A 140,796-nucleotide genomic window follows, 5' to 3' on the forward strand; every position below is an offset into this window, starting at 1 on the left:
GATGTTATGGACTGAGCATGCGCACGACGGAGGGAGCTTCGTCGTGCGCATGCGCCAGACGCGACGAGCGAAGGAAAGTCCTTCGCTCGTTGTGTCCGATCAAAGGGGGCGTACTGTCAATGTTGATTGACAGCACGCCCCCTTTGGTGGGCGTGCCGGGGGCGTGCCTCCCTGACGGGGGCGTTCCCACGGGAACGCCTCCCGTCAGAAGCCGGCCCACTGACATCACTAGTGATGTCAGTGGGAGTGATTTTGGCTCTGATAGAGCCAAAATCACTCCGGAGCTTGCGGTTGAAAACCTCAACCGCAGGCTCTGGCTCGCAAATTCGATGGTCGCGATGGTCTCGACCATCGCAATGCACGCTCGTATAGCCTGTGGGTGGTGACCCACAGCTATACGAGCGTCCAGGAGGACGCTCCATGAAAATGGAGCCCGGCCCTCATTCAGAGCGTGCGCTCTGCTCAGAGCGTACGGCTCTGAATGAGGGCCTATGTTTGTACGCCTTCAATGTACACCAGCAACTGTACTAGGGAACCCATGCTGGAGCCGCAGCCTCCGTGTTGGACACAGCTAAGTTCAAACCTCCTTGAGGGGTTCCTGGTGAACACCGCCGGCACGTTAGACTCCACGCCTCAGTAGTGGGTTAGCATCTACTATCCATCTGAGATGGTGGGAGGGCAGTTGGGTGGGGATTGCTTAATATTCTTTTATATGGGGTTGCCACTCCTTAAGAAACAAATTTGGAAGGCCTTGCTAGCACTTTTATTTCCTTGTTTCAAGGGGTTGAGAGCTAGCTGGACTAGTGTCTTGAAGCATGTTACTATGTCTAATTTCTGTGAATTTGTATATCCTGTTTTTGTTTTTTGTATGCTATATTTCATTTTTTTGCTATATGGTCTTATGCTGGCTAGTAATTTAGTAACAATTTTTACATGCTGGTGTTAACCTAGCCTAGTTTAGGGTCATTTAGTTCATTGCCCTGGTCATTTCTGTATTTTTTTTTTTAAAATGTTGTTTAAGCGTGAGTTTTCTAGTAAATTTACTTAAATCGACAAACATTTGGAAGTTATCAGCTTTAACAACAGGGGCAAAAGAAAATCCCTTACTAAGTAATGAGGTTTCAACCTTCGTAAATTTTTGACTTGACAAATTGAAAATACCTCTACTTTTCAGGATTGTGTCACTAATACCTCAGGTTTCTTTTCTTTAGGTTTCTTACATCCACCCCTTCTTCCTCTTCTGCCACGTACCTTCTTTTTAATGGCGAGGCTCTCTGTACCTGTTCTTTGAAGAGGTATTTGGTGTACCTGTCCCGAGGGTTTGGTGTGTATCCTGGAGAGAGGGCATCACTATCACTATCCCCCTCTGATTCCAGTCTATTTAATACAAAAAAAATATTTCTCTGAGGCATCTTGAACTGTTTTGGTGTATTTGTGTAATGTTTAAACATCAAATCACGTTTAGGTTGACAGTTGTCCATACATTAGTGGTTCGATTAGTATATGGTTTATTCTGATGTCTCAAATTCCCTTTGAGACTGTATTATTCTGGTAATCTATTTTATCTCTTAAAAATGTATTTTCTTTAGTATGTGTTACCTCTACCTCTAGCCTTTCTAATTTTTTGTTTAGGACCATATTTTCTTTGAATCTTTCATTCATAATATGAGGTTCCATCTGAACTTCTTTCTGTTTAATTTCTGTTTCTATATTTATAAGTCACCTCTTCTTTTCAGCAATAATTAACTGCATTAATTTAATGGAACTCGTATGTAGAATGAGCTCCCACTCTTTAACAAATTGGTCGTTATTACAACCAAAAGTGGGTTTCTTTTTTAAACGTAGGCCTCTAGGGACCCTTCCCACTTTAACATATTGTTCTAAAATAGCTATATCCCACCATGTCCGGATTTCCTTATTAAGAATCCTCTCAAGATCCCAAAAACCATCATCTATATCATGGCTTGGACTGGGACTTTCTATACCACTTTCCTCATTAAAGATTTTCTGACACAGATCAGATCTTGCCCCTCCTGTGAGGTGTGTTCTAAACATGATCGTATAACTCGTACACACACTTTGGGACAAGTAAAAAGGAGCTGCTCAAACAGTCAGTAAACAACAAATAAAAATATAGAACAAGGGTACTGTTAATAGCACTACACCAAGAATTATCTGTGTTTAAGTCCTTTAAAATTAATTCTTCCAAAAATACACTCCCCGTGTGAGCGGTGGCTGCCAATTTTCTCCTGAGAGACTGTTGTTGTATCGTCTCAAATAGTAGTAGAGTATCTAAAAAAGGAGGTGAGAAAAGGCGCTCTCTGGTGTAGTATTTTAGAAATATTAGAATTTTCAAGATAAGCATTTCATCAATTAAAAAACAGGCACATCAGGGGTCTTAGTGTGGAGCCAGCGTGTACTCGTTCTCAAAAAGAATCCCAGAATCGACAGATAACTTTATCAAGTGTGCCCTCGGAATTCTGAAACAATCACTTTGGTTCCGCTCCTCCCCGTACATTCAATGGTGGAACATGCAGGTAAATAGAAGGATATGCGCTCTCAAAATGCCATATTTTTTGAGATTTTATTGTAACAAAATAAGATAAACAAACAGAAAAACAAATTAAGTTCTTACATTAAAAGTAGGTGGGTCTCTTATAGAGACACTAGGCATAGGATAACCGCACAACACCTCAACGTGTTTCGTCACTTAGACCCAGCTCACTGGGTTGGACTTCGTCAGGAGGATAAAAGAAATGTTCACTGTGAGCCCCTTTATAGTGTAGAGCCTAATAACAACATCATTTATGGTATTTCCGGCAACAGACGCCGGACAGCGCCATCTTGGATGTCCCTGCGCATCAGCAAGTCTCGCAATAGCCTAAAAGACACTTAGTACGCAGGTAATTATGTAAATAGGCTCTGTTGGCTCTAATGGATAGGCACTTGCTAGCACACAGACGAGATGATTAGGACACTCTGTTGCTCAACGAGTTGGTATCGGTCAGTACACAGGCAAGATGTTAGGACGCTCTGTTGCACAAGAAATAGATGTTTGTAGACACAAGGATACGAGGAGGGAACCTGGAACGAGGTAGCGGCAGTAAACACTGGATAGCGACAACATTGCACAGGCAACTTCCTTCTGTCCCGAGGCAGGCTTTATACCCTAAGGTAGCAGATCATAGGTGGACAGCATCAGCTGACCACCACCATGCTACCATTGGCTAAAGGGTAGTCAGGTGATGTGAACTGTCATGGCCGAGTTCACGACGGCAACCACAGCAACCAAGGCACGGCGCAGCACACAGATGTCCACATGGCTCGAAGAATAATGCTCAGCTCATCACCCGCTGCTGCACCTGGCGTCTGACCACCCGAGGGCTCAGGGGAACCTGGCACCGTGGTGAGTTAACAGCCGATCCTAGGCCGCAACCTGACAGTAATGTCCTGGGCCAAAATGTATTTTCCATAAGATGGACTTTAAAATAAAGCTCTTTAAGAGTGCCTATGCCCTGCACATGCATACATACACAAACTGTAATAGCTATATGACAGAATAGTTAAGGTTTGTTATTTATATATATATATATTATATATAGATATAGCTAGATGACCAAATAAACAGCGGCACTCGGAGACTTATGCAAAAAGTCAAAAGTATGTATTCATGTGACACCGTTCGGGACCAATGTGTCCCTTTGTCATATAACAAATGCCACCGGCTGCTATTCTCACGCACTACTGGTGGTCTGTGCTCTCACATGGACCCAGAGTCCTAGCCATGTGCTGACATGGTTTACGTTCTACCCAGTTCGGCTCGATTGGCCACGTGATGTAGATATTATATAATGAGGGAGGGCGTGCGGTCAGCACAACACGTGAGGCTGCTGTCATAGGGGGCGCTCTTCCCTCACCTTCTCCAACACATCGATTCCAGGCTCGCAACTCCCAGCCAAATCAGTTTGGGGGGTCTGGGGCCGAGCGCCCCTCCTCCCACGAAGACGCCGGTAAGGACCTGACCGTGTCGCTGGATGCGCCCACGTGGTGTGGTGCGTCATCACCCTGAGACGCGGTGCCGCGTCATCAACCCCAGGAGGCCGCACGGTGGGTTATTTAAACCCCTGCGTGCGGCCCGGCAGGGACAGCGTGCAGGAGCCATCGGAGCAGGCGGATCGTCGCTGGAAGGAGTCCAGAACGCGAGCCAGCGGTTCAGGTAAGCCCTCGGTGAGGCCCTTGTATCTAGTGTTAGGTTGCTGTATATCTTTACATCCACTGTATCACCAACGTTCGGCATTAGGCCGAGGCCCTTGTATCTCGTTGTGGTATATCGTCACATCCATGGTATCGCCACCGGGTGGCGCTAGGCCGATGTGATCTCTTACAGGGGTCGGGATCAGGACCACCCGGCCAGCAAGGGGACAAGAGCATACCCGGTGAGCGCATTCTGTGTTCGTGTGTTTCGATTATTGTTGTGAGTGCTAACCCCTCCCCTCCACATCCCTCTTCCCTCCCTCTGGCGTTTTCGTTCGGATTGCACCCTGGTGCCTGCCATACGGGTGTAACCAGTCTGAGGCTAAAAGTGCCAATTATGACCATCCTCTAGTCCCCGGAAGGTCTGTCTGTTAGTCCGTAATTGTGGCCCCGAGGTCCCTTCCTGAGGCTCAGCGTGTCCGACCTATCTTACAGGGTGTTGCTCCCTCCGTTGTGCGCATGCGCATTTGGGTACCATCGACCCGCTTGCGAGCGTCCTGCGCTCGCGAGCGGGTCTGAATGAGACCCTCTGTCCCACATTAATTTTATAGTCCCGTTTTAGGAGCTCCCAAGGGTGCAATCAGAAATGTGTGATACTATCACTATTTGCAGAGAAACAGAACGTAGCTACTACGGAACCTCACAGATCGCTCGCATCAGTAAATATTGTGTTACTAGCCCTCTACACTGCACACATTACAAAGGCGTAGCTGATTACACGAAGCACCAGCTACCTCCTCACACCTCCTCACACCTCCTCTCGCCCTGGCGCTGCTGCATCCAAAAATAAAACTTGGGGAAGTGAGAGCGCTTTATACCAGCGCTGGGGGGCGGCGGCCACGCCCGGCATAGGTGTACTTCCAGCGTGTGGCGATGGACACCGCCTATGGGCGGGTGATAGGCGGAGCCTGTGCCTGGTCCCTCTCACAGTCACAGAGAGCTCGGAACTAGTAGAGTTTCAAGTTGGTGTTGGAGCCCGCTCCGACCGGGGCTCAGCTCTGTAACATTGCCCGGGACACTCGCATCCCGCTCCGGCCATGGCATTCGCCAACTTCCGCCGCATTTTGCGCTTCACGACGGACAAGAGGAGGCTGAGGGAGTACGAGCACGTCCGGAGAGACCTGGACCCAAACCTGGTGTGGGAGATAGTCGGGGAGCTGGGGGACGGAGCCTTCGGCAAGGTGTACAAGGTGAGTGGGACGCCTGTTGTGCCAACCTGCCTGTCACTGTCACACTGCGGTGCCGCACGCAGCACAGGGACTGGCACACCTGTACTCTAGTACAGGGCATAGAGCTCAGTATTACGTGACCCACCGGCCATCCTAACATAGGCGAAGTTGTTACACAAGCGGTGCTAGGCTGTATGGCCGCCCGTCTGTTCCCCCTTCCTCACTGATTGTTATATTACTGATGCAGCTTTATGCACATACATTTATTATACAACAGTCAGTACTCTGCTGCACATGCCGGGACGGGTCTGGTATGTTATGACGTTGGTTACCTTGTCAACATTAAGTACCAACATGGTGACAATATGTTGACATAGACAAAATGTCGACATGGACCTAATGTCAAAAATCGGTTTCTCATTATAGCTGACTGCTAAACCTAATGCTAATGTTAAGATATTATTTGCATACCACCATGAGTAGGGTTTAAAATTGACACCCACTAGTGATGATATAATGAAGGTGATCATTATAAGACCTAGGTACCTACAAGTATGTGTGTTTTATGAATTGTCCTAAATTATGTGCTCCATTCCATGTCTACTTGCAAACGGGTGGCATAAATATGTGACTGTCGTGCCTGTAAGTGTGTCTATACACCACACTTACGGTACCACCAGACTCGTGTATTTTTGTTTGCAGCCCCATAGGGCTAAGGGCCTGATTCAGAGCCGCTCGTAAGCGGCCGCTCGTTCGCTCCGAGCGATGTTTGCCCAACTGCGCATGCGTCCGGATCGTTATACGCATGCGCGAACCAGTCAGTGCGGTCGAAATTCATGTGCTCGCAAAATAGCGAATGCCTGATAATTTGAGTGACAGAAAGAGGCGTATGTGGGTGGTAACAGGGGAAGGTGCTGGAAAACGGGGAGTGGAGATCCGAACGCAGGCGTGCTTAAAGGTCAAAACGGGCGTTTTATGGGTGTGCATAATTAAAACAGCAGCGTCATTGACCACTTCACTGGGTTATTTTATAGCCAGAACTGCTCGCAAGATTGTGGTAGCAAAAACCAACCACAAGAATAGCGAGCAGTTCATACGCTGGTCGATGTACTCGATTAATCTAATAAATAGCGGACATGACGTAGGATGCGAGCGGCCAGGGGGCGTATTTATCCAAAAAACGACGGCAAGTTTTGTTCGCTCGTTCAGACCTACAGGCGTGAACAGACCGCAAAGAGCGAACGGTTCATTTGAATAGCCACCCCTATTTTCTGGACAAGCGAGCGCTAATTGCGTCCGGCTCTGAATCAGGCCCTAAGTACAAAATTCCATGAGTCTGAGGGGAGAATAGGTGCCATTGCCTGCATTTCTTTATAATGGCGACTCTCTCCTTATTGAATTGACCCTTTTATGTTATTATGGGTGGGATGCAACAATGCAGATTTTGCGTTCAAAACTTCGAAAACGACATTTTCGGAGGTTCGGCCGCTTACTGAATATGCACCAAGCTCCAGCATGCGATAGATGGCGTTGCACAATAGAAGCCTATGGGTTTCTTTTCACAATTCCCCCTGAGAGGGATCCAGTCAGATCCCTCCCTGCACCCCCCCACGGTGCGTGTGTCACTCAATGCATGCGCAGAAGGACTTCTGGGCCATAAACGTTCTATCGCAAAGACAGCTCTTATTGGGAGAACTTTCCTTTGTGACTCTTTTCAAGCATACAGCGTTAATAAGCGCCTTTATGTTTGCGATGAGTGGCGAGATGCATCTCATTCGAAATGCGGTGTGTCATGCATCCTTACATTCTCTAAAATATAAATATCCTATGTTATTTGTCTGGAGGATGTCTAAATGTCAAACTATTTAATTGTAACTACTGTACAATGGAAATTTACAATGAGTTTGGCTTTATCTGGACTCTTCATCTTTTACAATCAGTTCTACACAGGGTATTTGACTATTTCTTATTGCAGCATTCCTTAAGAAATGCTCTGAATATTATGTTAAGGATGTTAGAAGTTAATCAGTAACTGTACTTTTTCTTGACTCCATACTTCCATTATACAAGTCATCACAATGTCAATACAAGGGTTGATGGTGCAGCGTTAATGTATTCAGTGGTGAAGGGTTAAACATTTTTGCTCTTGATCCTCTTTGTATTGGAGAGGCACTGAGCTGAAATCATTTCTAAGCAAACTCTCAGACAGCAGTAGGGTTTCCTAAGTCAATTGTCTGCTTGAATGGTTCAATTTTGTCTCACTCCCCTTATCCATATATTGTCTATTCAGCTTTTCTGTTTAAAAAGGTCGTTTTGGCTTATGGGAAAATAACCTCCTAGAATAATCGTTTCTCAATTTGTTTTTGTTTTTTTGTGTTCAGTGGGAAATACCAGAAATCTCTCTTAAATATGTTGTTCCCCACAATCATCACAGAATAAACCGTTTATTTATGTTCAGCTTATTGTTCACCTAGTGTCTGTACAATAACAGCAGTGTGTATTCCCTGTAATACCAATCTTGACAGTCTGGTACATTGGGAAGAATACAACTATTTTATTGTTTACTTACGCTCCCCATTCCTCCTTTCATATCCTCTGTTAAACCAGTGACGAGCAGTGTGGTACACTACAAGTGCCACATATGCGTAACCTTCAGAAGGGCCACACATTACCTTATTCTCTGTAATAAATTAAATCTTAATTCAATCAGGGTGGCACCATGTGCCCTTAGTACAGATCCCATCTGTTCTACACAAATCCCTTCTGATATATAAATGCTATTTAAATGTCCCATTTGCACCCAAAAACACAACAGACGGTGCATAATACCCACTCACGCAAAACACCCCCATATATCCATAAGAACACTGGGCCTGATTCAGAGCCGCTCGTAAGCGGCCGCTCGTTCGCTCCAAGCGATGTTCGCACAACTGCGCATGCGTACGGCTCGTAATACGCATGTGTGCGAACCAGTCAGTGCGGTCGAAATTCATGTGCTTGCAAAATAACGAGTGCCTGCTAATTTGAGTGACAGAATGAGACGTTTGTGGGTGGTAACAGGGGAAGGTGCTTGAAAACGGGGAGTGGTGATCCGAACGCAGGCGTGCCAAACGGTCAAAACGAGCGTTTTAAAGGTGTGCATAATTAACAAAGCAGCGTCATCGGCCACGTCACTTGGTTGTTTCTTAGCCTGAACTGTTCGCATGATTGCGGTAGGAAAATCCAACCACAAGCACTGCGAGCAGTTCAGATGCCTTTCGATGTACTCGATTAATCAAATAAATAGCGGAGATGACGTAGGATGCGAGCGGCCAGGGGGCGTTTTATCAAAATAGCGGCCGCAGGTTCTGTTCGCTCGTTCAGGCTTAGAGGCGTCAACAGACCGCAAAGAGCGAGCACTTCATTTAAATAGCCAGCCCTTTTTTCAGAACGACCGTTCGCAAATAGCGTCCGGCTCTGAATCAGGCCCACAATTTGCTTCTTTTAAACATACCACTTGTTCTAAAACACCCCTCAGACCACCACTCGCTTTTAAATCTCCTATGTTTGTCAGGTTCCACACACAATGGTCCGCAAATCTCCCACTCGCCCATCACTGGAAATGCTAGTGACCACTAGTCACCTAATGGTTAATCATGTTTATTCTAGCACCCTGCACCTGCCACAACCCGTGCAGTTCCTCTTTCCTGTCTGGGGTGTTGCTCTCTGCTCTGGTGCTTCTAGCACACTCTGGTCTGTATCTCAGCAGTTTGTTGCATCAGCTGAATGTGCTAGAATGAACACTAGTTAACCTTGCTTTGAGAATGTGTATATAAATTATGTTGCTTTGTCCTACTGGGAAGAAGGAAGGCCATTGCGCTAGTCTGTGTTTGTCAATGGCAAATACAGGTCTTGTGAGTAACATGCAGTGTAACATTATATGTCTGATTCAGAATTGCACGCAATGTCGATGTTCATGGAGTTGAGAGGTTTTATTTTTTTATTTTGCTACTGCGAGAAAATCCCTAAAAACTTGTACGGCACATGCGTTATACAGTGTAAGCACAAAGGCGCACGGTATCAGGAATGTCTTGGAAAAGTGCAGGGTGGCTAAACGGATGCACGGTGATGGTCCATCGTGTGGGTCTGTTATGGGAGTGTCGCGGGTGTGTCGCTATAGTGTTTGCGTATACAGACGCTTTATTGTTCCTTAGAAGCCATACTCGTATGGAAGATTTGCACCTTGCATAGGACTAGTGCAAGTTTCAATGGAGCTACTGATGTTGGCACCTAAAGATGCACCAGGCTTACATAGGGCTTGATTCAATTCAGCGCGATGCTGAATAGCCCCGGGAGGGAGATCCTGGAGCTATTACATTCACCGTGCTGTTTGGTCCGACTAAAAGACTCTTCTCGCACCTGAGGGTGCGAGGAGAAATCCTACAAAAGTGCCGGCTTAGCGCGGCGCTAACAGCCGCGCCGCTGGCACTATAGCCGGAGAATGCCTGTTCTCGCGACTAAATACCCATGTTAAGTCGTCAGAACCGGCTTTCTCCGACTTAACTGGCAACTGTCGGACCAAACAGCACAGTGAATTGAAAAACTTCGGGAGCTCTCTCTGGGGCTACGCAGCTTCGCGCTGAATTGAATGGAGCCAGTAGTCTACAGACACTCAAAATGTGGGCGTCTCAGTCCTTGCACAAACATACCACAGATGTACACCAAGGGAGGGATTTGTAGCGGCACTTGCATAAAGTCGCATACGGGCGACCACCAAAAGACGCGTCTGCGCTCACCTCTGAATCAGGCCCTCTGTGTTACTATATATGTACGGTCAATTTCATGATGCATTAACGAATAGAAAATAAACCTGTGGGATATACAAACTGGCTAATTGAATTGGCCCCATGTGTTACACACTTCATGTGCCTTCGCCTCTGATTTTGAAGATGATGCAGGCGTGACCTACCTTTATATTTTTAAGAAAGTAATGTTATAATATGGCAAATAATAAAATCAAGTTCCGTGTTATTCTTTACTATGTGGTCAGAGGAGCTTCACTCTTGGCTCCAGTTTTCTATTTAATAAGAGTGGTGAAGCTAGGAAGGGAGACACAAGGTAAAGAGTTAAGCTGCATACACACGCAACGATTTTTTGAACGATTATCGTTAAACGATGTTGTTTAATGATAATCGTTTGAAAAAATCGTTCACTTCCTGAGTCAAACGATGAACTATTATCGTTCATGCGCGTTCACGTTTGTCGTTTGTAGTTTGAAGTTTATAGTTCAGTCAGACTTGTCAACTCAACGATTTTCATTAAGTTAATATGCAAAAATCGTTTGTAGTTCAAAAAAATCGTTCATTACACTTTAAAAAATCTGACCGATAATCTGACAGATAATCGGTCCTAAAATCGTTGGTAACAAAATCGTTGTGTGTGTCTGCAGCTTAAGAGCTGGAGCAGGCAGAGTAAAAATAGTTACACACCTGGGTGACATCCACCAACCTAGGGAACTGCAGACCGAGTGGCAGATTGGTAAAACAATACAAACTTGCCAATCATAACTGGCAATGCTCTTTTATGTCAGCTTCTGCAAAGAGTGTGCTTCCTCTAACATGATAAATGGTGAAATAATGGCAGCAACAGTAAAATTCTAAATTCTTAAGAAAAATTTAAATCCTCTTTTATTTAGCTTGGTCCTCATCCCTGGTCATTTCTGGTTTATGTCCTTCAGCAGCCATTCTTAATCTCAATTTCAAAACCCATAAAACATAGCTTGTTTTTTTGTGTATGTCCTTGTTACTTAGTTTGCCCCCCATTTACCCCAAGTACCAACTTGTCCATAGTATGAGAGCATGCACAGACCATTAACTTCAGTAGTGATGCTTTGCCAAGTCGGACAAAGTTCTCCTAAGCATGAGGATGTTACATGACTTTTACAAAGGCAGTGTCCTCTAAGGCATTTGGCTCCATAGAACATAGAAACTGAACATGTTAAGTTTCTAGCCTCAGATTTGTAGTGGCAGAATTGTACAGCCTTGGCCTTACAGTTGCTTTTTGTTAAAGTCAGCTGGGATTACACTGATGTAGTTATGGTTGCAAGAGAACACTGCTTTAGATGCAGGGACATGGACTACAATCATGTTTCATTAATAGAAAGCTTATTACATATGATGACCTGTTTAATAGCTGGTATTATTGTCTGTTATTTTTGATTCCTTGTTGGCAATATCCTGTTACGAAATCTGTAAAACCTCTACAGTATGATGCTAATAGAGCACAGAGTTTGTAACCAGTCATATGTTTATGATCCTGTAAGAACTATGTGAAACTGCCTGTTTCTATAGTAATTAATTTCATTCAGTACAATGGATCCTCTGAACAATACAAATAGATTCTCATTTAGATTTGGCAGCATGTCTTAGCTCAACTCTTATACCTCTTTTCCGACCTGGGATTTCAGACATGGTTCCAACCCAGGTCAGACACATCGTTTACACAGCACCATTGATCTGGGTTATTCTCAGGTCAGCCTCTGCCCTGCTAAACTTGTGAGGTCATAAAAAGTGGGAGGTGACTGTTCCACAACCACTGATCAGCTCATTTTAGGCATGACCCAGGTTGCACAGTTTACACTGCGCCATAACCCAGGTCCATCCTGGGTCTGACGCTGGTAGCTACCTGGGTTAGATTGCCGTGTCGCTTGACCCGGATTATTTTTCAGGGACCCTTTTACACTGAGCTGCGTCCCGGGTAGACCCAGCAATAACCCAGATTTTTGCTATGGTGTAAAAGAGGTATTAGTGTAAAATAAAGCTGCTCTGTTATTTTATACCTGAAATTGGAGTTCGGTACCTAGAAGTGCTACTGCGAGTGCGCGGTGATCAGACTGCACTTGTGCGAGCGGTCTGTATCGGGTTCATGCAGTGTGTAGCCCATAGGATACAATGACTAACTCCATCTGATGATGGTGTTCCCTATTGAGGCCAGTGCTTTGGCATCCTGAGCATGGTAAATCTCCATAGACTATGCAGGCTGTTTTTGCGATCAAAACGGGGGATCACATTCCGTTGATTGTTGTTTTTTGTGAGGCCCCTAAAAATGTGTTTTCAGGGGATAGCTCACTACTTTGTTGTAATATAATAGGCACTTGAATCTTTTAAAATTTCTAACCTTTGTTAATTAGCATATTATTGTTTCTTTCAGTAGCTGAATTGTAGTACTGGTAGATGGATAATAAGTGTGTGTGTTGTATGCTTCAGAAAAGTTTTTGTTTTTCATATTGTAAATATTTTCCTAAAATCTATAACAGAGCACGTTTCAAGTTTGCCATCATTTACTCAGCATATTGCTTAGTTGTGGTAACTGAGAAGTCTCCGTCTAAGCTGAAAGCTACATCCTGTGCACACCCTACTGTAACTTCTTATCGCACGCCTGAGGCCTTGCTGCTTGTGTTGATAAAGCTGAATAATATCACAAGCACATTCAAACAAACACACACATTGATGGTCAAACCCCTGAATTTACACTTTTCTATGTTTTATAAATTTTCTATGCATTTTAGTGGCCTATATAATAATTTTACACAACCTTTTACCTAGTGGGTTTTTTTTTTTTTATTAATACAAAGGATATAAAATACTATATATGTCATATATGACTGGATATGTTTTGTCATGTTTGAGCAATTACACCATACCATGTATTTTTTCTTTATACTGTACAGATGTGTTTTTTGGTACTCTGTTTCTTCATTTTATAAAATTACACCTGTACAGTCTACCATGGGACATTTTACACTGTGCAACGGAAACTATTAAACACACTAAAACTAGTATGGTTAAAGTGCAAAGTTTATTTGCTGGAGATCTTACACGAAACACAAAAACCTGTTTGTTGCTGTGCTCTCCATCATTACTGCCAAAAAATGTTTATAGAGCAAGAACATTGTGATGTTTGTAGAGAAGCAAAGATCTGCACCTGCCAATGGGAGGAGCTGAGCGGTGCGAGTATGGGCTAGGTGCACGTGTAGGCCTAGTTTTAGATCTGACATAGGTGCATTGCTTTATTATGTCAGGAGTCCAAATAATATGATGAAGAGCGGGCAGTGTCATATAGAACTACCTAACTGGTAGCCTGGGCAGAGGGATATGTGGATTATGTGATCATTTATGTTGGGCGCAATCACGAAAAGAATATCTGGTTTCAGAGAGTGCCTTCAAGAATATGTGTCTGTATGTGTACAGGTTGAGTCTCCCATATCCAAATATTCCGAAATACGGAATTATTTTGGCATGACTGAGATAATGAAAACTTAGAAAAAGTTTGTGTTCATTGAACCAGCAATCAAAGACACAAATTATTAAAAATAATATATAAAATGACCTACAGGCTGTGTGTATAGGGTGTATGTGAAACATAAATGAAATAAATTTCTGTACACAAACTTTGTTTGAGCCACAAAAGTATTGAAAATATTGTATAAAACTACCTGTAGGCTGTGTGTATAAGGTGTGATATAACACATAAATGCATTCTGTGTGTATATTTGGGTCCCATTCCCAAGATATTTCATTATTAAATGCAAATATTCCAAAATACGGAATATTCTGTTTTCCAAAATACCCCTGGTCCCAAGCATTTTGCATTTTGGATATGGGAGACTCAACCCGTGTGTGTGTGTGTGTGTATGTGTGTGTGTGTGTGTGTGTGTGTGTGTGTATTACTGCTTAGCTGAAAGACCTGACTAGTCTTGGGATGCATAGTGAGCAGGATTGTGATGTTTGTCAGCTGATTATTTGCTGGCTCTTGTTTCCTAAATATCCAGAAGTGTTGCTGCAAATTACTTGAATGTCAGAGGGGTGGTGACTGTTGGAGGCATTTACTGCATAAGAGTCTGACCCTGAAAATGCCCAACTTTTGAACCCTTCTTCTCAATGACCATTGGCAGTAGTGGTGACCATCAACACCTCGCCCATCGATGGTCGACTGATTTAAACCATTGGACAGAAGCCATCGATGGTTTGTGTTTTTCACATACGTATGTGCAAAATTCATATATTTCACCCTCACTCATATACCATCAATGACTGGCCATCGATGGTGAACATTTACACTATCGATTGTTGCTAGGCCATGGATGGCCAACCCTAAATGGCAGTACTGCTTGAAGGAAGTAAACCCTGCTTAAGTGGACCTCAAAATAGTATCCTATTGAGGAATCTTTATGTATTTGCTGTACATTTTCCTAATGTGAGATGGAGCTTGAACTTAGCTTATCAAGTCATCCATGTGTACTTATTCCTTATGTACACAACCCATGTGTGCTGTACAGCTGTTGGGATATGTTGCCTGCACTGTGTTCTTGTATAATGGATTCATAGATCATTATGGCCTTCCACAGTTATTGCTGATGCTACAGACAAATTGGCATGTGCTGACTGTAAATTTCATGATGTTTTTTTATCTGTATTCAGAGGTCATTTCACATTGTTCACTTCCAAGTAAATGTAGTTTATGGTAACATACTATGCTTTGCTGTACCACAAGTGGAGATTAATATATTTAGTTCTCTTCTATAGAATTATAATGTGTTTCTTTTTTTTGTGAGTGTATATATGTATGTGTGTATGTATATATATAAGGGGAAGTCCAGAGGACGAAACGCGTTGGGACCCTGACCTTGCACTTTATGAACTCTTCCCAAAATACTTTTGGAAAAGATAAGCTATAAATCCGATTTATTTAAAAAATACATATTTATTTTTTACTAAAAATCGCTATTTATTATCTTTTAGTACTAGCTTTTTATCCATTATTTCTGTGTATTTATGTCATTGTGTGTTGTCTATGAATTGTTTTATCTAATTAAATATTTTTTATGCACATTATTTATGCAGTTTTAAATATATTTATTCATATATATTACACGGTTGTATTTATTGCACAAAGTCACTTGTATGTCACGGTCCTGGATAAGGACAAGGATATAAATACAAAAAATTGTTTTTGCACAGGTTGCGAGATTTGCACAGGTTTAATTGGTTCACTGTATATGCACTAGGAGGCGCTTGTGGTCAGCTATATTGTCGTATTGTTTCTTGTACCAAGGTGGCCTAGCCATGGCCACCATTTTTTGTTGACCAAGCAGACACCTTATACTTATCAAGGGAGTGCTACATATACAAGTAGTATATGTATATATATAAGTATAATATTTCTATTAGATTTACCAATATTAAAAAAACAAAAAAACACACACTTGTGAAAGGTATTTCACGTTAAACAGAGTGGACAAATTTGGCGCTGTTTTCTTCTATTGATAGATATAATATATATATATATAAATGTTTATGCAGGGTACACACTGCACAATATATCCTTCGTAGAGCCGATAAATAATATATTTAGTGCATCTGGCCTTTTGTGCACATGATTTGTCTGAATGACGTCTTTCATAGCTACATCGCGTTGGCTGTGCAGCACAGCAGATGCGATGTATCTGAGAGATATAACGTTCACATCTGCGTGTGTGTACAGATGACTGAACAGAGCTATATGCTGGCCACAAGAGCCGAGCAAGCGACAATGGTATCACAGCTGGTTCGTGTGGCCAGACATATCCTGCGGCCGATTGGTAAGTGTGTGTGCAGTATGCTTGGTAAAATCGGTTAGTTGGTCATTGGGTTGGTCCGTCAGCAAAGTGTGTAACCCGTATTACTGTTGAAGCAATGCATACAGTATAACTCTAGGCTTAAAGTACTACAGGCATTTCAGGATTAATTTAATTAGAGGAAATGCAATACTTTTATTTTTGTTATGCCCTCCCAGTATGCAGTCTGCTCATGTTGTACATATTAAAATAGCGGTGTCGGTTTGTATTTTTAAGGGGCTACAATGGTTTCTCTTTTTGCCTGTCATTGGAAAAGTGTGACCTAAAGCATTTTATACAGAAAATAATAGGACTATTTTATATTTGTAAATATGATGCACATCTGCCCATTTAAAGGTGGCTTCAAAAAGTACACATTTTTGTATTGCAGTTCCCAGCTAATGCTTATCTGTTTATATTACTTTGTGTTTCTATTTTGCTTTCACATGATTGTGATGGTTGCCCCAGCCCTAAGGTGATCTCTAGAGACCAAAGCTGGCATCTGCTGGGATCGCCCTCTGCTGAATGCTATATTTAGCTGACACCTTGCTGCAGTGGGAGACTAGTGCTGTTTCTAATCATCTAGAGCAGAGGTTCCCAAACGCGGTCCTCAAGGCTTCCCAACAGTACAGGTTTTCGAGATATCCATGGATGACCACAGGTGGTTAAATCAAATTGACTGAGGTACTAATTAAGTCACCTGTGCTCAACCATAGAGATCTGTAAAATCTGACCTTTTGTGGAGTTTCGAGGACCGCGTTTGGGAACCTCTGATCTAGGGTGATGGCCCCAAACTCTGTCCTCAGGACCCCAAACAGTTCACATTTTCCAGGTCACCAGGCAGGAGCACGGGTGTATTTATTGCTCACTGACACATTTTAAAAGATCCACACAGAACGGATTATATCACTTGTGATTGTATAATGAAACCTGTAAAACATGAGTTTTTTTTAGTCCTGAGGACCGAATTTGAGAATCTGTGATATAGAGCACTAATCCTTAACTCCAGTCCTCAAGTACCACTGACAGGTCATGTTTTGTGGAATTCTTTAACTCGTCTGTACATGATTAATCTATTTTGCTGGGTCAGTAATTATCCCATCTGTTTCCACAGACACAAATCCTCAAACATGACCTGTTGGGGCTAAAGGGCCCCATACATCAGCGACGGATTGCCGCGATGCTGCAACCTGGCAATGCAGGATTGCAGAAATCCAACATGATGGATTTTCACGAAATCGCGATCAAAAAATTATCGTGATCGTCAAGTCGGGGACATGTAAAATTTCAGCGATCCTGCGACAGATCGCCGAACATCGATAGTGGCCGGTCGGCATTTCCGATTGCATTGCTACATCACGACGATCCGTCGCAGATGTCTGGGCACCTTAACCTCACAATTATTCTGCAGGGCATATATTTAAGGGCAGATTCAGTTTCACTTCCTCATGCTGTGGCTACTTTTCTCTCTCCTTGCAAGGGCAGCAATCCTCCTCAATCTGGTCACCAAGTTATCCTGGCAGTAATGCCTGTATGGTATTGTAGTACACTTTGGCCCCTGGCAGCAGTGGTACCATTGTAGGCCATAGATCTACATTTTTATAGTCCCAAAAAAAATAGTTTGGGAGACCTACACAGTTAAACCTGCCTGACTTATGCTGCATACACACAGTCAGATTTTGTTTATAGATCTGAATGATAACTATTGTAAAAATCGTTCATATCTTTGACATGTTGGGCATGCGTTCCCACATGTCAGATAAAGATATCTGACATCGACTGTGTTTGCAGTAAGATTTGGGCGATTTCATTAATTTTAATACTGTTAGAAATCGTTTCATCGTTCACAAAATCGTTCAAATCATTGATGAAATCGTTCATCGTTATCGTTCAACGAAATCGATGATCTGACAAATCTGACCGTGTGTATGCACCATTAGGTTTTGTTTGGATGCCCTCCCACTAATTTCATGCCCTGGGTCCATGTTGCCACTTTTGATTCATATTATGAAACATGGTAGTGGTCTGGATCCTATTGGAAAATTGTCCTATGCCAAACCACAATGATATCTACAGTGAGATAACCTTAAATAAACCTTGTATTGAGCATACATTTCTTTTACATTAATAATATAGAAGTGTGGAATTCTGTATTGTGATGTTTTTTGTATTGTGTGAGAAGCACCCTTTGGATTGTCAAAGGTGAGTGATCATAGGTGTACCATTGTTCATTTATTATCATTTTAGAGAACTTGGGAGGGCGGTTTAAATATTTATTTAAGGCAGAGGTTCTCAGACTCGATCCTCAGGACCCCACACAGGTCACGTTTTTCAGGTCACCCAGCGGGTACGCAGGTGTATTCCATTTTAAAAGTTCCACTGGTGGAGCTAATTATTTCACTTGTGATTCTTTGAGGAGACCTGGAAAACATGCACTGTTTGGGGGACTGAGTTTGAGAACCTGTGCTTTAATGTAATTATGTAGACTAAAGGGCTGATATTCTATTTAGAGAATTGATAATACATTGTAGAAGGCAGGAACCAGTCGTCATATCCAGGAGCCAACAGGTTCTTGCAAGAAATGGGTTTACATTGGGAGTAATAAAATGCACGAAGTTGGTGATCAGCAGTATTTTTTGTTTTTATCTTGGGTGCATTCAAAACTTAACATTGGGGATTTGTCATTTCAAGGTAGGATTGTCATGTGAAAGGTACTCTTTAAGTGGTGTATATAAATGTGTACACTACAACTACCTTGGCTTTTTTTATCTTTATTACAGTATACTTACCCTTTAAGCAACCAAGTCCTGGGGGAATGGTATTCTGATATGCTGTTACTTCGGGATGTAGTTAAGAGACCGGCGACCATGATGCCGCTGGTCTCAATACCGACCTAGAGATCCCAACAAGGGACTTAAGATAGGCATCACCTATCTTAATCCCGATGCCGGAATGCCTAAGGATGCCAGCCCGAACGAGGTTGTCCGGGACGCTCTTAGAGGGGGAGGGAGGAGGGGGGGCGGAGGGTTAGGTTTTGGGGGTGGTGTTTAGGGTTTGGTACCTCTAGGGGGGGTAGGCACTAAGGGGAGAGGGTTAGGTTTAGGCACAAATGGGGGGGAGGGCAGACTTACCCGACCGGGATGCCACTGTCGGTATTCTGACAGGAGGCTTCCCTACAGCTGGCATTTCATACCCATTCCAGTTACTTCTATTGGGATGCGTGTCCTTTATAACCTAGGATGAATCCAGGTTTGGTTCTTTTTAGTACAAACACTCACTCACGTTCATATGTATTTATTTTCTAGATAGTGATCTGTTCAAAGCAAGGAACTATGTGGTTTACCCCGTTCCCTCCAGCATAGTTAGCATTTCCTTTTTGTGTTGTCAGGTTTCCCTCACTATTTACTTTCACAGTATGACTTTCTGTTCTCTGAATACGCTACATAATACTGTATGTGATGGCTCTGTCCACCACCACTACTTTACAAGTGGCTTTAGGTGCCACAACTAGTGTATGAAGTCTATAGTAACTAAGATTGCCCTAGTTGCAGATATCAATGTTTTATTATTTTTTTTTGTTTATTGGTTTTTATTTTAAAATCTTTATTGCCCATCTATCCAAAGATGTTTGCATTCTTTGTTTATTTGTGTAATTTTTTTACTTTATTTTTAAATAAAATATGATCTGTTTTATAAATATATCCTTATCTGCTAACTTTACAAGATAGATTAGTTGTATTGAGGACTTTCTCAGAAAAAAAAAAGTTTGTTTTCACTGGATCAGCTTGACCTTTGTCTGAGCTTCTGCTTTAATAACTGTAAGACGTTTGTGCAACTTTTTATTTGTCCTTTAGTTCCAACAAATAATTATAACTGTTGGGTGTGGGCAAGAAAATATATTGTTACCTGCAAGATCCTTGTGCTATTTAGGATAGCATAGAATCGCCTGCAATTCATGAACCAGATCATAGAAAAAGAATAAATGTAAGCAAACCATATGTTATGCATGTTGAAGTACACTGAATGCATAATGACAGCAAGAAAGAAAATTGCCACATGCCATTTACACTTTTGCCCTGCTGTGTGAGCACACTATGCTGCCTATTTTATAGTGGAGTCATACCAAAAATGCAAAGCATTGAATGGTCTGTAAAGCTATACGGCGATGCACTAAAAAGGCTATTAATCCCTCCTATAGGGGGAAATGTATCAAATATTTGAGAGAGCTACCAACCAATCCGCTTCTAACTGTCATTTTTGTAGCACAGCCTGTAAATGTCAGAAGGTGATTGGTTGGTACTAAGGGGGTCATTCAGACCCGCTCGCAAGCGGGTCGATGTCACCCCAATGCGCATGTGCACGACGGAGGGAGCTCCGTCGTGCGCATGCGCGAGACCCGGACAGCGACAGCCAAGCTGTCACTCCGGTTCTCGCACCAAAAGGGGCGTGCTGTCGATGGTGACTGACAGCATGCCCCCTTTGGTGGGCGTGCTGGGGCGTGGCTGCCAGACGGAGGCGTTCCCATGGGAACGCCTACCGTCTGGGTCTGGCCCCACTGACATCACTAGTGATGTCAGTGGGAGTGATTTTGGCTCTGATAGAGCCAAAATCACTCCAGGGCTTGCGGTCACCGAGACCCTACCGCAGGGTCTCATCGCAAGCCCGATGGTCGCGATGGTCTTGACCATCGCGACCATCTTTTTGGCCGCTCGCATATGCTGTGGGTGGTCACCCACAGCTATGCGAGCGGCCAGGAGGCCGCTCCATTTTTAGGTAGGAGGGCACTGATTCAGAGCGAGCGCTCTTGTCAGAGCGTCCGGCTCTGAATCAGGCCCTTAATCTCTCTCCAAGATTTGATCTCCCCCATAGACAAAAAGGATTAGTAGAAGCAAGCATTATAGAAGATTACTCTGTATGCTTTTACTTAAGTATACCTTTTCCCACATCACTACATCACTACAGCTATCATCACATCCCCTCTATTCCTGTCAGCTGCTTGTACAATGTGGCCCTCTTGAGAGTCTGGGTTAATAACAACAAGGTAGTCCTAATACATTACTTATCTGTGTTTAAAAGGAACTGTTAACTTTTCATGACTTTATGTAGCTGTTTGATGTGTCCTTACATTTGAGCCTTCAAATCATGCCACTTCTTGTCATCTAAAGCAGATATTTCTTCACTGAAGCAAAGGACGGGAGGTTGGAAATCGCTGCATAGGAAGCTAACGTAACGCCTAATAACACAGATCATAGAGGATTGATTACTTAGAACTTCTACTGTCCCCACAGTACTAAAAATATGCTCTAAATAGGAATACACTGCATAGTCCGCTAGGTATTGCAGAGTCATCACTAAATATCATCTGAATTGACAGATATGACCAATGATCTATTATTTGATCTATTATCCCCTTCTATGCTTTTTACATTCTTTAATTATAATACTTAATTTACAGATCTCATACACGTATATTTTTAAAAAGGGATAGAGTGTGTATATGTATATGTGTGTGTGTATATATACACACACACACACACACACACTCTCTCTCTCTCTCACTCACTCACTCACTCACTCACTCACTCTCACTCTCACTCTCACTCTCACTCTCACTCTCACTCTCACTCTCACACTCTCTCTCTCTCTCTCTCCAAGGTGTGCTGTCACAGGGCAGGACAGACCACAGCGCGTCACTTTGTTTTCCTGACGGAGCCGTAAGGGCCTTGAAACGTTGAATAAACTTTGCTACATTAGAAATCCTGGAGGTCTGTGCGAGCACCCAGGTACTTTATCACCAGAGGAACATTGAGTGCCGAACCATACCAACCAAAATATATATTTAATCTTTTTTTTTTTTTTTTGCATGCCTGTCCTGAATCTACAGCCATTGTTAGGGCCAAAGGGGCCTTAATGAGTCCTCTTTCTATCACTGCACCCCTCCACAAACCTAAAATCATTTGGCTTAAGCTGGCCATAAGCTAGCAAGCTTTTCATTAGGTCAACCAACTGGTTGGTCTGACCCAGGGCCGAAACTAGGATTTTTGTCACCAGGGGCAAGACAGTAATTTGGCGCCCCCCATGTAATTCCCCCTGCAGTAGTGCCCATATTGTAATGCCCCCATAGTAATGCCCATATGTTAATACCCCCATAATAATGCCCCTGTAGTGCCCACCATACAGTAATGCCCCTGTAGTGCCCATGCTCCCATATTAATGCCCCTGTAGTGCCCATGCTTTCATAGTAATGCCCCTGTAGTGCCCATGCTCTCATAGTAATGCCCCTGTATTGCCCATGCCCCCATAGTAATATCCCTGTAGTGCCCTTACAGTAATGCCCCTGTAGTGCTCATGCCCCCACAGTAATGCCCCTGTGGTAATGCCCCTGTAGTGCCCATGCCCCAATAGTAATGCCCCTGTAGTGCTCATGCCCCATTAGTAATGCCCCTTATTGCCTATGCCCCCATAGTAATGCCCCTGTGGTAATGCCCCTGCCCCCATAATAATGCCCCTGTAGTGCAGCTTATTAAAAAAAAAAAATACTTACCTTGAACCCCGCTCCTGCATCCAGCGTCGCGTCCGGTCCGCCGGCTGCTCCTTGGAACTATGGGGGAGATGTCATGACGTCTCCCCCATAGTGCCCGTGGGGAGAGCCGGAAGCTGGAGTTCGGGCGAGAACTCCAGGCTCCGGCTACACCGCGTCGCTGCAGAGAAGGAGCCGGGCGCCCGCTGGTAATAAATATTACCAGCGGATGTCCGGCTTGGAGCCTCTCTGCAGCGCCGGGCTGGAGGTCACTGGCACCAGGTACAGCGGCTCACCCGGTGCACGTGCACCTCCAGCCCCCCCCTAGTTGCGGCCCTGGTCTGACCAAATGAAGTTTGACTGCACACACTGCCAACTATTTCATCAGATATCCCTGATATTCTGTCTTTGGTGATCGTTTGTCACAAATCTTTTCTCCCAATACATTCTCCAGATTATCATATGATTCCTAGCAAAGATGGACATCAGGAGCTTGCCAGGAAGCAAGATTCATCAACTGGATTAAGAATAAAATTGGGTATCGCCCGAATCCTTAACCAGCACAAGGGTGAAAGCACTGTTTACCCCCAAAATCAAGGGAAAAGATGGGGGATTGTGAATTTAGTTTTACCAGCACTTCAGAGATATCAGAATGGCTGGGTATCAAAAATTATTGCCTGGGCATACGGGTGTTTGGAGAATCGCAAGTACCAGCTTGCCCAGGCACTCTGGCATCTCTACTGTGCTGGAGAAAAATGCTAATTTAAAACAGATACAAGTTTAATTACAATAAAACAAGCTTTACTAAAGACGCATCAAGACCCCTGTTAACACAGCCATATTATATAATACATATTACTTCCTGAAGTAGTCACCTTTTAGTCCAATGGAATCCGGTCTATAGAGCTACAGTAAAAAGGTCAACCTTGTCTAGATAGACACCAGATGGTAGACAGTCAATATGTCGACATGGACAAAAGGTCAACAAGGTATAAAAGGTTGCACAAAAATGGTCAACCTTTTTATTTTTTTTATTTCTAACCCTAATCTTTACCCTAAACCTAACAGTCAGGGTAGGTGCCTGACCCTAACCATCCCTTCTAGTGCCTAACCCTAAACCTAACCTTGATCCTAAAAACAAAACATGTTGCAGGCTGTGTTTGAAAAATTACAATTAGGAGCTGGTTGGTTGGTACCTTATCTCTGTCAACTTTATCTCCATCCAAGGCTTAGTAAATAAACCCCATAGTTGCAAGTGGAGATCTGAATGAATTCCATGCTACTCTGAATAGCTCCATAGATCCTCTGAGATGTGTATGTCTGCCATGGATGCATGCACCGTGCATACAATTGCTTTGTAAATGTGAGTTGTGTTTTACAAGTAGTTAGTACAGAGAATTGCTGCTTTTCATAATAATGTTCATACACGTGGACACTCAGATTTCTTTTTGTTTTAGAGTCTGTTGGAGTTTACTGTACCTGACCTACCAGGTGGACTCTCAGCCTCACATTATGTAAACTGCATGGTGTGACATATTGGACTTATGCAAATTGTCACATGTGTATAACTGTGGGCACACCCCATTAGTATGCTACGTTATTGTTGTGTACAGTCATACTAGTGTGAGAAAATGTCAATGTTTTAAATTAGTATTTGGTTAGATCATGTACAGCCGCTTTTCTTTTTGAACTTCTGCTTTAATTAGTAGGAGCAATAAGCCTCCATTACCACTTTGGCTTCTCATTTGGTTCTAAATTCTTTATTTGAAGTTGAACATTACATGTGCTTTACCAGCACGACCCTTGCACAGTCATGGGAGATTATAAATCATAAGCTTTGTGGACTAAGATCTGAAATGGCATTGCTGTTTACCGGTCTTGTGTGTTGAATTGGATCAATTGCATCTTATACAGGCCTCCTACTTGTATGTTTATTTTAAAGGGAACATTTCCAATCAGTTTTCCAATATCTAACATTATGGCAGGTTACCCACTGGTGTAGCTTTAAATGCAATCACATTTGACTCACAGTGGCATTGAGTACTTGCAGTCTAGGAGGGGGGTTGTCAATAAAGGACACACTGCTTCCACAAAAAAAAACCCACTACAGAGTAAATGCTTCCACTGAGAAGTTCAAACGCTAGTGGGCATGGGTAATTGGAGCCAATGGTTTCCATTACTATAGCTGATTAAAAAAATTGTTATACCATTGGTAAAGCTCCCCAATAGTGGAACCCAAGTAAAAATCCTAATTGCAATCCACAGTTATTGATTCACATGCTGTACCTCTACTGAGAATGTTATACTTCAAAACTGCCCGTTGCTCTTTGCACAATAGCTGTTTGTAAGAGCAGGAATTCCTGAGGCAAGAAGCTCATGTGATCAATCCAAGCCAATCTACTTCAAGCTGACAGCTTAATTTCTCTGGATGTTTTTCAGGAGTACAGAAAGCTTTGGCATGTCAGTACCTGGAATGTTCACGTGTGTTATGTCATGGCTCCCAACTGGCCTGATGCTAGGAGGCTTGAGGGGACTATACAACTGATCAGGACTTTGGATGCAGTTGGGAGATGTGTCCCCCTGTTGAATGCCTTTTCAAGGCTGTGTGTACAAGTCTGGCAATGAAGTTGTGTTTTTTTGGCGGGAGGGAAGGGAGGTTTGTGCTTCCTAATAGTCGCCTAGTCACACGCACCATGAACTTGTCCTGCCCTCTAATGGGACACTGGCACGTCCCTTTCACCTATGTCCCAACTTCAAATTTTCCATTGCTGAGAAGAATGAATTCTCATGGGTATTTCCAGCTGCCTGCCATGTAAAAGGTTAATATAGAAGAAATTGTACAGATGTAACACACAATCAATGTCAACATGTTTAATTTATTGCATATAGATGATTATCGCCAAGTAAGAGGGTTGAGTGACTCCTGTAACTTTGTCTTGCCAAAGATATTAAGTAGAGCTCTTTAATTTAACCAGGCTAAATGTCAGTCTAGCAGTTGTTCAGTAGAGGGGAGACCATTTCACCCCTCTGAGCTATCGGTAGCTGCTGGGGAGAGTTGGAGTGAGAAACTGAAGGTCTTACCAGCAGCTGAGCGAGCTGATTGGGGAGCCACAAGCCCACATGCTGGCCATCAGGGGGCGGAGGGAGATCTGTCGCACTCTGGAAAGAAGGGTGTAAAAATAGTGGTGGGCACACTGCTCCTCAAACTCAAATATATTAATCACCCAACCTCTAGACACAGCCTCCCAGTTATCTTCCCCATCCCTATTCCACCACGTGGAGACAGGACCCACAAACAGCAACTTAAACATGACCCACATATTGCACACTTCCAGAAACTGGAGTGTGCACTCCAAATATCACGTACCCATGTATTACCATTAATTGTGTTAAACTGTTTACTGCCGGTTAATTTAACTCTTAGAGAGTAGGGGGAGAGATTCAGGAAAATAGGTGAAGGTGGGTGCAATAGAGGCAGGTAAAAAACAGGATAAGGAGAGGGGAGGGAAAAAATTGTGGAGGCAGATGTGAAGGGGGAAGACAGAGAAAATAAACACAAAACTTTGCAACCCAGCAAATGTCTTGTCCATAATCCTAGTGTGTGTGTTTTTCTTATTTTTTTTTCTAAACTCTCTAGGAGCCATCTTAAAAGCAGAGGAGGCACACAGTAGCTCCCCCAATTCATAGTATGCCACACAGTAGCTCCCCAAATTCATAGTATGCCACACAGTAGCCCCCCCAATTCATAGTATGCCACACAGTAGCCCCCAACCACTTCATTGTATGGCACACAGTAGCCCCTTCATTCCTTAATTTGGTACAAAGTAGCCCCACTCCCACCCCCCGCCAGTGGACTGTTTTAATGCACACCTTGTGCCTGTGCTGGACAAATAGACCACTGTACAGCCCACCTTACAGAGATATTCATATCAGTACCCTGCTTGTTCTATAATGTGATAATGTTCTGTGAAGCTCCATAGTTGTATTCCTTGTGTAGCCAATAATCTGTCCAATTATTCATATACAAATGTACGGATGTGGTATGTTATGTCGACGTGCATAAGGTCGGCATGTTTAAATTGTTAACATGCTTATAATTCTGATAGTGACCATGTTAATATTAATCATGTCTATCTGGATGACATGTCCACGTGATAGAATATCAACATAGCAAAGTCCCTGGTGTCATGGTGACCGTGGCGTCTCCAGTGACATCTTTCAGGTCCCGGTGGTCATGTTTACAATCATTCCCAGTGCAGGCATCTCACGAGTGGCATTCTGATGTGTACAGTCCCCATAATCCCTACCCCTAACCTTCCCCTAGTGCCTTACCCTTCTGGCGGTGCCTAAACCAAAGTGCCTGCATTCTGAGAATGTCGGCATGGTACCTGCCAATGTGACCGGATAGCCAAATGTACACTGCAGGGCTGGATGTGAATGACCCACCTCTGTAATGTTATTACTTTCCAAAATCAATACAGTATAACCAAGAATGAGTGGTAGTGTATTCAGAATAGCTTTGATGGTAGAGAGGAGACTGAGCATAAGTGTTAACCTGCAGGAGTCTCCAGGAGGATGACCAAGGCACTGCAGGGACTTGAGTTCAGGAGGCCGTGCAGTGTGGGAGGCAGCAGGAGAATGTGCAGATTGGTGGGCGAGACACTTTCCGGTTCTGTTATGTGTCAGCGATTGGGCATCAGGGAGGGGCAGGCCAAATGCTCCAGCTGCGGCATGCTGTGCTTGGCTTGCTTACTCCTACCATGACAAAATACAGTCGCCAGGTCTAAAATCTTAGTTGCCCTGGCAACCTGTATTTGTCACACCCTGTATGTGGGTTTTGACAAAATGGGGTCCTGGGCACTGGGCGAGTGCTATATCCCTTGACTCATTGATGATCCCATTGTACAGATTAATTGTGAAGCACCTGTTGCTCAAACCCCCATTGTCTTTTATTTTTGCTTTATTATACACCTTTTCCCATGCAGTTAATGGGAGAGCATAGTTGCATCAAAGGTAAATGTATGTTCTTCTTGCTGATTTAGTCCTGGGGTTTAGAGATGAACTATCATGAAAAAAATGTAATAAAAATAAAACAATGCGATTCTGAAATTAATCACTCCAAGAAGAATAAAATGACCTTTGTTATATCAGGTAAGCATTTGGAAATGTTGACTTTGGCACAAACCTACCAGAGCATTCCAGTGTGAACTGCCAATAGTTTTGCTTTGATTTAGAGGTGACAGCATTTCCTGATCAGCTAATAATGAAGGGCCCTTGTTCAGCAGCAACTGGGCCGAATGACCTTCATTCTTGGTATTGAGGCATTAAGGGGTGTACTTAATTTTACCATACAAGGGTAAGGCTTCTGCACGCATACATACTTATCGCATGATGAAAATTAAACTTATAAGATGAAGTGCTAAACAGAGACAGAACACCTTTTCACAAGACAGAATTAACATTGAGATGCATGCTCCCACCTTAAAACTATAGCCATATGTAGTCTGTCTCTCCCATATATGGAACAATTTTAAGAGTTCGAAAACCTGAATTTGTTTTGTTTTTTTGCAACCATAATTTTGTCCTACTTTTTATACCATGATGAATAGAAGATGAGCCTTCAACAAATTAGTTGCAATCACTTTCTTTACCGCTCAGAGCATATGAAGTAAAATCTTAAAGAATGGAGAGTGAGTTCCCTCCAACGGTCTCTTTATGAGGACCTTGTTGGGAAGAGAGCTTGACCTCATCCCCGACCAGGCTGGATAAAACGCTTCCCAGGAGAGTTTGGGAAACTGGTCAATCTCACCATACATGTATCAGAGTAATGTTAAACTGCAAGGCAGTGAAGTGTTATTCACAGGGGGGACATGTACTACAACAATTGCTGTAATAGACCAAGAATCATCAATCTTATGGTAGCCATGATCTCTTTATAACAGATAGGAAAAGGCTGTCCGGATCTAGTTTCGCAAAGAATGGTCGCACATAAGAGAGATGGGAACAAAAGTTAAATTGAAAATGCTTACAAAGTTAACATGACTAGGCCAAAAAAATGCGCAGTCAAAAGATGTTTACCCGGACACCAAACGAATAAGTTATTTACTCAGCTATGGTATTAAAAGCGAGTCTATTCTGCCTCAAAAATAAATTAATACAAAATTCACTTGGTAGAGTGAAAAATAATTTGCATATAATCTGACAGTGCTGACAGTGCTGTTTTGCCTCCTGAGATGGTAGTTTTCAACAACTTCTGAGTACCTTCAGACAATTGGGACCCCTGAGTTTGGTTGATGGCTGCTCAATATAGAAACAAGGAATTGGAGCAAGGAATGATGGCAGAAGTATTTCAGTGTGTCTCAGATCAGTTTTCGGAGCATAGTTATGAAGCAATTAGAAATTCCCATCCCCTTTGACTGTCTGTAACAGGTCGCATACAAAGACCATAGTGGGTTGGTGCTACTCCTTTTGCATATTGGGGGAGATGTACTTAGCTCTGAAAAGTGATAAATTGGAAAGTGATAAACTACCAGCCACTCAGTTCCTAACTGTCATGTTACATGACAGGAGCTGATTGGCTGGTAGTTTATCACTTTCCAATTTATCCCTTTCCCAAGGTTAGTACATCTGCCCCATTGTGAGATAAATGTATCAAATCTTGGAGGGAGAGATAAAGTGGAGAAGTTGCTCATACCAACCAGATACCAACTGTCCTATTACTGGCTGTTATAGAAAAATTACAGTCAAGGTGGATACACACTATACTATATATCGTCTGGTCTGCGACCGATCGCACCAATCATTGTATAGTATTTATAGGCATTTCCACCCAATTCATCTTTTGATGATGTGCTGCACTTCAGATGAGATGATACCACGCACAATGCGGCGCTGTTACATGAAGCATGTAACAATATATTGCATGGTCGTGTGTTGGATCGTGCCGTGTATAGTGATGTGATATATCATTACATCGCATCACTGGGTTGTACCATCGTTCAGGTGTTTACCCAGCTTTAGTATCTGATTGGTTGCTATGAGCAACGTTTCCACTTCATCTCTCTCCAAGATTTGATAAATCTCCCCCTATATCTTATGTTTTGTTTTTTGTTTTTTTTCTTTTGGATGTTTATTTTGAGGAGATACAACATACAATATTTGATTTGTTGTCCTGCTCCCTAATTCTGAGTGTGGAAACTAAATTTGTTGCAAAACAAAGATTTTAATTTTATGGGTTCAAATGAATCTTCTATAAATGACATGCATAATAGATATGTATAAGTAGTTCATTATTCTGTAATTTTCAGGCGTGTTCAAGGGTAGAAGAAATGCATATTGCGATACAGATGCGTGTTAATAAAAAAAAAAAATAACACCATTTATTTTCACTGCTTTCTTTAGGCCAAGAACAGGGAAACTGGCATCTTGGCAGCTGCCAAAGTTATAGAGACCAAGAATGAGGAGGAGTTAGAGGACTACATGGTTGAGATAGAAATATTGGCCACGTGCAATCACCCCAACATTGTAAAGCTGCAAGGTGCATTTTATTTTGAGAACAAGCTTTGGGTAAGTAGAAGAACATGCCTGCTACTGTATATCGTTGTACTGTTCTACTGTGGTGATGTTCCCAGGGACCTCTATGGGCTATATTTATTAACTAGCAAGTTGTCAAAGCCACTGAACATCAGTGGCTTTGGCAACCCACAGGTTAGTAAATATAGCTCACATGAGTACATAACTCTACCTCTTTCACCGAGGGATGGGTCATCGAAACCCAACATCAATGTTACCATTGATACTACCAACAACACATGGCCTTCGATGGAGGTAAAACCATCGACCTCTAACCATCATCGTTTGCAGTCCTCAATATTTCTCAATAAAATTAGTTGTATTTTTGTGCCTGCTAAATATAACAATTGATTTCTACACAACGCACAATAGATTTCCGATTTTATATAAAGATTAAAATATCTTGTATATTAAAAATTTAGTTTCCTCCTGTAAATATAAAATGGTAGCATTTAATCAGGAGTCTATGTTCTCTCATCACTTTAACTTGATATTGTTGTCCTTGTAGCCAGATATAACAGGTAACCACCCTCTTCAGCTACTGTATATAGAGCCGGCAAAGAGTCCCGTACTTCTCGCATACCGGAGTTTTCACAGTCATCGCTTGGTTTGCCTCCGGAAAAGTATCGCACTCGTTACCGCGATTCGCCCTATTCAATTGTAAAGGATGCGAAAACGCGTCCCAGCGAAACTCAAATCATCAATGTCCTGTCAGATTTGGGGAAATCACCCTGACACCCCCCAAAAGATGCACTGACATGGGGTATCACTATGGACACCACCGAATAGTGCTGCTGAAGGTGTTTGGGGTGCTTAAATGCTCTCAATTGGTGCAATTTAGCGTCTTTGCACAAGTGGTGAAGAATAGCATTTTGCAGGGTTTTTGAAAAGAAAAAAGTAGTCCCAGCAAATTTGGGGTACATGAAAATGGGTGCCAGCAAATTTGGGGTACATGAAAATGGGTGCTAGCATGGTTATAAGTCGCTAAAATGCGATTTTTCAAAAACGCACCTTCAGCATGCACCTGCAATCCAAAAAAAAGCTTGGGCATACTTGGGGGACCCCCTGGAGTCGATTTCGCTAGTTTTTAAGTTTGTCCCGCAACTTTGTTTTTTTTCGCCCCCAAAACTAAAGTACTTTTTTGGGGTGTTCTAATGTATTTTTTAAACTTTTTTTGAGTTTACTTTTGGGGACTGTCCCAAGGCTGCAGGTGTGTTCCCGCAACTTTGCACCCCAAACCCCCAATTCTGTACATTTTTCCGCCTCCATTCACAGGCGAATCTATTCCGCTGGTTACGAGGCTCAAACTTTTTGCACCGGCGAAAAGACATTGCAATTGAATAGGGGGAAAAGTTCTCGCCTGGCGAAATTACGTCACCGGCAAGAACTTTTCGCCGATCCTTGATTTTCGCCGGCAATTGAATATGGCCCATAGTCTACAATATTAACTGAGCAGTCAGAAACTCAAACATGCCACAGTTTAGGGCATCATTTTCTCTTAATACTGAGCATATTCTGCTTCCTCCAATCTTTGGCTTCCCTTTGGTTGTCCATCTATACCCAGGCTACCAGCCGCCTCGGAATATGTCGGTGGGGCATGTTGGAACCAATCATAGTGCAGCAGGAATTAGATGAAGTAACATCAGTACACAATCTGTACAATGCCTCCCTATTGGGAAACACTTATTCTCTCTGGCCATCAATATTTGTCAAATGTTGATGTGCAATGTACAATTCCTACTGTCACCTAGTATGTACAGTATGTGTATATATTTTAAAAAGAACAGAGGCACAAATAAACTCACGGAATGTGCAAATAGCAAATGACCATTCGCCAATAAACAATCAAGATAATGATAAAATTGGATAATAACAATTGTTGCATACCCTATATGGAAGCATGCATATATTCAGTGAATATAGAGAAAATAGTCTCATCAGAGTATTCCAAAGAAGGTGAATCACATGAACCTCAAATGAAGAATAAACTTTAACGTAGTGTAATACAGGCGGCTATTTACTAAGCCTTGGATGGCACGGTCTCCTCTGTACTATACATGCTGGGAACTAGGATCCAGAGACAGAAGGAGGCGTGACCTCCGACCTGACATCACCTCTGGGCTACTGATCATGTGCACAGTACTTGGCTCCTGAGGTGAGACACCTAAATACCTCTGTTAACCCCTGCAATACCGCTATGCTGCTTACTGCTGATACCTGTTACCCTGTTGTTATCAATGAACCCAGGATCCTGATTAAGGACTCTGTGTGGCTTAACAGTGACTTTCACATTCCTCCTGACATCTGTTGTGACCACCACCCCAATATCCTGATGGTCGAGCTAATAGTATTGTTCATACCAGAATATATAAATATATAGTTAATTCAATCTGAAATTAGAGATTTCCTTCAGACCATCACACTTCTGTGATCCAGGGAGACCATTCACCTCAAAGATGAAGAATATATTTCATAGTGCATTTGTTGGAGATAGGGACAGCACCTCCAACCAGTGATAATACTCCTACCTGAAAATAATATATTGCAAGCCTATTCGATGAATCTTGTGGACTTCAATAAACCTCCCTTTTGGGAATCTTGGATCTTAAATATTAAACCTCAATGGAAAAATGGCACAGTGTAATATTGCTTAATTTATTGTCATAAGTCTAAAAATAATCTATATATGCCCATACATTAAAATAGTTAAACACTTCTCTGTAAAACACCTAATCAGGGAATATCTCTGGTCTGTAGAATAGTTCCAAGCAGAGCCGTAACTAGACTTTTTGGTGCCCTGTGCCAGAAAGAGCATTGGTGCCCCCCTCATTTTTCAAAGGGACATAATGCACCCAAAAAAGGGCCATGGCTTCATGGGAAGGGCAGGGAAGAGATAGGAGAGGCCAGGAGATGCTGGGGATGAAATAAGAGGAAGCTACAAGCAAGAATGATAATAAACCGATATTTGACAGGCCCAAACAGCGCTCCCTAACCTGTGGTGCCCTGTGCGATGGCACCGGCCGCACTACCCTAGCTACGGCTCTGCTTCCAAGGTGCAGAGTAAATGTGTGGAGATTCAAACCGATGCCTTGGGTCTCTCCAGACTTGGGTTTCATCTGGACAGAGGAAATATGTTCACACCCATTCCAGATATCTTACTCTGCCTCTCTGAGCTAGTCCTGTTGTCTTGCCTTTGGCTTCACTTAGTTAAAAAAAAGTCCTTACCCGGAGAATATAGTAGCGAAGGTCAAATATGTAACAGTTATTGTAGACTTAAACTAATAAAATACGAATATCAAAAAAATCTGTCTGCGAACAGGATTAAATGTATAAAATACAGTCATATAAAAACTTACAGAAGCACTAGGATAAGCCCCCTAAAATCTGAAAATCCACAACCAAGTCGTTTACAACATATAGTCCTAGGACACAACTGGTATTTGTTATTAGCTAGTATATTGCTGCAGGTTAGATGGAGATAAATATTCCAGCATATAATTGTGTTGAGGATATTGCCAGTCTTGAACAATGGCGGAGTCCCATAACGTTTCTTCGCAAATTATTATGTTCTCCTTTTTCCTGTGGACCACTCGTAGCTTTGTTAGAGGTATGTTGGTGCTCTGAAGAAGCTGTGGGTGGCCCACAGGTTAATGCCTTAGGTGTTTACAGGGGGATCGGTATGATTTACCGCCAGCCACATGTTCAAATCCCGACAGCGGATTCTGTGGACTCCGACCGCTCCAAACATGAGACACCCGAGTCCACCTGAACGCAAGTTCAGGTGTTCCCGCCAACACGGATCCCCCGGTGAGGCCGAATGTCATGTAAATGACGTCTGATTCTCATGAGACTTTTTTTTTTTTTCAAGGCACCGAGTTCCGTTCGTGGTGCTTTGTATAGAAAAAACACAGAAGGAAGCATACGCGTGCTGCGCACCGCTCTGCTGATAGGCTAAGGGGGCACACTGCGCTGTACTCTGCTGATGGTGGCCATGTGTAGGGGCACTGAGCACGCTGATGTATGCTGCGCTATACTTTGCTGATTAAAGCGGTTGTGTCCAAAGACTCCAGACTTACAAGAAAGTTAAAAGTTTAAAAAGTAAAAAAAAATATATATATATATATATATATATATATAATCTAACTTTTTTTTTTTTTTTTGGTGCTGTACACCACGTGTATACAAGCACCATGACTCCTTGGGCCGTACCCCACCGTGTATACAAGCACTGTGGCTCCTTGGGCATAAGACCACTGTGTATACAAGCACTGTGACTGCTTGGGCATAAGACCACTGTGTATACAAGCACCGCAACTGCTTGGGCATAAGCCCACTGTGTAGACAAGCACCGTAACCATCTTGCGCTACCTTACATTTCTGCCACTGCTCTGTGGCAATGTTTCATAGATGTGCTTTAAAAAACTGTGGTGTCTGTGCTGCTGCTCTGTCGTTTAGTATCCAGCCAGCTCACTGCAACCTTTGGCCAATAATGGTGAAAACAATATTATAAGCTGTGATATGGTCTAAAATGACTGGAAATTAATGTTATTAAGGGTAATAATACTCTAGGAACAAAAACAAGCCCAAATTATGTGATTTTTAGTTTTGTTTTTTTTGTAAAAAATCCAAATCCAGTCACTGCAGTTCGGCAAATCCAAAGCCGGACGACTAATTGCATCCAAATCCGGCAAAAATGGTCCGGCGCACATCCCTAATGTACGTCTACAAGAACAGTCACACGTTTGGCCTTTGCTACTATATTATATATATTTCCTAGGAGAATCATAGGATGTCTGATATACCTCCAGAGAGCTGCTGGGCTATGTGTATTTTTTAGCACCACCGTGATTTATTTTATTTTTTTGTTTGTTCCAATTTTATTGGCTTTTCCTGCAAATGTGGTTTTATGTGGATAAATTGTGCCTAGCATTTAAGCTTGGCCATGCTTACAAGTGTACCATGATATTACCCTGACTGCTGATTAGCTACGGCATTACATGCATCAAATCCACAAATGTTTTAGTTTACAAAAGGTCGGCCCTTATTTCCATAATTGTACTACACACTATTGTGTGCCATAGAATGTGGACAGTAACAGATACTGGAGAGAGGTCTTCTTTGCGCCTGTGTAAGTTACAGTTCAACAGTTTGTTGTTACAGTTCAGGGGATTATCGAAGGAAGATGTATTTGATTTTGGCTACTTAACATAAGCAGCTCAGAAAGTCTGCATAAAAAATTAGTGCAAACCCACGTCTAATGATCTGACCAATCTGACGTGCCAGATATAATGTACAGTACATACATGTTTGTCCTTTTGTCCTTCCTGCTTGCGCGTTCATTGTTTCAGTGTTTTGGTACATTATCTCCATTGTTTATTGTATTTCTTGGGGGGGGGGGGGGGGGTTGGATCTGTCACCATTTCAGGTCTTTCTGCTTTACAGGAACTCTATACAGCTATGTATTGTTTATCTTGTGGGTGAATCTCATGCAGGTGAAATGAATGAGAGTTCCTTAGCGTTTCAGTGGATTAACTCCTGATGTACCCGCTCACGTGACTTTGCATAGCATGTTAAAATAGCGCAGTAAAGTAGGACATTTTGCGTTTTTTTTTTATTATTTTTTTAATACAATATAGTAACAACTGCTTATGCATTTATTTGCAGAATAGTAAGTTTGGGTGTTTACATTGAGCAACCAATCTTGGCAGCGCGTTTTCAAAAACCAATTACAAGAGCCTCACTTTTTTACATGTACATGGCTCCTACCATTGCTGACTAAGGCTTTGCATAATTTGATGAACAGGAAAAACGGATATAGCAACTAATTGCGTCTTTAGCAGTCTTACATTTCTTTATTAATAACTAATCATATTAATGATTCATTGGTATATAATTAGTACTGGTGTTTTTAAGCTTTTACTTCTTTTTTTTTTTTTTTAATCAGGGTTCCTCATACACTATGTCTAGGTGAATTTTTAGGTACTTCATTCTAGAAAGGCTCTTGTGCAGTTTTCTATGTGCTATAAGGAGTATATTTACTAAAGTGTGGGTTTTTAGAAGTGGATATGTTGCCCATAGCAACCGTTTATCTAGCACCTTCAGGAAGAAAATAGCTAGAATCTGGTTGCAATGGGCAACATCTCCACTTCTATAAACCTGCACTTTAGTAAATATACCCTCTAGTATCAATAGATTGCAGATGTAAACCCAATCCATAGCAAAAGTGTGTTTTGTTTTTTTTGTGTGTGTGTTTGACCGGTGACTTTATAAACAGAATTTAATTTGTAATATATTTTTGTGTGAGTTTGCTAATTCATAAACACACATTTGATGTTACATTTTGAATATCATAATACTGTTTTTCCCAGATTCTTTGGCATAACCCCTTAGAATTTTGTATGAAGCTACTGTTTTCATATTAATTTTGAACATCTTTGTTCCAGAGAAGTAATATAATTAGTTATATATTTAGATGCTGCTAGTAAACATTTTTATGCTTGGGGGAAAAAAGCCTTTTTTTTTTGTCTGATTTTGTTTAACATAAAATAAAATTCATTTATGTGGAAGGCAGAGTGCTTCTATTAACGGTATCCTCTTTATTTGTCTTTTAGAATAATATCTTACAGGCATTGACTTTTAGCATAGTCCTGTAGAACTTGTTTCTGAAAGGAATGTTTCTATATCCACATGCTTACACTGTTCATTGTTGAGAATGATCACAATGTGCATTAAATATTGCAACTCAGCTTTGCCTCGTAATAGTGCCTCTGCGGTCATTGACAAGATTAGATTGTTCAAACAAGTTATTAGCATGGTGCCACTGACCAATCTGAACGCCAACTGAGAGCTGTGTCAACAGAGTGGAGCATCCTGCTTGTTACAGTGACTCCCTCCTCCTATGGTCAGTGTACTTCCCTGTCCCATTCTCCAAGCATGACCCAAACTGCAATAGTATATAAAGAAAATTAACGTCCTGTTTAAGAGTACAGACATTGCTTAACATGGTCCTAGAGAAGTAGTAGAACTCACCCAGATCCCCCAAAAAAGTGGTCGTGGTGTCAAAAGAAAGGGGCGTGGTCAGACCGTAGTATTCCCAATTCAAATTATGCCGCACAGTAGCACAATCTTATTTACATTGCACCGCACATATTGCCCCTGATTCACATTACACTACAGTGTCCCTTATTCATGTTATGACACACAGCAGTTCCCCTTATACACAGTGCCCACAGTAGTAGTGCCCCTAATACACATACTGCCCACAGGAGTAGTGCCCCTTTATACAATGCCCACAGTAGTGGTGCCCTTTACACACAGTGCCCCCAGTAGTGGTAGTGCCCCTTATGCAGTGCCCCCAGTAGTGGTAGTGCCCCTTATGCAGAGCCCACAGTAGTAGTGCCCCCAGTGGTAATGCCCTCTTTAGAAATAAGCCTCTGTAGTAATGCACCCTGCTGTAGTAATGCCCCCTGTAATAGTGCCCCTTGCAGTAATGCCCCCTATAATACTAACCTTAAGCCCCGCTCCTTCATCCGCGGCCGTCTGACAGGCTGCTCCTGCAGGAGCCGGAAGCCGGAGCTCAGTCAAGAGTGAACTCCAGCCTCTGGCTGCGTTGCGGTGAAGGAGCCGGGCGCCCGCTGGTAACAGAATATCAGTGGGCGCCCGGCAAATGGAGCCTCCCTGCGGCGCTGGACTGACGTGGGCCGTAGGTGGCAAAACTGGTTCCGTCTCCAAATAGAGGTGACTGAATGCAGTTCCGCTCCATTTCGGCTCACTTTAACCCCGGAGTACAGAGCACTAATATATTGTAAAATAATTGTGTTTTTTTTCATATTTTTTTTGCTGAACTAGAATATAGCAAATTGGTGCTAGGAATGTGTTGCTGCTCCTCTAGCATTGAATGGTTTCATATTGCCCGCTGGATGAATATGCTCCTGTGCCCAGTACAAAGGCAAAGCATCTATTCATATGCATGAAGTCGCTGAGAAGGGTTAGTGGGTATATAACGTCTTTTGAATAGGCACATTGTGCACTCCTTGGTGCGGTATTCTGAGCCTTGCACAAAAAACTTATTCTTATATCCCCACCTACGTAGAATGTTTACCCACCACTAACACACACAGAGCTACTTGCTTTGTCTCTATTGTCATCTAGGAGACATTTTCTGCAGACTGAGGAAAATTACAGAAGGCAAAAGCCTTGCTTGTTTTTTTTTTTTTTCTTCATGTTGGTCTGATAACCAATCTTTACATCGTTAAGAATTAATTTAATTCAATCAACAAGGTAATTAATGCACATAATTGTACTTTTTTGACTGCCACCCTTAAATTTATTCCAGCGCCCCCTTACCCATGGTCAAAACAAATAATTAAACTTTTTAATTTCAAGATTATTTAATAACATAATAGTATTGATGAATGATTAATAATGGAATTATATTTATTTAATTTATAACCCAAAAAGCAACCCCAAATGTTTAACTAAACATTCTTTTAGTAGAAAACTAAACGCACCAATATCACCTTTTTAGTTCGATGGATAGGCTTGACTTAACCAGTTGCTCTTCTTTCTATTCTCGGTATCAGGGCAATCCAGAGCCACCCAGGAGGTGGTACTGCCAATTTGGAAATCACTCGCATAGATGAATTGTACAAAAGTAATGTATTTGTGTGTGTGTTTACAATTACCCAGCTTTAGTAGTACTACTGGCTTAGGATGGGTACACACCTGACGACTTGTAATTGGACCGATTTTACAGCCTTGAGACGAGCACATACGATATTGAGTGTACGCACTGTCCAATATCGCATGCGACCAAACGATATATTGTATTGTATTGTTTGATCGTATGCGATTTATCGCTGCTCCTGTACACACTACAATCACTGACAACATATGACGTCAAAATTGGCCAAATTGGATCGTCTGGTTGTCCGGTTGGCCGTACAGACTACATGATTGGCACCTAATTGCATGAGATATCTTCCGGTTGGCCCTGTGCATGGCTGACTGGGAGATGCCGCCAACGACACACGGGAGCGCACAACAGTGCGTACACACTTGCCGATATGTACGATTTGTCATGCCTATATCGGCCAAGTGTGTAGCCGGCCTTATATGTATTTTCTGTCTGTTATGTGTTGGATAAATTTGTGAATTGATTAATCCGTACATATGCTGTAGACTGCCCAGTCCTGTAATGTACTGTGCAAAGCTCAAATAGACGGAAACGAAATAATGCAAACCGCTATCCTCAGATAGACAAAGCTCTTTCCCTAGTTGGTGCCTAACTTTGCAAAAACTTGCTCTCAGGACCTTCAATATCTTTCTAAAAATGTTTACTAGGTAATGTAACATTTTGTACACATTGAGGAGACCTTAAAAGTATCTAGGGAGGGATGGCTAATTACCTGCACCCAGGGGCACCGAGAGGGGGGGGAGCGGGTACAAATTACCCGGGCTGGCAGCAGGGGCACGGTGGGGCCCGGGTCAGCACCGCTCCCCCTCCCTCTTAAGTCACAGCAGTTCAGCACACCCTGCTGTGTTATGGGCTGCACTGGGAGACTGCTCATGACTGCTAAAGCAGCAGCAGGAGCAGTCTCCTATGCCTATGGGGGGAGTGATCACGCAGATCGTGCTCCCCATTGGCTGTGCATTGGACTGAGGGCCATGCCTCCCGGGATTAGGCCACATCACCTGGGCCTGGCGCGGCTCTAGTCAGCCTGCCTGCACCACACGGGTATATACTATACAGTTAAAAGCATTTTCCCCCTGTGGTACAGGGGTTAATGCGTGGAAACCCACTGATTCCGCGTAAAGCCGAATCAATGGTTTTTTCTCGCACCTTTTTGAAGCTTTGAAAGCTGCGAGGAAAAGTCATCCTCTGGAACCCTGCTAATTGCTGGCCGCGGGTTGACACATTTCCCTGTATGCGTATAGATACATACACACAAGTAGTGCGCTAAATAAATAGAACCCAGTCACTCAATAATGCCCTGGCCACCTACAAACCTGCCTGTATGCTGTTCGGCTTAAGTTGCTAATGTATAGAATTGGACATCATTCAATTAACATCTGGGTAATGTTGGTGGAAAATGCTGCCACAATGCATTTGGTTTTCGTTCTGGTGACTGAGAAGACATTGGCCTGGACCTCTAAGGAGCAACACCAACTAATACCATGCCAAGAAATTGTGCATCACAATGGTGCAACTAAAACCATTCAATGTAGAAAGAAAGGACTCCATGCTTAGGCCGGATTCAGCAGAGGAGGCAATGCCGATATTTTCGCAGAACAAGCGTTTGTATGCTGTTGCGCATGTGCGGACACCACACTGCACACGCGCAGTGATTGCACTGCAATTACTCTCGTACATAGGAATCACTCACAAGGTGAATGACAGGTAATCATTATTTGGGGGAAGTAACGGGGGGGTTACAAAAGCCCATTCGTATCTGACCGTTTATATGCTGTTTAATGGGCGTGTATAAATTAGCCATTGTGATCGCCTTCGCAGCATGAGAGATCTCAGTGTGTCAGGAGAGCTGCAGTGTTTGCTGCTGGTCAGTCTTGCTGTGTGACTGGCTATTGTACGTCAATGTTACCAATGTTTACGCTGTTGCACATTGTCAGACAGATATGAGAAGGCAGCATTGGGCATCCCTATGCTCTGTTAAGCTTTGGAAGGCAATATCGTACTTTAGATCGCTGTTGCAAATTGATTACCGTCCTCTGCCCCTTAGCCTGGTACCATATGTGTTCTTTACATTTTGGCATAAACATGATGAAGGATGATTCATCTGACCGTATTGCTCATTGGTGTGATCGAATATGGTTTTACTTTATAAACCACTCAAATTCTTGTTATGATGAAACTGGCTGTTCTTACCACATGTCGAAATTTACGGGCTGGGTATGAAATCCCGGCGGCCGATTTGTAAAACGCACACGCCGGAAGCCCGAACATTCATAATCCCGACGGAAGAGGCAAGGCAAGTCCCCAACCCACCCCCAACCCTAACCCTCCCTCAGGGGTGCCTAAATCTAATCCTCCTGGGGGGGAGCTGCCTATCCCTAAACCTCCCCCCGCGGGTAACAACTAAGTGCCCCCGCTTACCTTCGTTAGGGAAGCCGTCGTCAGGCTAAAGATGGGCGTCTGGATTTAGACTCCTGTCTTTAGTCCCGTGTTAAGATTTAGGCAGCGGGTTTCCGACGCACGGTTTTCCGTCCGTCGGTATATTGACTGTATCCCGAAATTTACACCCTGTTGATCGGCAGTTGCTTTCTTGTTGTGCCTTACACATTGATTACATTGATTTAATGAACAGATGTTACGATGCTTGAGTGTGCGCACACATCCACACTTGCTTTTTTCTGTTGTCAGCACATTATATAAATGAACTTCCTGAAACAATAACATGTTGAGCTGTCTTGGTCACTGAAAGTTTTGCCAAATGCTCCCCGCAGTCGTCACTCTTATAAAGTCACTAAGGTCTCCTCTTCCAGCCACAATTATAGAATGTGCATAATGACCATATGAACCACACTTGTGTGAAACCTTTTGGTTTCAGTATTCTTGGTGACTCTTATGTACTATCCAAGTGTTTTTTGTTGCCCAGGACATGTACATGGGTGTGAGTGCTTTATATATGTATACACACATTTGTGGTGTTCATGGACAATACTAGATTTTATAGTTTTCTATGTTTCAACATACACATGTAGTGAGCTTTTTTCTTTTCTCTGAATGCATGTGTGACAGGCTGCTTTTCTTTATAATCCACCATAAATATCTTGTGGATTATCTTTATTATTTAATAACATCCTCCATGCCATCCATTTCTCACCTGCTGTCTCCTCTGCCATCCATCTCTCCCCTCCGGTCCTCTATGCTTTTCTCTCTTCCTCCCCCCACCCCATTATGTGCCACCTTCCTTCTTTCTCGTACCCCCTGGCATCCTTCTCCTCTCACCCCCTCCCCTTTCACTTTTTCAATAGTGACTCTCAGAAGGGGCTTCTCTTGTCGGCAGGTAAATTTTCTCCAAGGTTCAGCTACGGTAAAAGGGGTTGGAGTCCCGTGACGCAGCTGCTCTCAGTCACTGATTGGCTAGGAGTGCGCTGCACAGTGATGTCGTCACCATGCAGTGCTCTCCCAGCTTATCAGTGACTAAGAGCAACTGCATCATGGCACTCCAACAGGGAGAACCTGAGAACAGAATTGAGAAGCTAAGTATCTTCTCTATGTATGTATATTCCTATACTGTTGTGTACAGTGCTCGAAGTGTGCCGTTATGCAACAGTATGGCATACCGGCACTTCAAGCACTACCTTTTTTTAACTAACTTGGAAGGAGCAGATCAAGGGCGGAGGCGTGGTTACAGCCGTAGTGCTGAGAGAAAACTACATGCCTCCAACCGCTACATTGACTGACATTGCTCAATGTCAGTGGAGGACAACCCCTAGGACTACCCAACCTCCTAGTGCCGCTGACGCCGCCCGCCCGTGTGCCCGCCCCCCACGAGCATAATCCCCCTCTGCTAGGACCAGGCTGGATGACATCTCCCCCCTGACTCTTCCAATTTTAAACATAGGGGGCCGCTGTAGCTGCGCGCTGCATTACATACCCTGCAGCTTGCATGCAGCTGCTCAGCCATGGAAACTAAGTCAGAGCGGCTGGGGAGCTGCTTCTCTCGGTCTCCCTGCCGCCTGTCACATAGCTGTCCTGCAGCCGCAGCATCCGTCTGTGTCTGGCAGAATGCGGATTGGTGGATGGTTCTAGTCCCATCCACCAATCAGAGAGGTGGGATGTCTCCCTACACTGATTGGTGGATGGCTGGAGCTATCCACCAATCAGAATTCAGAAGACTGCAGGACTAGACAGCCACAACAAGAGCTTGCAGCAGAGTAAGTACAGTAGGTTCCATGGTTGGGTCGCCTCATAGATCTGAGGTCTATTATACTATTTGCAATGAGGGAAAGAGGGAGAATAGATTTGAACCATACATTTAAATAAAATGGGAAGGCAGATGTTTAATGAGAGTATATTTGTGGCATTATTTTTCATTTTGGAACGTGTGTTTGTAGTGCATTATTTTTAATAAGGGGAGTGTGTGTGTGTGGGTGGCAAATCTGTGGCTTGATTCTTCATGAGGAGCACTACTATAGTGGGCACAACTACAAGGGGCATGACTGCTGTGGGCAATGTATAGAGGGCACTACTACTGTGGGCAATGTATAGAGGACATTACTTCTGTGGGCAATGTATAGAGGGTACTGCTACTGTGGGCATTGTATAAGGGGCACTACTACTGTGTGGCATAAAGTGTATAAAGGGTACTATGGTGTGGTACACTACACTGAGGAGAGAGGTACATGCCTTAAGGACATGCCTCTTTTAAATGGCCACCCCCTTTCCCCTCCACATGATGAAGACACGCGCATAGGTAAAACCTTATATTTTCCATACCCCCACTTCAAAGTTCCCACTTCGGCCACTGGTTATGTATCTATCTCTATTAATCTTATTAAAATCATATTTTCCCAGGGCTTTACACATTTGTAGCTGTTATATATTTTAAGGTTATAGTTTATGTGGGACTTAGGACACAGAGCTGATCTAAAGTGCACCCATATTTAACTGCCATCCACATTGTTTAGGGACCTTGCTTTATTTGGGATGTTACAAACAAACCATACTTGCCTACTCTCCCAGAACATCTGGGGGACTCCAGAATGTCTGAGAGCCTAAAGGATTCCCAGAGGAGTGTGCCAACCTCCCTCTTACTAGCAAAATGGAAGTAGAGGGGGGGGGGGGGCAATTATAGGATTCTTTTATTGTATTCCCATGATTTGCCAAAGGTGACTATCGGCGTCTCCCCTCTGTGCAGTCTGCTGGATGGGAATAGTTCGTTGGTAAATTGGACTATAAACCAAATTTATTATCTTTAATCTGATTAGTAACTTCTTGGTCTGAATTTTTTTTTTAATTATTATTAAAGCTATGAAAAGTGTAAGATTTGATGATCCTGATTTGGCTCAAAACCCACAGAAATGACTACCCCCAAAACAAAAAAAAATAAACTTTGCTTAACTTGATAAAGATGGTGTAATGTTTGGCATTTCCGTGTAGCACTGTGTTATGACTAGGAAATTCTATTCAGTGTATGTAACCTAGGATTTCACACATTTTTTTTACTACCATTGCTTCTTATTGTTTACAATTATTGTTTTGCATTATGTGCTACCAAACTTCTTTATTGTCCATATCACATGTAGCAGTACTATTCACCCCTTTCTGACCACTTCCTGTCCTGTTATTGCTTCACCTGTATCCAACCCCCATGGCTGTAGTTGTCTGTCTCTGCTTCTCACTCCTCCCTCCTCTTGTCTACTCTCCCTATTTTAGCCCCACCTCCTTTTATTTTTTTTAAATCAAGTAATTTTTTTATTAGTGTTCTAAGTAAACACAATACAAGGAAATACAAACAAAACATAACAATTACGTCAGTATGTTAAGGCATTACATAAATTTATACACGAAAAAAATATTAAATTTAATACAATTCAAGAAAAAGAATACACCTTAACCTTTTGTCATGAGTATGCACAAAAGGAAAACAAGCAATTGCATATTATAACTAAGATGTGTGCAGTGAAATGTACACTATATTGACCAAAGTATTTGGCAACACCTGTTAATTATTGAATTGAGGCGTTTCAATCATACCTGTTACCACAGGTCAATCACCTAGCCATGCAGTCTCCATTTGCAAAAAGTTGTGATACAAAATTGAGAGCTCAGTGACTTCAAGTGTGGTACAGGTTGAGTCTCCCATATCCGTTATTCCGAAAACCGGAATATTTAGGTGCATATGCGATGTCATTAGTATCAGCGGCCATTGACTAGTGGCGTGATCGTGGTCCACACGCCTGGCCACCCCCCGCATCACCTGCCGGACCCCCAGCGGCAGCTGCCGGACCCCTCGTTACAGCTGCAGCACCCACCGGACCCTTCGTGACAGCCGCAGCACACGCCGGACCCTTCCTCCTTACCTGCCAGACCCTTCCGCCTCAGTCGCCGGACCCCTCACGACACCCGCCGGATCCCTGTAGCACCTGCCGGACCACCGCGAAATCCCCACCGAACCCCTGTATCACCCGCCGGACCACTGCAACACATTCCGGACTCGCCCGCAGCACACGCCGGGGCCTCCCGTGACACCCACCGGGCCCCCCCCCCAGGTATTCCGAAAACCGGAATAATCCGAAATGCTCGTGGTCCCGAGCATTTCGGATATGGGAGACTCAACCTGTACTGTTCGTGAAATTTCATCCCTGCTGGATATTCCATGGTTAACTGTAAGTAATATTATTAGAAAGTGCAAGCGTTTAGAGACAACAGCAACTCTGCCTCGAAGCGGAAGACCACATAAACTCAGAGCGGGGTCAATAACTGCTAAGGCACATGGTGCGTAAAAGTTGCCAACGCTCTGCTGAATCCATAGCTGAAGAGTTCCAAACTGCCACTGGCATTAATGTTTGGTATAATGGGTTTCCATGGCCGAGCAGCTGCATGCAAGCCTTACATCACCAAGTCCAATGCCAAGCGTCGGATGGAGTGGTGTAAAGCACACCGACACTGGACTGTGGAGTAGTAGAAAAGTGTTCTGTGGAGTGACGAATCGCGCTTCTTTGTTTGGCAATCAGATGGGCGAGTCTGGGTTTGGCGGATGTTGGGAGAATGTTACCTGCCTGATTGCATTGTGCCAACTGTGAAGTTTGGTAGCAGAGGGATAATGGTATGGGGCTGTTTTTCAGGGTTTGGGCTAGGAAACTTATCTCCAGTGAAGGGCAATCTTAATGCTTCAGCATACCAAGACATTTTGGACAATGCTATGCTTCCAAGTTTGTGGCAACTGTTTGGGGAAGGCCTTTTTCTATTTCAACATGACTGTGCCCCAGTGCACAAAGCAAAGACTATAAAGACCTGGTTTGGAGTGGAAGGACTTGACTAGCCCGCACAGAGCCCTGACCTCAACCCCATTGAGAACCTTTGGGATGAACTGGAACGGAGATTGCGAGCCAGACCTTCTCATCCAACATCAGTGCCTGACCTCATAAATGCTCTACAGAATGGGCACAAATTCCCACATAAACACTCCAAAATCATGTGGAGAAGCCTTTCAAGAAGAGTGGAAGCTGTTAAAGCTGCAATAGGGTGACCAACTCCATATTACAGTATATGTATTTGAATACAGTCATTGCAGTCCCTGTTGGTGTAATTGACAGGTGTCCCAATACTTTTGTCCATATAGTGTATAAGTAACACTTGCAAGACCACGAATTGAATAAATGACAAAAAGTTTCAGACCTATTACCCAGTATGGACTGGCACCACCTATCCCATTTTTTTATGGTATTGAGACATAGCAGTGCAACTTCTAAATGGGTATCATCCATGTTTAACAACATCATTGACCAGCGTACTCCATTTAAGGAGGATCAGCTGCAAACCAGACTACACATATCCTTGGGACCAACAGGGAAGTGAGGGTGCCTTGGTCCTAATATCGTCCCAGACTTTTGACCAGAATAAAGCCCCACTTCCTCTTTTACCATATGCTACTCTCCCCTCTTTCACCCACATCTTTCAATCATAACTTTTCATTTCCCCCTGCCCCCTCACTAAGCCCAACCTCACATCCTGCAGAACTCCATTCAAGCCCTCCACTGCCAGTTGATTCTCCTTGCTAAGGCTGCTGCCCCATCTCTGCACACCAAATGTAGTTTGCCATAATGCACCAGCAATAGCTTTCCCTTCCATTCTTTCCTGCTCCTTCCAGAATGTCTTGTTTGTCAGAAACAAACTTTCCCCTACCTTCATTCCCAACTCATTGATACTCTTAGCCATCACTGAATCTTGGATCTCTCCATCCTACAGCAATTCACCTGCCTCTCATTGTCTCGTACCCCTCAACCTTGGGTTGGCAAGGTGTGTGGGGTCTTTTCCTATCTGTTCCCTGTTCCTTTTGCTTCTTACCCCTAAAACCCTTTTTTTTATCATTCTCTTCATTTCTCTCTTCCACCTTGTTCACCATTGCGTAGCAATTATCTATTGCCTCCATGGTCCTGTCTTCAGTTTCCTAGAAAACCTCCCCTCTTTTCACATTCCCTCCCTCATTATTGTTGACATCAATACTCCTATTGATGTCCCGACTGACCCCTCCACTTTTAAACTTCTCTCCATCACATCATCATTTGATCTTTCTGTGAACTTCCTCACCCTACCACTTAAGCAGGCACTCCCTTTATTGGGTTTTCGCTCACCAATGTGATCTTTAAGGCTAGCATCACTAAACGTAACCTTGATGCAATTGACCATGGTACAATGTTGTTTCCCTCTACAATAACACCCTAACATCTGGCTTTGATTCTGTTGCTCCAGGTGTCACTACTAGCCATTGCTAGTGCAAGCCTCACCCTGGCATTTCAAATGCACCAGATATTTGCATAAGTGTTCTAGTACCGCCGAGAAGCGCTGGAGGAAACCCTGCTCCCATGTTTACTACCTCAACTTTAATTTCATTGTTTATTCTATAGAGCTTCACTTTCCAAATCCTCTTATTTCAAAACGGTTATATCCTCCCAGTCCCCGGCATCAATGTGTCCCAACAAGCTCCTCCCCATCCTCTTCCCATCATCCCCCTCAACTTGCCGACCCCCACCTCTCCCTCTCTCCTATAATCTGGTGGCTTCCCTCAGGCCCTCTGTTCTTCATCCCCTTCTTTTCTCCCTGTATTCTGACTCCCTTTTTATCAGCTCTTTTGACTTCTAAAAACATTCATATGCTCATGATGCTCAGATCTACCTTTCCTTCCATGACCTCTTCCCCTTGCTTACTCATATTTCCAGCTGTCTTTCTGCCATTTCCTCCTGGATGTCCTAGCACTTTTTCTTAAACTTAAAATGTCTAAGACTGAGCTCACAATCTTCCCACCCTTCTGAGTCCCTTCTCTGCCCTCCGTAGCACCCTCTCATCACTCCTTTTAATTATTCATTGTTAACCTTCTCTCTTCTGTCTCAAAAGTCAGCAGTCTAGGAGTTGCAATAGACTCCCACACTCTCCTTTTTAAACCTCAAATACAGGCCCTTTCCTATTCCGGTCACTTCCACCTCTAGTAATATCCCCAAGATTAGACTCTTTCCTATCCTGGTGGCACTGAATATCCTCACCTATTCATTGGTCCTCTCTTGACTGGACGATTGCAACCTTCTTCTATCTATCCTTTGTGATTCCCATCTCTCCACCCTCTGATATATCCTTCATTTTGCTGCTTGACTCTTCTTTTTTGCCAATTGTTATGCATCTGCCTCCCCCATCTCCCAGGCATTGCACTGGCTCCTCTTCCCCTACATTGTCCAATTCAAACTGCTCACTTTCGCCTATAAATCCAACAACTGAATCCTTTCCCAACTACATCGCTGACTTCATCTCTTCCGAGCTGGTCACCTATCTTTTCTCACGCCTCCAAGATTTTGCCCATACTGCTTCCCTCCACTGGATCGCTCTCTCTCCCTCTCCCTTTTGGAGTCCATCTGTCTGCAAAGCTTTTTTTTTTCTTTTTTCTTCTTTTTTTTTTTTTTTTTTACAGCCTAGCAAATCTCACCCTATGCCACACCTTTTTGTCCTAGAACATTGATTCACCCGACTGTCACACATGTAACATATTATGTTATGTTGAGCTGCAAAATTTATATTTGCCAAGTACCTTTTGATAAAATAGTTTAAACACTCTGGTAGAGGCAATATCCCCAGTGTCCTATACCAATAGAATCTTCTTACTTCCAACTTAAGCAAATAGTTCTCTGTTGGCACAAATCATAGCTACTAAACTGAAACAGAAAATCTCCAGTTCTATTAGCTAATCGGCTTAACACTATTAACATTGATGGCATCGTTACTCTGATTCACCACAATATAAGTGCCTGAATGATTGGTGTAATTGCCTTGTAAGAGAATTATATCAATTACCTGCATTGCAAAAATAGCCGGACCCAGAGCCGGACCCTCCTCCCACATGTACACTTTTTTTTTTCCTCACTTTTTGTTATTCCCCCGCCAACCTATATTTACAGTAGCTCTGAACCTGCTTGCTGCACCCATCCACTAGGGTGCAAGCTTCAGCCAACGCTGACTTTTTGTTTTTATTTTGACTGTATATGTATTTGCACTATGTCTGAATATGCAGTTTCTAAGGAGCTGCTGACCCTTTGTGGTGCCATATAAATAAAGCTTGATATCGCCTTACATAGATCCCTCTGCCACATACCTAGCATATAACTGGTTATTTGATCTGATAGTGGGAGTTGCATGGTGAGAGAGAGGTGGTTTCATTTTAATAAACCTGCTACTTTCTGGGGGTGGGACATCAAGGGTCAGCCAGTTTTGATGTTCGGCTGCCAAGCTGTTTGCTGCTAATCTATTACGTTAAAGCCATTCCTTCTGTGGGATTAAATATAGTAAAAACTAGTTGCCAATGGTCTACTGTTAACTGTTTAGACCTGAATGATATTGTGGTGCACAAAGTCAGAGACCATTTGGTTTTAGTGGGGAGTTACTTTTGTTGCTTTTTAAGCTAAAGTTTTGAATGTTTCTTTGTAACTTGCTTGTTACTGAACATCTCCTTTTACTGGTTATTTGTCACTGTAAATAAATGTATTTCACACCAAGCCACCCTGGAACGTGGGTCTACTGCACACAGACCTGTTTGCAGGCATACCGTTGTGGACTTCATGCATTCATCGTTTTAACATGACTGTGTCCTACGTGGGAATTGCACAAATTCTTTGGATACCAGGAATCAGAGTGTGTTTAGCTTACAGCTCAAACAAAACAAGAACTTAAAATCTTAGCTGCATCTACTGTCTGTTGGCATAATGTATACTGCAGTTTGATGTCACTTGTTGTTAAAGTTTGCTTATACAGTTCTTTGTGTAGAATCTCGGAAGAATGTAACTGTTCTCCCTGTGGAAATTAGTCTGTGACGCCAGAATGTAAATATGACCTTTGGTTGATATGAATGATACTTGTGATTGTCACTATTTCCAGACCAGTGTGTGGGTTTCATAATAATGAAATTCTGCTGCCAGGAGCCTGAAGAGGCAGAATTGAATGAGCAATCCTCTGTAATTTGTCATAATACTTATTGGCTGAGAAACAGCCATAGTAATAGGCACTAAATAGATTAGCTATTTGCCATGCCCCGCCAGTAATAATTCTATATTGCTGGGATGCTTAATACTGTCTTATTAAGGGTTCTTCCCATTGTCACCTGTAGCGTTAGTCTTAAAGGAGTCTTTGGGGTCTATTTACTAAGCCTTGGCTGGAGATAAAGTGAACGGAGATAAAGTACCAGCCAATCAGCTCCTAACTGTCAAATTTCAAACACAGCCTGTGATGTGGCAGTTAGGAGCTGATTGGCTGGTACTTTATCTCTGTTCACTTTATCGCCATCCAAGGCTTAGTAAATAGACCCCTTTGTACTAAGCCTCGGGGAGAGATAAAGTACACTGAGATAAGTACCAACCATTTGGCTCCTAACGGTCATGTTACAGGTTGTGTTTGAAAAATGACAGGAGCTGATTTGGTTGGTACTTTTATCTCCATCCACTTTATCTCTCTCCAAGGCAAAGTACATAGACCCTACAGTGATATGCTTATGGCATGGATAATACATAGTGATTTAACTCAGAGGGTTTGCTGGTCCCCATTGCTCGGGTATAGAGAGAGTCATACTGAAATGGCGTTGGCAGTAAAAGCAAAGCTTGTTACTTTGACTAAGGTCGCTGTCCCCATAGAGATCTAGGCTACTACGGTAAGGGATAACCATAAAATGAGAGAAGTGCGGTGACTTTCTCCTGCATTTTCACTGGAGGTTTAAATACTGAATCCTACTTTTCTCTTCACTGTGACCAGAGGCTCTCATATATCCACTCAGATATTAGTGTGCATCACATAACATTTCAGCGGTAAGCCGACGGACGTAGTCCCGACCGGTGGCTTCCCGACTGTCTAATCCCGGCAAGGCACTTATGACAGGCGTCGATATCCCGACACCCGTCTTTAGACCTCCGCCGGGAGTCTGACACCTGGCTTACCGATCGAAGGGTAGCTGGGCATGGACAGCCGCGGGGCGGTGGAGGGTTAGGTTTAGGGTTCCCGGGGGGGGGGGGCTTGGGGTTAGGCACACCCCCAGGAATTGAGGGTTAGGGTTGGGCACCCCCTTGGGTTTAGGCGGCGGGGAAGGGGGGTTAGGTTTAGGCACTTAGAGGAGGGATTAAGGTTAGACACCCCTAAGGGAGGGTTAGGGGAGAATGAGGTTAGTTATACTTACCCTAGGGACAATCAGGGTTTCTGCCTCTGTCGGGTTACCGCTGTCTGGATTAGAACCGCCGGCCATGCGGCTGCCGGTAAATCATACTGAATCCATTTGAGCAGGTGGATTTGCTGTACCTGTGATATTACTTGTTCTCACTGATGACTGAAGAGTTTTGAAAGTGAGAAGAACTAAGCAGAATTATTCAAAAGCAACCAACTGGACAAACCGTGGCTCACCTACAGTAGTTAGTGAGAGGGAATGTGTTTTTTTTTTTTTTAACTGGACCTGATTTGAAGTTGTCTAAAGAACTGCAACAATAATCAATGGACCAATCTTTCTACATGCCAGTAAGGAATTATGTTGATGACATGAATTAAGCAGCGTTTAAATGCCACATGATGTCTCAACATTATTCAATCCCTTTATAGGAGAAGTGGTACCCATCTGGGAATAGCATCAAGACAATGATTCAATATTGGAATCTCCCTGGAATGATCCTGGAGCACTTAATGCAGGGATCGTCACTAACTGCCATATTTCAGTCACCTCAAATTTTTAGGGAACAGTAAGTGCTGATTGAGCTAATATGGAGAAAATGTTTAATTATTTATCTGGGATATCTATGGAAGGGTTGGCATTCCCACAAACACCTAAATGTTTGGCTATGGAAAGGATGAAATGTTATTATTATTCATCTGTTGGCAATTCTGTCAATTAAGAGGTTGCAAATCTCATTGTAAAAGCATTTTCCCTTGTTTGTTCTTGATTGATTTAGGGAGTAGTCTGTAATTTACAAAGTGAAACAAATATAGAACAAATGTTTTAATGCTTTGATTAAAGTTATATCATGTAAACAATGGGTAATCAGCCTGTTGGTTTCCAGTTGGTGTGGAACTACAGGTCCCAGATAGCTCTAAACCTCTGCCTGGCAGGTTTTGCTAGGATTACTGTAGAGGTTTCCTTCGGTTACCATAACCATTTACCGGTGTTAATAATTTCATACAGCCTGTGCTATTTTAAATCTGTTACTAGGAGCTCATCAAGTGGCACCTTCACTTGTTCCCTCTCAATTGAACCTCTTTCTGCTTGCATCCTGGGTAATAAGATAAACAAGACACTTCCTCTATGTAAGAGCAGGTTATTTACTATTTATACTAGACCTGATAACACTTTTTGTTCTCAAATTATAACCGGATTCTGACTATTGTTAGAGAACAACAGAAGGCAGTCAATGAATATTCTGTGGATAAGTATGCTGGCTGTGTCCTTACCTCGCACTGCTGCAGCTGAGCCTGTGGACTGAGGGGTTAAATGAGTGCCATAGATTCCACAAAAAGAATGCAGAGAATGGGGCACGGACTCATCGGTGGTACACTTGTCCGGCTCAGGCTGCATTGATTATCCTGGATAACACTGTGAGGTGTGTCTCGGAAATGCATGAGTGGACAAAATGCTATTTGCTTATCAGATGTTTCAAGGTGTGTCCATACATTTACCATTCCAGTAGTGCAGAGTCAGGCTGGCATCATCTAGATCAGGAAGAAATTTATGAAATGGTTTCTGAAATGAATAAAATGAACATCTCCGCACTTATTCAGAGTGTGGAAGCTACTATACATCTTGTATCTGGACAATGCAAAATTTAAATTTAGCTCTAAAATATTACATTGAGTATTGAATATAAGGTGTACTTTCTACGAAGTCTTTTGGTCCTGCACTTTGGTAATATAATACTGGATAGAAGTGGTGCATTCTGGGAAGGAAGGTAAAGAATAAGGGCCTACTTCTGAGTCACGTGCAATGCCGATAATTTCGTAGTTGAGTGACCTTCAGCAACTGCACATGTGGGGAAATTTAAAAAAAAACAAACCCCTATGGTGCGTGCGTAAAACAATCTCGGCAGTACCGCCGCAATGTTTCGGCTGTGCACGTCACGGTATATTGCGATAACCAATATTGTCAATTTTCCTACAGAGATCTATGGATTTCCCCTCTATATTCTTCAGGCACTGCAGAGTGTATTTACTGGGTTTGTTATTAGGCTGAAATTCATCTTGTCGACATGAGAATGTTGTATTGGTCATAATGTCGACAGTGAACAAATTCATCATGTTGACACTGATAATAAAGTAGACTGTTTTTAAGATGAGCCTAACCCTAGTGTTGGCGTTTTAACAATGTTGACATTTCATAGGTTGACATTCTAGCCATGTCGACATTTTTCAGGTGCTAACATTTGTCATAACTGTCAACATTGACAAACTGACTGCATACCAGATTTACTAAATTCAATAGGGTAAGAAACCACCACATGTTTTGTTGATTCCAAATGCGGATGTATTCCTTCAATATCTGCAAACTGCGCACAGGTAGTAGAAAGCAATCGCAGACTGCATCTACACTGTACCGTGCATTCACACACAGATTGATGAATACCTAGCTAGATCACTCCTTACGTGAAACTGACGCTTCTGGGAGGCTCACATGTGATTGCATCGTACTTATCCCTTCTCATGGGAGTGTGGTGGCTTCTGTGCTCAATTGTGGCATATGGACAGAGATGGGATGCCAGGCTCTAATGGTTCTTGATACTAACGATGATGGCTGCGGACAGAACAACCAAAATGAAGACAGACTGATCATCGGCACAGACAGGTGGATACTTGCATTAGCATAAGAAAAGTTCAAGACAGAGGGAAGAGGTCTGTAATCTGTGCACTATGTAGATAAAATGTAACTTTTACTATATATTTTAAGATAAGATCATTCAATCTTATGTCATTTATATTGTTATGTTGAGCTGCAAAATTATATTTGCCAAATACCTTTTGATAAAATAGTTTGCGGACACTCTAGTAGAGGCAATATCCCCAGTGTCCTATACCAATAGAATCTTCTTACTTCCAACTTAAGCAAATAGTTCTCTCTGTTGGCACAAAACATAACTACTACTTAAGTGAAACAAAGTCTCAAGAGTTCTATTAGCTAATCGGCTTAACACTATTAACATTGATGGTATCGTTATTCTGATTCACCATAATATAAGTGCCTGAATGATTGATATAATTCTCTTACAAGACAATTACACCAATTACCTGCATTGCAAAAATATGAGCTACTTAACAACAAAACATTCCATATACATGAATTAATAAGGCACATAGAGAGACACCGTTGATATTAAAACAGTTGGTATCAATTTTATTCTTTTTCATACACATACTTTTCTATTTTTAACCATAATTTTGCTGCTTGTTTTTAAACCATAAAATTGAATTATCTAATTCTCTTAAAATATATAATAAGTTACAGTTTAACTACATGATAGTGCACCGATTAGACTTCTTCCTTCTTTGGGGTCTATTTACTAAGCCTGACATGGCAGTTAGGAGCTGATTGGCTGGTACTTTATCTCTGTTCACTTTATCTCCATCCAAGGCTTAGTAAATAGACCCCAAACTGTCCTTTATAACCAGTCTGTGGTAGCACCCCTTTAATTTAGATGTACTGTCATCTTACATTATATACTATAGGGGTAAAGTTATATTCAATAATAATTCGAATTCCTGGTGCAATAGACACATTTCTACACACAATTAGCATAAGATAGAAAGCAGTCTACCACAGCTGTATGAATAAGCAGCTGCAAATTAGCCCCTTTATGCCCAATTTGCAAATGTTCACGTAGCAAAATTATCAGAAATTTCTGGTAAATACAAACATATATATTAAAGTGTTTTATTACAAGCCCAACATATTTTCCTAGTACAAGGTGAGTGTTTTACATTACCTCAATCCCATTAGCTGCAATGTTCTCGTCCCCGCGAGCAAGTGCGGCTATATGACACACTTACGGTACAGTTGTGTTCGCTGCACCATCGGGCGGTGTTCAAAATCTCACAAATCTGAGGCGAGATAGATGCCATTGCAATGGCAACTCGCCCTAGTTAATTGGATTGAGCCCCATGAATCCGTTTTACAAGCAGATCACTGAATCGCCAAAGCTCTCCCACTAAAATGCATTTTTCTGGTTGTGCCAGTGCTACAAGACTTTGTGGAAGAACGGCCAAAGCCCCTTCAGTCTCTGGGGGCGATTCAAATGTTCTGCCGGCTGCTTTTTTTTTAAGACGCTCGTCAGAGCGATTCAATTGTTGCTTTGTCAGGGCGCGATAGTCGCTGGCGCCGGCATTTCTGCACGCACTCAGGAGTGCATGAGCAGAAATGTTTCTGAAACACCCTGGTTAGGGTGCACTAACCGCAGTTAGCGCGCCCTAACCAGAAATTAAGACGGGTTTAGCCGTTTTAGACGGCTAAACCTCGTCTTTTAGGCAGCGAAGAGTGCGATAATTAATGAGCTCCCAGAATAATTGAATATGAAACTGGGCGCTCATTAATTAGCACGACCAAAAAACATTTGAATCGCCCCCTCTGTCCCTAATCCAATTATTCCATGGTTTGTTGTTGATTGTGACGTTCTTTTTACTTGAAACAAAAACCGTAACCTCCATTGCTTTTGTAGTCCTAATACACACACATTTGGGGTATAAAATGTATGCTTTTGTGATTCATTTTTATTTTATTTTTGCATTGAGAGAATGCAATATCCAAATTTCCGTTTAACCTCTTGAGTACTGTATATCGACATGTAACAAATGTACAAACTATGCCACTAGCAAACTGCTCTGTAATTGGAGAACAGTGTCTTTTATTGGGAACCCATGCAAGAGAGTGATGGACTGCTGTGGGGAGCACAATGGTTATGATTCCCAGGCTAGTACGCTAGGCAAGATGCTGACTGGGGAATAAATGGATACAGGCTGAGGTCCATTCTGGTATAATCTGAATACAATGCCAAGCTCTCGGTCCGGCAACACAGTTACTAAACCAAGGATGGAGGCCGCTAGCAAGCAAATATGGTCAGAAAATAGCCATCTTGTTGCACAGTTCAGTCTTAGATGGAGGGGCTCTGACAAATCCAGGTACAATACCTGTTGCTCAGGCACTGGCCGAAGGGCACTGCCGTTTAGAGGACTGCATGAATTCATGGACACATAACCATTTTGTTCTGGTACATCCTATAAATAATGTTGTAGATTGTTTGTTATTAAGAGCACAGTTAGACCACTTTGTGATTTTATATTTCCATTTGTACAAGAGCCACATTAAAATATAGAACGTATTTGACATTATTGAATTGTGCCATACCTCTCAAAATTCTTAAAATACATCATGGGGATAGAAGTGATAGAAATGGCCACCTCTGTAACTGATTAAGCTCATTTCACCTCCATAATAATATACACACCTTCTTTATAGTAACTTTTCTCCCTCACTCCTATAGTAACACACATTTTTTTCCAGCACTCCCCTGTAACACTCCAAATGAACTTTGTAGCAACACATCCCCCCTCCTTGCTACCTCTGTAGCAACACATCCCCCCCTCGCTACCTCTGTAGTAACATCCCCCGCTAGCTACCTCTGTAGAAACACATCCCATTAACTACCTCTGTAGAAACACATCCCCCCTAACTACCTCTGTAGAAACGCATACCTCCTAACTACCTCTGTAGAAACGCATACCTCCACCTGTGAAGTATTCTATACACTCCCTATCCAATCTGTCCTAGCCGCATGATCCACCAGGAAAAGTTAATCCTATTTAACATTGAGAGGTGTGGTACAAATGCAAAGTATGTAAGCATCTGTGTTACACCATAGGGTGCGTGGGCATCTCACACGAATAATAAGGTAAAACAGAGAGGATTGTCTGATTTCATTGGTTTACATGTCAAACACATTACAGTACACACAGATCCACAATTTCAGGTAAGACCAGAAATCTAGTCCTTGGCTATTGAAACCCATCATTCAGGTTTAAAAGAAGAAAACAGGTCAGTTGGTAATTAACAAAGATGTACATAAATAATTAACTATTGTGTAGAGTAGAGGTGTAATTCTGGAACTTTCAGATCCTTTTTAATAGTCTTATTTTTGTATAAATTGATATCGGTCAACTTCCATGAATGTACCGAAAATGAAAAATAAATTACTTTGCAGAAATAAGAAAACTATATAAGGAATATACAATGTGTGCATTCAACAATTATAATCCCCTTTTATAGCAGTAACCACAGCTTTGTCAATAGGTCACCTTTGTCCATCATTGATTAACAATGTGATTGCTGAGAATGGCTGTGATAGAGAATTGGGAGTTTATTTACAAAGCATTGTGTTGTAAAATCTGGTGCTGCTGTTCCTGTTTATACTCGAGATTTAAAAGTTGTGTCTTGCTAGTAAAGGCATTACCTTTTTAAATATCCGGCATAAACCCGATCGGCAGCGCCAGGTTTTACAACCTTATGCATTGTAGATAAACCCTATGGTCTCTGTCAGTTCTCTTAAATTGATGTGATCCTCAGATTTCCCAAAGATAGGACAGAAATGCAGACTATAGTGTATACAGTTTCAGAAGATATGAAGAGCTTTGTGTGATGTAATCACATTGCTCACCTATTCAGTGGATAAATGAGCATTGGACATCCAAAGTCACTCGCATAATGGAAGGAAGTGTGCTAAACATGGAGGGACAGTCCATTTGGCATTCTCCGTTTTCCTGGCATTGTCCAAAAGTGCCAGATTGCCAGTCTGGCCACGACTTCCCCTTTATTTGCTTTTTTGGATGCTTGCCACCTAGCACCAGCTTACTGGTCAGGTAACAGGTGCAAAAATGTTTTCTGCCCCCTAGGAATGCCGGTGAAAAACCTTCAAGCATGTGCGCTTCTATGGCAGGAGTGCAGGATTTTTCTGTTTGCAGCGCCGTATCTTTGTGCTTTCCCCCATTCAGTTGCACAAATCTAATGGTAGCGGCAGGGGCAAACGCAGGATTTTTATATTATATATAATGTGTGTATGTATATACACATATACATTACAAAAAAACTTACCTTGCAACAGATCTGATTGGTACAGAACCTACTAGGCCGGCACCATGTAATTATGCCCCTCCCCCTTACGGCATAATGCAGCGATTCATAAGTCAATCGGGAGGGGGGTGGGGCCAAATGACATGATGCTAATGAAATCGTGTCACATTGGCTCTGCCTCCTCCATATTGACCTGCAGGGTGGGGATTAAGAAAATGATGCCTGCACTCCAGTTTGTCAGGGGGAGGTTTCTGTGTACTCAGAACCCCCCCCTGTGTGCGCTACTTACCAGTAAGTGTGGTCTTTTCTTCATGCAATTCTTTCCCAGCAGAAAAACTGCAGCTAAGAAAAAAAAGCAAGGGAAAGTCCATCAGAGAGACTGTTTTGATCCCCAAAGTTTCTTGTAAAAAAAAATGATGACTTACATTGATGTTCTCATACACCCGGCCTCAATACGCCATGTGGTTTTATCAGATTGGAAAAAATGCACGGCCACTGCATTGTAGCACCTCATATACAGCTTCAGTTGAACACAGATATACAAGTGTCGCATATAAAATGAATCAATGCAGTCTCTTGATTCGGTTCGTCACATTCATTTGCGACTAAGATGCATTTTCAAGCGAAAGAAATGCTTGGCACAAGCCTGGTGCGCGGAGAAGGGCTTTCATGGCACTGCCTGTAGTAAGCTATATAAGACATTCCAAACATGCCTATAGTTGTATACTCGTCTTGCCTGGAGCAGAGAGAAATGGGCATACTGCAGAATAAGCCACAGTATATCCCCCCCCAAGGAGGAGACTGAGTTTGAGTATATGACGAGGAAATCCGTCTTGTGCAAAGCAAAATTAGAAAAATTCAAATGGCCAGGCTGGCCTTAGCATGTAAAATGCTGCCAGCTGTATTATCTACTATATAAAAGTGAAAATTTGTCCTTCTGTCTTTCTATACAAATCCACAGTTTACAAGCGAAGATTGTGAAATTTTACATACGAGCGTATTAAAACACGGCGGAGTCAACTAAAAAAGAGATTAAATCGAAATTAATTACTGTTAATTTTTTTATATAAAAAATTGATTTTTTATTAAAAAAATGGATGCTCATTGTGAGGCCTCACGGCATATGGGTAGGGCCTCGGAGCAAGCGTTTTGGGTTGTCATGTTTTGTCATGATCTTAATGTTTATTATCGAAGAGAGCTTTAGCAGCCTTTGCCAGCATTCTCAGCTCTCTGACTATACCAAATTACGCAACAACATTTACTACTTTTTTCCAACTGTGTCAAAATGATGACTTTGCAAGGACCCTGCTGTATTGCAAGCTGCCAAAATATTATACATGGAATGCTTCTCCCAAAGTTTTTCTGCGCAGAAAACAGGGAGTCGCTGTAGATGGTCATCCTAGTATCAGAGCAACAGAAGCTCTAGGCCGTGTTTACACTGTACATCCTACAAATTTTGAATGCTTCTACCTCCGAAGTTTGCTTTACACCGTTTCAGGTCCTACTTCCTTCGAAGACCTTAGGACTGTTGATGGGGAAGTTTGTCACACTTTTTGTGAGGCCTGCCTAGGGAGAGGTTGGTTGGAGGATGATGTGTAAACAAACAAGAAAAGTCTTCTCTCCTTGCAATGCTTGATTCCGTACTTGCTCTCTAGTTCCAGTACATTTATCTCTGCCTGTTCTGCACATGATTTTCTACATCTATGGCTGATCATAAAAAGGATTTGTGAAGACTGTGGATCAAAAGTCAAGGATTACTTACTCACCCGTCTTTTGTCTTGTAGACTAACCTGTAATATTTCTTTCTAATAAAAGAGTAACAGTATGCATATAATTAGATGTCACGCCCACGTACAGTTTGGATTTGTGACCTGTGCAACAGTAAAAGACCTAAATAAAGAATCTTTTGCATGAATGATGAATGTTTTATTTCAGCTGTTCCCGCATTCATTATTAAAGATCACTTAACACCAGCACTATTTATTTTTTCCATCTTGCTGGATTAGTTTCTTGACTTTGTTTTATTTTTTGAACATTTAACACCTTGTGATAGTAAATGTTTGCCAAGTACGCTACAGTGTGTGATTATATTAAGTCGCCTATGCTATCTGTCAAACCAGAGAATGAAGTAATCCTTAATTCCGCCGCATTGCTCATTGGGGCACACATTTTGGCAAATTAGTAGCTGCACTATACAATTTTCAAATAATTGTACTGGTAATAATGACTGTCATACTCAAAATATAGATGGCTGTTTCTTACTGTGAGACCCTTGCCTTTCTGCTATTCATGGACAGGCTAATTTCTGAGTATAATACTCCATCCCTCTTACACTGTCTGATCTCCTGTGTTGATATAATAGCAGCACCTGTTGCTTTATCAATCGCCTTAGCGGTTGGCTGGAAGAGCTTCCTATCACTCTGCAGTCTCTCACAATGCCACCAGCTACCAATGCTGGACCTGGTGAGTGTAGCTCTGGATTGCTTCTACATCTCCAGGGCTTGGCCAGGGCTGCAAAAGGAGTGACTGAGCCCCGAAAAAACAGCAGTACAGGGATCAATGCACGGTCACCTTTTAATAGCAGATGCCTCTATACTGAATAGATGCGACTGTACCAGAGTTTCCCAAACTTTTTTGAACCACGACGCCCTAGAGTATCAGAATTATTTTTAAGGCACCCCTAAGCCAGAGATTTGTTATTGAGAAATTCAGAAAAAAATGTAGTGAAGTATATTGTGCTTACCTGTCATCCTCAGGTTTAGTTATGTGGTGGGGGACAGGTTTGTGCTTTCCCGTCATCTCCAGGTTTAATTATATCGCGAGGGACAGGTTTGTGCTTCTGTTTGTCTACATATTTACATTACATTGACCATAAAGTAGTTGATTTGGTGCTGGACTACCAACTTGAGGCACCCATGCAAGGGTCCCAAGGCACCCCAGGGTGCCACGGCGCACAGTTTAGGAACCACTGGTCTATACTGTGTTTATTTAGTGCAGTTTTTCCAAACTCCAGGCATCAGGGGTCGCTAACAGTGCATGCTTTACACCTCTTCAGTATCACAAGTGAAATAATTAGCACCATCTTTTAAAATGTGTCAGCCAGTAATGAATACACCTGTGCACCAACTAGGAGATCTGGAAAACATACACTGTTAGGGATGAATTAGGACTGTAGTTGGGAAACACTGATTTAGTGAGTGAGAATGTGTAACATTTCGTTATGGATACAGTCACTGTGACACATTGCGGAACCATAGAAGTGCAAATTAGTTGTCCTCGTAAGATAAATGGCAGTACTTCTCATCTAGCAACTGGAACGTGGGAGTTGCTTAGGTAAATTGTGAAGAACTTTCTTTATTTAATTTAATAAAATATGTCAATTTCCAATACAAAAAAAAGTTACATCCAGCAAATTCACAGTGGCAACCTGGTGAACTAAACTTAGTAGCGTTTGTTATGGAAAGGGGTTAAATTGCATGACTTCCTGTCACAAATCCAGATATTATCTGGAGGAAGCAGTTGTATCCCACAAGACTGTTACAATCTCGGTAGGGGATGTGTCCTAAGCGGAGGCCATGATAAACCTGTGCGTGTTCTTACTGTATTCTGCAGGCATCCTGCACAGCACATTACTGTACTTTCTGCTAACTCCAACAGGGATGCAATTCGTTACAAAGCTCATTCTAACACTGCAATACTGGGACCTAGTCTTTGCTACCAGTACATTTTCAGAATTATGGTGACGAGTTGGCCTGACAAATAATACAGGTTTTTTTTTGTTTTTGTGTAAGGGCATAACTATAGCCTCAGCATGGGGGCTAGCAGCAGGACGACGCAGAGAAATATGTGCATCCATATCATACTTGCCAACTCTCCCTGAAATAGCAGCAATCTCCCTGACTCCCTGGAGAGTCTAGCAATCTCCCTGATTGCACCTTACCCCTATTATGTAGCTGTTATATAAAAAATCTCCAGAGATACAGTATGTACATTCAAATGGGATCATTAGTATAATTTCCCTGCATTGGTATAAGGCACAATGTCCCCTATGGTTACATGCATTTTCTGATAAGTATCTGTGTGTTTTCATCAACAAGTAGATCTTACTAACTGCTTTGGGGCTCAGTTACATTTGAATGTAAATCAAATTAATGGCGCTTCTCAGATGTAGCAGTACACGTCCAATTTACTGCGTCTCATAGGTTCTACTTGCAAAATCTACCTGAAATGATTTTTCAGAAGTAGGTAAGTATAATCTATATACACCTTTTAGTGTGAACGGATATTTATGCACATAAGAATCAATATTTTTCCATAGACTTTAGCGTGTGTGTTTGGAATGCATTTTGTAATATCTTTAGTTTCATAAGGTCTTTAGATCCTACTATAACTGTTTTCTTTATTTAAAATTATTTTGCCCTAATGTTTTCTGGACAGTTAGGAGCCTAATATGAATAAAGGGCAATAACATTTTAAACACATTTTCAAATGCATACAGTCAGGTCCATAAATATAGGGGCATTGACAGAATTTTCAGATTTTGGCCTCTATTCACCACCACAATGGTTTTGAAATGAACCAAACAAGATGTGCTTTAACTGCAGACTTTCAGATTTAATTTGGGGGTAATTACATCCAAATCGGGTGAACGGTGTAGGAATTACAACAGTTTCAATATGTGCCTCACACTTTTTAAGGGGCCAAAAGTAATGGGACTATCAACTCAAAAGCTATTTCATGGACAGGTGTGGGCTATTCCCTCATTATTTCATTATCAATTAAGCAGGTAAAAGGTCTGGAGTTGATTCTAGGTGTGACATTTGCATTTGGAATCAGTTGCTGTCAACTCTCAATATGAGATCCAAAGAGCTGTCACTATCAGTGAAGCAAGCCATCATTAGGCTGAAAAATCAAAACAAACCCATCAGAGAGATAGCAAAAACATTAGGTGTGGCCAAATCAACTGTTTGGAACATTCTTAAAAAGAAAGAACGCACCGGAGAGCTCAGCAACACCAAAAGACCCAGAAGACCACGGAAAACAACTGTGGCGGATGACAAAAGAATTATTTCCCTGGTGAAGAAAAACCCCTTCACAACAGTTGGCCAAATCAAGAACACTCTCCAGGAGGTAGATGTATATGTTTCAAAGTCAACAATCAAGAGAAGACTTCACAAGAGTGAATATAGAGGGTTCACCACAAGATGCAAACCATTGGTGAGCCACAAAAACAGGAAGACCAGATTAGAGTTTGCCAAACAACATCTAAAAAAGCCATTACAGTTCTGGAACAACATCCTATGGACAGATGAGACAAAGATCAACTTGTACCAGAGTGATGGGAAGAGTATGGAGAATGAAAGGAACTGCTCATGATCCAAAACATACCTCCTCATCAGTGAAGCATGGTGGTGGTAGTGTCATGGCGTGGGCATGTATGGCTGCCAATGGAACTGGTTCCCTTGTATTTATAGATGATGTGACTGCTGACAAAAGCAGCAGAATGAATTCTGAAGTGTTTCGGGCAATATTATATGCTCATATTCAGTCAAATGCTTCAGAACTCATTGGACGGCGCTTCACAGTGCAGATGGACAATGACCCGAAGCATACTGCAAAACCAACCAAAGAGTTTGTTAAGGCTAAAAAGTGGAATGTTATGCAATGGCCAAGTCAATCCCCTGACCTGAATCCGATTGAGCATGCATTTCACTTGATGAAGACAAAAGTGAAGGGAAAATGCCCCAAGAACAAGCAGGAACTGATGACATTTGCAGTAGAGGCCTGGCACAGCATCACCAGGGATGAAACCCAGCATCTGGTGATGTCTCTGCGTTCCAGACTTCAGGCTGTAATTGCCTGCAAAGGATTTGCAACAAAGTATTAAAAAGTGAAAGTTAGATTTAGGATTGTTTAGTTTGTCCCATTACTTTTGGACTCTTAAAAAGTGGGAGGCACATATAGAAACCGTTGTAATTCCTACACCGTTCACCTGATTTGGATGTAATTACCCTCAAATTAAATCTGAAAGTCTGCAGTTAAATCACATCTTGGTTGTTTCATTTCAAAGCCATTGTGGTGGTGAATAGAGGCCAAAATCTGAAAATTCTGTCAATGTCCCAATATTTATGGACCTGACTGTATCTGTGAGGTTCCAGAATAGAAAGTAGTGATGCATGAGACCACGCGCCCACCTATTATTGCCCCTTTTTATCATAACTTGAACCCTTTCATGTCCTTAAAGGATCATTAAAAGTATGCAAATATATCTGTCGAGATTTATCCGGGCCGTAACAGGGTGGTTTGACATCATAGGGCAGGGGGCGCTGTTCGGGACAATTTTCTGTTTATAATATTTCTCACTTGTAACTTCCTCTTCTTTTATCCCCGGTATTTCCTGGCTGCCCATATCTCCTCCCTGGCGACTCCCCCTCCATATGGCCACCTCCCCAAGCACCTTAAGTCACATCCTCTTATTTAACACACACACTTCAATATATTGTCAGACCCAGGCTTAACCCGATCACCTCACATGGCTGTCTGACACCTTTCACATGGAGCCATCTGCCCCACAATTTTTGATGGCACAGGCACCAATTTCCGACCCAGGTGCCACCAGCACACCTTGAGTACCCTTGCCAGTGAGTTCAGCTGCTGGCTCTGGATACATACACTGATCTCTCCACCGCTGATGATTGCTGCATATACATTACAAGTAGCGCTCTTTCTATACCTTCAGTCAGTGATCCATACTGCCGGCTCCTGATTTGTACACTGCTGTTCTGATGGACAAATCCTGCTGTACCTGCACCAGCGCTCTCCTACATTTAGAGCTAGAGAGTTATGCTGCATAATTATTGTGTATCGTCACTGCAGCCATTGGATTCACACTGTATTTGGCAGTGACACCTGGATAACAGAGGTACAACGGGATCGATACGCGTTTCGTCCCTTGTAGTATATCTGGACTTCTTCCTCCTGAAGAAGTCCAGATATACTACAAGGGACGAAACGCGTTGAGGACTAGTGTACCCCGCTTTTCTATGACCAGCGATTATCAGATAAGCCCAATACATATCTTACTAATGTAATTATTAATTTCTATGTGTGTGTGTGTGTGTGATTTTATGATTAAACCTTTTTTGCAAATTACTACACTATGAGAGTACTCCTCCTTTTGCTCTTTTTTATGGCTCTGGAGTAAGTGTGATGTGCACTGGAGTATAAGAGGAATCCTCCTTGTAGAACAAGGGAAGGCTCATATATATATATATATATATATATATATATATCTATATATATATATATCTCTATCAATGTGTGTGTGTGTGTATATATATATATATATATATATATATATAAATATATATATGTGTGTGTGTGTGTATGTGTATATATATATATATATATATAATATATATATAAATTTTTTCACATTTGTTTAGTTGTACTTTTAAAAATAGAAAAACTATAAGCTGCATTTTTCTGAAAATCGGGTTGTAATGAGTTTCCTGATTTATGAAAAGTTTGACGGGTAAACATTCAGCTTATGTTTTCATCTGTAAAAATGCTATTTTTTCATTGATTGGGTCTTGTCATTTTTATTTTACAGATCATGATTGAATTTTGTCAAGGTGGAGCAGTGGATGCAGTAATGCTTGGTATGTAGTCTTTCCTGGTTTTGTTTGATTAGGTGATATGGATTGTGTTATTTTGTGCCCAATATCCTCATTGTTGAAATACATTTGGAAGTTGTCCAATGAGGTAACAGGAGTTACAAATCTGTGCAGATCCCTGTACCTAAATCCATTTATAGATAAATGTACAGTGGTTACATTTAGATCTTAGGAAAGAAGAAAATGTATCCTGGAAATAAAAATAGGAACATAATACTACCCGTAAGTCCATGTTTAAAGAAATTTATGGTGGCTACATTAGATTTAGAAAGTTCAGCTTTAGTTCCCAGAATGGTGTATGATCTCAACAGTCCATAAAGTTTTAAGATTTTAACAAGATGATTTTTACCAGAAAGCATTTTGTTGGGATGTATCCTAAACACCTCCTGACCCGTTTGCCACCATTAGCAGGCTTCAACTCTAGTCTGCTTTCTGATTAATGCAAATGTCCAATAAACACAATTTTTTTCTGCAAAGAGACTAATGTGTCATAATTACTATGCTATTAGAAAGTAAAGCATGCTTCTAAATAGTCTAGTGTTTCTCAACCTTTGTCCTGTGTCACAATATCGGGTGAACAGTGAAATTTATGGGTAACTGGAGAACTCTGAAAAGGAACATTTTACATACTGATGTATCGTGAAAACATGAATCCTGTGACGTTTGTGTCTGCAGGTATGTCTGAACATCAGAAATGTTGGGAATCAGGATTAGCTGAATTTGTAAAAAATTTGTCCGTGGAGAGTGCTCACATTAATGGCCACAAATGGAATTAAAAAACAAAACAAAAAAACTACTGTGTTCTTAGAACTGTTCCCCAAATGGCACAATGTACATGTTCTATGCCATGTTAGAAACAATGATTTTGGCAAGTGATACCTTTTTAAAAAAATAATAATAATTGTGGTGGCACGATAAATATCCCACCCCCTTACTTGCAAATTAATTACTTTGTTTGTTTTTTCCTGTCTTCCCATTTACATGTGCACTTGATTGGATGAGTTAATGGTCTTGAGGTTTTTTTTCTGCTGACAGAGTTGGATCGTGGATTGACAGAACCTCAGATCCAGGCCATCTGCAAACAGATGTTGGAAGCTCTGGCTTACCTCCACAGCATGAAGATCATCCATCGGGACTTGAAAGCAGGAAATGTGTTGCTAACACAAGATGGAGCCATCAAACTGGGTGAGATCTGATTGCTGTCATTTTATCAAACTTTGTGCACGTCCAGGTTGCTGCATCCTGGAGGTTTTGAGAGCCACAACACTGGCAGAGCTGGTTTTCTAAGTCTGCAGCCATTTATCTACATAGATGTTAATAATAGGTCTGTAATTTTTTCAGTCCTAAAAATTGTGTTGTATCCATGGGACTGGGTACAGGATCTCGTCGGTCAGAATCCCGACAGGGTTAAAATACTAACAGCTGGTAAGTACCCTAACTTCCCCTCCCCCCTGTACCTAATTCTAACCCTCCCCCCAGTGCCTAACTCCTAACTCGCCCCCTTGCCCCACTACTTACCATCGGGATGCCAGCGCAGAGATTCTGACTGGTGTTGGCTTTCTGAGCGCCATTATCCCGACAGCCGACATTTCAACTATCTCCCGTATCCATGAGGAGACCATTTGTGTAGTAAAATAACTTCTTTTCAACTTCCCTTTAGCTATCAACTTAAGTTCTCAGTGGTTAGTTTTTTGTTACTAATTGCTTTCTGCAACAATATGTGAGACACTGAGCTGATGTGTAGGCCCAACCCTTCCTTTCTAGTGGTGGTAAATCATTTCTTACATTATTGTGGTGACTGTGCATTATTGTGTTTGCATAGGCTGCTCATTCCCAAAAGTTTTAAGTGTTTTCACACGTCCCAGTTAATAGACACAAGCAAGCACTGCTGCGTTCTTGTATCACAGACTTAATGCTGAAGCTGAGTACAGTGAATTTGTGTTATGCAATCAAAGAACAATTTTTTTTTTTCCAAGATGCTAACCATTTAATTTTAATCATGTTTAGCTGTGAAGTGGAATATCCCTAGAGGCCCACCACTTTGTAATTAGTTGTGTGATTAGGTAAGCCAAGCCTTAACTGTGCTGCAGGAATTATGTCCAAGTTCTTCTGTGGAAGATTGTGTGGTGCAATTTTAGATGCAGTTCTAGGAAAATAAGCTCTTATTCAGATGGTGCTCTGCCAAAGTCACTTTAGGCATGCTTATTTAAGAATGTGCAGTGTTCTGTGAGTCTTGACATCGTCTTACAATGACTTAATCATTTACCATAGATCAAGATAAATACGTACGCTAAATCTGCATTGGGTTCTACAATGATAGTACAGATTCGCAAAGTAATATATATATTTTTTTTTTAACTCGCGCCCTATTGTGTAGAAGAGGCTGAACCTCACCGTCTTTCCTTAAATCGCACGGTTTATTTTGTAGTACAAACAAAAGTATTGTGTAACCTGCACTTCCAGATTCAGCAGCTCGGGTCCGACCCAAGGAACACCAACCCTTTTTAAATACACATACAACAAATAGGGGAAGGCCACCAAGCGCTGATATGTAGAGTATTTCTCTTATATAGAAAAAAAAGAGAACAAATAAAAACACACATATGATGTATATCCGTAGTGACGTCTTGTAAAAAGGTGAAGCTCCTATATCCAGAATAATACTCACATTATAAAGGTATCTTTAGGTCCTCACTTGCTTCTAGATAGGACTTTAGGTTGTGCTGAAAACAGTCCTATGATCCACATCAAGCAAGTGGAAAACCTCCAAAATAACCATAAGACAAACGACCTTTCATCGTGTAAAGCAGTATGAGCAATTTATTAACTAATATTTATAAATAAAATCCTTAGGGAATTCCGGCGTACCAAAAAAGTATGAGGGATGGATGTTCTACCCGGGTACATCACCTTCAGCAGTCATCCAGTGCTCATCCCTCCTAGGTCCAATCTGGAAGCAGTCCTCTCCACACCTGTTATTGTTAACTACCGACACCTAAATCCCAAGGATACCAAGCTAGATCAATGTTGTTCAGCATTGGGCCAGGTACCGCTAGGCAGAGGGAGCTGCATGTTTGTTTGACCTCCAGTATCCCCCTTCCTACCAGAATGTACCTGATGCTGAATAGCGCACACTTATTATAGAAAGGGAGGCAGTATGGTTCCCCCTATTGGCGACATAGCACAAATTACTTGCGATGTGTGCGTTTTAAACCCACTACACATGAGTGTGCAGCCAGGTTCTCCCTGTGCATTTTCTTTAATGGATAAAGTGAAAAACAAAGTCCATAAGCTGGAAACACCACAGTAAGGAAATGTGTTAGAACTCTATTAATAAATCGGCAGTGCAGCACATGCATAGTGCCCCATTCTTAGGGAAAGTTTTAATGGTCTGTTACTATAATCATCTGTGTTGCTCTTAATGTAGAGCTGTGCAAGCTGAAGGTCTGGAACCCAAGTTGGATCCCAGAATCTATGTTTAGGATCACTTGCCAGATCTTATTTGGGGAATTTCCTCTTTTGGGTCCTAGAAGTATTGGTTTTGGAGGAGCATATGAGCGTTCATCTTACAAAAAGAGAGCCTGTTATGTCTGTGTGCAACGGAGACTGAAAACAGAACTTGGTGTGGAAGAAAACTGGGGCCACTTCATTGTAGCACTTCATATGCTGATTGAGAGACTCAGTCGCACACAGATAAACAAGTGTCGCGTATCAAATTAATCGGCGCAGTGTCCTGGTGCATCCTAGTTGCATCACATTGCGACTTAGCAAAACATGTCTCGGCGCTAACAGTCTCACGGGACCAGGCACGCCAAAAGAGGGGCTGTTTGGCGCGAATGCAGCAAAGACGAGTGAGGGCACTTCTGTAGGAGATTTATCAAACCTCATCAAAGGTAAAGAGGAGGTGATAGCCATAGAATCCAATCGGAATCTAGCTGTCATTTATCTAGAACAGTCACTCTAGAAAGTGATAGAATCTGATTGGTTGCTATTGGTAGCTCCTCCACTTTTCCATTTTGGAATGGTTGACCAATCTCCCCCATAAAGTGAAAGAGCTACTGGTGTCAGTGCTGTCACAAGGAAGTGTGGTAACCAAGGGCAGAAATTTCCCTCCTTTCCCCATACCACCATTTTCACTCTCCCAGCCCCATACTACTATAATTCCACACCTGCCTGCTCAGGCATTAGGTGTGTAGCTACATGTCAGTAATGAGGAAGCTGTTTTTAGATTTTAAGTACAGGTCTGTAATAAGGCCCCCATACATCAGCGACGGATCGATGTGAATTAGAAACAACGATCCGCCGGTCGGAAATGCTGACCGGCAGACATCGATGTTCCGCGGTCCATTGCAGGATTGGTGAAATTCTACATGTTTTTCATCGATCTGCCAATCATGATTATTTTTTGATCGTGATCGGCAAATCTGTGAAATCGACCATGTTGTATTTCACCGATCCGCCGACCCAGCATCTCTGGATGGTGGCCTATAGTCTGATATCCTGACTACTGTGAGATTGTCTAGTTTACAGTTAAGAGGCAAAATCTGTGCAAGATAATGTTGTACAAGTACAGTAGAAGCTAAGGGTTATTTATGTATTATGATGTTCTGAGATGGCCTGTACAGAGCTACATGCACATAACATAATGCATTATGAGCTCTGTTGAAGATTTCCTTTAACGGCAGTGTCAGACTCCTGTATTTTAATACAGGCATGCTACCTAAGAAATTAATTGCATGAGCTGTGTCTTTCTTCAGCAGTTGTCTTGCACATGAAAGTGCAGTGATTTATGCAATCTATCATCATTAACTATGAATAGCTTGAATAATACTAGGACTAAATCATATGGCCACAGACAGGAATAACAAACTGTTGGGATTAAAACGGCATTACTTTAACAAGAAAAAAATAATTGCTCTCTTATGATACTACGATTATAAAAGTGTTTAAATGCCCAACACAACTCTACAGCCCCAGAGGTTAAAACTAATCTTTTTCCTTGAGCTGAGCTTTCTTAAATTGTCCCCTTACTCTGCACAACAACGTAACTCTGAAATTACATTAGAAGAGATCACTCCCAACTAGTCAAGTACTAGAAAATATTTTCCTAGAGTGTCCCTCCCTGAACCCTAGAAGGAACCTCGGGGCTGCTACACGAAGAGATTTGTCCCAGGGCTGTGCCAGTTCTGTATCTTTAAAATTTACATTTTAAGTTTATGCGGTCCTTTTAACTTTTTTTTTTTTTTGTTATAGTTGTTGGTAGAATTTTTGAAGCATTCAGTCTATTTAGGGAAAGTACAGTAACTTTAGCCATTAATTTCCGGTATTACAGATGTTCACTGTCCTCTTAGTGAGGACAGCCGTTAGACCTTTATAAACCTGCTGCCCTGTATTGCTTCACTGCTAAACAAATACTGACATACAGCTCTTCTCTGCTTCAGGAATCCTCTTATTGCTGGGAACAAAGCAGAAAAATGAGAATGTCTCAGATCTGCTGAGATCCTGTAAAGATGCTGCCCTTCTAATAAAACAGCCCTAGAGAATAGACAGTATATTTTACAGGCTTTCCATTCTAGGCATTAAAGGGAATTGTTCTTAACCTAGCTGTAAAACCTGAAACAGACCCTTTTGTTTGATCCTTTTCCTATCTGGGTGCACAGCTAACACCTGCTAAGTTATAGCAGTAACCATAGATTGTACTTCCCCCCCCCCCCCTGGATCTGTCTTCTAGAAGTGTCTCTTACTTCAGTGTAACGCTCTGTAGACCTGCATGCTTAGAATCAATGGCATTTGCTGCTAGCAAAGCACAGACAGATCTTTAGGTATAGTATTTATTTTTATATTTCTTGGGCACTGTCATATATTGCCAATTCTCCCATCCATGGAGCTTTCTGTTCTATTGAAAGGGTTTTGTTTTTTTGTCTTTTGATGACCCTTGTTTTAGACACTGACCCACTGCCCAATCTCCAGTATCTCTTCTCTTCTGCATGTATAGACAGCTGGTGTTCTCATTACCACTTCTGTCGTGTGTGCTGCTTGTAGATTTGTTATTCATCATGATATAATCAGTGCCAAGAAATGAAACCAATTTTGACACATGGTCTAGAATAGGGTATAGCTGTGCAACACTGGAGTTCTGGCTATGCTGAGGCTGGGGCGGAGAAGATGGATCTATGCACATCATTTGCACAGAGCACTTTGTAGTAAAGCAAAATACTATTACAGGAATTAGTGAGGGTTAACTTTTTGTATAGTGATGCTACATTGTCTCAATAAAGTGAAAAAAAAACGACATTGGTTGTGGCTGCCTGACCAGTTTTAGTGGGCGCTAAGTATGCAAGGAAGTAAGTGCCTGGGAAATGCCCTGACTGGTATCTTTTCATAATCCGTTGACCTATTTCAATTAAAAACTTCAGCAGTTGATGGGTTGTAACCATAACAGACATAGGGTTCTATTTATTAACATTATTTTTACTAAAATAAAGTGAAAAAGGGTGTTTTCACACCCTTTTCACATTATTTTAGTTTCACCTGTAGTTATTACAGGGCAATTGTAGTAGAATTAGTAAAATTCTACTCCAACCCCTAGTATCACTTATTTTTAGTAAAGCAGATCGCATTTCCTATAACTGTAATGGGAAATGTGATCCGACCATAGTTACTAAAAATAAATGTGAAAAAAATACCGGGTGAAGCCCTGTGATAATAACGCCACCTGGAGGTGGCGTTATCCAGGGTCTCCCCCGGTTACCTGGCTCCCACTCTGCTCTAACGGGGAGAGCAGAGGCGGGAGCCGATACCAGTAATCAGCTATGTGGTCTAAACAGACCGCAAGCTGATTGCTGTAAAAAAAAAGGAAAAAAAAAATTTAAACATTTTTTTACTTACCTGAATCCAGGGACCGGTGATCGGGCCTCCGGTGATGGCTCCTCTCCGGTCAGCTGGTCTCCCATAGTGCACTGCGTCCCGGTCATCAGGTGATCGGGTCCCAGTGCAGTATGGGAGATCACCTGATCGGGAAGCCCGGAGAAGATCACCGGAGGCCATGAGGATGCAGGTAAGTGTAATGAAGGGAGGGGGGGTCGCGGGGGTCCGCGATCATGGGGGGGAGGGGCTTAGCGTCGGTGGGGGGTAGCAGCGACGGTGGGTCGACGCATGTGCGGGCTCTTAGTCGCGGTATTTTTTCCGAAAATACCGCGACTAGAGTGCGGATGGGATCCGCAGGGACAGAGCTTTATCACAAGCTCTGTCCCTGCAAGGGATTTATAGTAAATCCCTGTGATATTGCCTGAATTCGCAATGCGAATTCACTCGGTAATATCACACTACAATCCGCATTCAATATGCGGATTGTAGTAAATAGAGCCCATAATAGACACGATTGCTAGTAACAACATACTTATAATGCTTTAGGTCCACGATCTCATAGTTTATACGTCCTTGAAGTACCCTTTTCTATGGCCCTTGCACTCTTTCAGCAGTTCCTTGCTCTGACGGCAGTACAAATCAAGTATTCTAGTGCAGCAATATGAATAAAGTTTTGCAGAGCTGCATACATTACTTCATGCTACAATCACTGGTAGGCATTCTGGCTCTGTAAGTGTTGTTCTGTATCTGCCAAATAACCTACAGCACAGGCCAGCAGCTTCCAGTGAAGTGACAAAGGCTCAGACTAATGATGCATGCAAATGGGGCAAAGGTAGCTGCTGAGCTGAACAGCACAGTTACTAGGCTAAACCTTAGCTCTAGCAACAGTTCATAGCAATCTAATAATGCTGTAATTCCAGAAGCAATTTGATAACATCCCATTGGACAGTGTTGCAGGAATACAGAAATGCAGACTTAATACCTTCACTAACTGTTATGTGCATAGAAATACAAGTGATGTGCTATTCATTTTGTGCCTCCAGCATATCTTTAAATGTCATTCTGAGCTATAAAATTCCAGCTATGATATAATGTCATTGATTTATCAGATTATTATTAGTGTTCATTCTAGCACCCTGCACCTGTCACAACCCATCTGGTGCTTCTAGCACACCCTGGTCTGTATCTCAGCAGTTTATTGCACCAGCTGAGTGTGCTAGAAGCACCAGAGGAGAGCAACACCCCAGACAGGAAGAGGAACTGCGCAGGTTATGCAAGGTGCTTGAATGAACACCAATTAGCTCACTTCAACTCAACTGTATAATGGGCTGCACCTATTTGTATAATATAATGACTAGTATACAACTAGAGTAGATCCCAGAGGATCATAATGAAAAATACAAGAATAAAGACAATATTTATTTTTTTTTAAACAAGGGCACCAAGCTGATCTGTTTGGGTTTATTTTACCATATTCAATGAACATTTACTAAATTTTCAAAATGTCCAAATTGTATCAAACTTACAACAGCCTGACAACTGACCATCTCTCCCCCCCTGTCTTGTTTCTCTCTCATTGCAGCGGACTTTGGAGTATCAGCAAGAAACGTGAAGACTCTGCAAAGAAGGGATTCCTTCATCGGCACCCCATACTGGTAAGTATGTGAAAAGCCTCCTGCTTATATTGGTATTTTCAAATATTGAAGGAATATTTCTTTTGCCACCTTTTTAAATAGAAAGCAAAATATTTAATAATTTCCACTTGCTGCAGCTATCTGAATGTCTGACCTTTTACTATACACTTGTAGTAATGATGGAATGTAGAGAGGTGTGTGCTGATTGGCTGGCTGAGTTGTCTACAGATGAGAACCATCTAAATGACTTCACACATGGAATTATTTTATTTGAAAACCTGTCCTGTACCTTTTCAGCAGTCACCAAACAACTCTGATCCTTTTAAACCAGGCACGTCTCTTGCAGACTGTTCCCTGGGCGTCAGCTATTCCAGGAATTAATGAGCTAAACATGCTGCAGGAGTGAATGTAACCCTACAGAGGGGATTTATATACAGTGTGTTATCGTCTCCATGGCTATCATCATAGAGCAGCACTCTCTCTTTTATGTGAGGGAAACAATGTATGGCTGCTTTGCTTGGCTCCTCCTGAGGGGATACTTTAGTATTGCTGAAACTGGTAAATGTTTCCTCATGTAGAACCAATGTAAGCAGTAATCCTTCTCAGAAGAGGGTAAGAAACATGCTTAATATGAGGAGGATAACCCTTTGAGGAACCCCACATAGACCAATTTAAAGTGATAATATTCACAAGTGATTAAAACCTAAATGTATTGCCCTCAAATTTTTATTCAGCCCATGCAATCCCAGTTGTATCTAATAATCAGAGCTGAGCAGTGCAGTTTCAAAGCACATAAAAGAAAGCTGGAAAGATAAAGTAATGCAATTCCTAAAAGTACAGGATAGTGGCATGTACAAAAATGCCTGATTGTTGGATAAACAGTGTAACATTGCATAGTTCAAGCTGAGGAAAAAAGTTCTAAAAAGCTGCTCATAAAAGCAGTGACTGCAGACCCGTACGTAGCTCTGCGCTAGTAGAAGTACCAGGTTTATCAGGGGCAGTTACCCCCAAATACACACAACCAGAGAGTTTTTTTTAAACCTTTGTTTTGACAGCACAAAATGCATTTACTATTAGGTTTCAGTTAAATAAAAATAAATCCCTATATATTACAGTAGGAATAGTTTTCCTCTTTTTTTGTCCAAATGCAAGTTTCCTAAAAAATCATATACTCTAGACACCATGAATGAGGGAAGCATTAATTGGGATCTGCAAACAGCCAATGGGAAGCACCTAGCTAGTGCTGTCACGGTCATCATCTGCCTGTATTTGCATCAGCTCTCAGGCACCCACAAATTATACTGCAATTGACAGGTGTATGTAAAACTCCATGTGCTTAAATACTGTGCTTGATCTGCGTTTGACATCCTCCTTTGCTCCTGTATTCTGGCTCCTTAGTGTAATGAGGTACAGGTACCAGATCTGCACATGGACGTAGACTTACACCTCTTAATGTGAGCATGCGCAGTGCTAACATGTGCGTTTTAGGAAAGCCTATTGGACTTACGCCAAACTTAGCAGAAACCCCACTCTTGTTATAATAAAAGCGTAATTTGCTTAATTAGCATTTACAATTCTCATTGTCTTATTGGGAGCATTTTAATTGTAGTTTTGTGCCTTTTGGAATATTTGTTTCATGTGTATATATATTATGGAAAGCAACTCTTACAGGATGACTATGTTCTAAACTATTAAGATTTAAAAGTATATTTGTACTCCACTTTCTTTGCTGCTGTTATAAATGATGTGCGTGATTAAATCCAGGAGAACTGCATTGTTATCACGGGGGCTGTTTGAGGAGAATGAGAAATGCTGTAATGACATGGACTTCTTAAAAGTGAACTGGCGTGTGAGCTTTTCCCCTTTCAGCTGATTGTCTGCATAATGAAAGAGAAACTTCTCCTGCATCCTTGTTTTTCACGGGGAGCGATTGCTGCTTTAAATAAGGAATGTTGGATGTCGCAGCCAGTTGTTTTGTTCTGTGCATTGCAGCATACTGATATCCAGATGTAAGAGGAATGTGTTTCATCAATGTGCTTTCCATTTACTCAGACTTTTTCCTTGTTCGTTGCCCCGTTATGGCAGTACAGCACATTGGGAAATATGCAGCAGTTGATGTAACACTGAGAACGGTCTTGATTATCGTAACGTCTGATTCTCTGCTTCCAGGATGGCCCCGGAGGTAGTGATGTGCGAGACTATGAAGGATGCTCCATATGACTACAAAGCTGATATCTGGTCTTTGGGTATAACGCTCATTGAAATGGCTCAAATTGAACCACCACACCATGAACTTAATCCCATGCGTGTTCTGTTAAAAATTGCCAAATCAGAACCACCCACCCTTTCTGCCCCTTCAAAGTGGTAAGGGTTCTAATTTTAGTTTTTAACCCTGTCATAGTTATCTGTCTTGTAAATGATATCAAAATGTATTGTTAGACTTTCCAAAAAATTTGTTATTTTTAACATATGTTTTGTAGATTTTTTTTTAGAAACCTGATTCAGAATATTGGTTGTTTATAATTGCAACACACACTAATAGCTTGCTGTGTGCCGGTCCTTCCTTCCTTCCCTTCCCTTCCCTTCCTTTGGAACTTTGTGGGCCACATAGCAAGATCTTAAAACGACCCCCAGAGGTAAAAGAAAACCAAAAAAACACACACATACATTTGCCCCCACACAGAGCTCATTCATAATATGCCACACAGTCCCCATTTAGGTTATGCCACACAGTTGTACCCCTTATACACCTTATGCCACCCAATAGTAGTGCCCCTTATACATTATGCCACACAGTAAGTCCCCTTACACATTATACCCTTTACAGATTATGCCACATTATACCCCTTACAGATTATGCCACTTAGTAGTAGTGCCCCATATATCACATTATTTCACACAATAGTAGTGCCCCCTACACATTATGCCCTCCCTGTATCCCTCTAGCAGTCTCTGTGTGCCCTCTGTGTGCCATCAGCTGCCAGCAGGTGTGGATTTGGGGCCGGGATGTCTAGTTACAGCTGGCGCAGCGGCAGACGTGGACAGACAATGCTGGCACAATTTGAATCTGGCACTGGCCACGAGCCAATTGGAGCTCACTGACCAGCAGCCAATAACGAGCCTGCCACTGCTGATGGTCTGTGAGCTCTGATTTCATCGCGTCCGGCGGCGCTGTCTCTCCATGACTGCTTTCCACTGCACCAGCTGGCGGGCCGGCACCAAATCAACTGACATCTGGGTCCACCTCGACGGCCCTGACTGGACAGGCCCAACTTGTGTGCGTGACTGGGTGCAGGAGGAGCGGCGGGCAACAGAGTCAACTCGGGCACCATACAATGGAGTCGTTTTCAGGATCAATGGAATGGGGTTATAGGCAAGGACAATGTAAACAAGTAAAGACTGCAGGTGTACTTCAGGGTCCAGTCTTCAACCCGGGCAACGCCGGGTATCCCAGCTAGTATAAAAGGAAAAAAAACACAGGATTTGAGAACTTGGCAAAATAAGTGGATAACATATAAAAGTACAATGTGTTCTAAGTGTGTATCCAGCTGTAATGGTTATAAATAAATAAATATATCATTAGTAGCTTCCGTTTACATATTTAGACAATAAGTAATTTCGGACACTTGTCCACTCTTACAAATCATTGATCTCTGTAGCCTTGCTCTGGAGCATTGCCAGATCTGCTAGGGAAGTGAGTAAGTTAAAGAATGCTTCAAGCTTTTGATATGTTCCCTGTTGTACTGTGTCTCTAATGACATCGCCAACTGTTGTGTTGTTGTAAGGTCTCAGGAGTTCCGGGACTTCCTGAAAAAAGCTCTCGATAAGAATCCGGAGACCAGGCCAAGCGCGGTACATCTACTGGAGGTGAGCCAGACCTCTGCATCCCATAATGATTATCTGAAGATTCCTCTGTCTTGCTAATATTTTAGTTTTTGTTCCCTCATGACTTAGTTTTACAGATTTAGAAGTTGTTATATTTATACAGAATATTAAAGTTAGGTAGCCCTACGCCAGACGGCATGGTGCATTTTGCGTATTTTTACACTGTACATTACAAGAAATGTAACACAAGGAATGTACCATTGCAACCTGGAACACATTAAGCATTTTGATAGCAGAGGTGTGGTGGGAATTCTCACATAGGCAAATTTCGGTAAGGACATGCTAAACTAAGTATGTATTTTTCAGAGAAGCAATTATATGCATATCCAAATGTTAAACTGTGCGTCTTTTGCACCTGCTATGTACAGGCTGAAGACGTTGCAAACTAGGTACATATGCTGTCCATGCACAAGTGAACGCAAAACACAACATGTATGGCTCAGCATACCGATTTGTCCACATCCCTGACTCACTCCAGATAGCCCCGATTAGCGTGCCACAGATTTTTTGTCTCAGCCGCACCAAAACAATAATCCTAAATACATAGTACACTATAAGTGAATTAAAACACAAAATTAAGAAAAAAGTACATAATCTAGTGTAAAAAAGTAAAGACAGGCCTGAAATCTGTGACCTGTACCATGCATACCTACAGTATGCTTTATCTGTGAATTTATATGAATTAATTTGTGGAAAGAAAAACTGATTCTAAGTGCCTGGTACACTACATGCAAACTAAGGGCCGGATTCAAGTTAGAGGCGAAATGTGCGGTTTGGAGAAGTTTTCGCCAATTTGGACTTTTCGCCTGTTTTCAAAGTATCTCCATATCAATTCTAGGACGATTTCGCCTAAGCATTGTGATAGGCGAAAAAGTATCTCCAATGAATAGGAGGTGAAAAAAAAATGCCAAATCTTTATATTGGGGTGCAAATGTGGGAAAAAGACTCAGAACCCTTGGGACAGCCCCCAAAGATCAAATTGGCCAAAAAATAAAAATTTACATCAGAACATCATCCAAAAAAAGACGTACTTTTTGGGGCGAAAAAATAAAAAGTGGGGGGACAAACCTAAAAACTAGCGAAATAGACTTCTTGAGGGGCTGCAAGAATGGCTGGTAGATTTTTCAAATTTTTTGAGTTGTTGAGATTTAATTACTACATCATATTAAAACAAAGTTTATTACAAGTAGTTGGTCAAAGTCAATTTGACTTAATATCTCAGAAATCTGTGGGAGATTAGAACTCACAGTACTTAGTACATTGTATGCAATAGAAAAAATACATTTATCTGATGTAGATACTGTAGTCATGACAGCAATATTTATTCCATATACAAACAATTGAATTGGGTAAATACAGGGCAATGATGTGATGAAAATTAAAAAGAAAAATGCAATTAGATTGTAAATTTTTTTTTACATTTGTCCATCATCCAGACCAATACTGTGCATGCTCGATCTTGCTTTTAAAAAAATAGGACTTTTGTTACACGAAAACAAATAACTATCCATTTTTTAATATGTATTTTTATCTCGGATTTTTTTTCGAGTCTGAACAGACCCCCCCCAAAAAAAATCTCAAATAAATGCTGCCTACAGGGCTACCTGAATATCCCTGGGGGATCAATTAGCACGCAGTAAATTACCGCGGCTAATTGAATGCCCCTCTTAATTACATGTTGATAAGAAAGTTCCGTCCCCTTCATTGCATGTCTGTCTTGTGCTCTAGACTGTGTTTAATGCACATCCCTATTTGTTTTGATGTAACAGCACCCCTTTGTGAACAAAGTAGCTAGTAACCGAGTGTTACGGGATCTCGTAGCTGAAGCAAAAGCTGAAGTGTTGGATGAAATAGAAGAGAATGGAGAAATAGAAGAAGAGGAGACACCAGACCAAGTCTCTGTAAGTAGCAATCCCTCCGATTCTTGATCATCTTCCCGTTGGTCGGTATTGGTGTGTCACACTTTTTATTGAAAATTTTGAGTCATGAGAAAAATACCCTAATGATCATGCAGTTTGCAGATACAGGGTCAAAATGTGAACTTATTTATTTCAGAGTTTGTTGGTTATTGTAGCATCTTCTCATAAGTAACGTTCTGTAAGATCTAAGTTGGATGAATGGCGTGTAACAGACTTTTAGAGTGTCATACAGAAGACTAATTTCTTATGCTTTTTACAATCTTTATCTTCTCTTTTCTTAGCCTCCTGCAAAGAATAACGGCAAATACCATTTTGATGTGGAGAAGGATAAAGCGGGATACAAGCAGCCCATAAGTAACGGAATAAAGCCTCACACAGAACAGTCTAACATCCACAGTCCTGATAGTACTATAAGCAGCAAGGCTGAAAGTAAAAGTTCTTCTGAGGACATTGGACAAAACCTTAATGGTGCAGAAGATGTGAAACCTGATATCATATTTATCAACCCATTAATTGGTCCTCACATAGAGAACAACTGGGCACCTGAAAAGCATAGTCGGGACAGAGAAAAAGACCATGGACTGCCTACAAGCAACAGCCACAGGCCAAAGAGCAGCCAGTACGAGCGTCTGGCTGCAGAGCTGGTTCCCAATGGAAGCTTTGAGTCTTCCTCCCGTTTCTTCAGCAGTAGACCCAAAAGGGATTCTGATTCAGGAAGTAATTCTGCCTCCGACAGTATGGACCTCAGCTTGAACATGTCTGCTGATCTCTCCGTTAATAAAGAGACTGGCTCATTGTCAATCAGGGTAAGATTTTTTCTGACCTTTCTAAAGTGTTCTAAAATTTCTCCACTAAATAATTTCTAAAATCTGTATGTATATGGATTTCAGATAATCTTTTATTTGAGTTTTGGTCAGGAATCTTGCCACTATCAAACTGAGAAGTTTCTATGTTTTAGCATTAGAGCCATCATGACACTATTAAAGGCTTATAATTGGATCTTTAGGGAGCCAGAAGTTGGGGGCCCTCAGCTATTTGTGTAATTTTCCAAGTTACACGAGGGAATTAAATACCCAGGGCAGCTATTTTTATAATGGATGTTTGAAAGCAATGTATGATCAGGGAATACAGTGTGACATTTTTGTAGGCATTGTTTATACTGCTTTACCTTGCAAGTCAAATGGTGCCCTATGAAAAATAAACATAGTAAACAGAGGGGAATGCATTCTATCAAAACAAATATATATCCAGGTAGATAGTTGTTTTGCATAAATTACTCTCAGGTGATATATTTGCAACAGTGTTTGTGGCCTTTAAAGAACACCAGCAAGAAATTGTTAAAAATTATTTGTAAAGAGCTTAAAATCTGTCTACCTGCATTTAAGTCTAGGTAATAGTTTTAAAATTATATTATTTTTATAAGTCAGGGGCACATTGTTACATTCAGCATCATGTCTCCTCCCCCCCCCCCCCCCCCCCCCCTCCCATCATTTTTATTCCTCCACTACATTCTTTGCCTTTGGGCTCATAAACCTCTTTGGTCCCTGCACCCATCTCGCTCACTGACCAACAAAAGCATATATGGCTATTGCACTCACAAATAAATGTCCCATGTTGTCTTTTCTCACAAAAAACCTTTGGCACCATGCAATCCCTGCTCCCTGCTCATGCTTTTCTCTTCACCCTGAAAACATTTTAACTACCTTGAACTCCAACCGTAACTCCATCTTCTCACTGTGCATCCCATTGCCTTTTTTCACCCTCACCCACTGCATGCCCAACTCTAGGTCACTCTGTCTACATATTCCCATCCTCCTTTCAACATTTCTCTCCTCACTTTGCCAATACCATACATTAGATTGTGTTTGACTGCCTATCTCCCATTCTCCTACTCTCATTAACTTTTACTCTCTGCAGCTGAACTTCCACCCCAACATTTCATGGAGACTGCATTCACAAAAATTATCAAATATCACTTGCAATAAAAAGTCAGAGGGTCACTAATGTGTTCTCATTCCTTGGGACTTCTCTGCTGCTATCAACATATCTGATTAAAATATTCTCCACACACTTCACACTCCTTTTTAGTTTTTGGCAGCTCCCGGATATTGCCCTATACAAATACTCCTTGTGTTTTTTTCTAAATTAATTAATTTACCATTGCCATTTTGGCCTTCCATACCATTTATACTGATAACACACAAATCTTCTACCACTTTCCTGATCCCTGACATATTTCCACTATCTTGTGTGATCAAGTCACACTCTTATTCCAAACACCCCAATGCTACTTTAAATTCTGTTTTGGAGATGTAGAACTTTATCCTCCCAACATTACCACCTCCTCTGAAATAACCCTCACTGACTAGCCTGCAACCTCACTATTCATCCTGCTTACAAACATTCTGTTGATATTTTTATGCTAGAATACACTTCTAAGATGCATTCACAATATCTTTCTTTTGTCATCTTTTCTGTTTGAACTACTGGAGTCTCTTCATTGCACTCCTCTCACTTATCTTTGTTTCAATCAGTTCTAAGTGCCTTATGACTGATCTTCCTCTCTTGATGATCTACATCCACCGCACTCCTCTGCAAATTACTACAATGACTTCCCGGGATGTAGTCAAGAAGCCGTTGGTTGAAATGCCGATCGCCGGCTTCCCAACTATGAAATCCCAGCATGGGACTAATGATAGGTGTCTAAATACCGACGCCTATCATCAGCCACACACCGAAATCCCGACTCCTGGCAAACCGATCATAGGTAAGCCGGGCGTCGGGAGCACTTAGTCGCGGGGGGGGGGGAGGGGCTAGGTTTAGGCTAGGGGAAGGGGGGGGTTAGGGTCAGGCACCACCGTTGGGAGGTTAGATTTAGGCACCCCCCACTGAGAGGGTTAGGTTTAGGGTGCGGGGAGGTGGGTTTAGGGTTAGGCACTAGGGGGGGGGGGGAAATAGGGTTTAGGCACCCCTAAGGGAGGGTTAGGGTTAAGGGGAGGAAAGGGAAGGGTTAGGGGTGTTACTTACCTCAGTCGGGATCTCCAGCTGCTGGCCTTCCGGCGTCGGTATTTCATCTGCCTGGCTTAGGTCCGGGGGTGATTGATTGAGATCAGGCATGTCACCTAAAGCTGTATGTTGTTGTTATTATTGGTGATTTCTAAGGCAACAGTGCTTCATAAAGCTGCATAAGGGAGAAAACATACATCAGTATAAAACAGGGACATAATAAAACTTTTGACAGCGATTTCTTGATACTGGAATGTATGGGAAGTTTAGCAATAATGATTATGCAGCATGTAGCAGTGTTGGAGAGAGGGTTAGCTCTAGAGTTGGATAGAGGATTATTGCTGCTATGTGATAGCTCCGTTAGGCTTCAGGCTTATACTGCTTTTCTGGAATGTTGTACTCAGTATTCATATCCGTGTTCTTGGTCATGTTGCTGCTGTTGCATTCATTCCGTCACTAGGTCTTCTGTTTTGCCTCCTCACTAAATGCTGCGCAACAGGATTCCATTTGGTCACTGAATGAGGCCGTATGAATGGACTAGATATGGAAGCATTACAACACAAAAGATTAAAGGGAAACACAGACTGGTTTTGTTGTATTAAAGTTGTCACTTGCTAATGGAGAGAAAGAGAAACAGATTTTCAATTAGTAGAATTGTGTAGTGTTGGTGTCTATCATAGTATCACAATAGTGAAACTAATGTGCAGTGTGCACACAATCATTATAGCACTGCATTTCTATGTCATTCCTGGTGTTGATGAAGCTGTAAATGATTCATCCAGATTGCTGGCATCACCCCCCCCCCCCCCCCCCCCCCCCCCCAACCCCCGGTGCTTCCTGGAAGTTCTCCACCAACCTGCTTCTTTGCATTCCTGAAATGTTATCAACATGTGACCTCTCCTTTGTTTACTAGCAGTGTCTGATCAATCACAAATTCTATCTACACTTCAAGACCTGCAATTACTGAATACTGTCTCTAGGGCAGGGGTTCCCAACCACGGTCCTCAAGGCACACTAAAATAGTCCAGATTTTAAGGATAGCCCTACTTGAGCACAGCTGTTTTAATTAGTACCTCAATTATTTGATTTAACCATCTGTGCTCAGGCATGGATATCATTAAAACCTGGACTGTTAGTGTGCCTTGAGGACCGAGGTTGGGAAACACTGCTCTAGGGATGTGTATCTCTGCACTCAGTTAGGGCCGTATTCAATTAGCAGCGAAAACGGACGTTTTTTTTTTTTTAAAGAAAAACAAAAAGGCAATATTTTCGCAAAAAAACAGGCGAAAACAAACTGGAGAAAGGTTTTCTCCATCCCAGACCAGGCGAAAAAAAATGCCAAATCCCTATGATAAATTACCCCCAAAAATTTCGTAAGTTGCGCTTTTTGGTGAAAAAAAAATAAAAACCGTTGAAAATTATACAAAGCTATTTTTTTTTTACAGGAAATTACTGTTCCACGTAAATTGGGGATACGTTAAAATGGGTGCAAGTATATTTTGTGTCATAAAAATGCAATTTTAAAAGCCGTAAAAAACCGCCCGCTGTGACCGCGTGCGATGTTTAAAACACTTCACACATCCATAGCGCCCCCCGAAAAATCAGACCCAATACTTAAAAACCATTTTTTAACGTTGTCTTTTTTTTTACCCAAAATTTGCGCGGTCGCATCTTAGGAAATTTTGTTGGGGTAATTTATCATTAGGGTGTGGGGTGTCCAAAGGCTTCTGAAAGATATCCCCACACTTTTAGACAAAAATAAGGATTTTGCATTTTAAATATCGCAGTTTTTGTTTTTTTTTGCGAAAAATGACCGTTTTCGCCTTTGGGGAAAAAACTTCAGTTTTCGCCGCTAATTGAATACGGCCCTAATTATCCATATACATGCCTGAACCCGATTTAGAACTTTGGCAGCCCATTGTTTTATGGGTAAATCTGTTCTAAATTAGTTATTGTGCACCACATATTCTCATGTCACTCTTTACTGCACCCCATCATTAAATACACACATATATATTTTTTAAAAGCTTCAAGTTACAGACCATTTACATGAATCCATGTCTGTGCAGCAGTTTCCATGTATACATATATAGTAAATAAATACAGCCTTGTGTACAAGGAAATAAATGAACCAAAGTATTATGTGTAATACGTATTCACTGACTATCCTGCCTCCTCTGAGATACTTATCACCCACACATGCACACGCCTACCTACCTTGGCAGTAAAGAAAAAAAAAATTCTTTTAATTCTAAAAGGCAGTAGCACACCATTGAAAAAAAGATTAAAAGCCATGGGAGCAATTTTTCTCTCCGCAGTGTGCCTCCGGAATAGTTGCGATGGCAATCATCAGCAATTTCTCTTCACGCATTTCCCCTTGCATCCCACTGAGGTGCATAAGAAAATGAATGAAGGTTGTTTATATGCAGTAATGTGAGGAGCCGGCGCATTGAGGAGGATTGAATTGCACCCTTTGCTTTTAATAATCCGTGTAAAACGTGAGCACGAGATTGTCATGAATGACTCAGGAGGGTCTTCTACTAAGGAGCTGACAGCTGAGGCCCGGGGTTGTGAAAAGAATCGGAGACGAGGGGCCTGGATGTATTGACCTCCTCATCCACAAGTATCGGATGTTGGCGAGACCCGATCAAAGGCGCGGAGTCTAACCTGCTGGGAAGTGTTCACCAGTGACCCCTCCAAGCGGGATATGGGTTTAAGCTGCACCCAGCAAGCAGGTCGCGGCGCTTTGATCAGGTATCCGATACACGTGGGGAATGGAGATTAGAACACCGATGAGGCCCAGCAGGTTTGTACTTCAGAAAGAAGCACTAGTGAGGTCACTGTACGAGGATGTAGAACAAGGTATGCAGGCAAGGTATCAGATGACCACTGGCACAGGAAGTATACCCGGTAGTTGCACTTGAAGAATGTACTGATTACGTGGGCTAGGTGTTCAGGTGCACAACTGGCACAGGAGGATGGCTCTGGTTGTACTCGTAGGATGTACTGAGTTACGCGGGCAAGGTGTTTCAGTCGCACCGCTGGCACAGGAGGATGTCACTGTGATGGTACTCGCAGGATGTACTGAGTACGCAGGCAAGGTGTTTCAGATGCACCGCTGTCACAGGAGGAACTTAGAATAGGCTTGAGAGTAGAACAACAAGGGAACCTGGAACGTAGTGACGGCAAGCAAACACTAGTAGTAACAACGTTGTACAGGCAACTTCCTGTTGTCCAGAGCCTGTTAAATACCCAAAGGTAGCAGTCCACTGGAAGGCAGCGTCAGCTGACAAAGATCATGCTACCATTGGACAGAGGGTCAGTCCGGTGACGAATACTGTCATGGCTGCGCCCATGATGGCAACCTCAGTAACCAAATCACAGAGCAGCAACTGGAAGACAAGCGCACCTAAGGCATAATCCTCAGCGCGTCATTCGCCGCTGCATCAGACGTCTGACCGTGGGAGAAGTCAGGGGAAGTCGGCACTGAGGTGAGTAACGGCCGATCCTAGGCCAGAACCTGACAGAGATTAGACAATGGGGAATTAAATTAGCTGCAATAACCCATTTTCACTTGTAAAAGTGAAATTCGGGTGTTAGGTTTTTTTTGTTTGCCCTATTCAATTAGCCGCCCAGTTAGCATTCGTTAATTCTGCATTAGAGTTAATGCACCTCTTTTTTTCCAGGACCCCTTGAGCAGGTGAAAAGTTGGGGGAAAATCCTTATTCTAAAGTATAAATGCCAAGACTGGGTTCGGAACCACTGGGGCAACTTCCTTAATGATTAATGATTAATTAGGCAATTAGAAGTTTTGAATTAGCTTAATTTGGCCAATAATGGTATGTCATTTTTGGGATGAAATTCGGCAAAGTGCAGAATAATGGGATAACAGAAGTGAGACCGGTATATGGAAGTGCTGTATGGATAGGGCAGTTGTCAGTAATAGGTGTTTTATTAATAGCGGCTTGAAATCACCCAAAAATAAACTGACAGGCATTTTTATGCATCCATAATTCTACTACAGCGTTTACTTTGCTGAAAAAGACTTGCTTTCTATGGGGTTTTTTTTCACGGTTATTGAAAATACATATATCGGACATTGGACACACTTTAAGAACCCCAAATACTTTGCTTTTGGCCACTAACAGACCTCTGTACTGTTATCTTGGTTAACTTAATGTTTTATCACGGCTAATTGATTCCCCCTCAGATATCTGTGCAGTATGAAATACCATTGGACAAGTTTGTAAAAATGAGATAAGGCATCTTTAAAAGAAAAAAAGATAGAACTGGTCTGACTCCTGCTTGTGTAAATGTCATACCGGATTGCAGTGTTTTACAGTGTGTCATTTGCCTAGCATTAAGTTAATCAGAGTTGTGCCATATTTTGTTTGGGCAAAACTTGGCAGAGACCTTTTCAGGTTTTTTTTTTTTTTCGTTTAACAAGTTGATTCCATGTACTTGCATAGTGGAGCTGCAGTTACCGGTATTACCACTGTAGCTTTTCTCTAGCTCAGTGGCTTTTTGCTTATTACTGGGTAGCAGAATACAAGGAAACTGTCATTATGAACTAGCTCATGTGTCGTTAAATTAGGAGTTGGGGGGAAAAGTAGACCTGTCACCTACACAGTAGAGACAATGATTTTTGTTGGCTTTCTTGAGGGGTGGCTGACAGACATCATAGGATGTGGATACTGCTTCCTTTGAAATTGTAAAGGTGGATACACACCTAGCATCTGCAGATCAAGTAATCTGCTGATATATCTGTAGATGATGGTCAATCATATACACTGAACAACCATCATCTTCCAGGCAGCCCAGGGTCCCGCTGGCCGGGGGTGGGTTTCCGTCCCCCCTCCCCGCAGCTGCCGCTGCCCGTACGCACTTGCCGATGTACATGTATAACTGCAGATGTATCTGTCCATCGGCTGTGCAGTACAGCCGATGAAATATGTCTGTGAACAACGTCGTTCAGACATATCGCTGATACCCACTTGGACGACGGGCACCAGATATATTGGTCGATCAATTGATCGGCCAATATATCAAGCAATGTGTACCTAGCTTACAGGCTACACCTTCAGCCCACAAAACTGATGCATTCACTGTGTTTAGGTGACAGGACCATTTCTTTAATTGTATGTCCATTTAAAAACATACTACTACTAATTAGACTTTGTTATAGTGTTGTCACCAGGTTTGTTTATCATCCTTTGTTTCACTGGTCACTATGTGTAAAAGCAGAGGGAAACACGTGGCTTCCTTCTCTTCCAGCTAATATCTACTTCACCAATGTGCACATTGCCATTGCCAAGGTGGTGGCCAGCTGTCCCTGCCTCAAAATTACATGTTGTACACAGTATAATATCATATATACAGTAATGCGGCAGGAGCAGCACTCTGGAGATATGAGTGTAATTATTATTATTATTATCTAACTGAGGGGCCTATTTATCATTGATAAATGGCCCGGTAACCATGCGGAAACACTAGTATCTGTATATTTTACTTACCGGGCCATTCATCATCAGGGGTCTGATAGGACCCCTTGATATCCAGCAAACTGGAGTTTGCTGCCGAGATCAAGCACCATCTTCAGACGGCGCTTGTTCTCGGATCCCCGCTCCTTCCTATGGGAAGGAGTTCCGGGGATGCGAAGAGGGATCCGAGCAGATTCCTCTGCTACCTCCTCACTACCTCCCTGGTGGCTGTGCGCATGCGTGACCTCTGGACACGTATGCGTAGCTGGACCGACGGGAACGAGGTAAGTAACGCAGCTACAGATGTTGTTGCAATATTAAACGAGGGGGGACCGGTGTGTAATGCTGCCGGATGTATTGGCGGCGGACTAAATACCGACGCTGGAATTCCTAACCGTCAGAATCTGGACTGGGGCTGGTGAGTACCCTAACCCTCTCCCTCTCCCCCCCCCCCCCCCCCCCCCTCCCTAACCTTCCCCATAGTGGTGCCTAACCCTAACCTCCCTCTGGTGGTGCCTGGGATGTACGTAATTAGTTTACACGGAACCATGGTTTGTGAAATTGATTGATGTGTATAGATAGTTTTGGTCTGAAAAAGATGCAGATGATAGTATTGTCTAACATTGAGATTTTGTCACTGCTGCTTTCTGGGTATATACTTTGCCAGACTCTCCTGGAGACCCATTCCAAAGAGTAAACTAAGATTGCACCTGAAATTTTGTTTATGTAATATCATACAATTATGTTTTCAAAGTAGTTTCCCTATATATTTAGGGATGTGCAGAGGGCAGTCTTCCCGCCAAATTTGGATTTTTCCCGCCAATAATCGGGTCTCAGAAAGAGGCAAAACATCTTTCATGGACAAACATCATCATTCCTGGACAAAAGTCCATGAAAGATGATGATTGTCCATGAAAGATGACGTTTTGCCTTTTTCTGAGACACGATTTTTGGCTGGAAAAATCCGACTTTAGCTGGAAAATACGAACTAATCCGAGCCTGCACATCCCTATTTATATTGGGAAGATTGCCCTCTACAGGCTATCCGTTAGTTTGTAAAATCTGTTCTAATCCGACTTACAGCAGTCCCTCTGTGTACCCACTACAGCATATTTATTTGGTTATGATATTATTATGGAACGCTGCAGTGAAAGTACCATTTGGATGCACTGTATACCTTGTATAACTATTTGCTTGTTGTAGGATGTCCGCCTTCACAACAAGACTCTGAAGCGTACAAGAAGATATGTAGTAGATGGTGTGGAGGTGAGCATCACGACCTCGAAGATTATTGGCGAAGATGAGAAAAAAGATGAGGAGATGCGTTTTCTGAGGTGCACAACACATTACTTTTATATTTATATATATATTTATATTTGTATTCCTGTTTTGCTTGATGCCTGTGCATTGTATTACGTGGAATCTAAAAGCATGTTGAAAGGTACATGTACAAGAAGGAAAAGGAATTCAGTAAGGAGTCCACACATACTTGTATTTTCTGTACAGGCCTTTTCTTATTCATGTACCTGAATTGTAGAAGATATTTTGGTTCATTTCTCCATTGTCTTTGAATCAGGCCCTTCGGTTTTTTTTATCCAGACCCACTCGCAAGCGGTTCGATGGTCCCCCACTGCGCATGCACGAGACCCGGCCAGCGACAGGCGCTCCGTCGCTACGGTCTCACACCAAAGCGGGGCAGCTGTCGATTGTGATTGACAGCTTGCCCCGTTTTGGAAGCGGGCAGGGGGAGTAGCTGGCCAAATGGAGGCGTTCACGAGTGATGTCAGTGGGTGAGATTCCGGCTCTATTAGAGCCGGAAGCTCACTGGGGCTTGCGGGAATGAGACCCTACCACAAGCCCCGATGGTCGTGACCATCGCGACCATCACCTGGCCACTCGCTAAAGCTGTGGTTGGTCACCCACAGCTATGCGAGCGGCCTGGAGGGCCAGTTTTAAAAAAACATGCGGCCGCCCTGATTCAGAGCGAGTGCTCGCTTTTTGCGAGCAGCTCTGAATCAGGCCCCATGTCCTTCGCATCTACTGTGAAGTGGTAAATGTTTTGCCACTTAGGCAGTGAGGCAGCTTAGCGAGCGGTCAGGAGGCCATCTTTACAAAAAAAAAAACAGGGACGCCCTGATTCAGAGCGAGCGCTCTCAAAGAGCGTCAGGCCCTAAGAGTGTTTTTAAAGTTCTTTTCACATGTGGATATACAGTACTGTGCAAAAGTTTTAGGCATGTGTGGAAAATATGTTGCATAGTAGGAATGCTTTAAAAAATAGAAGTGTTAATAGTTTGCTTATCAATTAACAAAATGCAAAGTGAAATAACAGAAGAGAAATCTAAATCAAATCAATATTTGGTGTGACCACCCTTTGCCTTCAAAACAGCATCAATTCTTCTAGGTACACTTGCACACAGTTTTCGAAGGAACTCTGCAGGGAGGTTGTTCCAAACATCTTGGAGAACTAACCACAGATCTTCTGTGTATGTAGGCTTGCTCATATCTTTCTGTCTCTTCATGTAATCCCAGACAGCCTCAATAATGTTGAGATCAGGGCTCTGTGGGGGCCATGTCATCACATTTCAGGACTCCTTGTTTTTCTTTTTACGCTGAAGATAGTTCTTTGACATTGGCTGTATGTTTGGGGTCGTTGTCCTGCTGCAGAATAAGTTTGGAGCCAATCAGACATCTCCCTGATGGTATTGCATGATGGATAATTACCTGGTTGTATATCTCAGCATTGAGGACACTATTAATCCTGACCAAATCCCCAACCGCATTTTCTGAAATGCAGCCCCAAGCTTTCAAGGAACCTCCACCATGCTTCACTGTTGCCTGCAGACACTCATTATTGTACCACTCTCCAGCCCCTTGGCAAACAAACTGCCTTCTGTTACAGCCAAATATTTAAAATTTTGACTCATCAGTCTAGAGCACATGTTGCCATTTTTCTGCACCCCAGTTCCTATGTTTTCCATGCATAGTTGAGTTGCTTGGCCTTGTTATGTCGAAGGTATGGCTTTTTAGCCTGAATTCTTTCATGTAGACCACTTCTGGACAGACTTTTCCGAACTGTAGATGGGTGTACCTGGGTCCCATTGGTTTCTGGCTGTTCTGAGCAGAATGACTGGAGAGCGGTGCAATAATGAATGTCTACAGGCAACTGTGAAGCATGGTGGAGGTTCCTTCATTCAAGTTTGGGGCTGCATTTCAGCAAATGGAGTTGGGGATTTGGTCAGGATTAATAGTGTCCTCAATGCTGAGAAATACAGGGAGGTAATTATCCATCATGCAATACCATCAGGGAGGCATCTGTTTAATTCCAAATTTATTCTGCAGCAGGACAGCGACCCCAAACATACAGCCAATGTCAAAGAACTATCTTCAGCGTAAAAAGAAAAACAAGGAGTCCTGAAATGTGATGACATGGCCCCCACAGAGCCCTGATCTCAACATTATTGAGGCTGTCTGGGATTACATGAAGAGACAAAGATGTGAGCAAGCACACATACACAGAAGATCTGTGGTTAGTTCTCCAAGATGTTTGGAACAACCTCCCTGCAGAGTTCCTTCGAAAACTGTGTACAAGTGTACCTAAAAGAATTGCTGTTTTGAAGGCAAAGGGTGGTCACACCAAATATTGATTTGATTTATATTTCTCTTCTGTTCATTCACTTTGCATTTTGTTAATTGATAATAGTTTATTTTTAATTTCTATTTTTGAAAGCATTCTTACTTTGCAGCATTTTTTCCACACCTGCCTAAAACTTTTGCACAGTATTGTCAGTCATGTATCAAGTGAGTTTGTCCTCCCACTTCCTGTCCATTCTTTGCTTAGACAGATAAACAAACAACCCAGGGCCTTCTATTGTGCTATCCAGGCTTATTATAAAGAATATTTTCCAGGAAGGGGAAGATGTTAAACAAACCCGTTTTTGGCTGAAATCTAGACACTATATACGAATACTGAATTGGAACCTGGTCTAAGGAGCACTATAAGAAGTTGAACCCCTATTGGTCTCTCCTTAAACATCTTAGTGTGGTCAGTTACTCTCACATGAACCAAGGTGATTCATCACCTGTTCCTTGGGATACTCTTGTTAATATTTAAGGAGCACATGTAATATATGATACTGATGGCTTTTTGTTTTTCAGACTTATTTTAACATTACATTTATTTAATTTACATTATATTATTATTGTTGTGATATTAAAACATTTTTGTTTAAATATATTTTAATACTGGCCTTGAGAGGCATCTTTTGGTACTAACAGATCCAATGCAGCAGGGGTCATACACTTTGTACCCTCATTAAACACACTGGAGTCCGACCTATACCCCTTTTACATTGCCAGTGATAACACCGGTTATTGCACTTAAACGTGCAGCAAACCGGGTTACTGTGCATTTCATCCTGGGTAACGAGCAGGGTTGAACATGTGTTCAACCCTGCTCGTGGTGCAGTGTGAAAGGGTAATCCGGGTGGTTGCGACCCAGGTCCCGTTCACTGGATAGAAAGAGCCGGCACTTGGAGATGAGAGAATCTCCAAACGCCAGCTTACCACATGATGGCGGTGACGTCATTGACCCGGTATTAGTGCCAGGTCGGGCCGCCAGTATGAAAGGTGTCTCAGCCGGGTCGAATCCGGGATGAACCTGTGTACAAAATTCCTGGGTGTGACCCGGCATTGCGTTGTGAAAGCGGTATTAGTGAAGTTAAGAGTAAAAATTATCGAATCATTTGGGATGGTACCAATTTTGGTTGATTTCGCAAGTCCAAATATTCTATCGCCATCCATATTTCCTAGTAGGAAAAGGCAGAAGGGACCAAGTTATGCCACTATGTACAGTGTAGCTGAAAGGAAGCCAGTTTAACAGCCAATTATAAATTGTTCCTTTAACAATTTTTGTTTGTGTGCGTATGTGTGTGTGTATGTATGTATGTATGTGTGTGTGTATATATGTGTGTATATATATATATATATATATCTCTCTCTATTAGATACAAAGATATTCTTTATCTAAATACATTTTTGATTTTATTTTTGCATGTAAGGCGCCAGGAGCTCCGTGAGTTGAGGCTATTACAGAAAGAAGAGCACAGGAACCAGACCCAACTGAATACAAAGCATTTGCTGCAGCAAGAACAGATGTTACGGCGCTTTGAGCAGGAAATGAATGTAAGAGACTTCTGTCACACAAGTTTAGAGACGTAATTTTTGATATTTAAAATAATTGAAGGTTAAAAAAAACTGAACAAGGTTCAAACATTCTAAACATTTTATTTATTTGTAAAGGATGAACAGAGAAGAAACCTAAACTGCAAGTCGCTGTCTAAAGATTTTTACATTCATAATATTACATGCAAAAGTTATCTAAAAATAAAGATAAGATTGTTGTGACATTGAGGCATTTTCCCTTTGCACTTCCTTCAGTTAGGACTCTGCATTATGCTTCAGTAATCTAATTGTAAACTACTGATTTACGGAGAACAATGACTTGTATGTGCAATAACACAATTATATTTTGACTCCTGAGTCCTGTTTCATAATTACATGAAAGTACAGAAACTTTTACTAAGATTTGTGCAGGTCACAACAAGTTTTTTTTATTTTATTTTTTTAATGTACAAGCAACTTGTGTATTTGATTGTTTATTAAAGTATTTTAATATGCTGTTCTCTAGATGCTTAGGGGGGGATTTGGGGATGCCATGCTGTACCTTGGAATGCATAATCACTTAGACTGTAGAGTATGTAAATGACAGTATGCATGCTGTACTATGCATACCATTACTGATTCAATTTGCAGTGGTGGTGTCTGACATTTCCATATGATCTCTGTCCTTAAGGCAAAGAAAAAGTTCTATGACACTGAGCTGGAAATGCTGGAGCGGCAGCAAAAACAGCAAATTGAGCGTATGGAGCAAGAGCATGCGGTGCGCAGGAGGGACGAGGCTAAGCGCATTCGCACTGAGCAAGAGCGGGAACATGCAAGGTTCCTTGAGCAACTTAAGATACAGAAAAAAGAGGTAACGTGACAGAACTAAAAGAAAGAAATGTCAGCTGTGCATATATTTACCCAGTGCGAGGACTATCCAAAAATTAACAAATCACATTGCTGATGTCTAAACACTAAAGGGGGGTATCCAATTAGCCCTGATGACCATTTTTGGAGAAAAGTTTTCACCGGTGAACTTTTCTCCAAAAATGGTTATTGGCCCATCCTATTAGCCGTGGTTTTGACATATGAGTCAACTGGTATAGGTATTATTGCAAATTTCTTTTCACCACCTCTGAGCAGGTCAGTTGTGCAAAGCCCCTATTTTTGGCAAAAAATCTTGGGATTTGGTGCAGAACCAATCAGACACCTTCCTTAATGACTAATTAGGCAAAAAATATTTTTTAATAAGCTTGATATGGCCAATAATGACATATTCTTTTTGGGGTGCTAAAAAATTTTGGAAATTGGGTTTAAAGTAGTGGGATAGGTATATGGGGGTGCTGTATCGATGGCACAGGTGTTTTGAACGGGATGTAGTTGGCATCCCGGTGTGCAGGATGCCGATGGATGGTCTGAATACCGGCACCGAAATCTCGACTGGTTGGGATCCCGGCACCAGTATCCTGACCGCCGGCATCCCGAAGGTAAGTATCTGGGTGTCAGGGGGTGAGGTTAGGCACCGGGGAGTGGGTGTTAGGTTTAGGGTGCGGGGAGGTTAGGCTTAGGCACTAGGGAGGGGGAGGTTAGTGTGAGACACCAGGGAGGGTGAGGGTTGGGGTTAGAAAAACACTTACCTGTCTTCCCTATGGGTGTCGTGATTCTGGCTGTCAGGATGCCGCTGTCGGTTTTCTGACCAGCCGGAATTTCATACCCAACCTGTTTTGTACATTGCAGGTGCAAGTGACAGGTGTGTTTTTAGCATTTTTAAAATGCCCTATAATGAAACAAATATACTTACACCCATTTTAATGCACCCCTAATTTAACTACTTTATCTATTTTAGCCAAAAAATATTGCATCTTATCATGTTTTTGCTATTAGAGGAAAATGCATACAACAGCCAATTGACACAATTTGAGAACCCCAAACCCTTGGTTTATGGCCACTAACACACTTCTATACCATTACCTTCCCTTTTTTTGGGGTACAGGCTGATTTCCCCATTTTCACCTGTCATCCATGCAACAATTGGTTATCTCTGGTTTTGCTATAGGATAGCACGATAAACGGGAGTGCGCAAACGTGATAAGTGGCAAAATTGGGCAAATGGTCAGAAAATTTTTCTCTGGAGGAAACGTATCGTTATCGCAGCTGATTGCATATGGCCCTAATTGTTACACATGCTACCATACAGCTGCTCATGCAGACAGTGTGCTCAGCCTCTGCTTGGGCCACACAATGGAATGGAGAAGCAACAGGAAAAAAAATATTTGGGAAATATTTTAAGGATCTGTAATGCATTAATAAGAATTTATGAAAAAATCTCTAGCAGATCATGAATATTTTTCTTATATATAATTAAAGGAGGTTTCCACTTTTAAATGTTATGTTGGCTTCTTTAATATTTCCTATAAAGTGATCTTTAGGTTACTGTGATTGCAGTATTGCTAAACATCGCTGTGGGATTGCAGTCCTCAGTGATGCCGCAGAGGGCCACGAGCTCTGTGACCAGCTGTTTTTGCGCTCAGGATTTGCCGTCTGATTAATGTGGAGCGGAAGTTGCCTTGTGTCTTTGCTGCAGGTAACGCTGTGTGCGCCAGGACAGCGACCGCTCCAACTGAAAAAAATGAAGTTCTTGCGTAAAACGCTTTATGCTTATTTATGATATACTGTGATATATTCACTCCCCCTCTGTCCTGCCATGTCTACAGGTGAAAACCGCGGTGGAGAAACTGCCAAGAAACCAACGCAGAGAAAGTATGAAACTGAAAATGGATGAATTTGCGCAGAGAAAGCAAACGACGGTAATGACACAACACTTCCTGCCATACCTATTTTTGGGGCAGAGCAGATATATTTCATTCAATGAGAAAACAAACTGTAGCTGAAGTCACAAATAAGTATTTTCTGTATGTATTTCATAAGCTGCATACACACACAACGATTTTTTTAATGATTATCGTTAAACGATATCGTTTAACGATAATCGTTTGCAAAAGTCGTTCACTTTCTGAGTCAAACGATGAACGATTATCGTTCATGCGCGTTCACGTTTGTAGTTTGTCGTTTGTAGTTCAGTCAGACTTGTCAACTCAACGATTTTCATTAAGGGAATATGCAAAAATCATTTGTAGTTCATAAAAATCGTTCATTACACATTAAAAAATCTGACAGATAATCTGACAGAAAATCGTTCATAATAATCGTTCATAAAATCGTTGGTAACAAAATCGTTGTGTGTGTATGCAGCTTTAGTGTTAGTAAAAAGAGTCTTCTCTGTTTATGTCCCCCTGGATCATTGTTCATCTTAAATTGCTGGATCGTACTGTACCTTATTCATGTATGTAGATATGCATGTGGGATTTCTTTAAGAATTTGCTTAAAAGGGCTATTTAGCACCAGGACCTCCACAAAGGGACAGATAGGTATCTGAGCTTTCCTTAGTTACTGAAGTGTCTTACTTACAAAAAGTCTAAATGAAAGGCTACATTGCGTAAGACACCGAACATGGTGTATGACTTACCTTTGGGTAACACTACGCCCCTGTTCTTAAAGAACACAGGGAACTATCTCATTCAGGGCTTACAACCTGGCACTGTAGATCTGCCAAATGCTCCTTGGATTAGTTTCTTTGCTGCTTTTGTGCTGCCAGTAATCTGAGGAATGTAACACTGAGATCTGCTGGACAGCTACAAGTTGCAGGCTGTGCTTTTCTTTAGCTTCACTAGCTTAAATACTGGCTGCTTTTACTCAGATTGCACCCATCAGGAAATACCTTACAGAAATGTTAGAGCTGTTTACTTTATTGTATTGCTTACTGTGCTGACTCCGCAGCATAACTGCCATGCAGCTCACGTCTATGCCTCTTCTGTGTGCTACCTGCAGGAGCAGCAGTTCTTAAACAAGCAGAAGGAGGATATGTCCCTGGCTATGAGCGTCATCACCCTGGAGAACAAGAAGGAGATCTATAGCAAGGAGAAGGAGTTTCTGAACAAGAAGCAGCAGCTTCTAAGAGGTGACCACGCAGGAGGGCCAGCTGTGCTCTAATAATATGCTCACCTTCTCTTTACATAGTGGATCTGTTTGTACACCATGCTGCTTGTCACAGCCTATGAATAACAGCTCTGCTGATGCGGGAAGCAGTGTGGTGAAGTTGCTGGGCTGATCTGCCGCGCACACAGGCTCTTTCAGGCCTCACTGAGGAATCAGATAGTCTGTTTATAATTTTTGGGTTTAACCACAAATGCCAAGAAAGCTCTCTGTGAGATTTGTTTTGGGGATGATAACTGGACTACATACTGTATATAGTTCCCTAAGGTCTTCCTTCTCTCCTTAGGTATTTTGTATGAGTGGATATTTTCTTAGTGGTAACATTTCTACATAATTTGGTATAAAACAGAAATTGACCCTTGCACATGGTGGTCACTTTGGAATATTGCCTTTTAAGTTTGTGCATACTCCTTGCAGTGCCTATCAGTCCCTCAAACACACATTAATGTTCTTGGTAATGCCCCTCAAAGTCAATCTGCTCCTAATTAATGTGGGTTTGGGTATCCACCTGAAAGTGTGCCTTGCAGGAAGAGTGAAGAAAGAGCCCCCCTTGCTAGCACTTGACCAAACACTTTTACATTTCACACTTAAAACAGTACTTGGTTTATTCTCCTTTATGGCTTAAGATAATAATGAGTGAGGACATTGAGACTGTCATGATCACCTCACATTTATGTGTTTGTATTACATGGTAGCAGGATAGCTAGAAATGTGTCTCAGAAGGTACAAAATGAGACCCAATAATTTCCCATTAATAAAAGTAAAGGCACAGGGTCTGATTGCAGTCGTGATTACGACTTTTTGCAGAGTCGCAGTGGCAATGATACATGCTAGTTTCTGCCTCACCCTTGTGTACTAGCGTGTGCTGGACTATGCAATTCCTCCAGTGGTTCTGAACACACCTCCATCAGCGCACCATTCATTGACCCTGGCAGTAGCTCTGCGCCTGAGAATGCAGCTGCTGTCACTGACACACTCGCAACACTCCCATAACACAGCTTTTTTTTTACATACTCTTCAGTCCACCACCAAGGAAAGCCCATGGTCTTGTCTCGCTGTTCCCAACACCAGCGTTCTCATACATAACAGCATACACTCAGTGGAACACATGCACTGTAGGGGGTTTTCAGATTGTTTTTTTGTGCGTACGCAGTAGTAAATAATCGGTCAACTATGCTAACATCGGCACTGCGTCCACCTTTGAATGAGGCCCACATCCTCCAGGCCCTGGAGGACGTTGAAATATGAAGTCCTTTTGTGAAGGGATGAAGGCTCTGCATCCCCCCCCAAAAAAAATTTTCTTTCTCTATCCCTTTACTTCATTGAAATAATCTTGTCCCATAAGACAAAATAAAATTTTTGCATGTGGGAGCAAAAACAAGATTTGCTACTGCGCATGCACGCAAAATTCAGAAATCCCAATAGCACTAGCTTTCCACTGAGTGTACACTATGGTGTATGGGGATCACTGGTATTCTGATCAGCAAGGCAAAACCATGGGTGTTCCTGGGTTGTGACTGGGAAGTGGTCTGAAGTGAACGGTAAAAAAGCGGTCTCATGGGCAATTGGCTGCATTCTCAGCCACAGAGGCCATGTTTAGCTGGAGTTGAGAAGCAGACCCTGCACATAACATAGGAGCAGGTGTAGATGGTGAGCAGAATGATACACCTATGTTGGATTATTCAGAACCACCAGCGTAATTACACCTTCCATGGGCATTGAAAGTGAGTGTCCCAGGGCTTGTGGAGTTGAAGCTGCGACTCTGCAAGAAATATAGCCGTGGCGGCTGCAATAGCATGCACCCCTGTATTTGCAGTATGCTTTTGCACATTTGTGAATGAACTTTCAGTGGACAAAAATACATTCAAACAAAGAACAAGACAAACCTGGTTTATTTGTGGAGGGTATAATATATGTAGTGTGAACTTTATTTGCAGGATGACTATGAATAGATGCGTTATGTGCATCTGATGCATACAGTAAGCTTCAGTTAAATATTTTATTGTGGGGATCCACACACTGATGTAATTTATCCTGAGCTCCATTTGTAGTGCAGTACGCCCGCACAGACTGTGTTGTTGTAGTGCAGTACGCCCGCACAGACTGTGTGTTGCTGTAGTGCAGTACGCCCACACAGACTGTGAGTTGCTGTAGTGCAGTACGCCCGCACAGACTGTGTTGTTGTAGTGCAGTACGCCCGCACAGACTGTGTGTTGTTGTAGTGCAGTACGCCTGCACAGACTGTGTGTTGTTGTAGTGCAGTACGCCCGCACACACTGTGTTGCTGTAGTGCAGTACGCCCGCGCACACTGTGTGTTGTTGTAGTGCAGTACGCCTGCACAGACTGTGTTGTTGTAGTGCAGTACGCCCCCACAGACTGTGTTGATGTAGTGCAGTACGCCCGCTCAGACTGTGTTGTTGTAGTGCAGTACGCCCGCACAGACTGTGTTGTTGTAGTGCAGTACGCCCCCACAGACTGTGTTGCTGTAGTGCAGTACGCCCGCTCAGACTGTGTTGCTGTAGTGCAGTACGCCCGCACAGACTTTGTGTTGTGACGGAGTACTAATAAGATTCCATCCGAAGAGACCCTCATGGATCCGTCTTGAACCAAGAGATATTGCCACCGTCTGGAGACATATTGGGCTGGTTATCACTTTTAACTGGTTGGGTTTAGTTTCACAATAATAGAGGAGCCCCAGCAACAGTGTGCAGTGCTTTAGGCTGCACTGTGCAGCTTTGTAAACTTATACCATATAACTGAAGTGCTTTTTAAAGATGCTTGTTTATCTTTAGGTTAAGTATAAATTTCCTTTCTTCATACAGACAGAGAAGCCTGCGTTTGGGAACTGGAAGAGCGCCACCTGCAGGAAAGACACCAACTAATGAAACAACAACTGAAAGACCAATATTTCTTACAGCGTCATGAGCTGCTCAGGAAGCATGACAAGGTACGGAGCAATTTCTGGCTCTGTGCACACATATATTCACATTTTTATGGAATTTCGTGCATACATCAGAGATAACAACATGATATAACATACAACCCCACTGGATAGTGCTGATTTAGAGAAAAGAAATTCTGTTGGACAACCTGGTTCACCAATTCCAAACCCTTTGTGGTCAGAATCAGTAATCCGTGAGCCCCATACATTGGTGATTTATTTAAATTTTTTTACAGTCTTCTGCAAAATGCAGAAATGCCCCAATTGATTGCTGATGACTGGGGGCCTTTTGGGTGGGGTACCTTCATTTGAAAGACGGGAGTCTCCTCTGCCATATGATGTGGCCATTTAGAAGTTGTTTTTAAAGCAATACATTGACAATAACACCCTGCACTACAGAAATGCTAGAAAAGACGCTAGATATGTGGAGGGCATGAAAGTGCCCATTCTTCCCTGTCCTGACAGCTACAGCTCCTGGAGCTCTCAAGTTTAAAACATGGGGAGTCCTCCTTAGTAGTATTGTTGCTAAACACCAAACAATAACACTGTACATTGCAGAGAATATTGATACCACCTATCCTGGTATCAATATTCTCAGGGGTACCTCATTAGATGTAGTAGGTTATATAGTTTTCCTTTCATCCATCTGGGGGATGCCTTACATCTGGGTTATGCGTATTGAGGTGTGGAGTCTGGCACTAACTAGTTTGAAACTGGCTCCCACCCCCTATATAACCCCTCGCCTTCCACCGTAAGCTCAGTTTCTTTGGGGTTTTTTTGTAGTAAAAACACTGAGGAAAAATCCTCACAAAGGCGCTAGTGTGACTAAAGAAATATACAGTTCTACACAATAAGTTGCTATGAATATATTCCCACTTGGATCAAAAATTGTGATTACAGTAAGTGGTAGCAGCTACTAACAGATAAGGAGCTTGGCCTTATCAAGTATGGTTACGACAAAACAAATGCATCAAAAGGAAAGAGCGCTGATCATCAACAATATCACAGTTTAATAATATCAACAAATCACTATAATAAATATAAAAGTTACTAGTCGTGCCGACTGATCACAGTAAATAAAAACATAGATACATAAAAGAAAATAAAAAAAACACAATGTGTAAATGATCACTTGTATAATCGCTGCACATATAATGACCCATTTTAATGATACCCACTAGAACAGTGGTAGTACTACGCAGCACATAAAAAATAAAATAAATATCAATAAAAAACAGCCTCAGGCGCCTGAAGACCTAAAAGAGATAATCTTCTGGTAAAGGGTTAATTGAATTGTGTTCCACAGACTGCAATTATGAACTCTTTGGCCCAATGTTCATAAAAAATGGTAAGAAATATATTTTCCTTAGTTCTCCCTTGTTCTTAATGAATTGGTAACAAGGTAAGATACTTTTGAAGCTGATTAGTAACAATCAATTCACAATGTTGCAATCTGACAACAACCAGTTTGAGCCAGCTGGCTAAGTGTAGTATAGGCTTAGGTCGGAATAGTATACCGCATTCAGTAATTATACATTAATTCAGCAAATAGTCTGAAAAAAGATTCCATACTCTTTTGATCAATCAGAGTAATTCAACATAAGTAGCAAGCATATAGTTCCCAGGGTATTGATTTATATTACCCTCCGTATAGGGCTTAATTCCACTGATGGCATGGGAGAGACTTTTGGGCTAGTGCTTGTCATGCAAGTGCAGCTTACCGCTACCGCATACGGAACCTCCAGAGGTTAAGTTCTTTCCTCGGGTATTCAGTCTGGAATAAAGTGGGAGCACTAGCTAGTTCCTAGCTTGTTGGGTTTTATTTCTTTATTGTGATGATTTAAATGTGGGTGCTTGGTTCCTGGCAATGGGCAGCAAGCACTAACAGTGGGAGTTGGGTTCACACAGACCCCTATTCTATCTATGTCCCACTATAAAAGACAATCCCTAAGAGAGTCACCTAAATACCATGTCCCTGGGCCTCTCTCCATGCCAGACACACATCTGAGGGGGCCACAGGCAAAAAAGAAGGTAAGATTAATTGCTAAAGCATAGAGAATCTTTTTTGCCATTATAAACTGCTTCCTGGCACACTGCTTTTGAGCAGATTGGCAGGGACTTGTTATTCCTCACATGTCTGTAAACCCCAGGGTCAGAACTATGGGAGACCATGGAGGCGCCAGCACTGAAGGGGCACCTCCTCCATTGCCCACAATATATTCATCCCACTTAGGACTGTAAATATGTACCTGTAGTGTACAGTTACGGCCGCCCAATATATGGCACCTCTTCCTGGCACCTGAGAAGCTACCATAATCATATACTATAAGATAGATAGAAAGATAGATATGCGAGATAGTTAGTTATCTATTAGATCAGAGGTTCCCAAACTCTGCCATTCCAGTCCAGGTTTTAGGTATATCCATGCTTGAATCCAGATGGTTAAATCACATTGACAGAGGTACTAATTAAGTCACCTGTGCTCAATCATAGATATCCATAAAACTTGGACTGTAATGGCAGAGTTTGGGAACCTCTGTTTTAGATAGATACAGTAGATGGATGGATAGATATGCACCATATTTATTTTCCCTTTTTGGGGGGGGGCACCAAATTATAACTTGCTTCTGGGATGAACTTACGCCATTGGTAGAGCCGGCTTGTCTCACACCTCCCCGGGCTCACACAACACCACGCTACTTTCAGTCCACGGGGGTTCTTTCCTGAGTCTCCGGAGGTATTACAGGGCAGCAGCATGCTGCTGAGCTTTAAGGAGAGAGAGGCTTGCTGAAATTCCGGATGAGGCATGGTTATGACTAGAATAAAGGGCTGCAGGGGACCTGTGACGTCACACTCACATGACCCGGCATGTAAGGGGGAGGGGATGCTAACAGGGACCAAAAGTGTCCCCTTGCGGGCTCGCCACGCTTCGGGCATGGTGGCTCACCACAAATATATATTCCCCTCTATGCCCTCGTGGATGGTAACGCAGGAGCGGTCCAGGCCTCCTGCAGCGGTCAAGTGGTTGATACGTCACAGAGGTCCTTTCTGCACATAGGATCTAGCATTAACTGATGAGGCACTGCTGCACGTGGAAGTCGCGCAGCAGTGACATCAGACTGGGCCACTGGTAGTCTCCAGGGAACGCCGGAGGCTATGGGAAAACAGGTGGCCGGAGTGAGTAAGACGCCGCTGCACGTGTGTCACGCTGTGGTGACGTCATTAGGCTGGGCCGCGGGTAGCCTCCGGAATGCAGGATTTTATAGCTTCAGCTGTCCTGAGTGAGCAGGACGACAGCAGCTGGCCATGCCTCCACCAGTGAGGATTTGGCTCATCAAACTACACTTGTAAGCTACTCCCCCACCCCTCTACATCCCAAAACCTGTACTCGAGCGAACAGGAATCTGTCTAGTTTATGTGCATGTGGAGTAGTTTTACTAATGTTATTATTTCTCTTTCCCCTTATTTGTATTTTGTTTGATTTATATTTTGCTTGTATGACATTTTGGTATCTGTGGCACATTATAAATAAATAAATACATTATGATGATATATGGCATGAGTTCCTCCAGCCTAGATGCCATTATTTTAACTAGTAAAATCCTGATTTAAAAGTGATTGATATACTGTATGTCTGTTTGAGGTAATTAGTTCCACATTTTTGTGTGGCTTGGGAATGAGGACTGCATAGGGCTCATTAAAGCTACTGTAGTGTGTTCTGTGTTTTATGTGGATAATTTTTTAATTAATTTGCAAAATAGACACTTTATCTTCCTACAAAACTTATAATAGTTTGCATTTAAACAAGCAGAACGTGGAGACATGAAAGTAAGGAGATGATGACTTCTCCTGGCATACTTGACCAGGGATACCTTTATTTAGTTTCCTTCTGTTGGTTTATGAGCCATGGAAGTGCAGCACCTCGGGGTAGTACTTGATTTAAAGGATCATCTGCTGGAATAACTGAGTACAGCATGTTCTAATAGACCTGACATTGTGCTAATAACTCTGACAGAGAAGTATAGACTGTTCCTGTCAGTGGCTCTGTTATTTTTGCAATGTTTTCTTTTTGCTGTTGGTCACATGTGCTAAAACTTTTTGAGTTTATTACCCTTTCTATAGAGATTCGTTCTTTGCCTGCTGTGTCTGGAATTTTCTTAGATTTGTTTGATTTTAGAATAAACCTCAGGATTAATATTTGCGCAAATCTTCACATACTAGGTTGCTGACATTTAAATACATTTTGCTTTGTAGTTCTTACATTGATTGGCCAAATAAGCATATATGGCCTTTCATTATCTCTTTTCATGTCTGCCAATAAACATCGGGGTCTCCCACTGACCATTATTATCATCGATGAGTTCCTGCAATTTAGCTTTGAGGTACATTTTTAAAGTTATTTTTTTGAGACAAGATGAAGGGGAGCACGAAAAGTGTCTAACCTATGCTTTGTTAGGTCATTGAGAAAAAGATCACGATCAGAGACTGTTATTGTGCCACCCTAGAAAAAAACAAGTTCTCCAGTCATAATAATATAAATTATTCTGGTTAAAGTATAATGTACTATGCAGTGGAAAGTGTATTCTGCTATTACCATTTCCTAGTCTCCAATGGTCTATAATGTTTCTGTATTTACTGTTGAGATGCATTCTTGGTTCCAAGAGCCTTTTGATTGTGTTAATTTGGCTTTCCAGGCTTCATATCTTGACGTTGAATTATATGGTGTCTGTTTATGGGTTCTATTTACTACTACTGTACATTCCAAGAGACAATCCTCAACTTGTTAGTTGTAGATACAGTCAGGTGCATAAATATTGGGACATTGACAGAATTTTCATATTTTGGCCTCTATTCACCACCACAATGGTTTTGAAATGAAACAAACAAGATGTGCTTTAACTGCAGACTTTCAGATTTAATTTGAGGGTAATTACATCCAAATCAGGTGAACGGTGTAGGAATTACAACAGTTTCTATATGTGCCTCCCACTTTTTAAGGGGCCAAAAGTAATGGGACTATCAACTCAAAAGCTATTTCATGGACAGGTGTGGGCTATTCCCTCATTATTTCATTATCAATTAAGCAGGTAAAAGGTCTGGAGTTGATTCTAGGTGTGAAATTTGCATTTGGAGTCAGTTGCTGTCGACTCTCAATATGAGATCCAAAGAGCTGTCACTATCAGTGAAGCAAGCCATCATTAGGCTGAAAAATCAAAACAAAGCCATCAGAGAGATGGCAAAAACATTAGGTGTGGCCAAATCTACTGTTTGGAACATTCTTAAAATGAAAGAACGCATCGGAGAGCTCAGCAACACCAAAAGACCCGGAACACCACGGAAAACAACTGTGGTGGATGACAGAAGAATTATTTCCCTGGTGAAGAGTGAATATAGAGTGTTCACCACAAGATGTAAACCATTGGTGAGCCACAAAAACAGGAAGACCAGATTAGTTTGCCAAACAACATCTAAAAAAGCAATTACAGTTCTGGAATAACATCCTATGGACAGATGAGACCAAGATCAACTTGTACCAGAGTGATGGGAAGAGAAGAGTATGGAGAAGGAAAGGAACTGCTCATGATCCAAAACATACCACCTCATCAGTAAAGCATGGTGGTGGTAGTGTCATGGCGTGGGCATGTATGGCTGCCAATGGCACTGGTTCCCTTGTATTTATTGATGATGTGACTGCTGACAAAAGCAGCAGAATCAATTCTGAAGTGTTTCGGGCAATATTATATGCTCATATTCAGTCAAATGCTTCAGAACTCATTGGACGGCGCTTCACAGTGCAGATGGACAATGACCCGAAGCATACTGCAAAAGCAACCAATGAGTTTTTTGAGGCTAAAAAGTGGAATGTTATGCAATGGCCAAGTCAATCCCCTGATCTGAATCCGATTGAGCATGCATTTCACTTGATGAAGACAAAACTGAAGGGAAATGCCCCAAGAACAAGCAGGAACTGAAGACATTTGCAGTAGAGGCCTGGCAGAGCATCACCAGGGATGAAACCCAGCGTCTGGTGATGTCTATGCGTTCCAGACTTCAGGCTGTAATTGCCTGCAAAGGATTTGCAACAAAGTATTAAAAAGTGAGTTAGATTTAGGATTGTTTAGTTTGTCCCATTACTTTTGGGACCTTAAAAAGTGGGAGGCACATAGGGCCGCCATCACGGGGGGACTGCCGGGACTGGAGCACCGGGCCCGGACAGAGAGGGGGCCCGCCCGCAAGCCCAGTCCCACCCTTCCCACTGACAATCCTTTGCCGCAGCTAAACGATTTATATTTTTTTCTTCTGTGAGACGGAGATTCTTGTCTCCGTCTCACTGGGGTTCCGAACAGGCTGCCTGTCTGTGGACGGAGCTACCGCGCATGCGCAGCAGCTCCTCGTAGCCACAGCCATGATATCGCAAGAATGTGTGAGCTGATGCTACGGCACATAGCTCCTTCTCCTACTTGCTCGGTTGTTTGTTCTCAGTGTTCGGTGGTCACTGTACTCCTGCTCCAGCTGCTGGTACGGCTCCTTACACTTTACATTGTTGGATTGGGCTGTGTATTTTCACATGTTGGTGGGAATCATCAACAATATATATATATATATATATATATATATATATATATATATAATATATATTTATTTAGTGTGTGCGTGCGTATCTATATATAGTATAGTATATATCTGACAATATCTGGGTAGTATGTATAAATATATATATATATATATATATATATATATATATATATTACAGTATATCTCCAGGTAATACCATCTCTACACCTGGTGCCCTATTGTATATACAAATATCAATACAGTATTGGATATATGGCGACACTCACAGGTACAGTACTATCATGTAAGACTTCAACTGACAAACAGTGTCTGTGTCCACCATTTCAGTCTATCCAGATTTTTTTTTAAGAACATTCTTGTTAAAAGTCCACATGGACTGAAACTTTGGGCACAGACACTGTTTGTCATTTGAAGTCTCGCAAGAAAGTACCCATGAGTGACGGCATATGTCCAATACTTGTATACATATATATATGCATACACACAGATATATACACACGTACTGCCAAGTTATTGCTTATAAATACGCATATATAAAAATGTGTATATATGCAGTGTGTATGTGTGTATATATATAGCAAACCCCCTCTTGCAAATTCTGCATTTGCCCCTGCAATCCCACTGCCCGCCCACTTCGCCACCTACCCACATCCTCGCCCGTGACACCGCGCCTCTGAAAGGGAGGAGCATGTCGCATGAGTAGGTCTCAGAGCACCAAGAACAAGGTAAGTGTGGGGGCGGTCTGGGGCTGGAGAGACAGAAGGTTGGCTGGCTGGAGACACAGAAAAAGGGGGCCTAGCTGGAGACAGAGAAGGGGGGCTGGCTGGAGAGACACAGAAGGGGGTTGGCTGGGGAGACAGAAGGGGGGCTCACTGGAACTGGAAAGACACTGCATGGCAGGAGTCGCAGAAACATGTGGGGGGCCCTGCCTATTTTGTCAGTCCTGGGCCCCACAATTTCTGGTGGCAGCCCTGGAGGCACATATAGAAACTGTTGTAATTCCTACACCGTTCACCTGATTTGGATGTAATTACCCTCAAATTAAATCTGAAAGTCTGCACTTTAAGCACATCTTGTTTGTTTCATTTCAAAGCCATTGTGCTGGTGAATAGAGGCCAAAATATGAAAATTCTGTCAATGTCCCAATATTTATGCACCTGACTGTATGGGTTAGGACGTGTATGAATTATGTGTCAGCCAATACAATGTTTCGAGATCTCAGCAGATCCAACACTTTTTTTTTTTTTTTTTCTTTAAGAGTTTGCCCTGTCCCTCTGAGTTGTGCCAAGCACTCTTAAGGGTTGGGTACAGAATGACGGTGCTCGGGATCCCGGCAGTCAGAATCCCGCCGCTGGCACACCGACAGGGTTAGGATACAGACACCTGACGGCTAGTGTCCTAACACCCCCTCTCCCTACCCCTAACACTAACCCACCCTCCCCGTTGCCTAAACCTAACCCCAGTACTTACTGTCGGGATGGATTCTAAGCGCCGGCTTCCCGACTGTCTGGATTATAACGACATATCCTCCCTGAATATTAGGACCTTCGCAGACAGATCTCAGTGGATCCTTCTGTCTGAAATGTTAAAGTTTGCGCCGTGCATTGTTACCGCACACAATACCCACAGACGGGATGCAGCCAGGAAGCAGATGGTCGAAATGTCGACTGCCGGCTTCTCGACTGTCAAATCCTGGCAGGGTACTAACAGGCGTTGAAATTCCGACGCCTGTCATACCTACGCCAGGAGCCCGATGCCTGGCATAACAAATTAATGTAAGCCGGGTGGCGGGCGCGGATAGCCGTGGGTCTTAGGGTTGGGCACCCCCGAGGGGAGGGTTAGGGTTAGGCACCCCCGAGGGGAGGGTTAGGGTTCGGCACCCCCGAGGGGAGGGTTAGGGTTAGGCACCCCCGAGGGGAGGTTAGGGTTAAGCACCCCCGAGGGGAGGTTAGGGTTAAGCACCCCCCCGAGAGGGTTAGGATTGGGCCAGGAGAATGGTGGTTTAGGGTTAGGCACCCCCGAGGGGAGGTTAGGGTTAGGCACCCCCCCGGGAGACTTAGGTTTAGGCACTAGGGGGGGGATAGGGTTAGGAACCCCTAAGGGAGGGTTAGGGTTAGTTATACTTGTCTAAATCTCGTCGGGATTTTCACTGCTGTCGGTCTGTCAGCGTCGGTATTCGTACTGACAGACAGACAGGTGCTGGAGCCACTACATATGATGGCTGAAGTTCTCGATAAATATTTAGGGTAAAGACATTCACAAGTAGCATAAAAGGTCAGTGTTTCTCACAGGCCCTTAGTCACTCCCTGTGGCCCCCAAGTTTAGATGAGAGGCTTGCTTTTTGCACTGTAGTGTGGCTCTTTGAATGGAGAGTATTACTTTGATATTTTCCCCTCTAAATCCTGCAGCGCATGCTGCATCCAAATGGATCACCACTCCTGTTTCAATCCACAGATGTTTGCTTTCTAATATTGGTCCCCTGTGGATAGGCAGCTCAGCCGTGTGACATAAGCTTGCATCACCATGGGAATGCCTTGCAGGCCTGGTGTTTTCATGGCTGCTAGGCCTTTTAAAATAAGTTTGATGGATGTGGATCTCCGACATTGTAGGAGCGGAAATAAACGGCAGATATAGCTGACACTTTGTCCACCAGAAGCACCTGACCTTCCAAATCTTACATTTGTTATCTTTATTTTCTTTACAAAAGAGAGAACGTGTTAATGTAGATTACAAAAATATGGACAAGTGAGAATTGTGTAATGAAGGTGCATTCATGGTTGGTTTATCCTATAAGCCATCATAATGTAGAATTTATTCCCCTACTTGCATAGCTTGTATAGATCTAGCACTATTGTTGTTCCATTATTTTATTACTTGCAAGGTTTAAAGATTTATTTGGTTATACTTGTAGCTCTGTCTGCAGGCATTTTGCTTAACCCTCATGTAAAGAAATACATTTATCCCCTTTCCAGGAAAAAGAACAGATGCAGCGGTACAACCTGCGCATGATGGAGCAGCTCCGGTTGCGGCAGCAGCAGGAAAGGGCCCGCTTACCAAAAATCCAGAGAAGTGAAGGAAAGACTCGTATGGCCATGTACAAGAAGAGTCTTCATATCAGCTCTGCCAGTGCTGCTGAGCAGAGAGAGAAGATTAAACAGGTAGATAGCTCAGGCCCAATCAGGGACTTACCTGATGCTGCAGACTTATTCCAGCAATAATCATCCCATCATATCATTATTTAATACACACACTCTAACTCTTCTGCTTCCGGTGATTAAGGACTGGTATCTGAAGCACAAGGAGCTCTGAGTAATATACATAAATATACACATTGGGTCGGATTCCGATTTAGGAGTAAAGAAAAAGGGACAACTTGCTCCTGGAACAAACCATGCTGCATTGCAAGGGGAATAACTGCATTTATATATTTTGTATGCAAATAAATAGGAAAATCGTGATGGCTTTTGCATTTAATAAGCAAAGACTGGGCATCTTTGAGTTTTACACTGCAATAATTAAGCTAACCCCCTTACCAACGTTAAATCACTTTGCCACACATGCCATGCAACATGGTTTTGTCCAGGTGCAAATTGCTGTTTTTCTTTTTTTTGCTCCTAACTCTTAATCAGGCCCAGTCTTCATTGTCCCCATCACTGCAATCATCAGTCTGTAGCTAACAGTGGGGGCGATTCAATTCAACGCGATGTTGAATAGCCGCGGGAGGTAGCTCCCGAAGCTATTCAATACACCATGCTGTTTGGGCGGGCTGGGGATGCGAGGAGAAATCCGATCAAAGTGCCGGGCACGCAGCTGTTTTTTTGCTTAGCGCGGCACTAACAGCCGCACACCCGGCACTTTGGTCAGAGAATGCCGGTTAACGCGCCTTAACACCCTTGTTAAGGCGGGATAACCGGCATTCTCCGACCACACAGCGCACTGAATTGAATAGCTCCAGGAGCTCGCTCCCGGCACTATTCAATTTGCTTTGAATTGAATCACATACAACTTAATCCAAGTAGAGATTTTACAAAACACTCTCCATTTGTAACACTTAGGGATCTAATTACTAAGCCGTGTTAGGAGACAGAGTGAAAGGAGATAAGGTACCAGCCAATCAGCTCCCAACTGTCATTTTTCAAACAGCCTGTGACATGGCAGTTGGGAGCTGATTGGCTGGTACCTTATCTCATTTCACTTTGTCTCCTAACATTGCTTTGTAAATAGACTCCTTAGTCCCCTCCCATAACAGTGTGTGAGTAAAGTTAAAACTAAATATATAATATTGTAGCAAATATTGAATGAATTTGATGTTTATTCTTATTTCAAGTCAATTAGTAAAATGATTTCTCACTCCCTGTACAGTTCTCTCAGCAGGAGGAGAAGAGGCAGAAAGCAGAGCGGACACAGCAGCAGCTGAAACACGAATGCCAGCAACAGGAGATGCAGGCTGAGTGCGACAGCAATGCCAGAGAGCTGCAGCAGCTTCAGGTAAAATGATCACAACCAATCAGGATGTACAGATTCTAGATGTCTAGAAAGTATGGCTGCTTTAGACCTGGTATTGTGAGAACGGGATGTATGAACAGACCTAAACCTATTACCTATTTTGATCAGTATTAAGAGATTCTGAAAAAGAATGATAGCAGATTGTTAATTTATAAATTGATGATTCTTTTTTTCTCTAACAGGCATCATTGCAGTTGTCTAATATTAGCACAATCACTGCTGATGACTTAGGGGTTTATGTATCAAGCAGTGACAAGCGTGGACACAGCAACTAATCAGCTCCTACCTATTATTATTATAAACCAGTGGCAGATCCAGGGGGAGGGGCAATCACCACCCCTAGCACACTGCTGCCTCCAGTGCGACTGTGATGGGATGCACACACGCACTGTCCCAGCAGTCTAACTCCTGTTCCATACTCACTAAACTGACAGCTGGCGTTTTACTGCTGTAGCGTCTCACAGGCAGAGCGCCGGGGAGGACATGTGCTCCACCATAGCTACCGGGAGTCTTTGACTGTGATAGCGGCCGCGAGCCTGCCGCGATCACGTTTTCATCATGGGCAGCTTAACTCTAGTACTGCTGTGTTGTTTTCTGGTGTGTGGTCCCTCCCATGGAACCAGCCACCAATCAGCTGCATTCTTTTTCAGCCACGCACTACCCCTTCTGTCTCTCGTCCCACGTATAGCTTTTCTCCTCTGTCCTGTCACTTGTTTGTCACAGTGACTCACAGGCTGCTCACTCCACCACGGCACTGGTAGCAGCTCAGTCAGCCACTGATGGTTAGGTATGTCTCCTCTCTTGCAAACCTTTTGTCACTTTTAATTAATAAGCCAACTATTCATAATATTTATGTGTGTATGTGTGTGTGTATATATATATATATATATATATATCATATTGTATTTTATATAAGTGCCTTTTATATAGGGGCCTATTTATCAACAAATATTTGCGGTATGTCACCGAAAACACCCATTTTGGGGGTACCAGCAATATTAAGTACCACTCAGATGTATGTGGGAGTACCATAGCAGATATCTGATATGGGCGACTGCTTTGTAAAGATTGTGGTGTGTTGTCGCCTCTCTCATTATCCTACCCAATGTGCAGCCACATCAGTCTTCTTAGCAATCAATATGCTTTTTATGGGGGCTTCTTAATTGAGTCAGGACTGGATAGGGAAGGCGTTGGGACTAAACTGTAAAACGCCCCCCCCCCTTAAAAGAAAAGTCTAGATCCGCCATGGTTATAGACTCTACTTGATGAATACTACTTCAAAGCTGATTGGTTGCTATGGGCAACTTCTCCACTGGTAAACTTCTCCACGCTTTTCACTGCATGAAAACCCATAAGTGGCTTGCCTTGATGCCCTTTTTCGTGCAGATTATTTTTGGCTTATTATAATTGGCTCATGGTAGCTCACCATATGGAGGTGTACTATTAGTATAGTTGCAAATTCAACACTGCTGTATGTGAATACCTGTAGTGTTCATTCTAGCACCCTGCACCTGTCTCAACCCATATCTCTTTCCTGCCTGGGGTGTCGCTCTCTGCTCTGATGCTTCTAGCACACCCAGCTAAAGTAACAAACTTCTGATATACAGACCAGTGTGTGCTAGAATCACCAGAGCGCAGAGTGACACCCCAGGCAGGAAAGAGCAACTACTCTCGTTGTGACAGGTGCAGGGTGCTAGAATGAAGACTATACCTGGATGTATTTTATTTATTTTTTTATATGGATCCAGGATGACAGATGGAGCCTTTCTAGTTTGCTACATGTTGTTACAGCTTCACTACTATGACAATGAAAACCTTTATTTCTTATTAATTATGTGAGCGTATTAGAATATTCACTTCTGCTGTACAACTACTGTACTGTTAAGATCTTATGTGAAAGCCGACCACGGTACACACAATATATTCAAAGTTTCAAAATGGAATTTAGTGTTGTAAAAAGTAATTCATTTTATCTATTTTTTTTTCTGTACATAAGTGGTATTTATATACAGCTGTGAAATGTATACACACACTTGTCATTCCTAACAGGGTAGCAATATATTTCTCTATCTTGGCAATTTAAGACATTACTCACCCTTGCCAGAGAGCGACAAAGATCATTTCTATTTACTTATACACTGTCTATCAACCATTCTTGCAGCTTCTCTGCATTTTTTTCACATTGTCAGATCTCCGATAGATACTACTGATCACAGTAGAAACAGCAAAGCACTTGCATCTGGCCTCCCTCATACAGTAACCTGTTATAGAATCCTCTCACAGCTATGTAACAAGCTGACCGCTATCCATTTTTCTCATTAAAAAAAAATAATTGGAAAATACATTGTTAAATCTATAAACTAAATACAAAGCATTAATAAATTAAAATACTAGCATATTTTAATTATCATACAACTTTTGCTTATGGGTTTTTTTAAATATAAGGATAGTAGTAGTTCCGTGATTTGGAGTATTTTTAAACTTAGTAAAGATTTTCTGTCCAACCATCCAACTAGTTGATTGATTGGAATGAAAATCTGGTAAGGTATGAAAGTAAATAAAATCAGCAATTTGCTCCCAAATGCCGGAATATGGACAAAAACTGTATGAACAAATTGTTTAGATCAAACATTTAACAAACTTGTCTGACAACCATTTTCATCTGTTTTCTGGCATTTAGGAGCAAATTGCTGATCATCATTTACTCCCATATGTTACCAGATTTTCATTCCAACCAATCAACTAGTTGGATGGTTGGACAGAAAATCTTTGTGTGTACCCAGCCTTAAACTGGGCATACACGGCCAGATAAAATGCCTGTCAGACCGACAGACATATATTATATGCCAGTCTTCCAGCTGCAGATGTCTGCGGCATATACTGTGAGATTACTCATAGTGTATTAGCCCAACATCTGCCCTCCGTCCCTGGGGGAGGAAACGTTTCCCTGTTCCTTCCATGGGAAGGAACACAGGAAGTGTCTGTCTATCGGCCGCAGCAGGGCATGCACTGCCCGATGCGGCCGACAGTTTACCCCATAAATATTGCATCGGATGGGCTTGCTGGACAATCCGGCATGTCCGACCGAGCAATATTTAACCCTCGGTCGCCCGCACACGCTACAATTATCGGGGCGATACGCGGATATCGAGCGGATCGCCACGATAATTGTAGCGTGTATGACTAGCTTTAGGCTGGTGCATTATCAGATATACACCGATCAGCCATAACATTAAAACCACTGACAGGTGAAGTGAGTAACATTTATTATCTATTGTTACAATAGCACCTATACAGGGGTGGCATATATTAGGCAGCAAGTGAACAGTCATTTCTTGAAGTTGATGTGTTGGGAGCAGGAAAAATGGGCAAACCTAAAGATCTGAACGACTGACAACGGCCAATTGTGATAGCTAGACGAGTGGGTCAGAGCATCTCCAAAATGACAGGTCTTGTGTAGTGTTCACTCTATGTCCGGTGCCGGACGGTAATCACTATACCGCAATTTTCCCCATTTGCGGGACACTGCGGACCGCAGGTGGGGACTGTACTCTGCAGGCTGTTTTAGTGTGGCGCGAGCAAAGGGGGTAGGGCGCATTCTGCCTTTTTGAAATCGGACAGGGCACCCCGCTGAGACAGTCTAGCGGGAACACTATTGTGTAATATTCCCGGTATGCAGTGGTTATTACCTGCCAAATATGATCCAAGTAAGGAAAACTGGTGAACCGGCAACAGGGTCATGGGTGCGAATGGCTCATTGATGCGGTTGGGGAGTGAAGGCTAGCCTGTCTGTACTGATCCAGCAGAAGAGCTACTGTAGCACAAATTACTGAAAAAAAGTTAATGCTGGCTACGATAGAAAGGTAGAATTATGTATCATCCAGTCGCAGAGGATGTTAGGTAAATGATTATAAAAAGGAGCCCCCTGTATCTGAACATAAATTAATAAAATCAAGGTGGGGGTGCTACCGCAAATAAGTATATCATAAATAAGGTTTAAAAAGAAAGGATCGGCACTAAAAACGCGCATGGAATACCACTATTTGTCAACTCTTAGCAAGATACTGAGTGTGCAGATATTTTAATCCCATTTTCTAACTTTCTCACATACTTTCCTATACATTTTTATTTTTCGCCAGTTTTAAAACACATACTTTATATTGTAAAAAGAGACAATCCTTTTTCTTTAAACCTCAGTTATGATATAAAAGTGACACAATGCGTGGTGCATCTCCGCTTGCTGCGCATAGGGCTGTGTAGCCACAGAATGGTCAGAGTGCTCATGCTGACACCTGTCCACCACAAAACTCTCCTACAATGGGCACGTGAGCATCAGAACTGGACCATAGAGTAGATGATGTCCTGGTCTGATGAATCACATTTTCTTTTACATCATGTGGATGGTCAGGAGCGTGTGCGTCATATACTTGGGGAAGAGATGGCACCAGGATGCACTATGGGAAGAAGGCAAAGCCGTTGGAGGCAGTATGAAACTCTGGACAATGTTCTGCTGGGAAACCTTGGGTCCTAGCAGTCATATGGGGATGTAACACTGTTACAGATCAAGTATCCCCCTTCATTGTAACGGTATTCTCTGATGACAGTGGCCTCTTTCAGCACGATAATGCGTCCTGAGCAAAATTTGTTCAGCAATGGTTTTAAGAACATGACAAAGTCCAAGGTGTTCCCCAGATCTCAATCTGATCGAGCATCTTGTGAGATGTGCTGGAAAAACAAGTTCGAGCCATGGAGGCCCCATCTCGCAATTTACAGGATTTAACGGATCTGCTGCTAAAATATTGGTACCAGATAGCTTCAGTGGTCTTATGGAGTCCATGCCTCGATGGGTCAGAGCTATTTTGGTGGCTTGAGGGGGACCTACACAATATGAGGCAGGGAGTTTTAATGTTATGGCTGATGGGTGTATATCCAAAGCCATGAATTAAGAACACAGTTTAGGAGCACAGTTAAGTAAAGACTTTATTTTATTGACTCCATAATGATCTCCTCTGAGTTACTATAGTGATTATGTGATTTGTTCTTTCTTCTGCTATTCCACACTGATCCCTAATTTTTGGCTTTCACTAATTTGTTTCTAGAATGAGAAGTGTCACCTTCTTGTAGAACACGAAACCCAGAAACTGAAGGTATTGGATGAGGCGCACATACACCTGCTGAGAGACTGGAGGGAGAAACTGAGACCACGCAAGAAGGTGAGAATACAACAACCTTACCAAGGATAAAATCTGAGATGTCAGCAGTCAAATGGTTAAAGTTGGCGACATTGACAGGTGTATAATTTCAATTGTTTGCCTGAAGTGCTTCTGTTACCTACATTTAGGTGGCCGAGCCAGTGTTCAAGAGAATACAATTTGTCCATTTACAAATGGCTAGTACCTCATGAATATGGCCATGAAGTGTTTCAGTAATGTCACTGATAGTTGTATACCCTTTGATACTAGTAGAATTCCTATTCATGCAGGAATATAGAAATGGTATATTGATTGAATTGATGGCAAACTGCGTATAGGTTTTCATCATTAGTAATTCTGTAATCATAAGCACAGCAAATCCCTTAGAAAAGTCTCTCAAAACATCTAACAGTGCACTACTGTCCCCCAGTGGAGACTGGGGATTAATGTTTTCAGTATTGGAAGTGGATAAACCAGATACATGAACATCTAATGAAGTGAACTTAAATTATCCCAATGAAGGCTGAAATGAGCAGAAAGGACCTGGAACAAAGACGTTCATACATGAACTGGATTCCTATAATTCAGGATCCAGAACTCGCAGCCAGATCACAATGTAATCTGGCCACAAACTCCTCAGCACTGTCAGGATGTCTGATCACCACTTACAATTCCAATAATGGTTATGGACCTGCCCAACTTTCCTCACTGTTTCTACTGTATTTTACAGTAATTCCAGAATAGGAAGTATTCTTTGTGTGTTTTTCATGGAGTAATATTTAATGTGTAAGTATTTTATTTTGAATCCAAAGAGAATTGACTATACATTTAAGGCTGGATTCAATTAGCCACGGTAATTAACAGCGGGCTACTTGGTCGGCTGGTGCTACTGAATTACATCCCGCAGCTGCCAGCTATATGCACGCAGGCTGCACTTAACACAGATTTCTGTTAGAGTCTGAAGGAGGCTCGAACAGAAATCCGCAGTAAGTGCCCTTAACACGGTTACCGCAGACGCGTTAACCTGTAGCTCCGGGTGTTTATCCCTGAACCTGTGGGTTAACAAGCGGTTAGCCTTGGGATTTTACACCCTAGGCTATTCAAATACAATTGCGGCTATCACCCTTTTTCTCACACAGTAAATAACAACAGCTAATTGAATCCGGCCTTAGACTGAAATGCTTATAAAATCCCTGATCTGTGTTTATTCCACTTATATACGCCATTTAGGGTTTTGTGACCCAGCCAAGTTTCACACATTCTCCATAAATTGCTTTCACAAAGGACAACTTTTATTACTTTGTAGTCTAACCAAGACTTAAAGAAAATTAAGGAAAGGTGGCTAGGTCTTTAATGGCATATTGTAATTAATATCATTTTTATTTATTTTTAACCCTCTAAGTGGTGAATTTTATTTTTAACACAAAAAGCATGTGTTTGCATGCAATAATGTTAGCTTGGTTATCTAACCTAATGTTAGAGCATGATTGACACATGCTCTAACACTAAGACAGGATGCAGAGATCCTTTGATTCTTCAAGATTCTGGTCCTCTCCCCTCTCTCTAATATCCCTGGAGATCACCTTTAGAGAGGTTAGTATAAGGGATAGAGCTTCATATATTCTAATATTATATTAGAAGAAAGAATGAGGGTTTTAATGGTCAGGACCACTCACTGTGCTTCTTGGCCTTTACACAGCAAGGTGGGGTCAGTTCCTATGCAGGTGCTGTATTAAGCACTGACTGGTTGACATGTTGTAACATTACTTCCCAGTGTGCAAAAAAATAGAGATGGGCGGTTCTGTTTAGTTTGGATCTGAGAACTGACTGTTATTGGCTATCCTGCTATAGAGTGTTTTGGATAGCCAAGAAGATAAATCCAAACTTGCACTAATTTAGCAGAAAGAACCCAGTAAAACTAAACTGCTCATTTCTAGCAAAGATACAGCTTTTCCGGGCATACATGTACGCCATGGTGATATAGGGTTGCCATATTGGTTTATCACTACTTGTGTGGGTGTGTGTATATATGTATGTGTGTATAAATATATATATATATTTATATATATATATATATATTTTATAGTAAACTTACATTTATATTACAACAGGCTCTGGAGGATGACCTAGAACAGAAGAAGCAGGAGCAGGAAATGTTCTTCAGGATGACTGAGGAAGTTGGGGGCAGTATTGGATCAGCACAGAAACCTGCTAAGTTCTATACTTACAGTTCAGCTGTAGCTTCATAAGGTTCTCGTGAGGAGAAGAGAAACATCAGACTTTGTCAGCTCCATCTAGAGATCAGTCTCAAAGTTTTCTTGCAACTTTACTAATGGACTCTATTTGCACATCAAGTAGATCTAAAAAGGATATATAGGAATAAGTGAGTTCCAGAACGTGTGGAACAACGGGAAAGTTGCACTGTTGGTTGGAAATGATAGATATTGGGGTAAACATAGAGCCTAATATACTGACCTGGGGGAAAGCTCGACTCTTTACTTGTGCCTTAGGGGCGAGCCTATACACAATGAGGAGTGACCCTCATATCACAACTAATGTTAATGACAGCTGCTGACTGCTATTAGAACATTTCGAATTGCATGTCGAATAACTCATATAGACCAAAGCCCAACTATTGTACTTGTATATTTGCACAACATAATGTACTTATATGCCCAAGGGCTACCAATTCTTAGTCTGATTTACCTGAATATTCTCCATGTATAATATAAAGAGGTCATAGGTTAGTTACATTTTTCTGGTGTAAAATTATCCCACTATTGTCCTCCAATGTGTGTGCCATGAGCTTTTGCACCTTGTATATGTACAGTTGTGCTGTATGCCACAGTCTTGCCCTGTGATAATCTCCTCCTTTGGGTGTAAAACACTCTCCTTTTCTAAAGGATCCCCATGTCTGTCTGGCCTCATGACACACTGCCCTGCTCCATCCATGGCTTGGGTAAGTAGTTCAATAAGTGCATATGAATAGCTGGATATATACAGTCAGATTGTATTATCATTTTGACAGGTCTTCATTATGCACTTATATCTCTTACCATAATATGTGGATTTGGGATAACATCTTCTGTGGGGGTGTTTCAGGTAGTCACTAGGTTCTATAGTAGCCTTGCGGGTTATGATTCCATGTGATGCGTAGGTAATGATCCTCGTTCCTACCACGGAACCTCACAGCTATTTGAATGGCCACTATGAGCCCAGACATGTATACCTTAGTTTAGAAATGTTCGGTAAGGCCAAACCCCAGACTATTACAATATTCCTTGATAATAGAATAAAAAATAAACTCTACATTTCTGATCCTTAAATTATAGTCTGAGAAGGGACTAAGTGAAGATAATATTTTTGCTTTGATGTCTACTAAATTAATATATACATAATGTTTGGGTTTAATATATTTAATAGCTTTTTGACCTGTAGTTATTTGTTTAGTGCACTTATTGTTACAAATGAAAAGTAGTGGACTGCTGGCCAGTCTTAATGAGGGCCAAATGTAGTCGGTAAGCAGAGTAAAACAGAGCTCCCTCTACCTTTTCATATTTTGCGTTCTGTTCATTTTTCAACGTTTGTTATATTTTGCAGTGTGGGGGAGGGGGGTGTATCCATTTGTTCTTAAGTATCAGTATAGTTCATTTGGACAAGTGTTTTCTGTTTCCTCACATGGTGCCTAGCCATTTGTAGCTGGAGACAGGTTACAGCAACATCCTCAATACATTACTAACAGTATCACTGTAGCCTCATCATTTCTGATGACTTCTGGAATTCAGCTTTGCTGCACAATAACTTTAAATAACGATTTGTAAGATAGAAGTACATTTGCTGTTAGTCGTCTTCTTCATACTGCAGGATTTTCATTGGACAGGACACGATTCTGTGGAAGTTGTATACACAGATATAGTATAAAGGTTGTATTGCTGGGGTGATACACTATAAGATGTAAATATGATTCTAATAAAGTAACAAGAATATACATGTAAAATATTTGGTCCTGTATCACTGGTGTGCAGGGTTAAATAGATTTGATTAAGCTAATTAAACCTATCTTTAATGCCTGAGTGATGTCATTGGTTTCTCCTATAGGCTGCATGTTCGTAATGATTGCTTGTAGACACTATGGGGTAGATTTGCTGTCTATTGGGTTTACAGTTGTGACCAATGGATTTTAATAAGCAATAGTAATTCACGCTAAACCACGCTGACTTAGCAACAATTACGATTGCCATTTGAAAACATTGGACAAAGTCGCTGATCATCGGTTGCTTTGTAAACCTGACGTTAAGTAAATTTCCCCCTAAGTAGCTGCTTTCACTGGGTGGTATTGTGAAAGAGAAAAAGGGAAGTTGGTTAATCCTTCATAAATGGCAAAAGGTATAGATGGAAGGCGCTCACAAAAAAATCAAAAAACAAAACCGAAACTGGAACTTCCTCCCAGGTGGCTAAAGGGATCCAGGTTAAAAAAAAAAAAACATACTCTTTTCAAAAATAATAATAATAATCTGATTGTCTAATCGCATACAATTGCAAATTCACATGAGAGCTATCCATGACTTATTTATTTATTTCTTCCAAAGAGCGGCAGGAGGGTTGGGCTTCAGTAGTTAGCTTTTTCTAGGCTCATTTTACCAGTTATATATTTATTTTCCATCTTGATTTTTTTTCCAACTTGTAATACTGTTTGATTGGTCTGCACTTCGTATGGGTTGTATTCATTACCTGGTTAAAGGACTGGGGTATTTTCTGGTAGCTGTAGGTCTTAATTCCAAGTTTATAGATGTGACCCAATGTTGTTTTTCTCTGAGTATAGTGGAAACGTCTTGAAAAAGATGAACTACTTACACATATATTTGTAAATGTATACAATTAAGGCTTCTGCTTTAGTTGTTGTTTATAAGCATGTTTTAAATTGGATAATGCCTGTGCATAAATTTTTGTATGCACAATGACTAATGCCGGCTACAACTGTCGGGCACATTCTCCAGTGTGTAACCTCAATGTCACTGACGATGCACGCTCCTGCTCAACATCACCTGTCTGATCTGCATGAAGATCTGACAGGTATCATAGTTAGCGAGGGCCATGCTGCCAAACACGCTACTTGCCGGGTGCCGTCGCTTACGAGGTCAGTACACACTACTAGACAATCGCTTATTCTCTGTAAACCTCAGCATTTGCGTACAGATCTGAATCCGGCTCAATGACTATATATAATATATATATATATATATATATATATATATATATATATATATATATATATATACACATACACACTGCAGTGTAGGTGGATATCCTTGTGAAAAACAAGTGCAAGTGCACACATTTCACTTTACAGAGAATATCTAGCCATTCACATCAGTCCCTGCCCCAGTACAGCTTACAATCTATGTTCCCCACCACATACTCACACACACAGCCATGACCAAAAGTTTTGAGAGTGACCCATATATTGGTTTTCACAAAGTTTGTTCATGCAAAGCATTTCGTGAGTGTCGAAGGCTTTTATTGACAATTACATTAAGTTTATGCAAAGAGTCAATATTTGCAGTGTTGACCCTTCTTTTTCCAGACCTCTGCAATTCGCCCTGGCATGCTGTCAATAAACTTCTGGGCCACATACTGACTGATGGCCGCCCATTCTTGCCTAATCAATGCTTGGAGTTTGTCAGAATTTGTGGGTTTTTGTTTGTCCACCTGCCTCTTGAGGATTGACCACAACTTCTCGATGGGATTAAGGTCTGGGAAGTTTCCTGGCCATGGACCCAAAAATTCGATGTTTTGTTCCCTGAGCCACTTAGTTATCACTTTTGCCTTATGGCAAGGTACTCCATCATGCTGGAAAAGCCATGGTTAATCATCAAACTATTCTTGGATGGTTGGGAGAAGTTTTGCAGAATATCAGTCTGTCCCTGATGTTATTCCTGGAGAGAAATGGCTTCTTTGCTGCCCTTCTCCAAAAGTCTTCATCCTGTGTCATGCCAGCAGTAAAGCATACTGACACCATTCATGTGTGGGGTTGCTTCTCAGCCAAGAGAGTGGGATCACTCACAATTTTGCCTAAAAACACAGCCATGAATAAAGAATGGTACCAAAACATCCTCCAAGAGCAATTTCTCCCAACCATCCAAGAACAGTTTAGTGATGAACAATGCCTTTTCCAGCATGATGGAGCACCTTGCCACGAGCGGAGCCTGCACCTGCCGCTCTGGATCTAATTAGATCCAGTCAGCGGCAGCGTCTATGCGGGACGACGTGGACTGGGGCGGTGCCCAGCGGCCGCCATGAAGAAAGGTAAGTACTGCACAGACAGGTGAGTGGGGCGTGTTCTATACTGGGAGGGGGCACAAAATAAGGGGCATTACTGGGGGCTCTGCATAAAGGGGCATTACTGGGGGCTCTGCATAAAGGGGCACTACTAAGGACATTACTGGGGGCTCTGCATAAGGGGCATTACTGGTGGCTCTGCATGAAGGGGCATTACTAGGGGCATTACTGGGGGCTCTGCATAAAGGGACATTACTGGGGGCTCTGCATAAAGGGGCACTGCTAAGGCCATTATTGGGGGCTCTGCATAAAGGGGCATTACTGGGGGTACAACATAAGGAGCATTACTGGGGCACTGCATACTGGGTCTGGGGGAGTGGGACAGAGATGCACACTGGGTCTGGGGGGTGTGGAGCTGGGAGACACACACTGGGTCTGGGGGAATAAGGCAGAGACATATTGGGGCTAGGGAATGTGTCTTACTGCTGTTTGTTAGATACTGAAAGAGGACCATAACTTCTTTAAGTAAGTGCTAAAGATATTCTGTTTCATTGTGAAATGGGGCCTTTATTTTGTCTCTGTTTCTGAGAAATAGCCACCATTCTATATTCCTCTTATAATGTTTTATTTAAGTGTATGTATTAAAACTAACATCCCTATTTGAGCCATTGGTTAGGACACGCTCTCATGGTCGGTTCCCGGCCGCGAGACCTCGCAATGTCTATTTAAGGATAAGCCGTTGTTTATGGGCCAGTGCCCTTGACTTGCCCCCCAGGCTAAAAGTTGCCAGCCAGCCCCTGCTTTTGTCATTCTCAAAACTTTTGGCCTTGGTTGTAAACACTAGGGTTAATTTTTGTTGGGGGCCAATTAACCTACAGTACCAGTATATTTTTTGGAGTGCGGGAGGAGACCGGTACACCCAGAGGAAGAAAATATTGCAACCAAAAACAAACCTATACGAGTTTCAATATTAACGGACATGTGTTTAAACACACCAATGTCATTTATAGACATAAATCAATATCAATAATATCATATATTAATATCAATATCATATATTGATATAATCAATATCAATATCATAAATCAATAATCAATATCATTTATTTAGCACTACTATGAATGGCATTAGCAGCCACGTCAATTACGGCTGCAGCAATTAGTGTATGCTGCTATGTAACTACACATGTCAGCATGCCCCGCCACATTTTGAGCAGGCCCTAACAGCAGTACCACCATGTTGGGGTCTAGCGGCCACAGCAATTAGTGTATGCTGCTATGTAACTACATATGCCAGCATGCCTAGTTCCAACAGTTTCATTGCAATTAGCATTACAATGGTGTGTCAACAGAGATTCTAATAGCAAACAGTCTGACATGACAGGCTCACTGTTTACTGGTCACCACTAGTTCTTCTTTTAGATATGTCGACATTTTGACTGTCAACATTTTAACTGCGTCTACATTTTGGTTGCATTTATGATTTGTTTATATTTTGACTGTCGACACTATGATCCTGTCAATCCTATGTCCATGCTGACCTTTTGACCATATCGACATTATGACAGTTGACATCTTGGTGTCGACCTTTTGATTGTCTAAGTTTTGACTGTCTGAAATGTGACTACATCTCCCTAGTAGGCAGTTTTAGTTGCCTCTTTCATCTTCTGGCCATGACGGTGTTCTGTATGGGAAGGTCTGAAAAGCATCCTCCCTTCTACATGAACAGGATAATACAGATTAATGTACAAGAAGTTTGGAATGTGCATCGTCTGTGAACTGGGTGTGTTATTTAGTGGGGTCATAATTTTTCACAAGGCAAAACCTCATTGCAAGAAAAATATGCTCCACTAACCTTGTCAGGCTCTTAGATCCTTAATTAACCCATATAAGAACAGTTCATCTTTGTATTCCATCCCTGTGGTCTCTGCACAAATCACATTGGCTTGCTTCTCTGTAGGCCTTTCACACAGTCTCCTATTGTGAGACAAAACTTTGAGAGTTGTTTAAAGTGATATTAACCTTTAACAGCGTTTGACTTTATCTCAGAAGTACTTGGTGTAAGTTCAGAAATATATTCCAGTTTTAAACGGTGTGTACAATAGGTTACAAGCTCAGATGTACAAACACCTGCAATCTAATAAATCAGAGCATAGGTTCTTTTCTGAGGACATTTTGATGCTTTAATAAAATAGTTTTAAAAAACAATAATTAGAAGTATGAGTTGAAAATATTCAAGATTTTCTGTGATTTATGTTCATACAAAATGGCTCTGGTTTATACATTCTCATAGGTGTTTGTCTGCCAATTACACCAGATTAATGGTCTGATTCTGAGACCCCTCCTTTTGTCATGGGCGTGTATGCGACTTTAAGCTAATTCTAGAATCAGTCCTTCCCTTGGTGTACAACTATATATACATCCAAATGCACAAAAGATGTGAAGCGCACTTAGGGCCCTATTTACTATAATCCGCATTTAAAATGCGGTTGTAGTGTGATCACCTAAATTTGCAAAAAATATAGTGAACTGTCCTCACATGCGCTGCCGACTTGCCAACCCCCACGTGACCCCACCCCGCACCACCCCCTCCTTAGCTCTCACTTACCTCCGGTGATCTGCTCTGGGGCTCCGGTCAGCTGGTCTCCCGGCTCCTGCACTGTGACCCCAGTCAGCTGTTCTATGCAGGAGCCCCAGAGGACATCACCGGAGCACCGGTCCCTGGAATCAGGTAAGTGGGGGGGTTTTTGTTTTGTTTTTTTACTATATTTCTTATTTCCAGTGATCAGCTTGTGGTCTATTAGACCACAAAGCTAATCGCAGGAGTCGGCAATCCGGGGGAAACTCTGGATAACACCATCTCCAGGTGGCGTTATTACCACAGGGCTTCCCCTTGTATTTTTTTTTATATATTTTTTGTAAATCTCAGGCAGATCGCATTTCCCATTACAAGCATGGGAAATGCGATCTGCATACTAAAAATATGCAAATTAATGGAAATAGTGTAGTTTTTCATGAAAACTACTCTAATTGCCCTTTAATAATAATGATACTAAAATAATATGAAAAGGTTGTGAAAACACCCTGTAAAAATAATATTGATAAATAGGGCCCTTCGAGCAGCTGCAGTCACAGCCATTGTATGATATTTTTTCCACAATTACATTTTCACCTCATAGTGTCAGGAGTGAGGTCTATTGGGCAGTGATTTTTACCTCATTGTTAGGGATATGGATCAACCAAATTTTTTGAAGAAAAAAACAAACCGTTAAGGTATTTTGGCTAATTTTCACAAAAAATAAGTATTGTGGGAATGTAAGAAACTTTTCTTCGGTAATCGGTCAATTTTTATATATTTTTTTTTTTTTTTTTTTTTATTTAGTTTCTTTTGGATTGAATGTATATTGTTATATGTATCATTGTTATATCTTTAATTTGTCACAAATCTTTTCATTTCTTTCTATCGGCAGCTTTTTTTTTAATTGCTTCAGAGCATCTTAGATCTTAACCTGGGTAGACACGTAAAGATTTTCTGTCCAGCCATCCAACTAGCTGATTGATTGGTTGGAATGAAAATCTGGTAACGTATGGCAGTAAATGATGTTCAACAATTTGCTCCTAAATGCCAGAAAACAGATGAAAATTGTAGTTCAAACTGTTTTTGTCCATTTTTCGTCGTTTGGGAGCAAATTGCTGATTGTCATTTGCTTTCATACCTTACCAAATTTCATTCCAACCAATTAACTATTTGGATGGTTGGACAGAAAATCTTTACGTGTGTACCCAGCCTTATTGTAAACTAGCTGAAGTACCCAGCGTTGCCCGGGTTTACATCTTCAAATTATTAACTAAAGGTGCATACACAGGTAACAATTTTGTAACCAACTATTATCTGTCAGATTTTCCCTTGAAAAAGTGAACAATTTTTTGAAGTGTAGTGAACGATTTTTACAACGATGAACGAAAAATGTTCTTTCCCTTAATGAAAATCATTATGTTGGACAGTCTGAAATGAACTACAAACTGGAGCGCGCTTGAACGATTTTCGTTCATCGTTATAACTCAGAAACTGAACGATTTTTTTGAACGATAACGACATTGTTATAGTTAAATTGTTCAAAATTTGTTACGTGTGTACGCACCTTTAGGGGTCATTCCGCATTAAATCAATACAATTTCTAAAAAAATTCTACCTACATTCTCTAATTTCAATCAAATTTGGTATAATAAATCCTGCCATGAGTGTAAAGAAAAACCCCAAATCTTAGGCTGATATGTACACTGGTTTTGAAGTTATATGCCTTTTTAAAACTGCAAATTTTTAACGAAAAATTTGATTTTAACTGTTTTTTAAATTGCTTTTGCAGCTCCCCTAATTGAGCTAGACAGTTGGACAAGGTCTTATTTTAAACCTATTTTTTTGTGCTTTCATATGATATGACACATCCGTATGTTTTAAAATGAATAATAAACATTTTTTTAAAAACAGAATTTTGATTTTTATCAAAAAAACATTTAAAAAAAAAAAATTTAAAAAATTGTTAATAAATCCTCAAAGTTTTATTTCGGGATCATCTGCTTAATTAAGTTTTCAATTTGGACTGTTCTCATTTTCCTTATTTTAACAATCTAGGTCTGTTCTTTACTTTGCAAAGGAAAGGAAAAAAAAATTAATTACTGTGCTGGTATTTATTTGTTATTTAATAATCTTTCATAGTTCAGAGTTTGCTCTCTATTAATATACAGGAGACTTATTACTTAATACCAAAAAAGTTTTTTTTATTTAAAACATAACCATATGTAAAATGCAAAAAGACATTTCACATAAGACATTGTCTTATGTGAATATAGCTGCTATATGTGTATAAAATCTTTTTTGCATTTTACACATGGTTGTTTTAAATGAAAAAAAAAATAGTTCTTGGTATTACATATTAAGTCTCCTGTTTATTAATACTCTGATCTATGAAAGATTAATTATTAAATAAAGAAATTAATACCTGCATAGTAATTAAGTTTTTTCTTTTCCTATGTATATTGGGGGGTCCTAACTAGACTCCAATTATGTGCAGCAGGTATTAAGTAATTATTATACAATCTCAGCGCCAGGAATTGTAGTGTTTTCCCTACATTGCAGGTTGTTGTTTTTCTGTTCCTTACTTTGAAGTTTTCATCGAAATCCATACAGTGGAAGACCCAGAACAGGCTCACCGGGTCAAAGTTCTGCCTGCACCAATGGGAGGTCTGACCAAAACCCCCCTAAATCCTGGCCAGCATCCAACTGGACCACCTCACGTTGGTTTCATCCCAATTGGTGCAGGGGTGTCTGAATGCTTAACCAGACAGACAGACAGACAAACAGACCAATGAATTTTATCTATAAGATTTGTCACATTGTTGCTTTGTTGTTATGTGGTCTAATAATAATTTAGTATAAAAAAAGTAAGCTATGTAAGACCTTGAGAGCTGTGGAAGGTATTCACAGACATATATAGTGGATCACTTTTTATTTTGGCTATTATGTGATAAAATGGTGCACAAAATAAGGTACAAACAATGGAGACCTACATGAAATTCTGCACATACCTTGTCCTATGGAAGAAATGGAGATATTTTTAGTGGGAAAATCAGGTTGAAGACACAACACATTTCATTAGTATCACTGTGATACTAAACTAAACATGCTGCTGTTATTTAAATATGTTGATAAATGGGGCCCTCTGTCTCCAAACCAGTACTTGCTAATTTCTTCTCTAACACTGGGCCTGACTCAGAGGTGCACGCAAAGCCCATGTTTGTGGATTTGAATAATTTTTTTTTATACTGCGCATGTGTATGAGTCACTCTGCGCATGCGCCAAGCTAGAATACCGACTGTGGTTGCAGTGAGGACTTGGACTCTGTGTGATTGCCAGTAAGAAAGAGTTTGTGGGACGTTACAGCAGGGGGGCGAGACAAACTGAGGCGTGTCAAGCCCATTTTGGGGGTATCTAAGCCTACTTGCAACAGACATTCTGAGCAACCATAGATGCGTCTTTGAATGCAAGCGGCAGATTTGAGATGGCACTAGTGGGCGTCACAGTACAAAGTCCTGTGGTTGCATCATTCGCATATTTTTGCACAACTGCTATGTACAAAATCACCGCAGCAGGATTTTTGTGCACCTCTGAATCGAGCCAACTGTCCACAAATCTCACACAGTGGATACATGTAACTATGGAAAAGTCACATATCGATGTTGTACTCAGAACACAAGTTATAGTCACCCTTTTCTTGCTTGAAGAATCCTCAGCAACATTCACCCAGAACCATACTTTCCTACCCTCCCGATTTGGTCGGGAGCCTCCCGAAAATCGGGTGCCGCTCCCAACCTCCCGGGAAGGCAGGCAGGCAAGTCTCCCGGCTGCTGCCGATCCCTCCTGTCCTACCGCAACTACTTGTAAAAGCCCAGCAGCCAAGGGGGGCAGTGACGCGATTTGCGTCATTTTGGCACCGCCCCCTGCTTCACACTGCCTGTAATATCGGTAGTGTGTAGTGAGGGCGGGGCCAAAATGACGTGCTCGCATGGCTCCGCCCCCCGTTCCACCCACAAAAACTTGTCATCTGGCTGCCCCCGCCCCCGTTTGCTGGCCACGCCCCCAGTAATGCCGATCTGGCTGCTCCCTCCCGGAAGGGGCAGCCAGATAGTCGGCAAGTATGCCCAGAACCAGAGTCTCCCTCTCTGTTTAGAAACTACTGGCTCTCCTAAGGGGTCAGCATTTACTCCACCATGCCGGTGCACCTCGCGTCTCTCATAGGAGCCCGCTCTCCAGCTGCAGCAGAAACTGACAGCGCTTTACCTTAGCTCCTCAGTGGTCACGTTCTGACAGCCGCAAACTCGGGTAGGCCTGACTGCAAACTCCCAGTCACCCACCTGGCTCCGCTTCCTCTCCTCTGTCTCTTAAACCCTGTATGATGCCAAACAAGCCCCTTTTAAAGGCTCTGCTCCTCCATTTCCCACCAAACTCGACTGTCTGCTGGCTCCACTCCTTTTCACATTTCTCAAGTCACTCCCAGACTGAGCTATTCCTGTGCCACTGTTAATTTATGTCTATCATTGTTTAACACCTGTACATCTTTAAGAATACTTTATCCTTAATTTAAAGTCCTGCAACTTTAACAGCTCCAAACTCATTTTGTTTATTGTATACTATTGTAGTTGTGCCTTTACATCTACCAGCACTGTTCTTCCTTTTATCTGATTTTTTTAACATCTTAACTGTACTGTTCCTGTATCTCACTCTCATCACTACTACTGCTGTTTCTCTCCCAAATCCCTCATCTACACTTTTCTTCTACTCCCCCATCACTCAGAAGCTACATAATACTTTCCTCTACCACCAGTTCGTATCTCTTTCCTCCCTCCATGGTCTCACCCACCTTCTCCTCTCCCTCCTTCCTCTGCTCTGTCTCTTTTCATTCCATCTAGTAGTCTCCACCGCATCTCCCATAACTCCTAAGCACTGCACCCTCCCTTTTCTCCAAGTTACACCTCTGCTCAACCCACACCACACTAAACCTTCACCTTGCCCACCACCTGCTGTCACCATTCCTCATTTGAAGCCCACCACATACCCACACTTTCCTTATCTCCCTGCACTAAATCAATCTCAACCCCACACTACAGCAACCCTAACAATCTCCTTCTCTGTCCTCCCAACTCTGTCCCTCTCTCCTGTCTCTTCTGGAAAGCCAGTTCTGTCTATAATAAACTGGTCCTCATCCATGACCGTTTCATCTCCAACTCCTTGAATCTCCTAGCCATCACCAAATCCTGGACTTACCCATCTGACACCACTTCTCCTGCAGCTATCTCCTTTATGGGCTCACATTCTTTCACACTCCCTGGCCTGGGGTTGCCGCAGTGTTGGGGTACTTCTATCATCTGGTCACTCTCACCAACTCTTGCCTTCTAAACTCTCCATTTCATTATTTCCATTCAATGCTCATATCAGTCGCCTCTTCCAACTTCCTCGAGTAGCTGCCTTTCTTCGTCCCCTGGACTTAGCTTCCAAATTCCATGATAACTTTGCTTACTGGCTCCTAATCTTCAAATGGGCTCTCAAGACCCCTTTCTTCCTCAAAGCTTTCCAGTGCTCATCTTAACCCATTACTCCATGTTCCTCCCTCACAATCCAGCCCATCTTTATCACCCAGGCTGTTTGTCTGCCCCCTCCTCTTTAGAATGTAAGCTCTCACGAGCAGGGCCCTCTTCTCTCACGTGCTTCTTCCCTTACTTATACTTTAATTTACTACAGCACCTAACACTTGGTTGCTGACACCATGCTGCTTATTTAAGCGTTATACAGCAATGTTTATAAATCATGTATTTGTCCCACATTGTTTGTACAGTTAATAATTGTATTTCTTGTGTGCTCATTTGTTTATGTACTTTGTAAGGCGCTGCAGAACCCTTGAGTTTCTTCCCAGTGCGTCTCATCCCGTGATGTCTCTCCATTGCCTCAGCTTCCCCCCCCTGTATATCCACAGCCTTAGCTTACCCCATGTCTCTGCAGCAATCTCAACCCTGCACCCATGTCTCTCTATAGCACTCAGCTTAACCCCCTTGTCTCTCTATAGCTTCAGTCCTCCCCCCTTGTCTCTCTATATCCTCAGCCCTGCCCCAGTCCTCCCCTGGGTCTCTCTACAGCCTCAGCACAGCAGGCTCCTCACAGTGAGTCTCAGTTCTACTTCAGTGTGCTGACATAATGATGTCATGTGCATAATCCAGAGGGGGAAAAAAAAACTTTGAGCAGGGTCACGTGATCCTGGCCCCGGTACTCACTACTCAGTGTCTGCGCCTTGCTGACTACTGCAGTGGAATAGGCACAGGGGCAAATCAATATCACCGGACTGTCATGGGAGGGGAGCAATAGTAACTCCGGCAGGGGGCTCCCTTATAGAGGGTGGCCTATGGCTACCCCCCTTAATCCTGCTCTGGACAGGTGGCTGCGGCACTATGGTGGCGGGAGGTGCGGGTACGCTGCCCTAGCCAGCTGCTGGGCATGGCACATGCCCCGCTCAACCCCCCCCCTCCCCTGCCCCTGGTTACGCCAATGGCTATATGCATTTGTAACATCAAGAAATTTAACATTCAAGAGGAACCATGGCAGAACGTGACAGTGGTAACATGCACCAGTACATATGCCTCTAACAGCTACATTGCTCCTTTGCAGACCTTAGGGGAGATATTGCAGACCTTAAAGAGAAAATTGATAGCAACTAATTAGCTTCCAGCTCTCATTTTTCTATGGGCAATTTCTCAGTCTATAAAATGACAGAAGGTGATTGATTGCTAGGAGCAATTTTCCACTTTATCTCTCTCTAAGGCAGGAGTGGGCAATAAGCGGCCCTCCAGCTGTTGCTGAACTACACATCCCAGCATGCCTTGCAACAGTTTTAGCATAGCCAAATAGCAAAACTGGCAGGGAATGCTGGGGGGGGGGGGCACACTAATTGCCCATCCCTACTTTAATGCTGGGTGTACACGGGACGATCTGCACAACCATCGATATCGCTGAACGATTTCCCTGTAGTGCAGGACAAACAATATTGGATGTACACGCTGAAAGATCTCTTTCAGTGAAGTCATCCTGCCACATCTCTGAACAGGCAACTCTTGACGATATCGTCCAAATTGACCTGCATGTACAGACGACCAAAGATATCATCGTCCAGCGGGAGCACGCATCATTGCATTCACATGGTACGATATGAACGATATATCGTTGAACTTTATCGTTCACAGGACCGGTGCAAGGTTTCTTGGCACCCTAGGCATAGCTTCAGCCTTGCGCCCTCACCCCCTGATAGCTACACAAGCACTTATACCACCAGTAGTGGTCCCCTCTATGTAGTGCCAGCAGTAGGGGGTCTCCCCTGTGCAGTGACCCCAAGTAGTGGGTCCCCCCCTATGCAGTGCCCCTTATATAATGCCCCCGGTAGTCCCCTCCTCCTATGGAGTGCCCCAGTAGTAGTCCTCCCTATGCAGTGCCCCCAGTTGTGAGCAATTGTCTCCCAATCTCTGTGACTGGTTCGTGCACTGAGTCTTTTACGCATGCGCAGTTTGCAACATTGCAGGCTACGAGCGGATGCAGCCCAGCGAGCAGGTCTGAATCGCCCCCTAAGTTTGATACATCTCACTCATTATATTGAAAATCCCACTGATCCTACACAGGATTTGCATTGGTATGCCAGCAAGGATGTAGTTACTTTGCCGATGATCGGGATGGTGGCGGGTGAAATCCCAAAGCCGGAATCCCGACATGCAGTCACAACACCGGCACCGAAATCCCAACATCAGGTGAGATGCTGACGCTGGCATCCCGATCGTAAATATAGCGCCTCGGGTTAACTGTTAGCAATGGGGGGGGGAGGGTTAGACTGTGGGGGTGGGAGGTTTGGGTTAGGCACCCCGAGGGCGGCTTAGGCACCATCAGGAGGGGGTTAGTGTTAGGCACTAAGGAGTGAGGATTTGGGTGGGGTAGGGTTATGGTTAGGATGCAGGGAGGGAGGATTAGAAGGTGAAAGGAGGAGGGTTAGTATACTTACCTATCTCCTGTCTGGTTCATGACAATGGGAATGCCGTTGTCTGTTTTTCGACAGCCAGGATCCCAATTGCCGGTCTCCCATACCCAATCTATGCCAGCATACTGTACCTTTAGGCTCTTTTCTCCCTAGTGGTAAATTATAGTGATAGATGGTGGTGCCAATACGCCTGTATCTTTTCTCCCTAGCTGTTTAGAAGTAGGCAGGAGGGGGTCCTGGGTGCTTGTACAGCTGTGCAGTGGGGGCAGGTGTAAGCATTGATCTGAATCAAATGAAGCAGCATATCTAAGCCATTGATGGGCTAGGAATGCACCGCACAGTGATGAGGTCACCATGCCTTGTACTCCCAACCTATCAGTGGCGACTGAAAGCCACTGCATCACGTGGTAGACTATTGGACTCCTGGCCATCTCCTCTACTGCAGCTCAACATATGAGAATGCGAGTATTTCCACCCCCCTTTTCACCAGGCTCTATGTAAGGGACTATTACAGTCTTACAGTCCCCTGTCAGTCCAACGACAGTCCTCTTGGTCTGGGAGCGTAACAGTGTCACCCTCCTAATAGCGTGAAGAGACCTAGGCCCTCATTCAGAGCCGTACGCTCTGAGCAGAGCGCACGCTCTGAATGAGGGCTGCCCTCCATAATTTTGGAGCGTCCTCCTGGACGCTCGTATAGCTGTGGGTCACCACCCACAGCCTATACGAGCGTGCAGTTTGATGGTCGCGACCATCGCCACTGCGAGCCGGAGCCTGCGGTTGAGGTTTTCAACCGCAAGAGCCCAAATCACTCCGGGCCTATCAGAGGGCCGGCTTCTGACGGTAGGCGTTCCCTTGGGCAGCCGCTCGCGAGTGGGTCTGAATCAGGCCCCTAGTACCCTGACCAGGTAGGCTGACTCAGCTAGTGTATAGGGCACCATCCACAGATGTATTTTCTGCCATCACGTCTGGCGTGCTACAATGCCCAGCAACACCCTAAGTTCCAGGCTGCCGTTGCCTATATATTTTGCATACTGTGATATCCCTGTGTCATATGATATTTTTTCTACCTGATTCAATAAATCTTGGAACTGAGCCAGAATGCATTATATCCTGATTAAACTTTCTGTCTGGGGGACTACTGCTCCCAGCACAACCGCTCGCATTTCATATTGATAGACAGAACCTGTTAGGGTTAATGTATCACCCAGTACGCTATTACTGCTTACTCTGCTAATACTAAAGGTGCATACACACGTAACGATTTTTTGAATGATTTAACTATAACGACGTAAGTTTCTGAGTTATAACGATTATCGTTCATGCGTGTTCCCGTAGTTCATTCTGACTGACCAACTGAACGATTTTCATTAAGGGTAGTTACAAAAATCATTTGTAGTTCAAAAAATCATTCATTACACTTTGAAAAATCTGACAGATAATTGACAGAAAATCGTTCATAAAGTCGTTGGTAACAAAATCGTGTGTGTATGCAACTTAACACAAGGTGCGTACACATGTAACGATTTTTTAAACGATATTGATTATCGTTTAAATTGATACAATACAATTGATCCTTTCTATGTTAAAACGAACGATTATCATTCATGCGCTTTCTCTTTTGTAGTTCAGCCAGACTGACCAACTCAACGATTTTCATTAAGGGAATATGCAAAAATCGTTCATTACATTTAGTAAGTAAACGATTTTTGTTAATTTTTCCCTTGAAAAAATTAACGAAAATCGTTTACTAAAATCGTTCATTTACTAAATCGTTGTGTGTGTATGCAGCTTTACTCTGCTAATACTAACTCTATAGCTGCATATACACACAACGATTTTGTTACCAACGATTTTCTATCAGATTATCTGTCAGATTTTTTAAAGTGTAATGAACGATTTTTTTGAACTACAAATGATTTTTGCATATTCTCTTAATGAAAATCGTTCGGTTGGTCAGTCTGACTGAACTACAAATGTGAATGCGCGTGAACGATAATCGTTCATTTTTTTAGCGATTTTTACAACGATTGAATTATAAACGATATCGTTAACAAAAAAATCATTGTGTGTGTATGCACCTTATCTCATTCATTCGGAAAAAAGAATATCTCTACTAAAAAAAATTTTTAAACAATCCTCTTAATCCTAATGATGTATTAGTGAATAGTGATCTATTAGCTCCCCAATAGTGCTTGGTAGCTCACTAGGATTTTTGGGAGCTCTTGAACCTAAACTTGTTACTTTCCTACATGGAAATACTAAACATTTATCAGACTTTAAAAGCAACAGTGATGTTTGCAATTAACACTGCCACGGGTGGGGGTATTTCTGTCACAACATATATGTGGATTAGTAGTAGTACACAAAACATACATTATATGTCCCTTACCACTCATTGGCTTTTTGTTTTCTGGTGGTGCTCCAAAAACCAAGACACCCCAGAAGATGGCGCTGCTGGATACAGTATGAAGAGGTTTGGTCAGAGTCACTCACTGGCACACATGTCAGAACTAAACAATCTCCTTGACGAATGAGTTCTTTTTCCTGGTCTAAAATGTAGCTCCATAATACGTGCCAACATCTAGCAGTACATGATGGAGGATTTATCCATGCTTCTTCTGTTGAACGTTTACTTAATTGCCAAAGGAGTTCTCAGGAATGAAAAAATAGAAATGGATAGTATGATTGTTGTTTGCAGAAAACTTGTTACTTACTGATTTCATTCAGCCAAAGCTATGCAGATATAGGGGCCCACAGCTGTTACCACATACACCTATCCTCAAGTCACGGCAAATAGCCCCATTTGGTGCACCACAATCCTTGTGACTAAGCCACGCCATGAGTCCCGCCCCACAAAATGTGCATCACTAATGCAAGAGAATCACAATGTACTGGTACCCTGGATACTGGTGCTGATGCTGCATGCAGCTGCTGTGTGTGACTTACATGCTTACCTGGGCAAAAAGGCAAAAGACTAAGCACAACGATACATACCACTGCTCTCTTGTACTCAATCTTCCACTTTATACCTATGTATGTGCGACAAATATACTAATAGTAAAGGTTATATTTACTAAAGGTTGGTTTTAATTTTAATTTTATGGTCATTTTTTGCAAATTCACCATTTACTAAAGTCAAAGCCGATGCCATAACTACCAAAAACCCGACTTTAGATCATCAGATCAACAATTGATTTTTCCACATAGAGAAGAATAGGAGCCACAGATTTTCTAACCGACCAATAACCAGCTGCTAAATGACGGGAAACCCACCCAAATAATAGACCGCCCTGAGATATGCAAGTTTAGCATTTCCATTTAGCAGTTTGGGAGAAGCACTGCACAGATCTCTACGATCTGTGCAGTCTTCGTTAGGTTAAAAATACATATACCTATGTATGTGCGACAAATATACTAATAGTAAAGGTTATATTTACTAAAGGTTGGTTTTAATTTTATGGTCATTTTTTGCAAATTCACCATTTACTAAAGTCAAAGCCGATGCCATAACTACCAAAAACCCGACTTTAGATCATCGGATCAACAATTGATTTTTCCACATAGAGAAGAATAGGAGCCACAGATTTTCTAACCGACCAATAACCAGCTGCTAAATGACGGGAAACCCACCCAAATAATAGACCGCCCTGAGATATGCAAGTTTAGCATTTCCATTTAGCAGTTTGGGAGAAGCACTGCACAGATCTCTACGATCTGTGCAGTCTTCGTTAGGTTAAAAAGTGAACAAAGTGTTAAAAAAAAAAAAAAGTAAAAGAAAGCACCCTCAAATCAGTAACCAGCCTCAGACCTCTCAGCCTGGACTCATATTGGAAAATAGGGGGAAAAAATTACGTGGAGTACCCCCTTTTCTTCAATAATCAGCACCAGGCTGAACCAGCCAGGGGATAATGCCATAGCAGTGACACACAGCATGGGGTCCTCCTGACATCACATTAACCAGCCCAGAGATGGAATTCCTCGGAAAGTTGGGACCTCAAAAATAAAATTGTGTCCTCCCTCCCAAGCTGCAAAAACAGCTGACATCAAATATAGTTATTGAACAGAATATAAGAACGTGCAATATAGTTAGTAAATTGGTGGAAGATATATGCAGAATGTCAACTGGAACACAAAATTTATAACCTATAATATATTGTCGTATGAATTTTGTATGTAATAACATATCAGATATTGGCTACATTAATAAAAAAATAATTGTGTTCTGTTTATTACTTAAGAATTCTGTTTTTAGTTTTTAAACAATAAAATCAGTGTAAATATGAATTTAAGTCATCATCCATCGGGTTTCAGCTTCAATTGAAACCCGACGGATGATCGTTATCTTTTAGACAGCTAAACGCTGTTGATATGTGTCGGTAACCCTCAGTTTTGGTTTAGAACCTAGAAAATGTACCCCTAATGGTGCATACACACACAACTATTTTTTGAACGATTATAGATTACGATATCTTATATCATTCAATCGCTGAAAAAAATCATTCACTTTCTGAGTTAAAACGATGAACAATTATCGTTCATGCGCGTTCACGTTTGTAGTTCAGTGAGACTGACCAACTCAACGATTTTCAGTAAGGGAATATGCAAAAATCGTTTGTAGTTCAAAAAAATCGTTCATTACATTTAGTAAATTAACGATTTTAGTAAACTATTTTTGTTCATTTTTCCCTTGAAAAAATTAACAAAAATCGTTTACTAAAATCGTTCATTTACTAAATTGTTGTGTGTGTATGCAGCTTAAAGCTGCGTACACACACAATGATTTCCAGTCTGAACGATTTTCGTTCAGATTTTCGTTTATGAAAGTTGAACGAAAATCGTTTTTGGAAATCGTTTTTGAAGGAAAGAATGAACGATTTTCATAAATGATTTTACAAACGATGAACGAAGAACGAAATCGTTTACATGTAAATGAGGCATGCCTCCAAACTCATTTTATTGGTCCATTTTGTTAAAAAGGTTTGCCAATTTTTTAAGTGGATGTTGTTTGGTGGGAGGGCGTTTCCACACAGAATAAAAAGGCTGTCGGCCATTTCCAGAGTCTGCATTTATGCTCTGTGGCTAGTTTGGTGTGGTTTATACCTCCTAAACGTTGTTGCATAGCTATTGTGCTTGGCTTTGTTTCTGGCTTGCCTGTTAACAAAGTGCGTTCTTTGTGCTTCTGTGATGGATCCCATAAGTCACACTGTTCTGGTGGCTTATGCTGGAGTTGTCATGTTGTCTGGCAGGAGGAGGTCTGAGAGGAGGAGAAGGCCTCGTTCCTGTTGGTCCAAGGAGTGGCTGTTGCGCCGGGAGATCATGTCGCATATGCCCCTCTTGATGGAGATGCGTGAGAATAACCCTGATGACTTCAGGAATTTCTTGCGTATGGACGACCAGACTTTCCAGGACTTGCTGCGGCTTGTTACCCCTGTCATCCAGAGGAAGGATACAGCCATGCGGCAGTCTATCTGCTGAGGAGAGGCTTGTCGCTACCCTACGCTACCTAGCGACTGGAAGATCCTTGGCCGATCTGAAGTTTGGTACGCTCATTTTGCCCCAGGCTTTAGGACTGATTATTCCGGAGACCTGTATGGCTATATACAGGGCCTTAAAGCCTGATTATTTTAAGGTAATTTTGTTATTTTTGGATTTGCAAAGTACTTGTATATTTAGAGTAACAATTTTACATTTGTTAAGCTTCATTATTACGTTATAATTCAGGGGTCTACAAACTTTTGTGCCTCCAGGTGCTGTGGAACTAAGCAACCCAGCATGACCTTACATCATTTTTAAGTTACAACATGCTAAATGGCAGGGCATCCTTGCATATGTAGTTCCACAACACCTTGAGGGCCAAACATAGAAGAGGCATGTTTTTTTTTATGCTTTTGTAAAAAGCACATTATTAAATTGATTTAGTTTTTGTATTGTTTGGAGTAATGTGTTTAATTTATTAACAATGACGTGCTTTTCACCTTCTTCAGGAACACACATTTTAAAATTGGGTTTTTCTAACATTCTTAGGCACCTCATTTTAGACACAAATGCCTGTAAAGAAAAACTAGCCAGAAGTGTCCATTTTAATTATTTTGCAAACAGGACAAAGCCCTATCTCCCTTACCATTCCATCCCAACAGGTCACACGCTGCTCCCCCACTGGCTGTCTTGCAAAAGTGCACATTATGTAGTGGTCCCTGTACTTTTCCCCTTTATGCTTTGGGCCTTGCAGTTTTGGCCTTTATGTATTGCCCCCTGTTGTTTGGCTTTGCCCTTATGCAGTGCCCCCAACCTCAATTAGTGGTCCTATGTATTGGCCACAGCCTTAAGTAGTCTCCCAGACTCAGCACGTATGCAGCGCCCCCAAGACAGGTTGTGAAACCACTTCCTGCAAATAAGTTACCTTTACTTGGGAGCTGCTTCCGCTGCCTTCCTGTTCCTCAATGTAAGTACATACAGCATGCGTGTGGGACAGCATCCTGACATTGTTTGTGATATCACACGCAAACTGCATGAGGGTGAACAGTAGCCACTGAAGCAAATGGAGGCTTTTTTAGACTCAGCTAACTTCAGAGGACAGCCTCTTACACCAGGGGTGTGGGTGGTCAACTGG

General features: G+C 42.1%; 1 protein-coding gene across 1 annotated transcript; it reads left to right on the plus strand.

The window, feature by feature from the left end:
• The first annotated feature begins 5,150 nt into the window (after positions 1-5,150).
• STK10 (serine/threonine kinase 10) lies at positions 5,151-121,411 on the plus strand. Its single transcript, XM_088457634.1, has 19 exons — positions 5,151-5,444; positions 29,978-30,142; positions 66,059-66,107; positions 67,158-67,307; positions 74,572-74,644; positions 76,793-76,987; positions 78,409-78,490; positions 80,278-80,409; positions 80,709-81,233; positions 90,117-90,247; positions 93,971-94,094; positions 94,765-94,944; positions 96,788-96,880; positions 97,962-98,091; positions 100,950-101,074; positions 110,617-110,802; positions 112,007-112,132; positions 117,250-117,363; positions 119,454-121,411. Exons 1-19 carry the CDS (start codon positions 5,292-5,294, stop codon positions 119,589-119,591), a joined length of 2,871 nt encoding a protein of 956 aa, XP_088313760.1. The 5' UTR covers positions 5,151-5,291; the 3' UTR covers positions 119,592-121,411.
• The last annotated feature ends 19,385 nt before the right edge of the window (positions 121,412-140,796 follow it).

This window comes from Taudactylus pleione, unplaced genomic scaffold (assembly GCF_031769625.1).
Source record: "Taudactylus pleione unplaced genomic scaffold, aTauple2 ptg000774l, whole genome shotgun sequence".
NCBI classification, from domain to species: Eukaryota; Metazoa; Chordata; class Amphibia; order Anura; family Myobatrachidae; genus Taudactylus; species Taudactylus pleione.

Coding starts and splice junctions, on each gene's coding strand:
- STK10 (XM_088457634.1), top strand. CDS start 5,292: ATGGCATTCGCCAACTTCCGCCGCATTTTGCGCTTCACGACGGACAAG. Junction 76,988..78,408: donor CTTTCTGCCCCTTCAAAGTG/GTAAGGGTTCTA, acceptor TGTTGTTGTAAG/GTCTCAGGAGTTCCGGGACT. Junction 96,881..97,961: donor CGCAGAGAAAGCAAACGACG/GTAATGACACAA, acceptor TGCTACCTGCAG/GAGCAGCAGTTCTTAAACAA.